This window comes from Ursus arctos, unplaced genomic scaffold (genome assembly GCF_023065955.2).
Source record: "Ursus arctos isolate Adak ecotype North America unplaced genomic scaffold, UrsArc2.0 scaffold_24, whole genome shotgun sequence".
In the NCBI taxonomy this organism is placed as follows: Eukaryota; Metazoa; Chordata; class Mammalia; order Carnivora; family Ursidae; genus Ursus; species Ursus arctos.
Window position 1 is genome coordinate 1,121,797 of NW_026622919.1, and position 128,306 is coordinate 1,250,102.

Sequence of the window (128,306 nt, forward strand, 5' to 3'; positions counted from 1 at the left end):
TGTGCCCTGCCCTGAACTCCGGACCTCTGGACAGTGGCTTTGGTCCTGCGAGACCTGTGACACAGGACCGGACGGCACTCAGGACTTGGACTTATCCCCAGAAGTGGAATCACCATCAGAATCCACAGGGATCAAGGGCACGATACCAGCCTCAAGCCCAGTGTGCCTTTGCTATCATGCCAGGGTCAGCTCCAGGCCATCTGTCCCCAGCAGCCAAAGAGGGGCATGCCCCCAGTCCAGGGTTTACTTCTATTTCCTTTTCCAAACTCAGGGTGGAGCTTTTGGCCAGCACCTTTGGATTGTGGGTGGGGAGAGCGGCAGATCCCTGTGAACAAGGAAACAGAAGCTGTGTGACGCCCCGCCCCTGCCCTGTGCCCCCAGCCTCCCTGCCTCGACACCCCCAGAACGGCCCGCCCCAGGCCTTTAAAACCTCCATGCCCTCCTCTCCCGCTGGACAGAGGCACAGAGTCAGCACCATGCAGCTGAATTTCAGCAGCCTGCAGGCCCTGGTGACAGGGGCAGGGAAAGGTGGGTGTGAGCAGGGCAGGTGAGGGTGCAGGAGGAGCCAGGTAGACAGTAAGGTGGGTCCCGAAGCCTCACAGGCCTGTGTTGGGGTCTGGGTCCCTCCATGCCCGTCACAGACCAGCCCGCCAGCAATTATCCCCTTACCACACCTCCGACAACCCCTGGACCTGAGCGCAGCCTGATGTTACCACCCAGCAGGCTGCCCTGGGACAGGACACTGGCCACTCCCTGGTCAGTGCAAGACCCCTGCCCCTAGATGGTGGCCCTCAGGCTCAGAGATGCAGCTAGGGCCTCTTCCCTGGGCCCAGTGGGAAGGAACTCCTCTCTGGGGCCTCCCTTGGCCAGACCCTGGCTGGCCCAGCCTCTGACTCAGACCACCAGTTACCCCTTGGTGTCCATTCTCTGCCCAGCACCCTCTCACTGCCCTTTCCCAAATGGAGGGGGCTGCAGCCTCAGTCCTCAGCCTTGACCCAGATGTGCTGGGCCATCTGCTCACCTGGTGCACCCCTGCAGGGATCGGGAGGGACACTGTGAAGGCCCTGCATGCTCTGGGAGCCAAAGTGATAGCCGTGAGCCGCACCAACACTGACCTGGTCAGCCTCTCCAAGGAGGTAAGGCATGCAGCCCCGCCGTGGCCCAAGCCTGCCCCCCACACCCTCTGGTGCCTCATGAGCCTGCAGGGACTACCTCCTTGATCACTGACCAATGCCTCTCCACAGTGCCCCGGGATAGAGACCGTGTGTGTGGACCTGGGTGACTGGGAGGCCACGGAGCGGGCCCTGGGCAACGTGGGCCCTGTGGACCTGCTGGTGAACAATGCTGCTGTGGCGATAAAGCAGCCCTTCCTGGAGGTCACCAAAGAGGCCTTGGACAGGTGGGGAGTGGGAGAGCAGGTGGACTGGGGAGGGGTGGCTGAGGACCTGGGGCAGATGTGGCCTTGGACCATCTGACTGTCTACCCTCCCCCAGGACCCTCAGTGTGAACCTGCGCTCCGTGTTCCAAGTATCCCAGGTGAGCCAGTGGGAGGGCAAGGCCCAGGTGGGAGTGCCACGGGGTCACGCTGCCCCTCTCTTGGCTTCTAGATCGTGGCCCGGGGGCTGATCCAGCGAGGAGTGCCTGGCTCCATTGTCAACGTCTCCAGCATGGTGGCCCATGTCTCCTTTCCCAACCTAGCTGTCTACAGTGAGTCCCTCTGCCCAGCCTGTACCCCCCATTCCATGCGGGAGATGCTGGGCTCCTGGGCTTAGCCTCTGTGCAAAGGAGGCTGAATCCCTACGGGATCCTCAGTGCTGTCTGCCCTCCACAGGCTCCACCAAGGGCGCAATGACCACACTCACCAAAGTCATGGCCGCAGAGCTGGGACCATACAAGGTGGGCATGGGAAGGGGCGCCTGGGGAACAGGGGTGGGGGGGTCACAGAAGGGGGATGCAGGCACAAGGTAGGAGCTGTGGAGCAGGGCTTGGGGCTGGCAACGATAACGGGCAGCAGAGGGTATGGGACAGGCCTGAGGACTACCCCAGGCTCTGGGCAGTGGGGTCAGCCACGGACTGAACACGGACAGCAAATTCCGCAGGTGTTGGGGGGAGGTGCTTAGAGGCTGTGGGGGCGGGGCTCATCTACCAGCTGAGGCCAACTTCGGCCCCGCGCCCTAGATCCGCGTAAACTCCGTGAACCCCACGGTGGTGCCGACGGCCATGAGCCAGAGAGTCTTGACGGACCCCGAGTTCACCCGGAAGCTGAAGGAGCGGCACCCGCTGCAGAAGTTTGCAGGTCAGAGGGGCTGCCGGGAGCGGCGGGAGCCACCTGGGCGGCCCGGGTGGCCGGGGCGCGCCGCGCTGACCACGCCTTCCCGCTCGCCTGACCCTCGCCGCTCCCCGCAGAGGTGGAGGACGTGGTCAACAGTATCCTCTTCCTGCTCAGCGACCGCAGCGCCTCCATCAGCGGCTCGGGCATCCTCGTGGACGCCGGGTACCTGGCCTCCTAGAGCGCCCGGCGCGGGGGAGCCGGGGGGGCGGTGCTCGGCCCACCAGGCCCCGCCCCACGCCCGGGCTCCGCCCCACGCCCGACCACGCCTTCACCCTGCCGGCCCCACCAGCCCCTCTCCCCTCCAGACCCGGTATCTGGCCACCCGCCCCTGTCGCCCCCGCCCGGTGTGTCCTCCGCTGTGCTGGTTGAATTTGCCAAAATAAATGGAAGCCATTCTCCTGGATCCAACGCGTGCCAGGATTTTGGAGGAGCAGCCGCGAAGCTGGGGAGGGGAGGACCAGGGGTGGGGGGCGCACATTTCACTTTCCATGAAGTGAGGGGAGGGATCCTAGGGCCAGCCGGATTCCACCGCCGACCCGGGCCTGTGGCTGGAGGGCTGCGACTTGTTTACACAGAAGACAGCCTTGTTGTCCAGCCCCTCCCCTAAACAGCCAGTCAGCCCTGGGCGAGGCCAGAGGCCGGAGGGCGGCCTACAGCCACCTTCCCTCCCCTGGAGGCGCTGGCCCCGCCGCCCAGCCCCATCGCGCAGCTGCGGCCACCCCCGGTCCGAGAGGTTACGGGGTCTGGCATCTGGACTAGACGTCGGCCATCCCTTGGGAAGATGGGAGGGAGCGCTCAGCCCGGCTGTTCGGGAGGGGGTGCTGAACCAGTCGAGTTTATCCAGCCCAAGGGAATCCAGCTCCACCTCCAGGAACACCTCCCTTCGCAAGACCGCTCCCGGGAAGGCGGCCCGAGCTGGGAAGGGGTCCACAGCGGCTGCCCTGCCTTGTGTCCCTGGCCCGAGTCCAGGCACAGGAGCTCTACAGGGCACCGGGGGGTGATGAGGCCGGAGGTGGTCACTCAGCTAGACTGGAAAAGTCTCCAACCCTGAGCAAGGACGCAGGAGATGAGGGGCTGGGGTGGGGTCCTGCAGGCAGTGGTCCCGCTGGGGGGGGGGGGGGGCGGAGAGCACAGGGTGGGGGTGGGGACAGCTTAGAGCATTTCCGGCCGGCCTGCAGGGCCTCCCACAGCAAGGTTTGTGCCAGAGCTGGCCCACTGGGATCCCGGGAGAGGTTAGAGGATTTGGACACAAAGGAAAGCCACAGCAGGGATCTAAGCAGATGTGCTTGAATTCAGGAAGGGCTTTAAGGTGGGGGCTGCTCTTTCCTCGGCTTCCGGCAGGGTTTGCGGGGCTGAGAGGGGATGAGCACGGCGGGGCCAGGCTGGGCGGGAGGACTCAACTTGGCTATTCTCCAGGGGCTTCTCAGATATGGGCCTCATGCTGTCCTGGCTGCCATCTCCTCCAGCCTGTCCATTCCTCGGGGCCCAAAGTCCCAGTGACAGAGGCCCCGCTCTTGGCCGTAGAAGGCCCTCCAGGCAGCTCTAGGCTTTCTCGCCAGCTCTTACGGGGAGGCAGTGCACACATACGTATCTCCCACATATATCTGTAAATGACCCTAAAGCCTCAGGAAGCAATGCTTGCCCTCGCTGGCCCCTGTGCACCTCGGTGACCCCAATCCTACCTGTTCTTATCCTACCCAAGTTTTGTAAAGTGCTGGTGGGCTCGAGTGGGCGGGCCTGGATAACATCGGGGTTCAGCCCCCTCGAGGCTGAAGCGGAACCTCGTTGGCATTGGCTTCTTGGGGCTTATTTAGTTGTCCAAACTCCCCCTCGGGGCACTCCCGGGGAGCCCGCCTGAGCCACTCCCAGGTCGGGGCGGGGGGAGGCATGCGGTCCTCGCACCAAACTTCGCTTCTCAGAAACCAGACACGTAACGTCAGCGCTGCGTTCTCCGTTTCACGGGTCATTCTGGCACTAACCACCGCATCTGTGCTTTGGGGAAAACAGGGAAAAAACGCTCGCGGAGGCTGCTAACCCGATTTCACGCCCCGTTGACCCGCCGCCCCCACCGCCCCCCACCGCCCCCACCGCCCCCACCGCCCCCACCGCCCCCACCGCCCCCACGCCCTTAGGCCAGTCTCCCCACTAAGGGAGGGGCTGTTTTAATGTCCCCGCCCCCAGCCCGGACACCCGCCTGTGATTGGCCGCCGCGCCCCGCCCCGCGCCCTCCCACCCGCAGTGTCGCGGCCGCCGAGCGCAGTCACCGAAAGCTAACCATGGAGCTGGGGCTCGCGGGCCGCCGGGCGCTCGTCACTGGGGCGGGCAAAGGTGGGCCTGCGGGGCGGCCGGGGTGGGGGGTGGCGGGCGCCGGGTCCGGGGGTGGCCGTCGGTCGGGGGGGGGCGGCGAGCGGTCGGGCAGGGGCGACGGGCGCCCGGGGCGGGGGTGAGGTGCTGCACACTGAGCCGCGCTCCCCGCAGGCATCGGGCGCGGTACCGTCCAGGCGCTGCACGCGGCGGGTGTGCAGGTGGTGGCCGTGAGCCGGACCCAGGCCGACCTGGACAGCCTGGTCCGCGAGGTAGGCACCGCCCTGTCCCCGCCCAGCGGGCGGCGGGAGGCGGGCGGGGCGGCGGGGCAGTTGGGCCCGGATGCGCAGGCGCCCGGTGCTGGGGCTGACCGAGGGGCCTCAGCAGCCCCTCCCGGGGCCCTCGGCCTCCCTGAGCGGCGCAGCGTCCGGAGGAACGGCGACGCCCGCTGGGCTTGGAAGGAGGCAGAAATGGCTGCTTTGCAGGCCCATGAGGCGCTAGGGTGCAGGAAGTGGACTAGCCAGAAGCGGGGCCGCCTCCAGGTCCCTAAGCCCTGAAGAGCCCAGGGGCCCAGGGGCCCAGGGGCCGTGTGAGCTCCTCTGTCACCTCCTTCAGCAGCCTCGGATTCTGAACCCCAAGAAGGGATCTGTACCCTCTGGGACTTCTAAGCCCTCCCCATGCAGGTCTGAAAGGCCTCATGTGGCAGAGGCCCAGCTGCGCCCCTCCTTGGGCATGGAGCCTCTGGTAGCTGTGCCCCCCCTACACACAGTGCCCTGGGGTGGAACCCGTGTGTGTGGACCTGGGTGACTGGGAGGCCACGGAGCAGGCCCTGGGCAACGTGGGCCCTGTGGACCTGCTGGTGAACAACGCTGGCGTGGCGCTGCTGCAGCCCTTCCTGGAGGTCACCAAGGAGGCGTACGACACGTGAGCCGGCCAGGGTGGAGGAACCCTAGGACAAGGGCTGCCCCCTGCAGCAGCAGCCGCAGTCCCTGACCAGGGTCTCTCCACCTGCCTCTAGGTCCTTCAACGTGAACCTACGGGCTGTCATCCAAGTGTCCCAGGTGAGCTGCCTTCAGGGCAGGAGTGGGAATGGTGGGTGACCAGTTCTGCCTCACGCTCCCTCTGCAATTCCAGATCGTGGCCAGGGGCTTGATAGCTAGGGGAGCCCCGGGGTCCATCGTGAACATCTCCAGCCAGGCCTCACAGCGTGCACTAACTAACCACAGTGTCTACTGTGAGTAGGTCCCAACTACACCCCAGCCCCCACCCCACTGACCCCCAAGCCTGCAGCCAGCTCAGGCTCCAGGCCTGCCTCTCCTCACAGGCTCCACCAAGGGTGCCATGGACATGTTGACCAAGGCAATGGCTCTGGAGCTTGGGCCACACAAGGTGAGCCCCACTGGGATGTCTCCGGTCACTCAGCCCCCCTGCCCTGCGCACCTAGCTTGCCTTGCTAACCTCCTGCCTGTCCTGGTGTAGATCCGCGTGAACACGGTGAACCCCACGGTGGTGATGACCCCCATGGGCCAGACCAATTGGAGCAACCCCCAGAAGGCCAAGACCATGCTGGATCGAATCCCGCTTGGCAAGTTTGCTGGTGAGTCAGGCGAGAGCCCAGTGGGGAGTCGCTGCGGTAGCCCGTGTGCCTGCCTCCATGAGGAGTGGCAGGGAAGGGTGAAGGGCAGCCCCCTTCACCTGTGCCCTGCCTTCCGCCCTGCCCGCAGAGGTGGAGAACGTGGTGGACATCATCCTTTTCCTGCTGAGTGACCGGAGCAGCATGACCACAGGTTCCACTGTGCCAGTGGATGGGGGCTTCCTGGCTTCCTGAGTCTCTACCTGACATGCCCCTGCTCTGTGCCAAGCCCACCCCTGTCCCCCCATCTCTCCAGTAAACATGATTCTTCTGCCTAGCTGGCACACTGATTTCTAGGCGGCTGGCAAGTGGCCAGAGATGCAGAGCCCAGTGCTGCATGTGGGAAGGAGTCCCAGGTAGGCAGACGCCCTTCGACTTACATCCCAGGCCAGGTGGCAGGCTGGCTCCCATGCCTGAGATTTTCAGACGTGGCCAAGTCCCTAGCAGGGCCTGGGAGGTAGAACCTTCCCGCAGCTCCTAAGCATGGTAGTGCCTTTGACCGAGGGTGGCCTTCGGGCCTGTCCAGAGGCCGTTGGGGTAGAAGAATGGAGTTTTTAACAACCAGCTTGGTGGGTGTGATCCTGACATGAGTGTTGCTTGATTCTCATCAAAGGTAACAGGTCAGACAAAGGGGAAACCAGAAGGATGGAGGCTGGAGGTTGGCTATTTGTCAGTGATCTGAAAGACTTTGCTGAATCAGATGATAGTTTTCGAATACTGGAAGAACATTTTCTCACCTGTTTGAGTTAGTTATTCACAAAGTACTGAGTGCACAAGACTGCCGTGTGTGAGTTTAATCTGCTTTAAGTCTAGACGATGAATAGTAAATCAAGCCCCGTGGTGGCACTTGCTTGTTCCCGCGGTGTAGACTCCCACCCATTTGATATCACTGAGGGCAGAGTTGGGGAGAGATGCGCGGCCTCCCACCTTTTTTTTTTTTTTAAGATTATTTTTAGAGAGACAGTGTGCAAGCGGGAGAGCAGGAGAGGGGGAGGGAGAGAGGGGGAGAGAGAATCTCAAGCAGACTCCCTCCTGAGCGCAGAGCTGATGACACAGGGCTGGACACAGGGCTCGAGACCGTGACCTGAGCCGAAACCAAGAGTCAGAAGATCAACGGACTGAGCCACCCACGCGCCCCGAGGTCTCCCACTTTTATGTGGCATCCTCACCACACACACAGTGCGCATACACCCCAAAAACATCGGTGATAGCACTGTGCACAAAAACACTTAGGGGTGTTTGGAGTATTTGTTGATTTTGTTTTTAATATAGCTAATTGTAAGTTTATATAATAATTAATAAAGGCTATTTAATGGGTGCCTGGGTGGCTCAGTCGGTTAAGCGACTGCCTTTGGCTCAGGTCGTGATCTTGGAGTCCCAGGATCGAGTCCCACATGGGGCCCTCTGCTTCTCCCTCTGACCCTCCCCCCTCTCATGCTCTCTCTTATTCTCTCTCTCTCTAATAAATGAAATATTTAAAAAACAACAACAACAGCAACAAAATGGCTGTTCAGCAACGGCTAGCAAAATTCCCAGATCTCGCAGTCGGCTCTCCCGAGCTAGCTCGGGCCTGCTCTGCACGCCGCAGGGAGGCACCGGCTTCTAAGCACGTGTCTGCCTGGAGCGTGCCCTGTGGCTTCGGAGGTGAAGTCCGAGCTCCTGGACCGTGACTCCCAGGGCCCTCCCAGGCTGACCGCGGCTCACCTCCCGCTATGTGTGACTTCAGCCATGACAGACTGCCCCCTTCCCTGCTCTCTGAACCGTGCTTGACCTCTACACTCTGTCTACACTGGATGCCTTTCCTCCTGACCACTTCTCTTCCTGAATACTCGGCTCAGTGTTACCCTGCCTTAGTGGGTGGTGGGGCGCTAGGGGAGAGGCTGCTGGGACAGTCCTGCCAGGGGCTCTCTAGGGCTTGGTGGGCCCTGACTGCAGGCTGTCCCCTCACCACACCTGGGAGCTGCGGGTCCGAAGCCCACCTCACTCCCTGGGTGTGCCCCTCTCAGAGGCCTGGAGTCAGTAGGACGGGGGCTTTCTTCACCCCAAAGGGGCTGCATGCCCTTACTCCCGCTTTGGTCTGGGTTCCGTCCTTCGGGAACGGACACAGTTGAGCAAGGTCTTTTTCTCCTTTTGCCCAGCGTGTAGGGTCAAGCTCACCCCTCTATTCTCTATGGGGGAGGTTAGGGGCAAAGCACCCCAGGCCAGACAGACAAGTACCCAAATAGGAGATGTTGGTGGAGAATGTTTATTGTATAAAAGAAGTAAGGGCCACCCCATCCTGGGGCGCAAGAACAGGACCCATCCCCCCAACCTCCCCCATCAGGAAGCCCATCCTGGGGCTGCCCTGGACCCGCCCCTACAGCCTGAGGGAGACCCTGCTCCCTTCCAGCCTCCCGTGGGGTCCAGGTCAAGCTGGAGCTGTGCCCCCAGAAAGAGGAGACAGAGCAGACAGGACTCCATTGCCCCAGCCCTGTCCCCAGGAGTGGTGGCCTCGTCCCCATGCTTCTTCCCCCTCCCCACCCACACCACTCCCCCACAGCAGACTCAGGGACACCACATCTCAACACGACAGCAAACACGGGCGGGCGGGGCTGCTTCTCTAGAACCAGGCTCTAGAAGACCGTGCACTTCTTCCCCGGCTTTTTCACCGGGGGTGGGCAGAGCACAGCCCGGATGGCCTCGTCAAACACGGTCTTCAGGCCCCGCTGAGTGAGGGCTGAGCACTCCAGGTACTTGACAGAGCCTGGGAGCAGCGAGGGTAGGGGACGCTGAGAATGGGAGTCAGCGAGGGGGAGGACAGCAAGGGAGGGGGTAGTGCGGGAGGGGGCAGTGACGGTGGTCGGGGGAATGCAAGGAGGGGGTCAGCACGGGTGGGGGCCCTCCAGAGCATGCCTTCCGCCCCTTCTTTCCTGCCCCCACCCGAAGGCCCCACAGTGGCCACTCACCAATCTCACGGGCCATGGCCAGGCCCTGGGGGTAGGTGATAGGTGCCAACTTCTTGTCCCGCAGCCGTTCGATGGTGTCCTTGTCGTCACGGAGGTCCAGCTTGGTGCCCACCAGGAGGATGGGAGTGTGGGGGCAGTGGTGTCGCACCTCTGGGTACCACTGTGGGGACGGAGGCTCTGACCCCTACACCTGGGGGCTTCCCCTGAAGCCATGCCCACAGCAGGCCATGGCTCCTAAGGGTCCCTTCATCTCAGTCCCTGGATCCACACCGAGCCCTTCCTGCTTCAGGAAGCGGCCAGTGGGCTTGGTGGGAAAACGACCGAGGACAGAAATACCTACCAGGAAGTTTCAAGGGCCTATCAGCCCTCCCTGCTCTGAGAGCCTCACTCAGCATCCCTACCCCACCTCTGCTCCTTCATCCCTCCCCTGGGTCACCTTCAGACCCAAGCAACACAGGGACCCTCTCTGCCTCCAAAGGGCAAATGACGTAAGGTCTTCAGGCAAGAGATCCCCCAACCCCAGGGACAGTCCTCTGGACAACCCCCTCTCCTGCAGACAGGCCCTCCCGGCAGCACAGCCTACCTTGGCTCGCACATTCTCAAAGGACGCCGGGCTCACCAGGGAGAAGCAGATCAGAAAGACGTCCTGGGGAGGAAGGGTGAGGGGGCCCAGGTGGGAGTGGTCAGGGACCTCCGAGCGGCCCCTGCTCCCCCACCCCTACAGGAGGACCTCAAGGACCCCGCCCAAGCCCCCCAGCTCCACGGCCGCCGCCGTTGTCACCTACAGTTTGGGGGTAGGAGAGCGGCCTCAGGCGGTCGTAGTCTTCCTGCCCGGCCGTGTCCCACAGCCCCAGGTTGACCGGCTTCCCGTCCACCATCACGTTGGCGGAATAGTTGTCGAAACTGCCCGGCAGAGCAGCACTGTCAGCCAGCTCTGGGGCGGCACCCTGCCCCCCGCCCCAGGGAGGCTGGCCCCGACGCCCAGGGGAGCCCTGAGACGGGCCGGCCCAGACACGCCCGCCCGAGCGCTCACACGGTGGGGATGTACTCTCCCGGGAAGGCGTTGGTCGTGTAGCTGATCAGCAAGCAGGTCTTCCCCACGGCGCTGCGGACACAGGGCGAGCCCACGTTGCTCCCGCGCCAAGGCTCGGCCCTCTGCCCAGCAAGGGCAGCCCCCTCCCGGGGACCCGCAGGCGGGGACGGGGGTCCCGGCCCAGCAGAGCTGCAGGGCGGGGGGCGAGCGGGCTCCCAGATCGCGGCTCCCGGGAGGGTGGGACCGGCGGAGGGCTCGGTCCAGGTGAGAGGCCTGGCCCCACCCACCAGGAGGCCAGGCGGCGGCCCGGGAGCATCAGGTGGGCCTGGGCGGCAGGCCCGCGCCGCGCGGCCCGCGGGGACCCCGCCCCGGCGCGCCCTCCGGCCCCAGGGCGCGCGCGGTAGGGGCGTCGGGGCGACAGGGCCGCCCCACCCGACCCCGCCCCGCCGCCCCGGAGCCGCGCGCTCGGCCGGGGCAGGGTCCCCGCGGCCTCCGCGCCGCGCACTCACCCGTCGCCGACCACCACGCACTTGATGGCCTGCATGGGCGCGGGCCGGGCGGGCGCGGCCGCGAGCCGAGCTGCGGAGAAATGCCCGGCGCCGCAGCGGCCGCGGACCCGAGCCGAGCCGAGCGGCCGGAGACAGCCGAGCGCCGCCGAGCGCCGGGCGCGGAGACAGCCGAGCGCGGCCGGCGGGGGGCGCGGGGGGCGCGGGCCCGCCCCGAACCCGGCCCTCGCGGTTCGCGGAGAACTCCGCGGAGGGGTGGGGACACGGCGACCCCCAGCCAGTCCCCAAGCCCGGGGGGGCTCCCCAGCGCCCCCGGGATCCCAGCCACGGGCCGGGGGGCAGCGCGGGCAGACGACTCCCACCCCCACGAGGCCGTGCGCGGGGGTGGTCTCCGTGCCGTGGCCTCTTCGAGGGAGAGCACGCCCAGGGCCCTCCGGCCAGGAGACAGCTGGCGCTCGCAGCGCCGCGTCCGGCCCCCGCCCCCGCCCCCGAGGTCGCCGGCGGTAGGGAAGGGCCACCCAGCTGCACCGGGGGGTCTTCCTTGCAGGGCTGGGAGCACAGACTGATGCGGGAAGACACCGGCCCGAAATGTATCACAAAGTGTACAAGTTCTGTATTTGCAAAGGTCCGGGAGACAGGGCCCAGCCCCGCGGGGCGCTCTCGTCACACGGCACGAGCTGTTGCGAGAAGGGGCTGGAGCGGGGGGGAGAGGGGGACACGGGTCTTCTGGACTTCCTTCCCACGTGGGGGCTTTTCCTCAGATGCATGTTAGGTACGTGCCCTGGGACTGGGGAGAAGGACTGGGAAGGGCCCGGGGTGCCCACTCCAGACGTGGAGGCCAGCAGCCCTGGGCTCGCCTAGCCGGGTCCCCGGGGGTGTGCGCGGCGATCCCCCTCACTGATCCGGCTGGGCACCGACTGTCCGAGTCCCCAGCTGCAGACCCTGCCCGCTGCGTCCCGAGAGGCAGCGTCCGGCAGGAACGGGGACACGGATATCTGGGAGATGCCGGCCTCCTGCCCCTCCTGCAGACTCCTGCCTCCCTTCACTTCTGGGGGCTCAGAGCCCTCAGAGGAGACCCCTGCACATAAGCAAGGACAGCGTTTTGCAGGAAGCTGGCCCTCTGGGCCTCCTCTTCCCGGATGCGGGCGATCTCGGCCTCCTTGAGCCGGAGCTTCTCCCGGAGAGATGCGTTCTCACTCTCCCTGTCCAGCAGCGCCTCCCGGTGGTCACCTGCCATCACTGCAGGACAAGGAACGGGGTGGAGACGGCGCCAGGCTCAGGGCGCTGCCTGGGCACCAGCCAATCCGGAGGTCCGCAGAGGGGCCTGGTGGGGCTGGTGCGGGGTCCCCTGGGGGTGCAGACACCACCTGGCGCCGCCCGGAGCGCACACCCCGGCCGAGCCCAGCTCTGCAGCCCAGCCGCCCGTCAGATAATCCGGGGAGCAAAGGTCCTGCCGCGACGGCGCGGGGCTGGGGCTCAGCTCACCTTTGAGCTGGCGTTCCAGGGCTGCCACCTTCTCTTTCAGCGCCTCCTGGGCGGTCAGTTCTGCCTGCAGGCGGCCGTTCTGCTCCCGCAGCTCCACCCGCACCCTGGTCACCTCGGCCACCTTTTCTTGGTCCTTGTTGCTCAGTTCCTGCCAGACACGGGGGTGAGAACGTGGCGGGGGGCGGGGGGCGGGGGGGGGTCCCTTCACGTCCAGGTACCTGCTGCAGCTCCTCCAGACGCCGCCTCAGGCCTTCCACCTGCAGGCTCAGCTGGCTGGCGCGGGCCTGGGCATCGGCCACCGTCTGCCTCTGCTGCAGGCAGGCGCTCTGAGCCTCGTCCCGAGCCTGCGCCAGCAGCCGCAGCTTCTCCTCCAGGTGAGCCAGGCGCTGCTGCTGTGGGCATGGGGGAGGGGCTGGTGAGCAAGGGGGAGGGCTGCGGCCTGCCTACTGCTTCCCTGCAGGTGGCCCTGAGCTCCGGGGGTGGCATTGATCGCCCTGCTCAGCCACAGGGGGGCTTTCACTGCAATGTGGAAACGGCCTCATAACTCAGGTTACTGTGTACGTATATTCCAAACAGGCTCAACCTGAACTAGCCTATAGCGAGTACCCGTCTCCCAGGCTGACCATTCTGCCTCTGGTTCCTGGCTTTGGCCATGCAAACCCCTCCCCCATCCCAGGGCTGGACATCAGGGGCTCTTTGTAGGGGGGTCAGATGGGATCCTGGACCTGTCTTGCTCTGACTCCTATCTGCCCCTGTACCCTTGGCGCTCCTGTCCCCCACCTCTCTCTACAGAGCTGAAAGACAGCCTGGGTCTGGCCTGTGCACTTCTGCCTCCCAGGCCTTGCTTCCTGGTGGGCACCGCAAGCAGTGGGCTCCAGCCTTGCCTGGCCATGGGCTCACCTCCTCCAGACGGACTTGGTTCTTGGCCTTAATGAGCTCCTCTTCGGCCTGACCACGCTCACTGAGAGCTGCCGCCTTCACTCGGCTCAGCTCCTGCACCGCGGACAGTGACCCATAGTTCTCCTGGCCCCGGCCAGGGACTCCTCTGGGCCCACCCAGCTGCTGAGCCAGGGGGTACCCCTGCACCAGCCTCCTGAGAGCTTCGCTCACTAGGCAGGGTTGCCACAGCCAAGGGATCCCATGTCCCACCTCATTAAGTCCCTCTGGCCTCACAGGGATATTGGCGGGTGGGTCCTGATGAGGTTCTGAAACCACAGAAGGGATGCCCCAGGGAAGAGCACAGCCTAGCACCCAACCAGCACACGCTCACCTCCTCCAGGGATAGCCGTGAGGCCTCCAGCCTCTGTACCCTCTCCTGCATGGCCCTCTCACTCTCTTCCAGGTGACGAGTCATGTGTTCCACCTGCCCAGGTGAGGGGCAGGAACGGGGCTGGAAGACGGTCTCCCCAGCTTGCATCCCCCCATGGAATCCCCACCCCGTGGCAGGCAAATCTTGGGGACGCTTTCTTCCCAGAAGGGGCTGCCCCTCATGGCTTTGCAGGAAGTGAGGATGGAGGACATATCCCAGTGTCACACCCAGGCAGCAGCTGGTGCTAGGATCCTTTCGAGAGGCTGGTTAGGAGCTTCTGGGTCTGTCATCTGCCGGGGCAGGCAAAGAACTACTGCCCAGCACCCCAAGGCTGTCAAGGAGAGCACAGCCAGGGGTGTGCGCTGGGGACACCATGCCACCCTGGGCGGACAGTAGGGACAGCAGGAGGCCGGACAGTGTAACCAACAACCACCTCCTTGGCTCGCAGCTGCTCCACGTCCTCCAAGCTCTGTCGGGACCGTTTCTTCTCCAGTTCCAGACGCTCTGGAAGCCCGGGGGGGGGGGGGGAGAGCATGGGTGGGATTCCCTGGGGGGCCCTCGCTCCCTGTCCTCCCCTCTCTGGGCCCCTCAGCTGTGGGCCTGCGTGCGCCCACCCTCAGCCTGGACAGCCCGTATCTTCAGCTCAGCCGCCGTGTTGGTCAGCTCCTGCCTGGCCAGGAACAGCTGCTCCTGCTGAGATCTCACCTTCCGCTCCAGCTCGTCCACCTGGGAAGCCAGCACCGTGGACGGGAAGCTTCGGCTTCAGCCCCAGCCCCTGCCCTGGGGCCCTGGCCCCACACCCCCCTACCTGGTTTCGCAGAAGCAGGTGCTTCTCGTTGGCAGCAGATAAGTCTCTGAGGAGCTTAGACTCCCGCTCGGCAGCCTCCTGAGGGTGCGACGGGGCATGGGCACCGCTGGTCACCCCGCCAAGCACCGCCTGCCCGCCTGCCCGCCTGCCCACCTGCTGCTCTAGCCGGCGCTCCTTCGCCTGCCTCTGCGCCAAGCTTCGCTGCTCCTGCTCTGCCGTAGCCAAGAGCTCCCCCAGGCCCTGGGCCTTTTGCTCTGACAGGGCCAGGGCGGCCTCGGCCATCTGCAGCCTGTAAGGAAGGAAAAGCCATCCCAGCTTCCCCCTGAGCCTTGCAAAGGCACTGCTGTTCTCATTCTTGCCAACCACTGGTCACCTCAGCTAGAGCTCACCTCCTCCAAGAAGCCTTCCGGGGTTACCAACCCAGCTGTGTCCCACCTCTACTTTGTACACTGGGGATGAGGGTTCTTGTCTGCATCACTCTTTTCTGCCCATGGGCACATCTCCAAAATGTCCCGAAGCCACCCCTCCACCACTCTCCCGCCCTCTGCCCCACTTACTTGGCCTTAAGGGCATTGATGATGGAGTGTCTCTCATTCAGGGCTTCCTGAAGCTGCCCCACGCATGCTGCCGATGCCCTATAAGCAGAAAGGAAGGTCTGAGAACCCCAAATCTCAGAGCGCCCCCAGGTCCACTTGGCTCTGGTAGCAGCTGCTGCTCCTCTGCTTCTACAACGTTCCAGGTGTGGCCGGGAAGCTCTCGGCGCTGCCCCTAACCAGCCAGTGTCCTCGGCAAGCACATGCCACCACCTCATCGACGGGCAGGTGACAAGGCCCAGGGTCAGTCACCCCACGAGGCCAGAGCCAGGACCCAAACCTCAGGCACCCCAACTGGGCCGGAGCCCCTGGTCCTGCGCTCACCTGCTGCTCCTGGCCATCTCTTTTCGCTGCTTATCAATCGTCTCCATCAAGTCCAGAAACTGGGGACAGAGCCAGCCAGAGCCCTGGTCAGGGCCCGGAGCAGGAAGGAGAGCGGATGCCCGCCGAAGCAGCAGAATAGAGAAACGTTCGCCTCATTCAAGAGGGGGATGGGGCTCCCACACAGGGAGGCCCACCTGCCCACCCATCCAGAAAGAGGAGCTCAGACCAAAAGGCTGCCCCTGGCGCCTGAGTGTTGGCCACCCAGAGAAGCTCTAGGGTCCAGGGGAAGGGAAGATGGCCAGGGCATGGGGACCAAGGCGGGCCCTGTGTCCATGCAGCTGGAGTGAGGCTCAGGGTCAGAGGCAGTGCTGTCCCCACCTGCCTGGATTTCTCTTCCTGGAGGTGCTGTACCTCCTTGCTGAGCACGTGGGTGCGGGCCCGGTTCTCTCGGGAAGTGGTCTGCCGCTCCTGGTTGTGGTCCATGGCTTGCTCTACGGGAAAGAACCCCGTTATCCACCAAGGGGACTGCCCAGCCCCGCGGAGTGGCCAACAGTTAGCCCGGCCCAGAAGCTAGTCATCGGAGAATCCACACCGTGTCGGCAGTCTCACCCTGCAAATCAGAGTGCGCTAGGAGGCGAAGGGCTTTAGTAGGGGTAGGGATGGCGGGAACGGTGGGGCCAGCAGCCCAGAAGGCACCTGTGCAGGGGGCACGCACATGGGGAGGCAGGGGAGACACTCAGCTGCCAGAGACGGATGTTAGCCTCTGGCCCAAAGGTCAGAGTCCACTGTATGACTTTTAAGAAATGAACATCACGCTCAACTCCTGTGTTAGGGAGAGATTCAGACAGCATTGGAGAGGGGCCAGCCAAAAGTTGGGGCAGTAGAAGTCAGGGACGACGACACAGGCGGGGCAGGCCCGGCAAGAGGCGGTGGCCCCTGGGTGGCTGGCGCTACTGGTAAGACAAGTAGTCACGGGGAGTGGCAAAGCGTTCCACTGAGCTTGGCTGGGGCTGAGCTGTCGGCGTCACCAATGGGAGGGGACCATGGACCCGAGGTGCCCCACACCCACAAACTCTGGGGTGCTGGGGCACATGCCAAGAAGCCCCTTTCCAGCTGTGGCTGGGCCACCAAGGCATAAGCATGGCCCTCGGGGCAAAGCCTCAAGCCACAGTGCCTCCGCTTCTTCCTATGTACAAGAGGTGACCCCCCACCTCACGGGCCTGAGAAGTGAGTGTGCACACTGAGGAGGGCTCAGAGCAGGAGAGGGCAGAACTCCGCAAGCTCACCGCCACCATATCCCTCCCTCGACACCTTCTCCGTCTCCTTCCCGTTTCTGATTCAGGCCACCTCACAATGCCTGTGCACAGCCCTGTCTGAGCCCCTCCTGCAGAGGCTGGCCCCATCAGAGGGAATCCACTTTGTGCCCAGCTCCAAACAGCACACGCCGTCAGCGGCCCCGAGTGCCCATACCCACAGCTCTGAGGATGTCGCCTGGGACGTTATTTCCTGCCAGCTCCAGTCTCCACAGGGTTCTGTTGCGGGGGAGACAGTTCACCAGGGCCCGGCCCCCCAGGAGGCCGATGCTGTTCCAGCGCAGGTCTGGAAGGAAACCTGTTGTCACCAGATGGAATGTGCCTGCACAAGGCTGGCCCAGCCCGGGATGGTTTCTTTGGGGAAGGGTACTCCCTGTGATCCCCAACAGAGCAGGAGCCCCGCTCACCGAGCCCTCCCTACAACACCTTCCCGCCCCCTTGCTTCTGGAAGAGGACAACAGTGGCAGGAGGGCAAGCAGCAGCAGGAAGGCTAAGGGAGCAGGGGGTAGAGCCCCAGACTGCAGACCTAGAGGAGAAGGCCAGTGCAGGGAGGCCTCACCCAGCTGCTGGAGGTGGGCGTTGCGTGTCAGGGCCAAGGCCAGCTCCTCTGCGCCCTTGTGGCTGATCTGGTTGTTGCGGAGGTCGAGCTGCCGGAGAGCGCCATTGCCCGCCAGCGCCCCGCAGAAGGCAGCAAACGCATCTTCCCACGGGCCTAGGTTGTTCCACTCCAGGGTGAGACTGCACGGAAGGTGGACGTGAGGTGTGGCCCCAAGGAGCACCCTGTTGTCATAGGGGCCAGAGGAGAGGTGCAGCCTTCGGGGTCTCTGGCAGAAAGGCTGGGGCCACGTGGTAACTTGTACTGGCCAACTCCCTACCAACGGATGGGAGACACCGACAACCGGCCAGGAGACCATGCTCCCAGGCTGCAGAATGTGCCCTCTGAGCCAACCCCGAACCATTCGTGGGGGTGGGAGGGGTGCTGGGGGCTGGCGGAGAGGGCAGGGGCCAGGACGCTTCACCTCTGAATGGACTTGTTCTGTCGGAGCAGTTGTCCCAGAGCCTCAGCGCCGGCAGCCTGAAGGTTGTTGCCCTAGGTCAGGAAGGGGCAGGTTGCTTAATTCCCCATCGATACAGGCTGGGCTCCAAATGCCACGTCCACACCCCGCAGGGCCCTGGTCAGGCAGCGGATGAGGCCAGGTGGCCTGCTCTCGGCAGGCGCGGCTCCTTTCAGATATTGCTTTCCCTGACCGCAGTGGGCCTCCCGGTGCAGGCTCATGTTTGTTCATGGGAACACTCTGGAAATCACATTCCTGACCTCCAATCTCCACCCACCCACCCCCATCAAGACCATCAGAAATCGGTGTGGAGCCCTGTGTGCCGAGAGTACTTACAGACACTGTCTCTGACCACCATCCAGATCTTCACGCTGCCAGGACACTCAAACCGCCCCCCACCCACCCCCCTGTCTCAAGTAGTACGCCCCTGAGTGCAGACCCGCTCACCTTTAGATCCAGAAACCGCACAACGGTGTTGGCACACAGCCCCTGGAGCAGCAGTGTGGCCCCTGTAAGGGGTAGGGCGTCACTCTGGGCCCTTGAGCTCCTCCCTGTGGGCTCCAGTTTGGAGCAGCTCCCCAGACATAGGGGGCAGATGACTGTCCCAGTGGCCCCCAACCATCAGGATTCATGCCAGGAATGAGTTGCCCTGATCACTGCCAGGTTTCAAACATCTGTTAGGCACAGAGCCAAGCTGCTGACCTCATATGCTCACCAGCATACTGGGTCCCTCCTAAGTCAGGGGAAGGGAAGGGTCTCTGTCACAAAGAGCAATTGCCCTCCGCTGCCAGGGACGCTGCTGCTGCTTCCTTGAACTACATGCAGTACAGAACAGTAACCCCACAAAGATGAGGTCCGGTGGGATGGAAGAGCTCTCTGCCAGGGCTGTCAAGGAACGAGGACCACGTGCAGCAAACCAGGGCAAACAGAGCAAGGCCAGGCTGCCCTGAGGCAAAGGACTTGACCCCAACCCCAGCTCTGAAGTTGCAAGGGCTGCCCTTGCCCCTGCCAGCGCTCCAGTGCCCACCTTCCTCGCTCAACATGCAGTCACTCAGGATGAGCTCCGTCAGCAGTGCCTCCTTCTGCAGCAGCTTGCCCAAGGCCCTGCAGGTCTCCACAGTCAGGCTCTGGGTGGCCAGGTCCAGCCGGCCCCGCGGCAGCTCCTGCAGTTGCTGCAGGACAGTTTCCTGGGGCTCAGCCCCACTTTCCTTGCACAGCCGCCTGTAGGAGTGCTGGAACTCCTCCATGGCACGCTCCCAGAGATGGGCCTCACCATGAGCCAGCTCGGGCTGGCAGGCGGAGGGAAGCCGAGTGCTCGCTCAGGCTACCTGGCTCCTCTCCCTAATTGCAATAGGGCAGGGCCTCTCCCGTGGGGGCCTACGGCGCCGGGCAGCTCAGGATGGAGCACAAAGACTCCTAAATCCTCAGCAGCCGAGCAACGAGGGACAAACCGAGTTGGTTCTCCAGGAGGGAGACCCCATGAGGGCGGGGGAGGTGGGCAGGGGACCGCTCCGGCAGGGACCCGGGGAGGGGGGCGTCGACCAGCCGACGGGGATGAGGGCTCCTCGCAGACTGGCCCTCCCGCGGCGGGGCGGGACCCCAGGCCCCCAGCCCGCGCGCTTCGGACCCTCAGTCGCCGGCCGCGGGGCCGCGCGGACTCCGCGAAGCCTCAGTATCCAGGAAGAGCAAGGCGCGCCGGGAAGGGCGGGCGCAAACTGCAACTCCCAGGAGGCTTTGCTCTCCCCGGGCCAATAGGGACGAAGGGGCGGGCACGCACTGCGGGCCCGCGGGGCGAGGTGGGGCGGGCTTCGGAAGGCGCGCTCCGGGCTGATTGGTTGGAGGGGCGGGGGCGGGGCTCCGGAGGGCGCGCTCAGGGCGGACTGGCTGGAGGCTTCCCGGAGCTCTGGAGGGCACGCGCCCGGGCGGCTGTCATGGAAGAAACTGGTGGCGGCTTCCGGAAAGTGAGAGGGCAGGCAGGGCGGGCGGACGGGCCCCACACTTGATTCACGTTCCCAGAACCGCGCCCTCGGCCCTCCGCGGGTGGGGTCCTGCACCCGAGTCGCCGGAGGTCGAGCAGGCAGCCGGGTTTGCCGCAAGAGGGAGGGGTGTGCAGAAACCGGGCGGGGGGGGCGCGCTCCGACAGGAGCCCGGGACCCCCCACCGCCCTAACGGCCCGGTCCCCCGGGCGCCCCGGGACCCCGCAGGACAGGCTCTCAACCAGGTGGCGCGGAGGGGTCCACATGCCTGCAGATTGTCAAGCTTCCCTTTGGCCTGTTGCCTCTCTGGGGGCCCTGTGCTCGCGTCCCACCCGAGCAGGGCTGGAACTGGCCCTGCTAGTCTGGGGGCGGGGGAGGGGCTGCGCACGTGTCCTGCTGGACACCAGGCAGGCACACCTGCATGCCCTCGACATAGATTAACCCTGTTAGAATGTGGGTACTAGTACTATCCTCACTTGCCAGTGGAGAAACCGAGGCAGAGCTAGGGTTAACCTCAGGCGGTTCCCCTCCGGAGCCTCACCGTTTGCTCTGCCCTGGTGCGTGCGGTTCTGGGTGTCTGGGAGGGTATGGAGGCCCTCCGGCTTCCACGCCAGCAGGCTGGGAGTGGCTTCTGAGTCTCACTTTATGGCTGTGTGCGAAGCTTGGGAGGCCCTCAGCCCTCAGTGTCAGGCCGGTGCGCCAGGAAGGCCCACGGGCCTTGCTCCACCGCCCGGTAGGAGTTACTGCCTTACAGAGAGGCAGGGCGGGGGTTCTCTGTGCTCCCCTTCTCCTTCAGCCCCCTCTTCTCCTTTGTCACCCAGCAGGGTGGCTCGGCCCTGGCCCAGAAGTGGTTAATCACAGGCTAGGGTGACTTGGCAGAGTGGTGGTCATGAGAACCCCCCCATATTTGCTGGAGAGAGAAGCACCAACCAGCACACCTGGAGAGCCCCGGAGTCCTCACCCCAAGGGCTCTGGCCAGAGCTGGGGTTATCATTACCCTTAAGCAGGGCTGCCCCAGGTGACTGTGAGAGGGACAGCGGAGCTGTAGGGCCTGCACGCAGTGGAGCAGAGGCTGAATGTGTCCCAGGTCCTGACCTCCTCAAGTTTGAGTCACTTGTCTGTTTAGGGAACCACCACCACACACAGCTGGTGCTGACTCCTTTAGTCTCGCCAGGCCGGGTGCAGCCGCCCTGCTCTTGTCGGGCTCCCCGGGGTCCGGGAGCAGGTGGGGCAGCAGCCTTCCCCGCCTCTCCCAGCAGCTTCTCATAAGCAGCAAGAAGGACCAGCAGGTGGCGCCAAGCTCTCACAGTCAACGCCAGGAGGGCGAGGCTGTGTCTGGAGCCACCGGGGGCAAGTTCTTACCCTCCTGAGCCGTGGCCCCAATGGTGCCCACTCCCTCCCCTGCCCCTCTGCTCTGCTCCTGGGCTTTGCCAAGCTGCACTGGGTGAGGCAGCGAAACCTCCCGTGGCTACAGCTGGAGGCGTGGTCAGTCCCCAGCTCACCTTCCCTGTGTGACACCCCGTTTCTGGGCTCCTGCTGCCCTCCTCCTGCCTCCCTGCTGGCTCCTCGTTCACAGCCTCTTCTGGCTGGACCCTGCTCTCTGTAACCTCCCTTGGTCCACCCCCCAAATCCTCCTCATCCTTCGACCTTCTGGAAGGCTCTTCTCTCAGCTCCAGCCACCTACCCAGCTGCTTGGCTCGAGTGCCTCATGCCTGTCCCTCACTCAGCGTGTTCCAAGCTGAGCTCCTGGCCCCTGGAATCCATCTTTCACCCACAGCCCCCCAGCTCTGCAGAGCGGTGCTGTCCTTTAGGGGCTCAAGCCCCCACCTTGAGGCGTCTCGGCTTGGACCCACCCTTGTCTATCCGGAGGCCCCGTAGACATGCTCAGGCTCTGCCTCCCCTCCTCCCACATTCACCCTGACCGCCCGTCGCCGCAGCAGCCCAGCCTCTGCCCAGCTCTGGGCTTCCCACAGTGGCCATCCCAGGCCCTGCTCGTGGCTGACTCCAGGGAGGGCCCTTAGAGGGAGCTGACCTGGCGCCTTGACCAGGGTCTGGCACAAGCTAGACAGTGTTGGCGGTGTGGACACACCTGCCAAGGGGCCCACTCAAGGAGAGAGCCTCAGCCCCGGGGACGGGAGCGCAAGACCGCCCTGGATCCCGTGAGGACTGGAGCCCAGAGAGCAGCGGGTGGGCACCGGGGCTGCTCCCGCCTGTCCACCGCGTGTCTGACTCGTAATCCTCCTGGAGGCACTGGGGGCTCCTCACTGCCCAGTCCCCCGCCCTGGGAGAGGGGCTCGCCAGCATGTGGAACTCGGCGCCCAGGGGGTCTGTGGCAGGCAGGGTGCAGTGCCGGGCGCCTGACCCGTCCCCCTGCCCCCCAGGACCTGGTGAGCAAGCTGCTGCAGCTGCACTTCACGGACAGCAAGACCAAAGGTTCGCGGGCACCAGCTGGTGGGCAGGGCCAGACTGGGGGGCTGCCAGGCACCGTGACCCAAACTGCTGCTCTGGGGGGGCCGAGGCCTCGGGGAGGGCAGGGGGCCACCTGCATGAGGAGTTGTCAGGTCAGAAGTAGTGAGAGCAGCGGGGTGGCCGGGATGCCAGGGGAGGGCAGAGCGCGCGTTCTGTAACTCGCTCCCCTCCCCCTTGCAGTCAGCGGGGACGCGCTGTGGCTCATGGCGGAGCTGCTGACCATCTTTGTTGTGGGTGAGCCAAAGGGCCCCAGCAGTGTCCTCTGGTGCCCCACCGGGCTGGTCATGACTCTGTCCCCCTTGTGTTTTCCCACCGGGGGGACCCACACACACCTCTTACCCATCTTCCCACCAGCCCTTAAGCTCTGTGTCCACTGGCTCGGTCTTCTGAGCTGCCAGCCAGCACGGGGGTGGGGGAGGCAGCCCAAGCACCCCCACCCGGCCTCTCCAACCTCACTGTCCTCCTACGTGGTGGCAGAAACAGCCGTCCGCAGCATCCGGCAGGCCCAGGCAGAGGACCTGGCTCTCGTGGACGTGGACCAGCTGGAGAAGGTGCTGCCTCAGCTGGTAGGTGGCCTCATCCTGCGTCCTGCCCTCCCCGGAGCAGGGCTGGCACCCACGGGTTCTGAGTGCTGCTCTCCCCCACAGCTCCTGGACTTCTAGGGCCTCTACCCCTACTGCAGCCCCCGTCCAAGCCAAGGCCAGGCCCCGCGCCCGCACTTCTGTGGCCTCTGGCTTCAGACAAGGAAGGAGCCGCTGAGACTCTTCTCCAGCCCCCAAGACCCAGCGAAGTCCTGACAAAGGCCCCACTCCTCCTGGTGTCCCTCTCTGTCCTGCTGCTGACCGCCCGGACACAGCAGGTGGGAGGGTTGCTCGGGGGGGGGGGAGGTGCCTTCCCCTCACACCCACTGGTGTTGAGAGAAGCGCAGGGTCCTGGGGAGGCAGGTGCTGAGAAGCTGAGGGGGCCCACCCGCCCGCCCGAGCAGGTGGCCTATGCCGTCTACAGATAAGCAAAGCTGCACACAGGCCTGACACCCCGACATCAAAGCTCCTTGCAACCTTTTAACCATTTGATACCCCGTCAGAAGATGCTTCCCTGATGCTTTAAATTTGTTCTCACGAGGCAACGTCAATAAATCAAAGCCGCCTCTCAGGCACGCCTCCCTGTTGCCATTAATCACCCAAAGTCAAGTTGCCTCAAAGCCTCCTGGCCTGCCCCCATCCACGCTGCCGAAGGGAAGCGCAGCTCCGAGCAGGGCCAACACCAGACTGCATGTGTGAGCGCCCTGCCAAGGGCCACAGCGAGGGCCAGTGAAACCTGAGCCCTCGCACATGTGGCTGCTCACTGGGAGCACGGACGATGCTCCTGCCACGGGATCCATGGCTGTGCGGCGGCCACTGGCCCGGAAATGTCGCTGTGGGCAGAGCCTGCTGGTGGAGACCGGCTGCCGGGCCCCTAGAGCTGCATGGGACCTGTCAGGAGCTTGGTCGGGTGGTATGGATGCCCTTGGATGGCCTCACCTCCCCCCCAGCCCCACCCTCTCCACCCTGCAGCACCCACCTTGCTTTAGCTCTGACACCTGCCCAGTGACTCTGCAGTCAGGGCACACAGAGCTGCAGAATGTCCCCTGGGGAGGGACAACAGCCGCCCCACCGACCACAGGGATCGGGAGGGACCTTGGAGGACCTCCGGGGGCAGCCTCGCCCACAGCTGAGCAGGGCACGGCTGGGGAGCAAGACTGCCCTCCCAGATTTAGCCCCACTGGCTCCTTCCTGCACCCCTTCCCATGCTGGCCCCCCAACTCTCCTCTCCCACCCCTCTCCTCGGGGAGTCTCGGGGCTTCAAAGCGCTGGGGGCATGTGGAAGTGATTAGACCTGAAGGGAAGGCTGGCAAGAACCTGTGCCCCACAGCCACTGAGAAGTGTGCTCAGATCAGGGGGTGCGGGGGCACCAGCCTGCCCTCCACAGGTGTCCTCCCAGTCCTTCCGGTCCTGATGCCCTGGGCTAGGGCAGCCCTGCCTACACACAGCCAGGCGCTAACGCCTGGGGCCTTTCTCACACTTGGGTCCTCACAGGAGAAATAATTTGTGCTGTTAATTAAGTGTCCTCAGGGAGGACACCTGTGCCTTTATTCATAAGCGCGAGATCCCAGTGAGCGGCACCCCCCCAGGTCCAGACCAGCTGCAGGATCAATGGGCCCAGGGGACAGCGGGACCCCTTTCTGGAGAAAGGACGACAGGAGTATCTCGAGCAGCTCACACCTTTATTCTTGCTCAGGGTGGAGAGGGGTCCTGTGGCCGGCAGAGAGGGCACATCCAGGCTGGTGGCACTCACCTCTTGCTGGCTGCAATGCAAACACCAGGATGACCTCAGGGTCCCTGCGTCGGCAGCCCCTCCCTCTGCTGTGCCCTGCTACGGTACCTGGCAGCTTCAGCCACTTGGGCACCTTGCCCAGATCCCTCCTGACCGGCGGGGCCATCCCGGTGCTGGGTTCAGGGAGCCCCACTGCCTCAGCCTCGGCAGTTGGCTCCAACTCAAGGGGTGCAGGGTCAGGGGCTGGCATCGGGGGTGGGGTTCCAGCAGCCCTGGACATGCACCTGCGGACAGAAGGCCGGGGTCCAGGATGGCTGACGCACTCTGGCAGGGGCTCTCCCTCCCCACTGCCGGCACTCACCTGGCCACCAGCACATCAGCTGCAGATGGGGAGACCGTATGTTCCAGCAGCCGAGGCTCCAGGAAGAGGCCTGTGAGACACCGAGCCCACCCTCAGGCCATGGTGGGGACCCCCCCGCCCACTGTTGCTCTGCTCTGAGAGGGGATGGGGTCCCAGCAGGTGGCTGTCCTGGCACTAGGGTATCGGGCAGAGATCTCCCCCCAGACTGGAAGCAGCTATTCTAGGGTATATGATGAGCCAGGACATGGCCCAGGGCCGGCCAACCATGGGCAAAGAGAAGGGCCCCCACCCACCTGTTGGTTCCTCTGCTCCAAAGTGCACAAGGGCTGCAGGGAAGAGATCTGCCTATAGGGAGAACAGGAGGCAGCTCAGGGCCCCAGGCGGGCACCATGGATGGGCAAAGGACACATGGGATGGATGGGGGCGCTGCACTCCACTTTTGTGGTGGCCTTTGTGGACTGCACGTGAAGCTAGGGGCACTCACGGGGAGCAGGGCTCCACGGACGAGGGTCACAGCCCCAGCCAGGTCCCTTCAGCAAGTGCAGTCTGCTGCGCAGTGCCCCCATGAGCTGCCCCCAGCCCAGCTCTACCAGTCCACCCTCTGGCACCAATCCCAGTGCAAGCCAGGGCGGCTGGGAGACCACAAGGGACCCTCCAGGAGCCAGCCCCAAGCACCAGATAAACAGGAAGCTCCTGTACTGTGTGCACGCTGGCTTCTAATGACCTCTTCTCCTGCCTGCTCGGCTCCTAGGGGAGCCAGGCCTGCAAGCCCCCACCCTCAGCAGAGACTGCGAGAGGCCGACAGGTCAGAGATGAAAGTGGGCACAGAGAACGTGGGGAGGGGGGCCAGGGAGGTACAGAGAGGAAAAACGGGCAGTGCGGATCAAAGAACAGAGAGCGAGGGTCTGCCTGCAGGCTCAGGGCCCCTTGGCTGCCCAGGCCCAGGCGTGGGGAGTGGGGCGGCTCCTGGAGCCACAGGGCTTTGAGAGTCCTGGGCAGGGAGGTGCTACCCAGGTCAGCAACCTTGAGAGCTTGCTACCCAAGACCCCGAGAGCCCACACTGGAGTTCCCTGACTGCACTCCTGGTAGTGACGTGGTAGGGAAGAGCCAGGGCCAGGCGGTATGAAGCTCCGCCCACAGGACGAGGATTAGGGTGGTGGCGGTGTTGCCGCTGCACTGGGGACCACGCTCCCCACCCCACGAGGCCAGGAACTGCCTCTCCTGAGTCTCCTTCCCTGGCGGGAGCGGGGGAAGCAGGATTCCTGCTCAGATGTGGGTCAAGGATGGGTCCTCATGTGCCCTGGAGGCCCACCCAGCAGGGGGCTAAACTGAGCTGCAGAATCAAGGCTGCAGGCAGGGACCCCAGAGTCCACCCCTCTCGCCTCTGCACCTGAGGGGGACCATGGCCGCAAGCCCTAAAGCTGGCCAGAGGGTCCCCGTCCTCTGCCCTCAGTGGAAGGGGCAGCCACCAGGTGAACCCTTCCGCTCCGCTCTCTTGGAGGAAGCTTCAAAGGCCAAGCCCAGGAGCATGGAGACCAAGGCCGGGAACAGGGCAGATCTGAAAACCCCACACCCCATCCTGGGATCAAAGCCTCATTCAGAGGCACTGCCTGCACCAGGGCCCTGAAGGCACCAGATGCCGGGGAGCAGGAAGGGGGCACAGGGACCACAGTGCCCGACTCTCCCCGGGAGCCCCAGGTTGGCTGACCCTCCGGGCACCACAGCCACTCTCAGAGAGTACCAGAATGTTCCGCCTGGCAGGGCAGCCTGGGGGCTGCAGGGCTTCAAGCCTCGAAGGACCCCTCTCACCAGCCAGGAGTCCTCCGGGGCCCTTGGGGCACCTCCTCTGGACCCCAGACTCCCACTAGAACTACCCCACTCGCTTGCTGGCATCTTCGGGATTCCACCCAAACAAGGGGGGAGTGGCAGCACAGCAGGCCGCCGTAACCCCCAGGAAGGAGACTCTACCCCTCTGTTCAGGCAGAGAAGATCTATGCAGATTGTGGCCATCTTTAGGACCTGCTCTGGCTGACCCCTGGACCCTTCATGAGGCCGAGGACAGGGGTGTCCCTGAGGCTCAGGACAGCACCAGCAATGAAGGAAGCAGACCTGACAGGCACCGGGGGTGCCTGTGCCCACCAACTGCACCCCCACCTCCCTCCACACCCTTGTCCGCAGTCCCACCATCCCCAGCACTCCCTTTCCTGGTCCAGTGGCCAAAAGGGGCAGCTGGGCCGCCGTCCCTCACACCTACCCCAAGCTGTCACTCTCTGGGGCTCAGGACTGGCCCCCTGACAGCCTCCCGGGCAGCCAGCAGCCAGAGAACAGCCCTGCCAGGGACATGAAAGCCGGCGGCTTCCGCGCCCACGCCTGCTCACCCACACAGGGAGGAAGGCTTCCTTCCCCGAGCCCTGCCAGCTCTCTGATCGCGGGCGGGCGGGGACGCCACCCCGCGCGGGGGCCCCTGCAGCTCCAGGCGGAGCTGACAGATGAAGGGAGACAGCTGCTGGTAGCAAGGGGCAGAGTGTCCCCAGGAATCAGGCCGGTCGGGCAGGAGGACAGGCGGCACCCCAGGGCTCCTAATGGGGGGGGTGGGGCTGGGCACTGGTCCCCCTCCATCACAAAGCATCTCCTAAATTCAATGTTTATCAAAAGGCTGGCCAGCGAGGAAGGGAGGGAAGGAGGCAGGGCAGGATGGAGGAAGAGGCCCAGTGCCTCTGGGGCTCCCAGGGGCTGAGAAGGGGTAGCTCGTGGCAGGGGGGCGGGGGGGGGCAGCGCCCTGCTCCTGCCCACTCTGACTCCTTTCCTTGGTGAGCTTCCAGCCTCTGCGGGGTCTTGCCCCATGACCCCCACAATGGTGGCAGCCCCAGGCAGGAGGCAGACCCCCTCGCCCCGCTCAGACCTATGCAGGGCCCGCCAGCCAGTTAACAAGGCCCAGCCTCTGGTACTAATTAAAATATCTGAGAAGACTTTGAAGAGGAAACCATTAGGCCAGAGGGCTGGGGAGGCCCCAGGCTACCCTCCCAGGGGCAAAGGGACAGGACATTCCTCCTGGATCTGGAAGGTAGCCCCGGCAGGGCAGGGCGCCTCACCTTCACAAGCTCTGGGGGCCACAGGGAGGGTCGGGCAGAAGCAGACACCAGCTAGTGGGGGGGTGCAGCACGCATTCCCGGCAGAGGCCTCGGGGTCCGGGGAAAAGGCAGAGGGAGGGAAGTAGGCCGAGCAGCAGCCCTTGGAGCCTGGGGCCAAACTAGCCTCCAGCTGCCACCCCAGGGCCCTGCAGGCAGCCAGACACCTGCAGGTGAGGCCTCCGGGGGCCCCTCTCGCCCGGACCCCAGGCAGGGCGCTTTGCGGCCTGCGGGCCGTCTGGCTCAGGAAGGCTGGCAGCCAGCCGGGTAGGCCCCTCCCCGCCGGGGCAGGAAGCGGAGCAGGCTGGAAAGCCCCAGCATCAGCTTCAGAGGTGTTCTGCCCCCCAGCCCCCTGGGGCCACCCGGCTACAAGGCATCATTATCCTTTCGACCGAGGCACACCCTCCAGCACCTGTACCCCCGTCCCCCCGCACCCCACCAGAGTGCCGGTACCTGAAAGAGGGTCAGCGTGGGGTCATCCAGGACGATTTTTGGAGGAGTGATGACTGCAAAGAGATAACTTGTCTGGGCCAGGAAGCACCTTGCCCCCCACCCCTTGCCCACAATCCCCAGGGAAGACAGGCCTGAGGTGGAAGGGGAGGCCCAGGGCCCACAGCCTCAGCTGGGGTGTTTCCAAGGAGCCCCCTCAGCTCACAGCCCTCTGCCCACCTCTCTGCTGCTACAAAAACCCTGGCAGGGGGCTTAGGGCCTGGGACGGACAGACCCACAGGGAGCCCGGGCCCCACCCAGTTCCCTGTGCAGCCCAGGGGCCCGACTCCCTTGGAGGCGGAAGGTCCCAGGAGCCCGGGAGAGAGGAGCCAGGCTGCACACAGAGGGTGCAGGGGTGCTGAGGTGGGGCAAAAGCCAACCTCCCTTCCCAATTCCCACGGTCCGTGGACTTGTCCTCAGACACCAGCAGGACTCACATGGTTGGGACCTGCCCACCACGATGTTTCTAGGGGGAAAGCGGCTTCAAGCCCCAGCTGGGAGGGGTGGGGGTCCCTGACGCCCGGACGCCACCCGGCTGTGTGCAGCAGGCCCAGGAGAACTCACACAGGCAGAAGGGCAGCTCGGGGTTCCCCAGGTGGCTTCTCACGAAGGCGTGCAGATCCCCCACTGCAGGAGCAGGGGCCGGTAAGCAGAGCTCCGCGGACCGGCGCGGCCCCCCAGACCCACTCCAGGGCTGGCCACATTCTGGGATGGGACAAGCTGGGGCCCACCCCTGCACAAACCCCCGCTACCCTACAGGCCCGGGCCGCCCCGGGCAGCTTACCGCCTCTTAGTACAGGACAGCGCACCCACCCTCAGGCCAAATCAAGGCCCCAGGGGCAAAAATCCAAGCTTGTTCCTTCCACAGTCTTCCGAGATGCTCGGCCTGGCTAGGCCCCCACCCTGCTGCAGGAGTGTCCCTCCCTTTGCCTCTTACCCTGCCCACTATCCTATCCTGAGCTCTGCCCTAGGGAGGCCCTCGTAGTCTTGGGCACAGATCACGAAGGACCTCATTCAGGACTGACGGCACTGCCGCGTTCCTTCTGGGCTGCCACCACAAGCCTGAGACCCCTGCTGTTGGGGGGGCGGCCGGGATGGGAGAGTGTTGGGCCTACCCGTCCTCTGGGCATTCCTCTGTCTCACCTGTGCCCTGAACAGGTGGACGCATGGGGGCACCCAGCACCTGGGCTCCCCAGCCCTGTGCCCAACCCCCCGACATGCTCTGCAAGCTCACGGCCTGCCCCACAGAGACGGCAACAACCCAGAACACCCGTGACCCCCAAAGGCCAGGCAGCCGCAGTCCCGTGGTCGGGAAGAAAGAAGCCAGGAGGGGCTCAGAGAGCCCCCCACTCCAGACGCCCACGCGGGGCTGTTTACCTGTCTCGTTAGGGCGGAAGAAACCCTGCAGGATGTAGCGGTCAGGGAACAGGACCCTCAGGACCACCTGGGCCACAAGGAGGCAACGTGTCAGCACGAATGGCCAAAGCCCGGTCCCACCGTACCCCTAGGCCCACGATGGGCAGGCCCCCTGACCCAGGCCAGAAGATGCTGGGGCAGAGGGCCAGACACCACCCGGCCCCGGCCATCCCTGGCCTGCTCCCTGCCCTGCTGGACACGGGGGGCTGGTCAAGTATCGCCGGGCGCGTTTGTGAAAACACATCGTCTGTGTCTGTCATGAGACCAGGCGCACTGGTGATAACCATGGCTGCGCAGGCCTGGCGGGAAGCACAGGTACCCCAGCCAGGGGCGCGGGACGAGGCCTGCGTTCGTTGCAGGAGCCACACTCAGTCTCCCTACCTTAGGGTAGCGCTCCAGCTTCTCCCTCATCTGAGCCTCCCTGAAAGCCTTGGTCACTAAGGGTGCTTCCTCCAGGCGCTTCCTGCAGGGGCAGTGGGTTGGGGCGTGAAGGTCTGCGGTCTCCGTGGCCAACCCAAGTGGGGGCCCCCACACACCCACCCTGGGATCTGTGGGCTGCTCCCCCACACAGGGCCAGATGGGACGGGGGTACCCTGCCTAAACCCCTGTACCCCGAGATGTGCTACTGAAAACGTGGGAGCAGGGAGACGCCGACAGGGACGCTGACGGGCACACCCACCGCTCACTCTTGAGCTGGGCCAAGCGTCTCCTCACATCATCCACGGTCACTTCGAAGAACTCGTCCGGCAGCTCTGCAGGCCAGGCCTGAAGCAGCTCTTCCAGGTCGGGGTGGCACACCACGGGGTCCCGATCCACTGGCTGGGTGGGCAGAGGGCTCGGCTGACACAGGCCCCCCGGAGCCCAGGCTCCTGACTGGGGGCTGGGTCGCCCAGGCCTCACAGCTGGAGAGGCCACACAGACCCCCAAGGCCAAGCCTGTACCCTCACTGGCTGCCCCCGTCAGCCCATGGCCAGGGCCAGGTGGCCAGGACTGGAAACCCTCCTTCCATGCATACTGCTCAGCCACACAGACACAGAGACCCTCACTCCCCAGCAGGACACGGGGCCCAGAGGGCTCAGCGCAGCCAGGCCAGGCCAGCCAGGCACCCTCGCTGTTGGGGGGCTTGGGAGTGGGCTGAGGGACAGCCTGGCAGGGCCAGCCTTCACCAGCAGCTCCTGTGCTCACTTCCTGTCTCCACGGGAGTCTCCCACTAAGAGGCCTAAGGAGCTGCCTATTATCAGGGTCCCCCAAACAGAGAGCAAACTCGGAGAGCAGCACCCTGGTTGAGGCCACGTCAGGGGCTACCCAAGACGGCAGGGGAAGCAACAGCCCCCAAATTAGAGGTTTGGCAGAAACCTGCCAGCCACTAGCCCCACGGCCTGGCTGTCCCCAGTCCACCCTCTGACCATCCCCCAGGGATGCAGAAAGGGACAGCATCACTCCTAATTGGCAGTGATGAGGACGAGGAGGATGAAGGAAATTGAGAGGCAGGGCTTGCTTGGCCCAAGGCGCCTCGGGGGCGGGGGGGGGGGGGCGCGATTGCCAGCGTGAATCGCGCGACCAAGGGGATGGGACACCTCTTGGCACCATGGCTGCCGTGGGGCTGGGCCTGACCGAGATATGCAAGTTCTGGCCCAAGAGGCCCCCCTCTGCCCTCCACTGTCCACCTCCTCCTCTCTGTACCAGGCTGCGGGCCTAGCAGGCTCGGGGAGCGTCCTTCCCCAGTGGACCCTCCTACAGCCGTCCCCACAGCCCGTCCTGCTCTGCAGGCAGACTCACTGCCCTGGGGATGACACACCTGCTGGGGTCTCCAGGGCTAACTCCCCAGCCACACCCGAGGCCTGGACCGCCCACCCTGGCAGGGCTTAGGTCCCTGCGGTCCAGCGAGCGCCCAGCAGCACCAGGCCTCACAATGCAGCTCTCCCCCAGTGAAGGGAGGTGGGCTCTTGTCAGGAAGCCCCTCGGACCTGGAGGCACGGGGGCAGAGCAGCCGCAAGGGGCTGGCTGAAGCTCCAGCAGCAGGGCCTGTAGGTGGCCGGCAGAGGCCCCTGGGGGCTGCCCCTTCGAAGCCACAAGGCTCCTGCACTACTGCGGGCAGTCTACACCAGAGCTTTTTATGACAAGATGCCAGGCGCCAGGCTGCCCCCCACAGCCACGGCGCCTGCATTCCAGAAAGGCCAAGAGCTGGCCTGGGCGCCTGGGGCGGGGTGTTGGGGGAGCGAGGGCAGGACATGGATGTGCCTGACTGGGAACGGCCGTGTTCACGAGTGCCAGGCCCCCGGGCACTCAAGCACGAAGCCCGCAGGCTAACGCGCAGCTGAGGCCACCCCGTCACGGTCTCTACCTTGGAGGACCCGGCCGCGGGCGCACGAGTCGCCCTGAGAACCCAGCCAGCCAGTGGCGTGCAGTCCCTGGCACTGCACGGAGTCTGAGCGCTCAGACCTGGCTGGCGAAGCCAGTCCCAGGGAGTGCTGCCCACTAGGTTTTCGCGGTCCTCTTGGGCACTTCCAGGGCCCGGCCTGGGGTGGCCAGAGGGCTGCAGGCTGCCAGCAGTGCCGATGACCCCAAGGCCCACGGCCTGCTCCCCAGGTCATTTCCACAACAGGGGACACAGGACCCACCGTCTCCACGCTGCTCAGGGGCCATGGACTCTCGGTCAGAAAACAGAACAGACAAAATCCTTCTGGGTTTGGATCTACTTTTGACTCCTTCTCTCCTCCTGTGTCTCACTCTGTTCCAGAAACCTGTCTGTCACACAGAAGCCAAGAGCTGGGCCCCATGCAGGAACCAGAGGGCTGGGAAACAGCCACCAGCAGAGCCCGGGGTCAGACCACCTGATGTCCTGGCCCCAGGCAGGCCCTGTCCCAAAGGAACAGACCAAAGTCCGCGGCTGGGCTGCTAGAAGTACCACCCTACTGCCCAATGATGGAGGAAGAAGGCAGGCAGCTTCAAACACCTCCGCTTGGCCTTCCCCAGGAGAGCATTTCCACAGCAGAGAAGAGGGGCTGGGGTGGGGAGGGAGCTGGGGAGGTTAGAGCCAGGCAGCCGCCAGGCTGAGCCCTGGTCCTGCTCATGCCCACGCTCTGCCAGCAACCCGCCCTCTTCTGCCGTTCCTTCTCCCGCCGTTCCTGGTCCCGGCAGTCCCTACACACAGCTCCCGCCCTAGGCAGGTTTAGGGAGAAGTTTCTGGATGGAGAGCACAGCATCCGCAGAGAAAGAGAGCACATGTGGCGGCAGCCGTGAGGGAGAGCTATGGCGGAACAGAGGACAGGTGGACAGAGAGTGAGCAGGACAGGTCAACGGTCATAACGCTGTCTGCAAAGTGGGCAACACTGACCAGGAGCCCCGGGGGCATATGAGAGGGGCAGGAGCACCCTCTGTGGGTGATGACGGGCCAAGGCTGGACAGATGCTGGAAGACACACAGCCCATTCAGAGATAGGGACACGGACCCCGAGCACCGGCTGTGGCCAGCCGGCGGAAGATGCCCTGTTTCGCCACGATGGGACACGGGAGGGAAACCGCAGAGGAGGCTGTGGGGTCTTGACTGCCCTTGGCCCCACACCAGGCTTGGTGCGGCCGAAGGCAAAGCTTGGCACCGGTGTGGAGGGTCAGGAAGGCCAAGCAGGCCGGGCGCTGGGCCGACACCAGCCTGCAGCAGCCTCGCGAGTGGCCAAGCATCCAGCGGGCACCCGGGTCCCCTCCTGTCGGAAGTGGCCTCACCGCTGCTAAGGGTTCATTTTCTTGACAGTAATTTTCCGGGACGTGATGACACACAGAGAAAAAAATGTAAAAACGATTTGGGGGTGACCTCAACCCCAGATTTTCCAGCTTTCCTGTGAGGGCTCTTGTTTTTCTCCCCCGCTCCCAGCCCAGACTGTCCTCTGACAATGGTCTTTGGTCAGAGGGAATGTGAAGCGTTTCCCCTTGAGGCTTGGAGCTTAAATGAATCAGGACGCGAGGGCCGCAGGCCAAACCCTCCTACTTACTCACAGGGCCGGCGCCCGGCGCCCTCCGCAGGGCTGAGCCAGAGGGCGAGGCCAGGCCGGGTCCCGCGAACTACCGAGAACACCGAGCAGAGGAAACGGGAGAACGGGGGAGCTGAGCACAGCACAGGGCGAAGCTGAGGCCCCCACACGCCCGCGGCGTGGACGAGACACGTGAGCTCCACAAAGTACTGAAATCAGCAAGTGCGAGGTGTGGCACGGGGCCTCCTCACTCACAGGCCTGGCAACTGCCCTGAGGAGCCCAGAGAGACACACAGCATGAGGTCAGCAAGCCACGGAGGGGAGGACACCCACGTGGTGGGAACAGCCCCAGAGAGCCCTTGGGTCCAATCAGGGCGGGGGCCTGAAGACAAAGCCCTCCAGGCCCCACCGACACAAGGCCGCCTGGCCCTGCCTGGCCAGCTCTGGGCATCCAACGCACCCCACGTGCTCATTCTCCACTACGGTGTGCAGGCTGGGCACGTCTCCCCCAAATCCGGCCGGGGCAGAGACAGCTGGAGGGCACCTGCCATGTGACTCAACCAGCACCTTCCGAGCCACGACCTATCTGCCACCCGGCCTTGGTGGCATTCCGATCAAGGCCACGGCTGTGCCTCTTGGGCTGCTGGAGCCTGGGGGCAGCCATAAACACGGACCACATATGACAAGGGCCAGTTTGAAGCGTGCCCTGAGCCCACACATGGGGGACAGCAGGGCATGCTCATGGAAGGATGTTATGAGAGGTGCCCCAGGACGAGAGGAGGAGGGCAGCAAGGGGCACCGCTCACAATCTGCTCTGACCCCCAGGCCCTGGCCCCATGTGCTCTAAACCTGCTCGCAAACCAGGGAGCAGGGATGGCCAGAGGCCAGGCTGACACCTGCCTTGAGATAGAAGCACCAAGGAGGTCCCAGGCCTGTGTCTAAGGCCAAGCCCTGCAGGGTGAGGGGCAGGCAGGGGGCACTGCCGTCAGCCACCTGCCCCACTCCGGGCATCGGGGCCTTTGATCAGAGACCCCCATACCGGCTTGGGGGGGGTGGTGCCTGCTGGGATTGCGGCCCAGCCGCGCACAGAGCGCACAGGGCTGCAGGGTGGCCTCCTGGGCCGACGGAAGGACTTCAAAGGGCAGGCCAGGGGCCGCCGGGCAGCCCCAGCCTCTCCCCGCACCCGGCTCTGATGGCCAGTAAAACTACCTTCTAATAATTAATGTTTTGACATCAAAGGCAAGAGCCGCCTGGGTCTGTAAACCATCCCAGTTCTCAGCCGAGGACCTGCCTGTATTTTATCCTGTCTCTTCTGACTCTTTATTTAAACCCAAAACCACACACAGGCGAAACATTAATGGGAAACTTGGAAACTCCTTTTGATTACCAAAGTGTACCTTTGAAGTTCCCCCAAAAGTTCCGTTTTTGTTCCCTTCTTCCCTCCCCCCCAGGGCTGAAAAGGGACACAAAGCAGACACCATGTGGCCGGCGAGCCCTCCGGGTGTGGGGCTGTTAGTGACAAGAGGCACGAGGCAGGCAGGCAGGCGGGCGGGGGACGCTCCACAATCAACCAGCTGCTGGGGCGCCCAGATCAAAGGCACACGCTGCTGGCGGCCAGGCGGCCCCTCCCTGGGACCCCTCCTGCCCGGGGGCCCAGGTTCAGAGCCCGGGGAGGCACTGGGATCCTATGCCCAGATAGCAACCACCTATGAGACAGCACAAGCCCAGACCCTCCCCAAATGTCCACGGGGCTGTAGGCAGCTTGCCAAGAGATCCAGAGAGCCAGGGCCTGCCCGGGCCAGCAGGAGCCAATGGCCCACAAGCCACATGCCCTGAGTCCTCAGTGCCTTCAGGGTGGGAGAAGGGACAGCCAGCCCTGGCCCTGGGGCCCAGGCCCCAAATACAGGAATTCCCAGGAAGAGCAGGCCCGGATGGAGTCACACCCCCAGGATGGGCTCACCCCAGCACGCAGGCCTGCTTTCGGCCACTGATTCTGGGCCCAGGTCACAGAAGCCAGGACAGTGGGAACTGCGGCTGAGTTTCTGACACGGGCCACACACCAGCATGGGGGCCAGGACACCACCACCACCACCTCCCCAGGACGGACGGTCATGAGGCTCGGGACTGGCTCAGCCCCCCCGCCGCCTTCCCCACCCACCGCCCCGCCCCTCTGACAGCACGCAGGCTGTCCACGGCGGGCCTTCCCCACCCACCGCCCCGCCCCTCTGACAGCACGCAGGCTGTCCACGGCCGGGCCTTCCCCACCCACCGCCCCCGCAGGTGCCCCGACCCTCCACCCTCCCCAGACGTGCAACCTGGAAGCAAGGACCTGAGATAGACGGGATGCAAGTGGGCGTGCCCCCGCACCAAGACAGGCTGCTTTCCTCGTGAACTACAGACGCACAACGCGCAACTGAACCGTTCCCTCCGACTTACAGTGAGGCTGTTAGAGGACGTACGTCACCCAAACCGGATTGCTCCCTGGAATGCAAGGATGGCGCGATGGCGGGGGGGGGGGGGGGTCTACCCAAAACCTCACCAGCTGAATGAACTGAAGGAAAGCGGCCTGACCTGCACACCCACTAGCTAGCCGCAGGAGACCGCCAACCAGATGCAGGGACCTCAGCTCAGGAATACGGACAGCACGGGACAAGCGATGCCAAAGCGACCTTCGAGTCAAAAGCTGGTCAACAGGCTGGCCCAGGCACAAGGGTGGAGGGCGACAGCTCCGAGGCACTGCCTGGGACAGGGGCGCTCAGAGCCCACACAGACACAGGTGGGCCCTCCTGGCTGTGATTGTGCTCACAGGGACACATGAGTTCATCAAAACCCATCACACTACGTCTCAAACGATGCCTCAATGAAATTAAGACAAAACAATCACTTCCCAGAGAAGATGAACACGCACCCACCCACCTGCCACATCCCCAGGCTACCTGCGCTCAGGAGGAAGGACCCCCCCACACCCAGCCCACTCCTTACCGGCTCTGGCTCTGGCCGGGGCTCCTGGCCAGGCTTCGACTTCTTCGGCTTGGAGGGGCCTCCGGGGCTGGAGAAGGACTTGGGCAATTTGACTGAGGGCGACATCAGAGACTTGGCCAACCCGGAGGAGCCCCCCAGGCGCTGCCCCCCACCTGAGAAAGGAACAAAGGGGGCGGGGGCAGGCTCCTTGGAGATCTGCTTGGCTTGAGCGTCCACACGGCTGGCCCCGGAGATGCCGGCTTCATCCTGATGGCTCACGTCCCCCTGGCTGAGCCCTGCGGAGTCCAGTGGAAGCAGAGGGCTGCCGGCTGCCTGGTCGGCCGACAGGGAGGAGGTTGGGCTTCCTGGGGCTTTGCTCCGGGAGACCCCAGCAGAGCTGCATGGCTTCATGGCAAACCTGAGGGTGCGGATGCAGAAGGCGAGTGACCCCAACAGAGTGCCCCCCTGCCTGGGTCTCACGGCCCCTCCTCTGGCAACGACCACACCAACCGCAGCCCCCCAAAGGTGCTGCCAGCCCCTGCCCCACCAGCCAGCCACCGTGGCACAGGCCCCTGGGCAGGCTAGGGCCCCTGATCGAGGGGAGAAGGCCACGGTGGGGCACATTTCCTCTGTCACTCTTCCCTGTTTCCCTTCAGACCCCGTTTCCCCACGCAACATGAGTCCGAGGTTCCCCCACCTGATGATGGCACTGCCCCCCGTGAGGCCTAGGGACTTGAGCGTCGTGGCCTGCAAGGAGGCTCTGCCAGCCACCTGTGAGGAGGGAACAGGACACACGGCTGACCCCTCGTGGACAGCATTCCCCCACCCGGCCGCCCCGGACAAGGGCACCTCACGCTGGCTCCCTCGGCCTGAGCACGGTCACCGCTGGCCCCCGGGGTGGACACCGGCTCCTAACAGGCTCGGGTCCTGCTTCCCGCACCCCAACCTGCACCCGAGCATTTGTTGGCTGGTCTGCAGCCACCTCCCCCACTCCACTCACGGCCTGGGCGGGCACGGCTCAGGACCGAGTTAGTCACATCTGGCCCGCTGACCACCTCTGTGGGCTGACCTGACCACGATGGCCTCGATCCAGGCCCACGTGCCCCAGGCCCAGCGTCTGTCTCCTCTGGGGGAAGAGGTGTCCCGCCAGGTCCCCCCCACCAACAGCCCTGGGACCCCTGCCCCTCACAGCCCTGTGTCGGCGAACCTCGAGCAGGGATAAATAGATGGGCAGGTCCCGTCCACACCAGGGCCCCTTGGGGACAGTGGCCACCCAGGGCCAGGGAAGGGCACTTGGCCAGGGTCAAAACAAAAAGTCCCTGTGAGATAGGGGACCCAGCGCCAGGAGGGTCCCCATCACGGGCGGGCGGGTGGGGACAGGCGACGCCCGCACCGTGCTGCACTCGGTTTTGAAAAAGATCAAAACATGAGCAAAAAGCAAATATTTATTAAAATGAAACCACTTTTGTGCCTCTCAGGCTTTGAGAGACGCTGGGAAAACAAACAGGGCGTCGAGGAGGTTTGGGGAGCAGCCCGGGCAGCCCGTGGTTAGCGCCAACGGAGCCGGCACTCTGCTTTTTTCCATGAAACACATCACGCTTTCAGAGGCGGTCTCCCCGCCGCTGCTTTGAAGGCGGGTCTGAGAGAGTGAATTTTCCAGATTGGAAAGCGGGGCCGGGCCGTGTGGTGACTTGGGGGCGGGCGGTGGGGCGCGGGCCAGGCGGGCGGGGCCGGGCCGCTCACCTACCTCGTCCCTCATGTACACACAGACCGGGCTCGCCTCGCACGGCCGCTCCAGGCACTCCCTGCGGGGGGCAAGGAAACCTCACAGGCCGCTGCGGGTGCCCTCAGAGAGCACCCCCAGGGCGGCCTGGCAGGACAGCGGGGCCAGGCCCACCCTAGCCATCTCAGGGCCACCAGGAGGCAGCGGCCAGCCACTGGCGGGGAGCCACCTGCCCAAAGGGCTTGGTGTTTCCCAGCCTCGCGGCTCAGAGCGGCACCAGCCACCTCCCAGATGTGCCTGGGCTCACGGTCAAGAGCGGGGGTCAACCATGAGAAAGAAGCCCGGAGCCCTGGGATCGAGGCTTCTATCTGAAGCCATCCCCCAAGAGCACTGCTGACCGCTGCAGCGCCAGGAGCAGCTCGGGGCAGGCATCCATTACGCGGACTCCGGGGGGACAGGCTGGGTCCATGAGGCCACAAGCACAGGACACCCCGCACCCCACTGGGGCTGTGCCGGGGGCAGAGAGCACTGGTCTTCCTGAAGACCCGAGCCGCACGGGGGCATGTCGGCCTGCAGCCTGCACCCGGGGCAAGACGGGCCGTGATGCATGAGGACAGCGGTGATGCCCCTCGGGCAGCACGTCCACACGGTCGAGCAGCACAGGGCTCCCAACAGCGGCTGAAATCAGCGTCACCAGGAAGTCAAAGTAAAGGCTGTGGCAGACATGGGCGTTGGCGTGGCAGGCAGTACGCTCACACAGGCCGGGCACCAGGGCAACGCGGGGGCAGACGGACAGGAAACACCACGGATGCTCCACAAAGACGTGTCCCCATCATCCGGAGACACCACACAGACCGGATGTCCCCACGCCTCAACACCGTCATCCAGGTCACCACGGGCCATAGCACCTTCCCTCTTCTCCTGGAGGTCATGCTCGCCTCATAAGCAGGACCCCGAGACGCAAGGGAAGAGCCCCCCGGAAGCGCAGCTGGACAGGGAGGAGACCGGGTACACACACGCTCGCACACACACCTGCTCCCATACACGCCCACACAACCTGACCCCAACCCCTGATCCGTGGCCCTGTGCTGACCGTGGAGGTCACAGGGTGCAGGCCGGCTGACCCTGGCCTTGAAGCCCTTCAACTGCGGGTGCCACAGGGAGGGGACGATCACCCGTGTTTCCTAACACGTCACTGTAACATCAGCCCCCGGAAACGCCCATTCGAGACCACACCTGGAGGGCCGCATCCGGTCCCCCTCCTCCAAGCAGGGCGGACCTGAGGGGCAGGACCCACCTGAGCGGGAGGCCTGGAGTGACGTCAAGCCACGCGGCGCTGCCCCATCAGGACTCGCAGCTTAACACGCAGACGGGGCTGGGACCAGAATGCTCAGAGCTGAGCTGGTGACCAGAAGCAGCAGGGCCTCCAGCCGCACACAGATATCCTGGACAAGCGGCTGCCGGGGCCCCTCCCCCACCCCACCCCCGGGGACCCGGGAACCCAGTCCTCTGGCTCGGTTCGGCATGGTATTCCCCCGCCCCGCCCATTTGCTTGCAGGGCTTGCTTTTGCGTGCTGCCCAGAGTGGAGACCCACAATCCAGAGCTAGCTACCGGGACCCGTGGAGGAGGGGCAGCCCTGTTGCCTCCCAACACCCCCACAGGAAGGTGGGGGGGCCCGTCGGCTAACATCCCCCCGTGGAGCTCACCCCGTGCTCTCCTCACACCCACGCCTACGAAGCAGCTGCCCCCCAGACAAGGCCGCCCGCCGCGACCAGAGCCATGCAGCGGGCTGGCCATGGAAGGCATGACCTTGCGGGCACAGCGGAGCGTGGGAGCGCCCACCAAGACCCCCTGAGCCCAGGCCTCAGGAAAAGAGAGGACCCCAAAAGGGGTCCCCGGCCCTACACTCTTCTACTGAAGACCAGACAGAGGGAAGTGAAGGAACCTCAGTCAAGGGAGATGTGTCCAGCAGACAAGATCCTGGGGCCAGAGAGAAAGAGGGGGGTCCTGGAACCACCTAGACTCAGAGAGCTAGCTGAGCACACGCTGGCTGAGCTGACAGCCACCACGCTCGAGTGGCCCTCTGTGCGCTCTCAGGACCTCTGGCCGGGCGTGCTTTCTCCAAGTCCTTCTCTGGGCACCTGATACCGTGATGGGGACCACAGACCACACACCTACAGACGAGCAGACGAGCAGACGAGCAGAGCAGCGCCCGGGAAGGCCTGCCTGCCTCGGTGCCCTCCAGGCCCCTGGACATCAAACGCCAGCCCGGCTTTGATGTGCGTCTCCTCCAGAGGGATCAGATTCCCTGTGTGGGGATCTGAGGGAAGGCCTGTAAACAAGCCAGGGGAGGGGTGCCCGCAATGGCTTCCAGACCTTCCCAGCCAATGAGCAGAGCTCTCCCTCCAAGAACAGCGGACTGGGGGTGGTCCAGAGCTTCAGCCGGCCAGAGCTCCCTGCAACGGAGACCTCACCAAAGCCCCAAGACTCTTGGAGGAAGCTGGGCCAAGGGCCTCCTGAGGACGACCCCTGTGACCCGACCTGCTCCCATGGCCCAGGCTGAGCCGCAGGCGTCACTCAAGGCCGGGCCTCCTGCGGAGCCTCCGTGGGTGCCCGCCCGCCCCTCGTCAGACGTCGCCCCAAACCGGCAGGATGATGCCAGCAGACCTGCTCCTCTGGTCAGGCCCGAGGCCAGTGGGGACGCCGGGCAGGGCCGAGGTGCTGCTGCTGTCGGCTTTCCGGATGCTCTTCCCTCACCACAAACGTGCCGCCCCCACAGGCGTGAGACGTCCGTCCACCTGGGGCCAGCTCCCGGCAGGGCCGTGTGCCGGGGGGGCAAGCCAGGTATCTGGAGACCGTTCTATTTACCTCACCTATCTGGGCCCGGCCAGGACAGGCCGCTACAAACACAGGTGCTGCCTACACAAGCCTGGTGCCTCTGAGTCCCCACCCCGGAACAGAAACCAACCCAAGCAACAGAGCTGCGGCTTCAGTCTCAGCTGCCACCGGGAGGCCCAGCCCGAGGGGCCAGGCGACACGTACCCCAACACAGAGATGAGGTTACGACTGGAGGGAGCCACAGGGTCCCCTCCTCCAGGGAGGACTGAGCAGGGGCAGTTTCAAGAGGGAAGTTTCCTTTCCTTCCCAAGGAAAGATGGGGCACGGTGGCCAAGAACTCTGAGTGAACACCCTCCTCAGCGTGACCATGGGCTGGTCCCCAAGCTCACAGGCAGCCCGCTCTGCAGCCCACTGTGCCCCAGGGTCACACACCCTGAGGGAAGCACGCGGACAGCCTGCCCTTCCCAGGGACGTCCGAAGCCCTGTTTCGTCCCAGTGAGATGGATGGCGCTGAGACAGCGCGGGCTCGGCCGCGAAGCCGGGACCCCGAGCACCAAGGAAGAGCCTAGCCCGGGAGTCGCAGGCCCAGAGCCCCTCTCCCAGCGGCCCTCCCTGCAGCAGACAGCTGAGAGTCCACGTGGAGGCCAGCACCATCTGCGGCTCCCAGCCCCATGTGGGCGCTAAGCACGTGCACGGCTGCAGCCCACAGGGAGGCCGCTCCAAGGGTGAGACACGCCAGATTTCAAAGCCCTCCATCCAACAAAGAATGTAAAAATATCTCATTTTCCTGTTAATCACATTTTCAAAGCCTAACGTTTTGGACACACTGAGTCAAGTCAATCATAATCCTAAAATTAATTGCACCTGTTCTCACTGTTCTTTTGATGTGGCTACCCAAAGGTCCGAATTACCTCTGTGGCCCACACGTGGGGCACAGGCGGCATGTCCAGTGGCCACTTAGTTGATCCAGATGCTGGTGGTCAGGGCAGGGCCACCGTGCAAAGGAGCCGCCACCTGCCCAACGGTGGGCCCGGGAGGCCGTGCTCCCCTCTGACGGCTCCCTGCCAAGCACAGCACCCCCGCTGCTCTCAGACGCTTCCTGAACGCATCAGAAAAACCAGCTTCCTGCTTATCCCACTCTGCGCGGACTTGGAATTCAGAGCTGCCAGCCCCCCCCCAGCACGGGAGCCGCTGTGGGTCAGGGTGTGTCGTCCCCCCGTGAGGATCCATCTGGCCACGCACGTGTCCACATCTGCAGTGTCCCTACGGTGGCGGGCCGCCCCCGCATGGCCCCAGTGCGCATCACCAGCTCATCAGCCGTGACCCAGGGCCGAAGACGCCACCTGCCCTTCCTCGCAGGAATCCCACTGTGTGGTTGGTGAACACCAGCTCCCACGAAAAGGCGCACAACCTTTGAGATGAAACTCAGCACAGGGCCTATCTGCTGACCTTGCATTCTCCCCCTAGAATGCACCGTCGGCGGGGACTGGGAGCCCAGACAGGCAGCCGGCCAGCCTGCTCCCGCTCTCTACGGGGCAGCCCCCAACTGCCTGGAGCCGGCGGCACGGCTGAGACCGTATCCGCACACCACAGCCGCAAAGCTGCAGACAGGCGCTGGGAGGACGCGTCTAGAGAGAGCCACGCAGAGAGGACGTAAATTCCACGCCGGCACGTTTGTGGACGCCCCGTGGCCAACCACAGCTGCCCAGCCCCTCCTGGTGCAAGCCAGCTTCTCCCAGGGTTTGTCTCCACCCCGTTCGGTTCCCGACACTCCGTCAGCAGTTTCCCCAGCTGGCCGGTCCGGAAAGGCCCCTCCTGAGAGGCTCCTCAACCGTTTCCACATCTAGCTCTGTCCCCCGACTGACCAGGGACCAGGTCCTGCGCGTCGACACAGGGGACACGGATTCCTTTAGGATTTCAGTTTCCAGTGCGGCTCATTTCATTTCTACTTGTACCTACTGGTGCCCCCTCTGGAGGGAGAGGGCGTCCTCACAGCACGGCGGCCAATGCCCTGCCTCCAGGCTCATCTCACCAGCCAGGCCCAGCTTCGAGAGCAGGGGCCTGGTATGTTCCCTCCCCCAGGCAGGACTCCTGGCCTGCATTCCCATCCAGCTCCTCCTGGTGGACCCTGCCTGCCCTTTGGTGGACCCGTCTCTGCAGCTTCCTCAGAGCACAGGCAAGGGGTAAACGTGTGACTTTCCAGGCATAGAATGGCTTTGTTCCATCCTCACCTCTGATACTTTGACAAATAGATAATTCTAGAATAAACACTTCTCCTACAGTTTTTGAAGGCACTGGTCAGCCACCTTCCCGGTGCTGTGGCTGACAGCCCAAGGCCCTTCTGCGGGCCTGCCATGTTTCTGAGCGTCAGGAACAGACCCTTCAACCCCAGCCCCGGCGCTTCACGGTGGGGCAGGGATCAGTCAGCCACAGCTGTGGGTCAAGTGCCACAAGCCCAGTCGTGTGTGCTGAAGTTCACAGGTCTGAGGACCTGCTGTCCTGCTCACTTGCCTGTGGAAGCCCCGGGGGCGGCGGGGGGTTCATGCTCACGTAATCCCCCCCGTTCTTGAAACAGCACCCCCAGTCCAGAGAGCCCTGAGGCTCACCGTCCCCAGAAAACCATCTCCAGGGCCAGCAGCACCAAGCCTGAGGGGAACTAAGGCCTCCTGCCTGCTTACGCCTTATCTATCACCCATCTTCCCCCTCTTGCCTCCTTGCCCAGCCATCGCCCACCCCACCCAGATCCGGTGCGGCCACTGCCTGGGCTCTGAGTTGTATCTTCATGAAATCCTTCAGTGTCGGTCTAGCCACCTTTTCGGAGGAAGACGAATGACACACTGTACTCCGTAAATTCTTCCTGCTTCTCGTTTCCGCTGCAAGGCCTTTGCACTTGCTGTCCCCTTGGCCCAGAAGGCTCCTTCCCAGATCTTGGTACAGCCGAGACCTCCCCCGCCACCCAGAAAATGTTGCCCCATGGCCTCCCAGGGTGCCATCCCTTCTCTGTGACATCGTCTTGTAGCTCTGTACACCTGCCAATCAGCTCCTGTGCCTGGCTCGGGGAGCTCGGGGAGCTCGGGGAGCTCGGGGAGGCCAGGCCCTGGCTGCCTACTGCAGCCCCACCTGGCCTGACAGGCCCAGACGAAAGAAGGACAAACAGACCCAGCCGCTGAGGGCAGGCACTCACAGCCCTGGAGCCTGAGCTTCGAGGAGCACCTCCTCCTCCGGCTGTCCTATCCTTCTTCCGAAAATGAGGGTAACAGAAGCCCGGCCTCACCCAGCTGACGGGAGGGAAGCCCAGGTCAGACGACAGGCACCACCAGCAGCACAGGGAGGCCACCACTGCTGACGACCACCAAAGCGGGGGCTTCCACGTCCTCCCTGGGGGCGCCAGAGGAGGAAGCAGAGGCTGGCTAAAGGAGAGGCAGCCCTGGCTGCCAGGGCCCAGGCACGGGGGAGCAGAAGGGAGCCACCTGGTCTTGGCACAGCAGCCCCAACAGCCACTCATTAAAGGGACCAGCACATCAGAAACGGGAAGAGGAACCCCCAACAGGACAATTCAGGTGGGAGGGCAGGAGTCGGCTGCTGGGGCAGCAGGGGCCGTGGGCACCACGATCAGACCCGGTCAGATGTCCTATGGCGAGGCAGGAGGGCCCTACCCGGAGTCCCCTCTTCCACAAAGACAAACCTCAGGGCAGGGCCTGTTCTCAGGACTGGAGACACAGTCACTCACCCCACTCTCACATCACCCTTGGGAGGCCCACAGACAGCAGACTAGCAGCCCAGAGCCACCCAGTGACCACCACACCCTCCCACGGTCCCTTCCAGTCCGCGGGCCAAGACTTTCACAACTGGATGAAGACTTCCGTGCCAAAATGACAGACCGAAAAGAAAAGCGCTGCCATTCTGACGCCCTCAGGATTAATATTTAAACCATTAACTACCAGACAGAAACTGACACGTTAAACACCATTAAGATTTTCTTTTTAAACGTGACCTGTTTTCACAATAAGGAAGTTTTATACCTAAAGCATTGGTCCACGGAAGGAGCCCAGGGCCCCGTTCCCCCCACTGCTCACCGAGACCCCCATAATGATAGAAACACGGCTCTGCCCTTCCAGGAGACACGGCCCCACTGTCAGGACAGGAAACCCAGTAAAAAAGATGAGCTGTGGGAAGCCAGCACCTGCTGGGGGCAGCTAATGAACAAGCGGCCTCGTCTCAAACCAGTCCTCTCACCAGGATCGCAGAGCCCAAAAGCCATGGCCTCGGGCCACAGCAAACCTCAGGGCTGTGGCTCTGGACCAGCCCCACTGACCCAGCAGCATCCTCTCTACACAGCGGGGCAGGGCCCAGAACCTGCTCGCCAACGCTCACCTGGTCTGTGCAAAATGGCTGAGAAGCTCCCAGAGCGTCTGGCCCGAGCAGAAAGTGTCTTGCAACCTAGAGCCATCATCCAGCTGCAGAGCAATGCGAACCTGGGGGTGCAGGCATAGGAAACCAGGTTAGGGGGGCGCCTGGGTGCTCAGTCGTTAAGCGTCTGCCTTCAGCTCAGGGCGTGATCATAGAGTCCTGGGATCGAGCCCCGCATCGGGGTCCCTGCTCCACTGGGAAGCCTGCTTCTCCCTCTCCCACTCCCCCGCTTGTGTTCCCTCTCTCGCTGGCTGTCTCTCTCTTTGTGTCAAATAAATAAATAAAATCTTAAAAAAAAAAAAAAAAAACAACAAAACCAGGTTAGGAAGAAAAGCAGCTGTCCCACCCTGGACCCACATCCGAGTCTCAGACCACAGGGAAGAGAGCCCTGTCCTTCGGGGCTCCTGGGATCTGTGGGCACGTGGGAAGCTGGCTCCTGGGGGTGAGCACGGCCCCCTGAACACTCTGCAAATGTCTGTTTGCCGCTGTCTTGTAAGTTACCGTCCTGGGGGTTAACCCGTCAGGTAGCAGCAGTTAGCAGTGTGCTATGTCTGCTGAGCTTTCTTCACAAACGACCTGCTCTTGCAGCTTTGTGGCTAACAACTACATCCGGGAGGAGGGACTTGGGTCTATAATCCAAAAGAAAAGAAATTCCTCTCTGGTCCCTCTGCCGAGTGACAGACACACTAGGGCATGCGTGCACAGAGCCCGGAGGCGAGCGTGTGTCTGACACCTGCGAGCACCTCCCTCAGCCCCACCTGTCACAGCCAAGTGCTGGGTCCCCAGTCCCACTACACTGCCGCTCTGGCCAGACACGCGGTCAAGTGCGCATCTGCACTGAATCCCAATCACAAAGGGGGAGTGCTCTGTGTGCAGGGGTAAGAGAATCTCCCTTCGACCCTAGCAACCTCACCAATCCAAGGGAAGTCAGAGTTCCTTCCACTCGAAAGCTGGACAACCACAGGCATAAAGGAAAAGAAGGATGCTGGGGCCGGTCCCCACCGCCCGAGTCCTGGTGGGCTCCAGAGAGCTAACTGACGTCCTCGGGGCCCGAGCTTCCTCACCTCTTGACAGGGACGGAGGCCGCCCTCCCTGCGGTGTCTGCAGGACCCACACAGACACACAGAAGTGGGCTACCGGCACTGTGGTGGTCTCCACCCACGATAACCGTGGGGTCGGCCGCTCAACCTCAGAACCTAAAAGTTACTGATCTGATAGAAAGCTGCAGGCCGTGGTCAGAGACTCGGGCCATGGTCCAGGGGTGAAGCCTGAGGCCCTGGGCCACGGTCCTCCTTCCAAAACTAGGCTGCTCGACATGCCACAGAACGCTCCAGGCTCCAACCGCTTGGCGACTAGAGTCATCAGGCTGGGCAAGTGCTGCTGCCAGACACAGAACAAGTACAAACTCAGAGCAAAGACTGAAAAGGCCCATTTCCAATCCACAGCTGAGCCCCGAACAGCAGCGCGGGTGTGGGGACACGGGCCGTGCCCAGCACACTGCCCTCCATTTACCCTCACGCTCCTCTGACAGCTGCAACAGACCGTCCCCTCTGCTCAGCATGCCGACACATCCTGCAGCCCCAACAGCCTGAAGCCAGAAACTGTACCGCTGGCCACTCCCTGAGAGCCACCTACCGTGTTCTCGGGCCCCTGGCGGATCCGGGAGATGGGCACCATCTCCAGCTTGGCATTGTTGGGCAGATTGGCAAATCTCCACTGGAGAGAGAGGTCAAGCACGTTCCTCTGAAACCTGCAAAACAGGCCACAGCTCATGGGCTGCCTGCAGACCCTAACACAGTCCAGCTTCCATACAGTGCCCGGCACAGCCGTGCTAGGAGCAGGGGACAAGCCAGGTGATGTACATGTCCATGCAGCAACTCCCCAGCCAGTGCCCCCAAGGCTGCAGGAACAGAGGTACAGTCTGCAAGCTTGCAGGGACAGAGCGGGTCCCTGTCTGCAGTGGGTCTTCCAATGGAAAGAGAAATGGGCACTGACTCAGCTTTGTGCATACAAGGACAGAAAGAGAGGGAGAAACCAGAAACGGGTCACCCTCTGAGGCAGACCAAGGGACTGCCCTCCCCCCTCCCCCATGTAAAGCAGCAACAGGCTGAAATACAGGCTCAGAAAATAAACACACACTCAGGGGTGACTGACAGGTATGCACCTAGCTCTGCTCGGAAAGTTCCAAATTGCTTCTGGCAGGTGTGTGTGTTTGGGGGGGGGGGGGACAAAAAAAGCACAGGGCTCTGTAACAGCATGCCAGGGGACAGCCAGCATGGAGCACAGCCCTGGGATTCTCAGCAGCAGGGGCAAGGCCCAAGAAAGCAGTCTCCCGCACCACAGGCTCCTCTCTGTCCCTGATGTGAAGACAGCCGTACCATTAAGACATGCTGCTAAGGTGAAAAACTCCTCAGGTGGGACAGAAAGCCATACCCTACCAAGACGGGGTTCTGACCCTTTTGTTGTTTAAGACCACTTGTGAATACGGTGGAAGCCCTCTCTCTAGAAAAATGCCCACACAAGAGACCCATGCAACTTCCTCTTGCCCTGAGAGCCCCACCAGGAACTTAACACAACCAAATGCACAAAAACCCTCTGCAGAGACCCCTAAAAAGACACAGCCACATCCTAACCCCCAGAGCCCAGGAATGTGACCTTACTTGAAAATAAGGACCTTGCAGATATAACTGAGTTAGGGATCTCGAGATGAGGTCATCCTGGATTGGGGTGGGCCCCTAAATCCAATGACAAGTGTCCTTATAGGAAACAGAAGAGGAAAAGACACACAACACAGAGGAAGAAGGCCACATGAGGAGGAGGCAGAGGCTGAGGGCAGCCACAAGCCAAGGAGCCCGGGAGCCACCAGAAGCTGGGAGAGATAAGGGAGGCTTCTCGCCTACAGTCTCGCAGGGAGTGTGGCCCTGCCCACGCCTTGATTTTGGGTTTCTCTGAGAAAATGAGCGTGTGGGCTCCAGCCCCCAGGCAGGGCACTGGGGAGGCGTGGACGGACTTGGACCCGAGCAAACTCACTTCAGATCGTATTCGCTGGGGTTGAAGTCCTGTCGCCGGCATGTGTCCTCCAGAACCTAGGAGTCAGACGACAGGCCTGTGAGCCACTGGGTCCGGCCTGGTGGCTGGGTTGGCAGGCACACAGTCCATCTCTCGATGAACTAACTGGCTTTGCCAGACAGAGCTTAGTACAGACCCCACGATGGACTGTCCACTCGGCAGATCCACACACCTCGCCTGCACCTCCTCCTCGCCCTGCCTCTCCTCACTGGGCCTGCCTCGTCTGTCGCCGGCCTGCGGGACAGCCCACCACCACAGACCTCTTGCTACACGCTTTGGGAACAGAGTTCAAACTCGGGCCCCACCGCCTGTAGGGCTTCACCGTCCTCTCCACGAGCCGCCGGCACAGACGGCTCCCCGCTTCTGGGCCCGGCGAGCACACTGCTCAGTCCGCCACCGCCCCACCCTGGGGGCGCCTCCCGGCACACCCCGGCGTACCCTCCCGGTACGCGCACCCGCCCCTGGACAGCGGGGCTCGAGAAGCCTTTCTCATGCAACAGCTGTCCCGGAGAAAGTGCAGCGCGTGACTCAGCAAATCAGTTTCCAGGCGCCAAGGCCGCACACCCGGGGGACACCCGGCCGGAGGACGCCCCGGGACGGGAACACGGCTCGGGGCTCTGCCGTGGACTCCGTAAGGAGGAAGGAGGTGCCGCCCCCCGACTCCCGCCAGCCCGACCCCAGCCCCATAGGGACCCACGGAGTCCCTGAGCCAGGAGCCCGGCGCGGGAAGGGGGCGGGCCCGCCGTACCAGGAGACCGCTCATTGGCCGCCGAGGGCCCCACCCCCTCAGGTCCCGCCCCCGTGGCCCTCCGGAGCCAACCGCAGGCGCGGACTCGGCGCCGCGCCCCCACCGCAGCCCGCCCGGCCGCCGCCGCTCGCCCGGCCGCCGCCGTCGCCGCCGCCGCACCTGCAGCAGCACGGTGCTCGGCGTCACCTTCACCGTGTGGCGCCGCCCGTTCGGGGCCAGCACCGACACCGCGGAGCCACCGCCGCCAGCCGGGGCCGCCATCTTCCGCTCACGTGACCCGCCGCCGCCGGCTCGGCGTCAAACCACCTTCTCTCTAACAGCCGGGCCGCACAGCCACGCGGGGGCGGGGCGGGGCCTGGGGGCGGAGCTCGCGCGCGCTTCCGGGCCCGCCCCGGCGTCCGGACCCCGCCCCCGGCCCGGGCCCCGCCCCCACGCGTTTGCGGATCCGCAGAGCGCCAGTGGCTCGCGTGGCCGGGCGCGGACATCCCAACGAGAGCCGCGTGGCTGCGGGCCGCGAGCTCGCGAGGCCTGGGCTCCGGGTCCCCGCCGGGCCACCGCGCCTCGCCGGCCTGGGCCTCGCTTGCCCTTCACCCCCGGCTCCAGCGCCCGCCCAGCTGCCCCCCCTTTCCTGCCTGCTGTCCCTCAGTCCCCAGTGGTCACCTCCGCCTTCGGCCCTGGGGGGTGGTGTGAAGGTCAGGGACCGGCTCAGGGTAAAGGCCGGCCACAGGCTCCAGACCAGAGAGAGTGCATTCGGTGAAAGCCTGGGACCAGCGTCCACACGCTCGGTGCTGGGCTCGCTGTAACCAGCGGCTGTTCCCTGAGCCAGAACTTGTTCGCGATTCCAGCCCGCCGCAGTGGTAGTCTGTGGAAGGTCGGGAGGGAGGGGCGCGTGGGATCCGACTACCCTCCTGCGTGGGTGCTGTCTCACCTCACCTCTCGCATACCCACGTACTGGAAAACACAGACACCTGCATGCATATGGAGGGAAACGGGAAAGGCTCAGGGTAGCTGCAGCTCTAGGGACACCCTCATAGTCCGGCCTCATGGTCCAGGGTCCAGGCACCAGTGCAATGCTCAGTGTGACCTGAGTGTCCCACTGAGCCCTCTCACCATCGGTGAGCCCCTCCCCTGAGGCCACAGAGCATCACAGGACATTGGAGATATCACATGGGAGGCACTTGAGAGGTCATCTGGTCAAGCCCCAATAGCAGCCACTGCCAGGTCTTCACTGGCTCAGAGATAATGCCTGCTGCCCTGTCCCTTCCTTGCTATCACCTTGTCCACTGCTGCCTGCTCACATGGGTCTCACCGTCTGTGTGTAGCTGGGCACACTGGGGCTTGGAGCAGACATTCTTGGGGCATTTGTGGTCTCTGCCAGGTCAAGGTCTCCCACCCCACCCTTCCACCCATCAGGCCCCCACAGGCAGTTCTGTGGCAGACAGGCCCCTGCACCCCAGGTTGTCCCCGGCGCAGCCATTTCGGCAGGTCGGCCTGCGCGAGTTCCCTCAGAGCCTCATCCCCACAAGGACAGGCCTTTAATGCTCGCTCACTTGTTTACTGCTCTTTCCATCCGTGGGGCCCTTTGCTGTGCCGGTACGCAGAGCAGAGTAAGCAGAACATAGCCTGGCATGGGGCAAGTGTTTGCAAACATCTGTTTGACCGTTGCTGGTACGACAAACACAGGGTCCCCCCGACTGGGTCTTCCCCTCCTGCTGCTGATTCGCACCTGGCCGAGGCCGGGTGCCCCAAACTCTGTGGGATCTGCGTTGGGACACTGGCGGTGGGAGGTGGACGAGTCAGGGCAGAAGCACCTCCCCTTCGTGGCCTGTCTGGGCTGGACCAGGACACAGTGGGGCACCTGTGGACACAGCCCAGAGACAACCACCGCATGCTGTCTTGGGGCCCTGGGGTGCTGGACCCACAGCCTGACAAGCCTCCTAAGGCAAGAAACACCCAGAAGTGGCTCCGCCTTGGACAGGGGTTGATTTCAGGCCAGAGCCAAACACGCAGATCCTGGGCGTGCCAGCTCCCCGCCATAGTGGGAAGGCCCCTCACCTGCCTTTGGTGACTGCACACCGGGCGTTGAACACACACAGTGGGACCGTGTGTTTGCTCTCCCAAGAGGCTGCTGCCCGATGCGGGCCTTCCTCGGCTCCTTTCTGCCACTCAGCATTTTCATTTCGGGCTCCATCACGTCCCGCAGGCATTTCAGACACAGCCTCGAGCTACCCAGATTCCAGGAGCATGGCTGCAGAGGCCAGCGGAGACTGGGGGGTCAAAGGTCATCTTTGGGAGGTTTGCAAGGCCAGGAAGGGGAGTCTTTACCTCGGTGCTTTGTTCAGCGTCTTTGTTCAGCGTCTTTGTGCAGCTCGCGGTTTTCTTGCCCAATCTGGTATCTCAGAAAAGGGCGGGTCTGCACATTAATGTTCACAGTGGCCTTATTTGTGTTAGCCCAAATCTGGAATGAGCCCAGATGTCCTTCAACGGTGAGTGCTTGGACACATCGTGGCACAGTCACCCCGTGGAACGCGCTCAGCAAGACAAAAGAACAAGCCACGGGTACAGCCACCTCGGTGGCTCCCCAGGGAAGTGCACCGAGGCAGAAAGAGCCAGTCCCCAGAGGCCACAGGCATGCTGCAGAGCTGCATTTCTACAGCCTACGGGAATGGCAGCATTAGAAAGGGCGCACCAATGAAGGGTTGCCAGATGTTGGCGGCAGTGGTTTGGGGGAGGGAGTGAAGCCGCTGGAGCTACAGGAGGGCAATGCCAGGGACCCTCAGGAAAACATGCAGGCGGGTACACTGTATCCAAATCACTGTCCTGGTTGTGATATTGTCCATAGTTTTGCCAAATATTAGGATTGTGGAAAAGCCGGCTCCCCATCATTTCTTACGATTCCACGTGATCACATGATTCTATAATTATCTCAACAAATTTTTCAATTAAAAAAGGGCATCTACAGGGGCGTCCTGATGGCTTTCAGAGTAGTGTGAGGCCCTGAATCTCAGGATCCTGAGTTTGAACCCCACGTTCAGTGTAGAGATTATTTAAATAAAACCTTTAGGGCACCTGGGGGGCTCAATCATTAAGCGGCTGCCTTCGGCTCAGGTCATGATCCCAGGGTCCTGGGATCGAGCCTGGCATCAGGCTCTCTGCTCAGCAGGGGAGCCTGCTTCTCCCTCTGCCTGCTGCTCCCCCAGCTTGTGTTCTCTTTCTCTCTCTTTCTGACAAATTAAAAAAAAAAAAAAAAAACTTAAAAAAATGCCTTTTAGAGAAAACTAAACTACCACTTTCCAACACTTCTCCATACTTTCTTCTAGATGACCACTGTTAATGTCTTGTCACATTTGCCTTCTCTCTGTACCCTTATATTTGCACGTGTATTTCTATTTGAAAGTCTGTTGACCATATCCTGGCACTTTCCCTCCAAATAACCCAGCCGCACCTCGTAAGAACCAGGACCTTCTCCTACTTCATTGTAACCCACCCCTGCACCCAACAAGCATACAGTCATGGATGCAGGATATTACCGAACACGCCTGACTGCAGAATTGCCCTCGTCCCAAGGGGTCCTTCCCGGCTGGTCGTCACATTGCATTTGGCCGTCACATCTGTTGTGCTCCTTTAATCTGCGACAGACCCTCCATCTTCTGTTTTGCTCGTTTTAATTTTTCATGACACTCGCATTTTCTGACGAACCCAGACCCATTTTCTGTAGACTGTTTCCGTAGCCTGGCTCTGCCTTCTGGGGCTAAGCGTTCGGAGCAGGGAAGCAGTGCTGGGGACAGCCCATCGGGAGATCCAGGGCCTGAGCTTGTCCTGCTAGCAGGGAGGGAACTCGGGACACATGGTCAGGGTGGGGTCTGCCAGATCACTCCTCGGTCCAGGTCCTTCACGGGGTGAGTAAGCCACGTGTGGGACGGTTCTTGCACACTATAAGTACGTTTCTCCAATAGCCGTTTACCCAGGAGCTTTAGCATCCGTTGAGGGTTGTTGACTGAATCCTTCATCACATTCGATTACAGAGTCATGACTTTCTAATTTTATCATTTCCTTTACATGTAACAGGCATCTTTTTGGTTGAGAAATGCTTTCCCTCCTTTTAAAAAAAAAATTCTTAAATGTTCCTAAGAACTCATAGATTCTTTTTCATGCTCAAACTGATCCAAATTTGGCCAATGAGACCCCCTTCAAGCCGGCTCCTACGCTCCCTTCATTTCGGAGAGGAGTGATTTTTATTTTTCTATCATTTCAAACTTAGAAGAAAGTTGCAAGAACAGTACCAGGAGTCCCTGGGTGTCTCTTAGACTCACCAGCTGTAACATGTTGCCCATTTACTTTATCACTTTCTCTCCATATATACACCGAGATTCTCTCTGAGCCATTTAAGAGTCAGCTGGGGACACTGCGCACCTCCACCACTCAGAACTTGTGTGTGTTTCCCAAGAGCAAAGCCATCCTCTTACACACCACTGCACTGCTGTGCGCCGTGGGGAAATCCAGCATCGATACCATCCTCAGCGAGTCTGCAGCGCCTTGCCCAGTGACATCTTTCCTGCATCCTTTCGACGTGTTTCCACTCTTCTCTGAGCACTCCTTCACTTCTGTCACTTACGATGTTTGAAGCTCACCCAGGATGTTCCCTGTCGCAGCCCTGAATCCACCATTTCTCAAGGAAGCCCCAGTCTCCCACGGAGGGGAATGGGATTTAGAAACCAAGGCTGGAGCTGAGTGAGCTCAGGGCTGCGGAGTGCCTCTGTCCTGCAGGGACACAGCCAGCATCCCAAAGGCATCGAATGCCTCAGGCTTCTTCCCCCTCCCTCGTTCCGTATTTATGTGTGGTTGAATCATAAGAAATTGCCAATATTCAACCATTTTTGTTCTAAAAAAAAAAAAAGCAAATCTACATGGTTCAAGCAAATATCCCTTCCTCCACAATGAGAATGCTCATTTTCAGTCACATCAGTATATTTACTAACATTCTCTGTTCCAAAATTCCCTCCCAACAGCGTTGGAATTACTACAGCAATCTATTAATTACAGACCTACTAAAGAAATTTCAAGATCTCTTTGTAGTTGTTTTTGTTCCCAGAATATAAACCACTAAAGAAATACAGATAATTTGGGGGCACCTAGGTGCCTCAGTTGGTTAAGTGTCTGATTCTTGATTTCAGCTCAGGTCATGATCTCACGGGTCGGGTTGTGGGAAGTGGGAAGTCAGGCTCCGCACTCCGTGGGGGGTCGGCTTGGAGATTTTCTCCCTCTGCCCCTCCCCCCACTTGCAAACTCTCTCTTTCAAATAAATCAATAAATCTTTAAAAAAGAAGAAATACAGAGACACCTGGGTGGCTCAATTGATTAAGTCTCTGCCTTCCGCTCAGGTCATGATCCCAGGGTCCTGGAAGCGAGTCTCACATCTGGTTCCCTGCTCAGTGGGGAGTCTGCTTCTCCCTCTCCCTCTGCTACTCCAGCTTTTGCGCTCCCCCCATCTCTGACAAATAAATAAAATCTTTAAATAAATAAATAATACAGGGTACTGTGTTCAAATTTTATTTGAATTAATTCTCTTTCTCTGTGTAGTTACATTCATCCGATACATAGGTTCATTTATTTCTGAATTTGGGGGTCTTTTTTTCATCTTTTTTGATTGAAGATTATACTTGGTTATGCAAAATACTTATGTGATTCAAATGTTACAAGGATAAAACAAGACAGCCAGAAAGGGTCTCTCCCTCTTGGTCCGTTCCTACGCACCCCACAGAAAACCGTCCTCTTTCAGCTCTGGGGCAGCCTTCCCGCGTGTCTTTTTGCAAAGACAAGCAAGTGCATGTATCAGACCGAGGGGACACAGGCATAACTTCTTTCTCTCCTTCCTTCTTGCACGGCGGACCCTCTTCTGTTCTCACCGTGGCCCCCATGACCGTACTCCAGGACCACCTCTACCCCCTTACACTGCACCCAGAGCACCAAGTGTCCCCAGTTGGATGCTATATGGGGTGTCTCAGCATATGGGCAGCCTGGGGCGTGGTCGGGGCATGAAGCCCTGGCTGCCTGGGTCTTGGTTCTCCAGTTATAAAAGGAGCAGCAGCAGCAGGACCCAGGAGACAGAGGCTCGGTGCTGCTGAGCCACAAAGAACATCACAGGCAGTGAGGGCCCCACACTGGGCGCCTGCTGGCCCTGAGCCTGGCCAGAAGACTAGGTTAGGGTCCTTGCCCCGGGCTGCACAGAATCTCCTCAGGCTGCACCGGCCCAACCCGAAAGCAGAGGAAGGAGGAGGTCAATGGGAGTTATCTTCCTGGGCATTGCAGATGGGGCTAAGGCTGTATTTTCCAAAGAAATGATGCCCTGAACTGTGGTTCTATTAGGACCTCAGGTCATACGTTACAGGTAAAAAGCTCCTGGCTGGCCTGGGGAGCGAAGCTCCTACTACCTCAAAGAGCAAGTGGCCAGGGGAGGCACGGCCCTGGCACGGCCCTGAAATGGCCCTGCCCCATACCATACTTACGATTCAGCAAAATGCATTTAAAAGATACATATGTGTATATGTGCGTTTACATACATATATGGATATGATTATAGTAACATTGCACTTTTGACTTACCCAGCCTAATCTACTTTCCAACACAGAACTTTCTGGAAATTACCTGTATTATCATTAAGGCAGTGACTGCCCACTGCCAAAGAGAACCACACCTTGCAGCGCTGGTCCGCTTTCTTGTTTTCTTACCTCTGACATCATGTCCTGCAGGTCCTCCAGCAGCTGGACCCTCCCTGCCCCAGAAGACAGCCTGGGGACAGGGCTCAGGGCAGGGAGCTGGGGCTGGCAGCCCCCAGGCAGGGCAGAGCCTCAGCGCTCACTAGAATGATCATGATATTGATTTCATGAAACAAGTGGAGTCTCTAGGTTCCCATCCTCCTGACCGGCAGAATGACCAGTGAGTGCTTGCTCGGCCCTCAGTGCCCTCCTCTGAGACACGGAGCGGCAGGCTAGGTGGGGGCTGGTGGTGTCTCCCAACACTGCCTCAGCCTAGCCTCTCACCAGCCCTGAGCAGCAAATGTGCACGGTCTGGGGAGGACAGGGACCGCTGCCTTCCCCGCTCCTTCTGGCCCTCGTCCTCCCTCCCAGGCGGTAGCTAGACAGCTGTTCCCAGGATCTGCTTTGAATTAAACAGTGGTGTGGCCCTTTAAGAGAAGCATCTGCCGCCCCCGCGCCCCGCTGCCCCCTTTGATGTCCCTGGCGCTGAGAGGTTCTCAGCGAGGAGATCTGAGGGTTTGTTTCTGCCTCCCCAGGGGCCACGTGCAGATCACAGGGTGGGAGGGAGGACGGGCCGAAGGTCACATGGCCGGCCTCCCGGGCCTGCAGCCACTATTGCAGGCAAGGGGACCCACAGGCCGTGGATGGGGACCAGCTGGCCCAGAGCTCATTAGGGTGCGAAGGAACCAGCAGCTGGGAGAGCTTATGAGGAGCTGTCTCTGACTCTCCCCACAAGGCCTGGGGCAGCCTGACCTCCCCGATGCCCTTCCTCACCTGTCCAGTGAGGAGCACTGGTGGGCACATTGGAGACACTCCTGTGACACCCCAAAGAGCCCCGTCACCACAGATTTTTAGGAAGCACCTCCCATCCCCATACCCTTCCTCCTCCCAGCTTTGGAATGTGGCCATTCCCAGGTGGACCCCCGACACTCCCCGGCCAGCCCAGGTCAGCTGCTGGTCAGCACGCAGGAGGGTCCTTCAGCCAGGGCCATCCACCACCAGCCGAGGCTTTGTGGGGAGAGCAGGATGGGACAGGTGTGCTGAGAGCCAGGCAGGTCCTGCCAAATGACCAGTGGGACCCAAAGGGTTGAGCTTGGGGCCAGAAAACCCTACAGGATTCCCTGTTAACTCGCATGGGGGTGGGGAGGGAAGATCAAAGCAGGATGCCTGAGCACTAGGACCCAGCTTCCTCCTGCAGTCCTGGAGGTTCTCCCCCTAAACTAGGGGGGCTCTAACTCCCGGGTGCTCTCAGTCCTAGGGTATATATGGTCCCTTCTGCCAGGTGATCCCAGCTGCTCAGGCCAGGGCTGCGAATGGCCACCTGATTCCCAGGAGAGGACGTCCCAGCAACAGACCTAGAAGTGTCCATAAGGGGCCTAGACACCGCCCCCCCACCCGCCCGCCCGCACCAAGCAAAGGGTTTTGCTAATCAAGGTCCCAGGATATGAGGCCAAGGGGGATTTCCTGCTAATGGATGGGGGTGGAGGGCTCTGGGGAAACCAAAAGGGGGTTCAAATTCCGTGATTACAGGCTCTAGCCTTGAGGTCCCTTCCCTGCCTCACAGCTGGACATGTGTTTCTGGCTGGCTGGGGAGCAGAGCCTCCTCTCAGAGCAAGCTGCTGGGGGTGGGGGGGGTTGTCTGTCCCGCTTCCCTGCCCTCTTGGGCCTCAGAGGCCAGCAGCTGGGGTGCAGAGTGGCCCAGGTGGCTGTATGAGGCCAGGCGACAGAGGCTGGCAGGCGGCAGCTGGGCCCCAGACGGCAGGCCACAGCTGGAGCTCAGAGCAGCCCTCCTGCAACTGAACCCGTCCCCGGGCCCTCAAGGGGCCCCAGGAGGGAGCCAGCCATGTGGTACAGGGCTTCCCACATCTGGGCAAGGGCACTGGGTCCGTAGCTGCTAGATGGCCTGAGGTCCCACAGGCCCAGCCCTCTGGCCAGATTATTGGTCTGAAAGGGCCTCACGCAGGGTTTCAGGTGGGATCCCCTGCACCGTGGACGGCCCTCCACCATGCCGTCCTCCCTCCCCCAAGTGCCTTCAGCCAGCCTGGGCCCTGAACCTGCCCCAACTTGGGCCCTAGCTCTTTTTTTCCTGAAATGTTCCGTCTCTGATGGCCTTTTCCCAGGAACTGAGCACATGTCCACACATGGATCTCAACCCCCATCAGTTAACTGTGTGCTCATCTGAGGTCGCTGGCTCCCTCCCCCATGTCTTCCTCCCCAGGGGCCAGCCCCCCTGCACTCCCAAACCATATCTGCTGATACCCCTCCTAAGGAAACAGAGCCCTCCTCTGGGTTCTCATTTCCCCAGCTTCCTTGCCGATCCAAGCTTAGCCAGAAGCACCTGCTGCCAACCTGAATGGAGCCAGGAAGCCAAGAGGCAGGAATAATGTGCAGTCTAGCACATGTGTCGGGGGCGGGGGGGGGGGCAGAGAAGTGCGAGCCCCATGCCCAGCATCTGTGGTGTCCCTGGTCTGCGGGCCACTGCAGCGAGGTGAGTTGGATCATTGTTCCTGCTCCTTGTCCCCAAACCTAAGTGTCTGCCCTCCAGACATTTCATGAGCCCTTTGCGCCCAGGACTTCAGTCTACCTTGGTGGCTGAGAGATGGCCATGCCCGAATAGTAACAGTGATACTCCACGTGCTTGCTGGCCTCTGCAGGTCCTGCCTCGCCTCATGCTCCCACGACCCTGGGAGGCAGGTACTGTTCTTGTCTCCGCTTCATAGATAAGAAACCTAAAGATCAGAGACCGGGCCACAGGCTGGGAAATCAGGCACGCAGTCCTGCTGCTGTATTCCCCAACATGCGGGTCCCCTGGACGTCTGTCTAACGAGCAAATGGGGGGTATGCACATCACGTGTGCGAGGAGAATTTCCAGAGCTTGAGCAGCCCGCTCTGTTCCAACTCAGGCACTCAGTTTACCCGGCAACGTCTTCAGCCACCTGGGGTCCAACCCGGTGACTACCGAGGGCCAGACTCCTTGGCGCTCTTGGGGGGGAGTTTTCAGGCAAAATTCACATAACATAAAACTAACCACTTAAAATTGTTTAGTTCATTCGCAATGTTGCACAATTACCGCCACAATCAATTTTAGAACATTTTCATCACCCCCAAAAGAAACCTTGTACCCATTAGCACTCATTTCCCATTCCTCCCTGCCCCCCCGGCAACCAGCAGTCTGCTTCCTATCTGTATGGGTTTACCTATTCCGGACATCACATCCAAGTGGAATCATAAAATATGTGGCCTTCTGTACCCGGCCTCTCCCACTCATGCGATGCTTCTAAGTCCTATCCATTTTGGAGCGAGTCACTGCCTCATTCCTTTCTACGTCTGAAGACTATTCTTTACACGTATAGACCACTTTTGTTTTATCCATTCATTTGGTGACGGATATTTGGGTTTTCCAACTTCTGACGATTGTACACAATGTTGCTGTGAACAGTCATGTACAAGCTTCTGCTGGGACCTGCTCTCAATTCTTTTGAGACTATACCTAGAAGTGGAGTCGCTAGATCGCATGGTAATTCTGTTCAACTGCTGAGAGCCACCGGACCGTCTCCCCCGGCAGCGGCCCCATTCTACGTTCCCACCGGCAGTAAGCAGGCTGCGGGCTCTCCACGCCCTCGCCAACACCTGTTCTTCTCCGTTTCTGGCCACGGCCATCCTACTGGCTGTGAGGTGGTATCCTACCCATCGCTGCTCGGCTGAGGGACTTCCCTCCTCCACCTGCCAGGGCCACAGCCGCTGCTGGACTGGGTGAGGGCAGCCTGGAAGCAGAGGCCCAGTGCCGGGCGGCTCAAAAGCCCGGCTGCCCCTGGAGGCCCCACCAGCTTTCGGGAGCTAAAGAGTCTGAGGTACAAAAGGTCAAGCGGGCCTCTGGTGGGCGGGAACGCAAGGACGGAGCCGTGTCTGAGTCCACGGGAGGACACGGGTGAGCAGCCAATAACCACGACGGAGTCAGGGCTGCGTCTCGGAAGGGGCAGCAAGGGGGAAGCTGGACAGACGGGTGGACGGGGACATTCTGGGGAAAGCTTTTTGCTTTCGCTAATTGTGTCGATCAAAGCAAAACAGGAACTCGTTTCGGTTCAGTGTGCAGGCTACGACGCACTGCGGCCGACCGCAGCAAGTACAAAGCGCGTGCTCTTCCCTCGTCCTGGGACTCCGCTGGCAGTCGTGACGGCCATCCCTGCCCCGCACCACGCTGGGCACTTTCACGTATGGGCTCCATAATCCCACCAAAGAACCTCGGATAGAGGTATGGTCATTACCCCACTTTAAAGAAGAGGAAACGGGGGCACAGAGAGAGGGCACAGGACTTGCCCTGAATCTCCCAGCCAGGAAATGGCTCAGAGCCAGGCCAGTGTGAAGCACGGCCCCACTCGGCCATGCCGTCCAGCTGCAAGTGGAGCTCCCCTGCCTGGGACTGGGAATAACAGGCTGTTAGAGGAAGAGGGCTCCTTGGGCAGGTTCTCCCCAGAGCCGAGGTCAGCCGGGGCCGGGTGGGAAGCTGGAACACCTCTGGCTGGAGCCGAAGTTTGAAGCTACCGCCTCTGGCTGGCCAGTCCCAAGCACGGCCTTTAAAGTGACCCGACAACAGGGGGACGGCCGGTGCGGGTCGCTGAACAAACAGAGCCCGTGCTCCGCTCCCCTCATCCAGAAGGTGGGCACACGGCCGCCCTGAGGGTGCCTGTGGGAGGGACCTGCCCTTGTGACACAGCCTGCCCTCTCCTTGGTTAAGTGACCCCAGCCCAGGCCAAGCTCCGGGGCACCTCAGACTCATCCTAGGGTTCAAGGGCTCTGCCACAGCATCTCACACCCCTCCAGTGCCCAAACCAGCTGTTCAGGGCCCCGCTTGGTCTTCCTGGGAGACCAGCCAGAGTTGTCTGCTGTGCGTGCAACTCAGCCCTCAGCCCCGGGCCTGGTGAGGACAGACAGCACTCAGGGCCAGCGGCAGTGGTGGTGGGGGAACCCCTGCAGCCTCGAATCTGCCCCCACGAGGGGCTTCCCAGAGCACACAGCGTCCCCATTGCCCTGAATTAGGAGAGGGGCTCAGGAAGCCCTGCCCCAGTTCTGGACCCCTGTCCCAAATGGCAAGGCCTGTCTTTAAAATGGGTGTACTGGCATCCGCTGGACTGTAGATGGGAGAGGTTAAGGAGAAAAGGTCTGCTAGAGCCGTCCATGGCACTTCGTGGGAGTGCAGGGTGAATAAATGCCTTTTTTTTCCTCCCCACCCACCCGCTAGAAGCCTCCTAAGCAAACACCTGCCCCCCCCCCACGCCCACCGTTTTGATTTCTGAGAAAGAATCTCGTTCTGTCCTCAGTGAGGTTCACGGGGAAGGTGAGGTGCTGGGGCAGATGAACCAGGTGGGGTGGAGGTCACTGAGGGGAGACCAAGCGGGGGGGTGGGGCGGGCGCTCATCATCCCGGCCCCCAACCTTCCAGGGGCGGCTGGGGCAGGGAGAGATTCTTGGGGATCCTTGGGGTGGAGCGCTCAGCCAGGGCTCACGCAGAGAGGATCCAGGAGTCCACCCGAGGCCCACCGACCTCGGTAGGCTGCAGCGCCCCACTGCTTCCCAGAGCCGCCCAGAATCTGTCCATCCCGGCGGCGGATCGGGCGACTCCCCCGTGGCGCCGTGTCGGGGCGGCCGGTGCCTCCCGCAGGTCACCGAGGGCGCCGGGGGCCCGCGCCACACCTGTCCGCTCCTCCTGGAGGCCCCGGCGCCGCTGCTGCCGGCCCCTCAGCGCGGGGCCCTGTGTCCGCCGTCGCTTTGATCCCGGGGGCCCCGCTGGATAAAAGTCCCGGGCGGCTCCGCGCCAGCGCCAGAGGGGGGAGCGCAGCCGAGCCGGCGTCCCAGCGGGCTGGCGCAGGGCGAGCGACGCCGAGGAGCTGGGGCCGCGCGGCCGGCCGCGGTGAGCGCGGGGCTCGGGCCCGTTCGGGGCGGGAGTGGGGGGTGCGGGCCGGGGTCCGGGTCGCCGGCGGGCTGCTCTGGGCCTGGGCAGCGGCATGAGAGGGGGCCCCCGGCGGCTCAGGTGAGCGCGCCCGCCCTGCGCCCCCAGCCCGTCGGGCCCGGCCGCTGCACGGCAGGCGGAGTCCCGGCGCGGAAAAGCCCGCTCCTGCCCGCGCCAGCCCCCCGCCCGCCGCCCCTTCCAGCCTCCCGGGGGCGGGGGCGGCGGCGCCGGGCCGGCCGCGGGGAATGGAGCTGCCGGGACCGCGGGGCCGCGCTGCCCCCCACGGAGCCGGGCCGGGAGCGCCTCCGGCGGCCGCGGCGGGGTAGGCCAGGCCCCTCCGTCAGGCTTGCGGTTTGGGAAGAAAAGGCGATGCCTCCGCCAAGAAAAGAGCGAGCGCGGCCCCCTCCCCCTCCGCCGAGCCGGGCGGCGGCGGCGGCACATCTAACGCCCGGGCACCCGGGCCGCCGCGGCCCCCGCAAACTACGCCCAGGCTCGGCCCCCGCCGCTTATTGGCGCGGGCCGGAGCCAGCGCACCCAGACCCTGCGCTGCCCTCGCCGGCCGCGCGCGGAGCCCGAGCTGCCCAGGCCGACGGCGCCCGGCCCCCGGAGCCTCGACGCCGAGCCGCCCGCGCTTCCTCTGCCGGGCCCAGCGCGGGGAGCCGGGCGAGCGAGCAGGCGCGGCCGGCGCCCCGCGGCCCGGCGCCCCCGGCCCGGCGCCCCCGCCGCCGCCGCCTCAAGGCCGCCCGCTCTCCGCAGGTGGCCGCGGGCCCGAGCGGCGCGGCCATGGGCCGAGGGGTGCGCGTGCTGCTGCTGCTGGGCCTGTTGCACTGGGCCGGGGGCGGCGAAGGCAGGAAGACCTGGCGGCGCCGCGGCCAGCAGCAGCCCCCGCCGCCGCCCCCGCCTCGTGCCGAGGCCGCACCCGCGGCCGTGCAGCCGGTGGAGAGCTTCCCGCTGGACTTCACCGCCGTGGAGGGCAACATGGACAGCTTCATGGCACAGGTCAAAAGCCTGGCTCAGTCCCTGTACCCCTGCTCGGCTCAGCAGCTCAACGAGGACTTGCGGCTGCACCTCTTGCTCAACACGTCGGTGACCTGCAACGACGGCAGCCCCGCGGGGTAAGGCCTGCACCCGCCCGCCGAGACCGGAGCGCCCCTGCAGGCGGCCCCACCGGGCTCCGGCCCCCCGGTCACCAGCGGCGCTCGCGCCATCCGCCTTCGTGCCCCCTCGGACGCACGGAGTCTCTGCGCTGGTCGCCCCCGGGGGAGAGGAGCCAGCCCTGGGGAGGGCCCGGCTCAGGGACACACAGCGGGGGTGGGGTGGGGTGGGGCAGCGCTCGGAGAGCTGGTGTGCAGACAGGCCGGGCACTGACCCCTCGGTCACTGGTGCCCAGCACCTCTGCTAGCGTCCTTCGGTCTCTGGGCGGGGAGATGGCAGACCTCGAGTGGCCCTGAGTCCAGCAGGAGGAGGCGACGCAGCGGGGCGGGGAGAGTCCTGATGTACCCCCACCCCCACCCCAGCTCCACTCCGACCCTGTCTGCTCCCTGCTGCTGCCTGGACTGCCTGGGATCCCAGCCAGGCAGAGGGACAGGGAAGGGGCGCAGATGGGACAGAAGGAACTGGGGTGCGGCATTCACCCCTCTCTAGCCCCGAAGTATATGAAGGAAAGATGTAAGCCTGAGGGCTGGGGAGGGGTCAGGGGCCCCCACACCCTCAGCTAGTCGACAGCCGGAGGACCAGATGTTAGGTCGGGCCCCGGTGACACCCGTGCCCTTCCACGGCCTCCTGGTGGGTCCAAGGGCCACCGCCCGACGCACACTCCTCTAGAGAGGGCGCTTTTCAGTCTCCAAGCACCACCGCGCGTCCCAGGAGATCCCGAGCCCGGCGAAGACCGCCCCCCCCTCCCGTCCGGCCTCCGGCGCCAAGGTTACAGCGGGTCCCGCGCGGGGCGGGCCGTGGGGATTTTCCACGGACCACACAGTCCCTCGCGGCCCTTCCCGCCCCACGAGCGCCACCTCCCGGGACCGGCCACAGCTGGCGGGTCCGCGCGCGCTCTGCGGGGCCTGGGCGCTGGCGCCCCCGTGCGGCCTGCGCGTGCGCCGGGCGACAGGTGGAATGACCCTTTCCTCCCCAGAGCTGGGTCCTGCAGCCCCAGCTGACCACCCGCTCCGCCCGCCCTTCCCTCCCTCCTTGCAGCTACTACCTGAAGGAATCCAAGGGCAGTCGGCGGTGGCTCCTTTTTCTGGAAGGTGCGTCCCAGGAGCCGAGGCGGCGAGGCGGGCGGAGGCCCCTGGGTGCGCGGGCCCTGACATGGTGGCTGTGCCTGCAGGTGGCTGGTACTGCTTCAACCGGGAGAACTGCGACTCCCGGTATGACACCATGCGGCGCCTCATGAGCTCCAGGGACTGGCCACGCACCCGCACAGGTCAGCAAGTCTCCAGTCTCAGACTGCCCAGGGCTCCTGCCCGGGGTAGGGCAGGCCAGTGTGGGGCTCCCAGTTCCGAGTTCTGGAAGAACTCCTGCCCTCCTCCCTTTCTAGAGCCCTGGGGAGGCCCCCACCCTGCCCACCGCCCAGTTCTCTGGCCCTCCTAAGGTCAGGGGCACCCACCTATCATCCTTCGTTCTTACTCTGCAGGTAACCTCCGGGGGTTAACCATGGCTGCTCCGTCCTCCACTCATCCCTAGGCCAAAGCAGCCAGTGGAGAGTGGGAGAGGTCCAGGGTCATATCCAAGTGACCAGCCTGGCCCACCCGCCTTGTTGTGGCCAAGTAGGATCACCCACATCCCACACCTTCCTGTAGTCCCCATGCTGCACACCCCTTCCCACCAGACAGACCGCTGCCTCTGTCCTCCCCCATGGCAGGCACAGGGATCCTGTCCTCCCAGCCAGAGGAAAACCCCCACTGGTGGAATGCCAACATGGTGTAAGAGGGAGCAGAGGAGTGCTTCCTGGGGGTCTTCTCTGTGAGGGGGTTCTTTTCTGGGGAGTTCCATGGGGGGGTCCTCCTTGGGGAGGGCCCTTATTGGGGGGGCGGAGTCCTTCCTGGGCGGTCCTGTCCTTGGGAGGGTCTTGTCCTCAGAGTGGTCCTTCCTGGGCGGTCCTGTCCTCAGGATCCTTCCTGGGGAGGGGTCCTTCCTGAGGGCCTCAGGCAGCGGAGGCATATGGTGGCCAGCTCACCCTACCTTTGTGTCACAGCTTCATCCCCTACTGCTCCAGCGATGTCTGGAGTGGGGCTTCATCCAAGTCTGAGAAGAGTGAGTCCCTTGCCTTCCTCTCTCGATTCCCTGCCCCCAAAAGTCAAGGCAGGGAGGCCGGTCTTGTAACTCCTTCTAATGCCCTGATAGTGTGTCCCAGGGTGCCTGCCCCAAGCACCCCCTGCCGGTTGTCCACGGCTGGCTTGGTCCCTGCAGGGGTCCTCACTCCTGGATGTTTCCTGGGGAGGGGCCCCTGGTGTAGCCTCGGGCACCTGACCACCTCCCTCCAGTTGACCCCAGCCCCTGCCCCGGTCCCTGGACAAGCCTCCAGACCCCCGGTTGGAACTCCTCCTCCTCCCAGACTGGAGGCAGGAGGCCTTGCTCTCTGTCCAGGCTCCCTCTTGAAGCCACCCTTCCCTCATGCAGACGAGTATGCCTTCATGGGTGCCCTCATCATCCAGGAGGTGGTCCGAGAGCTCCTGGGCAAAGGGCTGAGCGGGGCCAAGGTGCTGCTGCTGGCAGGGAGCAGGTGAGCTGGGCAGGGAGGGCATGAGTGCACAGGGGGTGTGGTGGGCGTGGGGATTGGAGGGCAAGGAGGGGCTGGGCCTGGGACTCTAGAGGGCTCCGGCCTCACCAAGCCTAGGCAGGCAGCGGGAGGTTGCAAAGGGTCAGCTCCAGAGTGCCAGAGGATGCTCGGGGCTTTGCGGCTGCTGGAAGCCAAAGAAGCCTCGGGCTGTCGTGACCCAGGCAGCCGGTGAGGGCTCAGCTGTGGACCAGAGCGCCTTCTCCAAGGGCCGGGGTCCCCGTAAGTGGGCTCACACCCGGTTGCAGCCATGCACGGGGCCCAGAGGACATCTATAGAATAGATGACAGGGCCTGAGGCCACATATAACGCCTTCATTTGGCGATAAGGAAACTGACTCAGGGAGTGAGAGAGAAGGGAAAAAGGAGTGGGAGGAAGTGGGATGGCCTGCCCCTTAGCTCGATGCCTTGGGTCAGTGCCTCTGGGACCCCAAAAGGCCTGTGGGTCTTACCCATGACATGGAGCACGTTGGCAGTTTGGAATGCATCAGGATCCCTGCCCGGCCTCGGGGCTGGGCTTGGGGCGGGGGGGAGGGGGGTGGGGGGTGGGGTCTGGGGCCATGAGTACCCGCCCCAGCCACCTGGCCTCACGTGCTGCCTTCTCTACAGCGCGGGGGGCACAGGGGTGCTGCTGAACGTGGACCGCGTGGCCGAGCAGCTGGAGGAGCTGGGCTACCCAGCCATCCAGGTGCGGGGCCTGGCGGATTCGGGCTGGTTCCTGGACAACAAGCAGTACCGCCGTACGGACTGCATCGACACGGTCACCTGTGCGCCCACGGAGGCCATACGCCGTGGCATCAGGTGCCAAACGCTGGGGTGCGGGCTGGGCTGGCCAGCTCCTGTGCTGAGCGCCTGGGGCGGGCGGGGGGCGGGGGGAGCCGGTGGGGGAGGGGCCGGGGATCGCCTGACCCACAGCATGTACCCAGGTACTGGAACGGGGTGGTTCCGGAGCGCTGTCGGCACCAGTTCAAGGATGGCGAGGAGTGGAACTGCTTCTTCGGCTACAAAGTCTACCCAACACTGCGCTGTGAGGGGCCGGCTGCGGTGGGACACACTGGCAGGCGGGGGGCAGGGAGTGTTGGTCTAGGCTTCCTTCAGCCCGGAGTCTAGAGGTCGGTCCGGAGACCGCGGCCTGCCTACATGGGAGCGGGGTACCTGAGCCATCCAGGTCTGCCTTCCTGGTCTCAGCACCTAAAGTCCACTTGGTCCCAGGCAGACCCAGACAGTTGGTCACCCTGTCCACAGTGACCATTAGGAATGAGTCCCAGTGCTGCCCTTGATGGGACCTTGGCTATCCCTCCTCCGCTCCACCCTCGAAGGGACATCATCACCAAGTTTTGGTCAAAGCGGAGACCCTGGGAGCCAGGCTGGGGGGAGGGTCACAAGGTTCTTCCTCAAACAAGGGTGCTGCGGCGGGCTGGTGGCCAGCACTCTGAGGGGAGAGCCCAGCTGGTCTGTGAGCCTACCGTGGAACTGGCTGGGACCTCAGAGGCCCTTAGCCTGGGGTGGGGGCCGAGTGCTGAGGCAAGGCCCAGCTGAGCTGTGCCCCCCAGGCCCAGTGTTTGTGGTGCAGTGGCTGTTCGATGAGGCCCAGCTGACTGTGGACAACGTGCACCTCACGGGGCAGCCTGTGCAGGAGGGACAGTGGCTGTATATCCAGAACCTGGGCCGCGAGCTCCGGAACACGCTCAAGGATGTGCCGTGAGTGTACTGGGGGCCCCGCACCCGACGCGGCCCTCTAGACGTGCAGTAAGCCATTGGGCTTAAAGGGAGTGGTCTCACAGATGGCAGAACAAGAAGCAGCCATCCAGCCATCCAGACAAGGGGTGTCAGCCAGCGCTAGAAAGAAGGGAGCCAGTCTGGAAAAGGCCACGTGGCGCACGATTCCAGCTCCGTGACGTTCGGGGGCAAAGGCAGAGCTGTGGGGCAGTAAGATCAGCTGGTACCAAGGACAGAGCTGGAAAGGGGAAGGGTGCACAGAGCACAGGGGGACTAGTCTGGGTGAGACCACGGTGGTGGCCACGTGTCACGATACGTTCGTGCAGACCCGCAGAACGCACAGCAGCGGGAGCGGGCCGCGACGCGCTGCACAGGCTCTGGGTGACAGCGGTGTGTCCGTGTGGGCTCATCAGTGGAACACACACACCGTCTGGTGGGATGTTGACGGGGGAGGCAGTGCACGGGCAATCTCCGTACCTCCCACTCAGTTTTGATGTGAACCTAAAACTGCTCTAGGAATAAAGTCTATGAAACAAAAAAAAGCAAAATACTCACATGTCCAGGTCAGTCTCCCACCACTGCCCAGCTGGCCGTGCCTGGAAGGGGTGGACTGGGAGCAGGGTTTGGAGGCAGGAAGAGACAAGGGTTAGTGGGGAGCATGTGGGCTGGCAGGGACAAGGCCCGGTCCAGAGGAGCCGCTGGCCAGGCACAGCTACAGGAGGGAGGTGGGAGCCGGGCAGAGGATAGGTTCCAAGGGGAGGAGGCCCAGGTGGTCGCTGTAAGCCAGCTGTCTCCTCCCCAACAGGGCCAGCTTCGCGCCCGCCTGCCTCTCCCACGAGATCATCATCCGAAGGTCGGTGACCCCAGGTCCTGGATGGATCGCATCCCTGGCTCGCGCTCCAAACACCCACTGCCCCACCCCCACCCCCGCTGGCCCCCTGCCTCCCGTGGCTCTGTGTAAGGGCTGTCAATGCCGCTTACACAACCAGCTCTGTGGCCAGAAAGCAGCCCCAGCCCACCTCCCACGGTAGCAATCATTGCCTGCTTTGGCCACACCGAGTGACCCCCACCTGGATTTCTGTCTGCAGCCACTGGACGGACGTCCAGGTGAAGGGGACCTCGCTGCCCCGGGCACTGCACTGCTGGGACAGAAGCCTGCACGACAGCCACAAGGCCAGCAAAGCCCCCCTGAAGGGCTGCCCTGTCCACCTGGTGGACAGCTGCCCTTGGCCACACTGCAACCCCTCCTGCCCCACCATCCGGGACCAGTTCACCGGGCAGGAGATGAATGTGGCCCAGTTCCTCATGCACATGGGGTTTGACGTGCAGACGGTGGCACAGCAGCAGGGCCTAGAGCCCAGTAAGCTGCTGGGCATGCTGAGCAGTGGGAGCTAGAGCTCCTGCCCCGGGGGCTGGCACTGCGGGCCGGCCACCGCTGTGGGCTCCCTTGCCCCGCCTAAGACACGCAGGGCCCCGGCTGTCCCCACAGCTGTCTTTCCTGCCCCTCTACCACTGCCTTCGGGAGGCCCAGGCAGAGCCCCAGCCCTGGCCTCCTGCCCGCGCCGGGGAGCCCTCAGCGCTGGGTTCCGGCCCACCAGCCCAGCAGGCCCCTGGCCCAGCCCCAGCCTCAGCCTCTCCTGGCCTTTTGTATTATTTTATAAAGTGACTTTTTTATGACTTTAATTTTTTTAAAAAGGAAAATAAGAAATATATGATTAATGATATTGTTTTGTAACATATTTTTTTTAAATAATGAAAAAAAAAAAAGACAACAAAAGAGCCTCACCCTGCAGACGTCTTTATTTGAATGGGTTGTTTGCCCACTTCCCAGCCCCTGACCCCCACCCCAGGGCAGCAGGGATGGGGGGGCAGCCACTGGACGCACAGATCCAGCTCATGGCCCCCAGCCCACCTTGTGTCCCGTTCCAGACCCTTCTTCCATTCATGCACTCGGCAAGCACGGGTCACGGGCATGGCCCAGGCCCCGACACAGTGGTCACAGCTGACTCTTCTCCATCTGGGGACACTCACGCAGCGCACGCTGAGCCACTAAGAGCGCCACGCCCTGCGCTGTGGGTCCTGCACCACCATCGGAAACCTCAGCCCAGAGAAAGGCTCCCAAGCCGGCCAACATTTTCTTAGAAGTTTGCATTGTATCTGTTCTCAGGAGGCCCCCCAGGCACATGTGAGGATGCAGATTAGGGCGAAAATCCCCTCTGGCCCAGCCCCCACTCTGCTTCCCAGACACAGGCATCCGTCTTGCTGCGGGTGGCCCTGGGGAAGGGGGCGGCGTCCAAGCACACACGTGCGCCCACACTCCGCGGGTGCACCTCTGAGTCTGCGGCCCACAGTGAGCCGCGTGTCGGCGCGATGCTCCCCGCCAGCCAGCACGGGGCTGCCCCGCCAGCAGGAGCAGGGCTTCCTGAGGGCTCCCTGCTTCGGGCACCCCCCGCGTGGCCCCTAGCGGCCCTCAGGCAGGTTTCATTAAAGCCCCAACGGACAGGTGCAGGAGCTGAGGCCTGGAGAGGCCGTGCGACAGAGGGAGGATCCTTGCCAGGTCGGCCTGGGCTCCGCACCCAGTCTCCCAGCACAGATGTCAGGAGCGGGCAGACCTGTCCACAGAACGGGGAGAATCTCAGAGACCCCACACCCTCACTCCCAGAAAGGTCAGGGACATGCCCTGGGGTCTGACCAGCTCTGCCCACACATCAGGGCCACCGTGGGCCGGAGAGGAACCTGAGCAGAACCTGAGGGTGCTGGGGCCTCCTCCCGCCCCACCTTCGGCCCCCTCGTCACCAGTGTTAGCTTCCCCAGGTGGCCCTGAGTGGCGAGTGGCCCACCTGTGGTCTCCTCCACGGGCCACTGCTCCATGGGTCCCTGTGGGAACCCATGCAGTCCCAACGGCCAAGGGCGACAGTGAGGTCAGGGATGGGGTGGCCAAAGGCTGGAGATGAAACGATGTGTAGCCAGGGGTGACTGACTGCTGGCTTGGTGGGGGGCAGCCCCTTCCTCGGCCCCCTGGAGACCCCGGGGTGGTGCACTCCCCCTGGGAAAGGGGGTGGGGAGGGCCCCAAAGGGGAGACTTCACGGGAAGGGCCCACCGCCGTCGAGCTGGGCCGGGGACTCGGGTGCTGCTCTGTGCAGAGAAGGGCGGTGCGACAGGCCAACGTCTCGCACCATCTGCGGCCGGCCCAAGGGGGCAGCGGGCAGCTCTGTGTGCCTCAGGGGCGCCAGGTCCCCTGGGCATTACACCTGTGGCTTAGCCCTGATGGGGCTTCTTCCACCAAAGGAATAAACCCTCTCTCCACGTGTCCCCAGTGCCAGACCAGTGACAAAGCGAGCCCAGGGCACGCCAGGACAGCGGCGGCCACCTAACCTGTGGGACTCGGCAAGGCCGCCCACGTGACGTGCGCGCTCTCCGCACTGAGTCCACAGCTTCTCCAGAAATGTTGCTACTTTATACTCCCCCTATCATGTGATTCCTGCAGGAGCAAAAATGCTCAGGACAGAGTTTAAAAGGAGGGGGACACCTGGGAGGGCGCAGTCTGCAAAGCATCCGACTCTTGGTTTTGGCTCAGATCATGATCCCAGGGTCCTGAGTTCGAGCCCCATCGGGCTCCACGCTGGGCATGGAGCCTGCTTAGGATTCTCTCTCTCTGTCTGCCCCTGCCCCTCCCACACCCACCCCACCCCTGCTTGCAAGCATGAGTGCACTCCCCCCCCCCTGAAAAAATGCTGTTAAAAACAAAAGATCCCACTGCCTGGGCAGGACGAACGCAGGGCTGCTGTCCCTCCCCTCCCTCTGCCATCAGAGTGGCCATGACCTCCAGGCCCCGCCCGCTGTCCTGCCTGCGCCATCGGCCCTCACACCCCAAATTCTGGCTACCTGGCCTGTGCGTCCCCTGAGCACCCAGAGCAGCCGCGGACACCTGTGCCCACACTGCCCTCCAGCTGCCTCAGTTGTCCCTGAGCTCACAGCCCCGCTGTTCCATCTTCATGGCTGCTTTCACCGACTGCCCCGAAAAGCCAAAATTCTTTCAAAATTTGTTGCTGTTTCCACACTGTGAGCAGCTAGAATCTGGGTGTTTTTCTATGGTGACCGGCTAGTGAGGGCTCGAGGACAAGCAGCCTTGCACCAAGCACTGGGGAGTCGGGGTCGGGAATCTGGAGCATGTCCCGTGTCAGGCCCCCAGGGGTCAGGCCCCCAGGGGTCCACACCACTGTCCCAGCCACGAAGCACTGGCCCAGCCTGGCCTCCATTCCCAGGGTAGGGCGGGCAAGCAGACCGTGGTGAGGACCCCGAGGCTCCCCATGGGTGCTGTGGGCAGGCAGAGCTAGAGTGGCGAAGCCCGTGCCGACACGCCATGTCCCCCCCCGCCAGCCTTCCCGCTCCATGTTTACCTGATTTCCAGGCATCTCCGTGCCGACAGCTGGAGGCCCCGGGTCTGTGCGGTGTCTGCTCTTCGGGAAGGGAGGCCCCCTCCCTCCCCACACCTGCTGCAGGGCGCCTGGGGGGCTGCCTTCTCCCTGCACGTTTGTGCGGGCCATCCCCGGGCGCCCACGGACACCCCCCAGCGCTGGCAACACTGAGCCCTGTCTTCCCGAGATGCCCAAGGTTTCAGGAGCTGCAAGCTGGACCCTTTGATGAGGGCGTGGAGGATGGTGCCCCAGCAAGCGCGTGTGTAGTTGAGAAACACGGCTCTGTTCACTGCTAGGACTTGTTGAGCGACGCACTTTGGCTGAAGCATGGCTCATGTCCGCCTGAGATAAATGAAAATTCTCCGATCGAGAGGATTTCCTTCCAGCTTGCTGTGGTGGCAAGGCAGCGGGAGCTGAAACCATCTTCCCTGCACCCCAAGCCGGAGGCCCGTGTCCCCCTCGCTCCCTTGCCCAGGGTCAGGAGCACATGCTGTGGATGCCTGGAGGCAAGAAGCAGAGAAGGTGCTGCCCAGGGACAGAGGCCCCTCCGAGTGCAGTGAGCGTCCAGGCTCCCCAGCGAGCGGGAAGAGGGCTCTCCGTGAACGGGTTGCCTTTCAAGGCCTTCCTACCCCCCTGCAGCGGCCAGACGCTATCTCAGAGGATTGAAGACTGAGAACCAACAAGAATCCCTTATTTTACAGTTATATTAACTGTTCCGGAGAAGCCGTAAACAGGCACGTCAGGTCAGATGACCGCTGCTTTTCCACTGTTAGAGGGGGTTGTGTGTGTGTGCCGAGAACACTGTCCCCAAGAGGCCCCCTCGGCTGCTGAGACCCTGGGAGGACAGCAGGAAATGGAGCCGTGGAGACGTGACCCGGGGACGTCACTCCAAGCAGACGGCCCACCTCCCACACTCTGGACTCTCCCTGTCACGATTCTCCGGACAGACCCGCCGGTTTTCCCGCCAAAAGCGTTGAGCAGAATCTAACCAGCAGGAAACAGTTGGACAGAAAAACACATTGAAAGTCGGTCTATAAAGCCACTGGCCTGGACTCTTCAAAAAGACAGTGTTGCGGGGAGGGAGAGTAGAGACTATTCCAGAATAAAGGAAACTGAAAGACATGACAGACCAATGCAACACATAATCCCAATCGGAGGCAGATACAAAGTGCGGGGCGCCTGGGTGGCTCAGCTGGTTGAGCGTCTGACACTTGATCTCAACTCAGGTCTTGATCTCTGGGTCCTGAGTTCAGGCCCCTCATTGGGCTCCATGCTAGGCTTGGAGCCTACTTAAAAAAATAATAACAAAATTAATTAATTAATTAATTAATTAAAAGGTATAAAATGTATTTTGGGGTAGATGGACAAAATTGAGTAACGACCATGTATCAGGTGATCATTCTTTTTTTTTTTTTTAAGACTTTATGTATTTATTATTTGAGAGAGCAAGAGAGAGAGAGCACAGGCCAGGGGAGCAGGAGAGGGAGAAGCAGGCTCCCCCCCGCAGCAGGGAGCCCGACACGGGACTCGATCCCAGGACCTTGGAGATCATGACTCAAGCTGAAGGCAGACCCTTAACCGACCCAGCCACCCAGACGTCCCCAGAATTAATTATTATTATTAATTATTAATAGTGTGGGGGAGAGAGAACACGAATAGGGCAAAACATTAATAATTCTTGAATCTAGGGACACCTGGGTGGCTCAGCGGGTGAAGCGTCTGCCTTCGGCTCAGGTCACGATCCGGGGCCCCAGGATCGAGCCCCGCGTCAGGCTCCTTGCAAGGGCCTGCTTGTGTGCACTCTCACTCTCTGATAAATAAATAAAATCTTTAAAAATAATAATTATTGGGGCGCCTGGGTGGCACAGTCGTTAAGCGTCTGCCTTCAGCTCAGGGCGTGATCCCGGCGTTCCGGGATCGAGTCCCACATCGGACTCCTCCGCTGGGAGCCTGCTTCTTCCTCTCTCACTCCCCTGCTGTATTACCTCCCTTGGTGGCTGTCTCTCTGCCACATAAATAAATATAATCTTTTAAAAAAATAAAATAAAATAAAAATAATAATTATTATTATTACTGAATCTAGGTAAAGGATATCTGAGTGTTCATTGTGTTATCTTGCAACTGTTCTGTAAATTTGAAATTCTCTAAATGAAAAGTCAAGAGAAATATGCAGAAGGATATATATCGTACGCACAGCATTCCCAGCAGCCCAGCTGGGCAGCAGGATTACAGGCAGTTTTCTTTGTCTTTTCCCGTGTTGACTGGGCCTTCACATGGACAACCTTTACAGTCAGAGAATTGTTTTTCATTTTCAAAATCATTTCCTATACTGTTAATATTTCAGCCTAAAGAGGGGAGAACGGAGTTTTTTCTAGGCGTTATTATAAGTTGAGGAAAGACAAGTGAAGAGTTCCTTAAGGAACCCCCAGACGATAACTACAACTCATGCCCTGGGGTCAGTCCCAGCACCTCCAGGACATGAGGCTGAGGGAGAGCCCCAGGGACTGGATGGTAGGGTCCGGAAACCATCCCAGCCCCCACTGCTCCCCTAGCCTCCCTGAGATCCTCCTCCCTCCTCAGCAGGGGTGGTCCTGGAGGCTTCTGAGCCCCCCTTCCCTCTGTGCTCCTCTCCCTCCCCCTCCCCTGCAGGCGGTGGAGCCAACTGACCGACAGAGGCAGGTGCTTCGGAGGTGGGCCGGTGCCAGCAGCCAAGGGGTTAACGGTCCTGGCAGGGGCTTGGCGGCAGGACGCAGGGGTCAGATGACCCTCAGGGATAGGGACAGACACACCCCGCTGCTATTCTGGGGCTCAAATCGTGACCACCTATTTATAGTGCTGGGGGGTGCTGGGCCTGCCGCACACGGCAGAGGCTGCCCTGCTGCAAAGTCAGGCGGCGTCACCGTCACCACCACCGTACTGCAGGCTGCCGGCACCTGTCACAGCCACCACCGCAGAGGGGCCGCGGCCGGGCAGGGCCGCCAGGGCCGCCAGGGCCGCCAGGCACCGCGTGAGGCAAGGACCAGGCCGGCCAGATGGGCAGCACCATGGAGCCCCCCGGGGGTGGGTACCTGCACCTGGGCGCTGTGACGTCCCCCGTGGGCACGGCCCGAGTACTGCAGCTGGCCTTCGGCTGCACCACCTTCAGCCTGGTGGCCCACCGGGGCGGCTTCGCGGGCGTCCAAGGAACCTTCTGCATGGCTGCGTGGGGCTTCTGCTTCGCCGTCTCTGGCCTCGTGGTGGCCTGTGAGTTCACCCGGCTGCACAGCTGCCTGCACCTGTCCTGGGGCAACTTCACGGCGGCCTTCGCCATGCTGGCCACGCTGCTGTCCGCCACGGCCGCTGTCATCTACCCCCTATACTTCACCCGGCTGGAGTGCCCCCCCGAGCCCGCGGGCTGTGCAGCCAGGGACTTCCGCCTGGCAGCCAGCGTCTTTGCCGGTCTCCTCTTCCTGGCCTACGCCGCGGAGGTGGCCCTGACCCGGGCCCGGCCAGGCCAGGTGGCCAGCTACATGGCCACGGTCTCAGGGCTCCTCAAGATCGTCCAGGCCTTCGTGGCCTGCATCATCTTTGGGGCACTCGTCTACGACAGCCGCTACGGGCGCTACGTGGCCACCCAGTGGTGTGTGGCCGTCTACAGCCTGTGCTTCCTGGCCACCGTGGCCGTGGTGGCCCTGAGTGTGACGGGCCACACGGGGGGCCTGGGCTGCCCGTTCGACCGTCTGGTTGTGGTGTACACCTTCCTGGCTGTGCTCCTCTACCTCAGTGCGGCTGTGATCTGGCCCGTCTTCTGCTTCGACCCCAAGTACGGTGAGCCCGGGCGGCCCCCCGACTGCCCTCGAGGCAGCTGCTCCTGGGACAGCCAGCTGGTGGTGGCCACCTTCACCTACGTCAACTTGCTCCTGTATGTCGCTGACCTCGCCTACTCCCAGAGGATCCGCTTCGTGCCCAGCCTGTAGCTGCCTGCTCACCAGGGCTCTCCGGGGGCTCCAGGCACCGTGAGGGTGACCCAGGTGAACCCAGACCCCCAGGGAGCAAGCTGGAGGGAGACAGCCAACAGAGCACTCCTGGATTTCTGGCCGGGCTTGGTGGGGGCAGGTGGACAGAGGGGCCGAAGTCCCTGAGCAGGACACAGGCAAGGATCCTCCTCCAGGCAGCTCCCAGCCCCCCTCTCTGTCTCTTTGTCTCTCTATCTCTCTGTGTATATCTCTTATCTCCGTCTGTATCTCTCTTTCTGTCTCTCTCCATTTCCTGGCCCTCCCTGGCTCAGTGCTACCCACTGTAACATGAGAAGCCTTTGAAACAGATGCTGTTGTGACCCACTTTATAGATGGGCACACCGAGGCTAGGGCTTGGAGGCAGCCCCATGTGCCCGTCAGTGCCTGGAGACCACATTCAGGCTGTGACCTAAGTAGAGTTGAAAAGGGGACGTTTCCCAGAGGTGTGGGAAGGTCAGCTGTCTCAGCAGGGCTCTGCTGGGGGGCTCTGTACCAGCTCAAAGAGAAGGAGCCAGGCCTGGGGACCCCACCCTGCCCACCTCCGAGTGGCTGTAAGAAGAACAGGAATCCTGGTGTGATCACACAGGACAGCTTCAGCAGGCTGGAGACAGTGCGGGGGGGGGGGGGGTCCGCAGGGGGGCCGGCAGCACCACAGTGAGTGCAGAATGCAGGGGGAAGCTGAGGGAGTGCCCACCAGGCCCCCACCATCAGCCCCAACGCAGCAGCTTCTGCAGTGCCCGCCATGGGCCCCAGGGAGGCTAGTCTGGGGCAGCCCTGACCCAGGGAGAGGGCCCAGCCTGGGGCAGCCACTGGGTGACCTCCCCAATACTTCACAGGCCCATGACCTCTACTCAAGTATCTGTTCACCTGGCCGCTGACCACCAGAGCCCACTGGGGCTGTCACCCTCCACGCCGCAGCCAGCTTCTCCTGCTCAAGAGCCCAGACTGGGGCACCCTGGATCGACCCGCTGGCCGCCCCCGAGTACATCAGCCCTGTGACCCATCCCTGGGCCTTGAGCAGGAAATAAACGCCAATGTTGTTTTGCCTCCTGGCTCTGGTGAGCAGTCTCGCCCAGGGGGCAGTGGCAACGGCACCTCCTGGGCCATCCTCCCAGGGTGAGTCAGGAGAAGGGCCGAGACTGGGCCAGACAGGGAGGAGGTACCCCTGGGGCTGAGAGGCAGCCCCCCGAGGAAGAAACAGGCATCGTCCTCTCGCTCTGTGGGCAGTGGGGGTGGGGAGATGAGGCGATCCTGAGCTTGTCTCCCCCCTTCCAGAGGTGCTCAGCATCGCCAGCACCCCACACTCCTGCGGGGGATTGCCAGGGGAGGGGCCCTGGGCATAGCTATGGGGAGAGGGGCTGCGGCACCCATGGCAGCTGAGCCTAAGCAGCTTTTAGGCGTGGGTTCCGAGGGCTCCCTTGCGCTGACGCCACGCAGAGCATGACGCGATAGGGAGGGCGCACTAACAGGGGTCCTTTATCTGCAGGGGCAGGTGTTATTGGCTCAACAGCAGATCCCCAAAGGGACGAGCAGCCAGTTTGTCCTGAGGTGTCCTGACAGCCCTCACTGGCTGGGGGAGAGCGGGGGACGGAGGTGCATGTCCAGGTGACAAGGAGCATGTGGGCCACGTCCTTCCCAGCTCACAGCGAGACCTAGATGCCCACCAGTCTTCCTCCTTTTCTAGCCAAACTTCTGAAACGGTTCTCTGTCACCCGCTGCCCAGTCTCCTCATTGTCCGGTGGCCTTGCGCCCCCAGTGGTCCACCTACCCTAAATTTCAAAGGTCCCGTGGGGGAGACAAAGGAGGGGGGATCCAGGGCTCAAGATAAACAGGGCAGAAGTCCTCCAGGAGGCTTGCATTGGGGTATTCCTGCCGACAGTCACTCCCTGGGTCAGAGGACTCTTCCTTTTTGGAGAAGAGTTATTTGTTCTTATCACTGGAAAACAGTATTTTTTAAAGGAAGGGGTTCTGTCCTTTGATTACGTCCAGTCAATCTTCAGCGCGATTGCTGGGCCTTATGCCTGTGGGCTCGCTGGCCACTTCCCAGACAGTCCGCTTTGGACAAATGGGGGGGGGGTCAGGGGCAGACGCTGGTGGGCAGGGGTCTCCCAGGGCACTCGGGTCGGGAGGTTTGAGGTTCTCCAGTTGGCACCCGGAGAAGGGCCTCTTGCCACGGCCCCTCCCTCAGAGGGTAAGGACTAAACGCTCGGATGCGCCCACGTGGCAGGCACCAGGAAATCCACCTTGCACGCACCCTCACTACACAGCGGTCCCATGGTGTTGGTGGCCACCACCGTGCCCACAAGAGCTCACAGCCCTGCTTCTGGGGCACAAACATCAGGGTAATGCTGGATCATGTTTGAGAACAGCTTGTTACCATTTAAGATGCAGAACTGAAAAAATAAAGCAGGTCACCCCTTCCCCTGGGGCAGGGCGAGGTGGGGGTGGATGGGTTGCCAATGACTATTACTTCTCACTTTGCCCTTAATCCTGTTGCTGACAGGGACCCTGGACTACCCTAAAGCCCAAATGCAGAGTCAACTCACAGGAGCCCTGAGCATGTCCTCAGGCGAAAAATGACTTTTCTCCAAATGCAGGGCCAAAAATTTCCATGGACACTGCAAACAAGATGTCAGGAGACATGGGGGTGCTCCACCGGAGCTGGGGGCACTATGGGATCTCGCCTTCCATTTACTGGTTGATCACTACCCACCCCAAACCCGTCTGGGAAGGTTTACATGGTACAGGCTTACGGCCTCCGTCACGCTTGAGCCCTGAAAAGACTTGCAGAGAGGACCCCAGTTGGGAAAAAGGGGGTCTGGATCTCAGAGGGGATTGACTTAGACCTCCCAGGTGCCCCCCGATTTTGAGATTCTGAAAAGGCTTAGGCTATCCTCTCCAGTTTTCAAGCTTCTTGATACAATAAACAAATTTTAAAGCGACAAAACACAGTATCAAAATAGTGTAATATTTCAAATGTTTCCATTTTGCAAATTGTTCTCAATTCTCCCACAAAGAAAAAGAAGAAAAGAAAAGCAAGCAAGCAAAAATATTATACTGCTTGGGCTTCTCCCAACAGTTGGATCAAGTACCAGCAGGCATCGGCCACGCGAGCGAGGACACCAGCCCTGCGTGCCCGTGTCCGCGGGGCCCACTAGCAGGCCCCGCGCGGGGAGCCTCCGCCCCGGCCGCTCCTCGGAGGCCCGCGCCAGCCGCAGCACCGGACAGCTCTGTCCCCACGCGCGGTCGCGGAGGCGCGGACCCGGGGGCGCGGGAGGCCGGGCGGAGGCGGCGGGGGGCGTGGGCGCGGGGCGAGCGGATGATGCAACCGCCCCTCGGCACCTCCCGCGCCCCTCGATTGGCCGGCGCCTGGCGGCCGCGCCGCCCATTGGCTGGAACGGCGCGGGCGGAGCCGACGAGGCTCGGGTGCCGCGTGGCGGGCGCGGCTCCGCGGATCCCGGGCGACCTGCGCGCGGTAAGTGGGTGAGTGGGAGCGGAGCTGGGGTCCAGTGTGGATGGGGGCGGTGCAGGGGGAGATGCGCATCCGCACACCGGCTCGGGCCTGGGGGTGGGGTGGAGGGCTTGGACGTGGGGGGCCTCCGGGCTCCGAGCCGTCGCCCCCCGCGGCTCTCCGAGCCCTTCCGGAGGCCGGCACGCCGCTCCCTGTGTCCTCTGTCCCGGACCGTCGGGAGCAGTCAAACTGGACAGGGAGCCTGGAGCAATCCCACGTCGGAGCTGGCGGGCGGCACTGGGGAAAGTTGGACCGGCTGGGATGGCGGTGGGAGCGAGGAGGTGGGCGCCGGGCCGGCGGCCGAGTGGCCGGGCCTGGCACTGCCCGCCCAACTTCTTGCTCTGGATCCTGCCCCATCTCGTCCCGCAGTTGCCCCTGCAGCGCCGGCGCCAGCTGTGAGGGCTGTGGGCGGGTCCTCAGACAACATGAGCGTGGGCTTTATCGGAGCTGGCCAGCTGGCCTTGGCCTTGGCCAAGGGCTTCACAGCAGCAGGTAGGCCCTGCAGCCTGGAGGGCGTGGAGTGGGCAGAGGGGTGGGCCGTTACCCTTCTGCCGGCGGGGGGGGGGGGGCGGGCGGCGGTGAAGGTTAGGGTCTGGAAAACTTACCCTGTTTGAGTCCTGTGGGAAAGGGCGGCCTTGGGACGTAAGGGGTGGGACAGGAGTTGCTGTCCTTCTCTGGGTGGTGGGATTTCCACTTACCTTCCTGGGAATGTGGGAGGGGGGAGGCCAGGACAGGCCTTGAGGAAGGATCTCTGTTACCCTCAGGCATCCTGGCTGCCCACAGGATCATGGCCAGCTCCCCAGACATGGACCTGGCCACGGTTTCTGCCCTCAGGGTAGGTGCAGGGTGGAGGGGGACAGGGAGGCAGTCCCTGAAGGGGCTAGTCAGTGTGTCTGGGGAGAGCGTGTGATAGCCTTGACCCTGAGGGCCCCAGGTGTAAAGGCCCCAGTGGGAGACACCATGTGACCAACCCCCCTCATGAGAGGAGGGACCTGGGCTGTAGCATCCCACAGACCCTGCCTCCTGGCCCGCTGGTAGCTCCCCTTGCTCGGCTCTTGGGACCTGGGTGACAGACACATGTGCAGCTGGTGGGGAGGGTGTGCTGGGACTGGAATGGGGTTCCCCAAATGGAGCCTCCACAGGGGCTGTGGGAGCCAGGCAGATGGGACCCCAGTGTGGGGGCCAGGTCAGACGCATCTGGGGACTGCACGTAGCTGTAGTTTGCCACAGCTGAATTGGGGCTCCAGGTGCAAGGATGGGTCAGGCTCCACCCACAGTACCACTCACCCCCAGAGGACTGCCGCCCACGGTGGGGTGGATCAGGGCCGTGGCACGGATACATGTCCCTTTTCTGTTTGCAAAAGGGACGTATTCCAGAGCAGAGTGCTTCTTCGACTCCGGGGTGGGAAGGGGGGCTGGGTGCTATCAGAGCTCCATGCCCCGAGCCCCCCACCCTGACTGTCCACATTCTTAGCAATCTTTGTCTTCTACACGTGGGGCTCTTAGCTTGGGGAGGATACTCGGGGGGGCAGCCAGAGACATCGGCAGGCTGAGCCCACGTTGGTGCTCCCTGCAGAAGATGGGAGTGAACCTGACACCCCACAACAAGGAAACCGTGCGGCATAGTGATGTGCTCTTCCTGGCGGTGAAACCACACATCATCCCCTTTATCCTGGACGAGATTGGTGCCGACATTGAGGGCCGGCACATCGTGGTGTCCTGCGCGGCGGGGGTCACCATCAGCTCCATCGAGAAAGTGAGCACTGGGGGTCCAAGCCAGTGGGATCTGAAGAGGGGGTGGAAGTGTGTGCTGCACACTGGTCAGGAGCTCTGACTGTGAAATGGGCACGTGGGCCCAGCCCACAGCGAGAAGCCACGAAATGCTTAGTTGGGCCAATGCATTCACACTTGTGCCCAGCACACTCTGCTGGGCAAGGGGCAGGACAGACACGCAGCTGGTTTCTCCTCCAGAAGCTGACGGCGTTCCAGCCAGCCCCCAAAGTCATCCGCTGCATGACCAATACGCCAGTCGTGGTGCGGGAGGGGGCCACCGTGTATGCCACGGGCACCCACGCCCAGGTGGAGGACGGCAGGCTCCTGGAGCAGCTCATGGGCAGCGTGGGCTTCTGCACAGAGGTGGAGGAGGACCTGATTGATGCTGTCACGGGGCTCAGTGGCAGCGGCCCAGCCTATGTGAGGACTGGGGTTGGGTGGCCGCTGGTGGAGGTGGACACTTCCCAGGACCTTGGGGTGTATCCCCCACCCTCCTCCCTGCTCTGGCTGCTGTGGGCAGAGCTGCTGGACCCACTGTTGCCTGGAGGATAAGGAGGAAGGGCCTAGGAGTGTGGCTTAGGTGCCTTCTCCCTGCAGGCATTCACAGCCCTGGAGGCCCTGGCTGACGGAGGTGTGAAGATGGGGCTTCCCAGGCGCCTGGCAGTCCGCCTCGGGGCCCAGGCTCTGCTGGTCAGTGCTTTTCCTGATCCTTTGGTGGGGGCCACTCCTTGCCGGGCCTGATGCTGTTATAGTGGGGGGTGGATGGATGGAGAACCGGGGTGGGCGGTAGCTGGGTCTGGGGGCAGTAGCCTGCAGGGAGGAGAGGGGCCCCACAGAAGTCAGCTGCTGTCTCTGGCTATAGGGGGCCTCCAAGATGCTACTGGACTCGGAAAAGCACCCAGGCCAGCTCAAGGACAATGTCTGCTCTCCTGGTGGGGCCACCATCCACGCCTTGCATGTCCTGGAGAGCGGGGGATTCCGCTCCCTTCTCATCAACGCTGTGGAGGCCTCCTGCACCCGCACACGGTGGGCCCCCAATGCTGCGTGCTCCTGGCTGTGCGCCCCAGCTCGCCAGAGCCCTCACGCATTCTGCTCTGCCGTCCCCAGAGTAGATGTTTCCTGAGGCCTGGCAGTGGTGCCCTAGGGTCGTGGCTTGTAGCACCTCTCACCAGCTGTTGTCCTGTGAGGACGGGCTGCCCTTTGGGCCCACGCTGTGCTCCCCAGTGTCACCACCTGCAGCCCACAGACCAGGGTGATCATCCAAGCTGGGGAGGCAGGCCAATGGGGGCCAGAGGCAGCCCCTGTGGGCCGGGTCACACCTTCCTCCCCGCCCTCCTCCTCCTGGGGAGATCCGGCGCATCAGCCAGCAGTGCTCCACTGTGCCCAGTGCACTCACGCCAGCTCCGTGACAGCAGAGAGGAAATCAGAGGAGGGACGGCAGGATTTGGTGGCTTGGCTTGGAGCCGTCATCCCTGCAGCTCAGGTCTGCAGGACGGACAGGCATCTCTCTCACCTCCCTGCCTGCCCCCAGTTGAAACCCAGAACGTCTCTGAGTGCCACGACAGGAGAGCAAGGCTGGGAGGCAGAGCCACCCTCCTGGCCCCACCCTGCAGGGGATACAGATGAGGCACATGGCCCCCACTTGGGGCGATGATGGGTTCAGGGGCTGGGGACTGCTAGTACATTTGGTGACCCTGAGCTGGTCTGAATGAGGTGAGAGGCAGGCAGATGGGCGTCTGGGGGAGGGGTGGCCGGCAGAAGGAGCTGAGATGGGAGTCCCAGCGCAGCAGCACCCAGGCTGGCAGGTGCTTCCTCTTCCCTGGTGGGCAGCTAGTCTCGAGGGAGGCAGAGCCTCGGAGCCAACCCTCCTCACTGACTCCCCAGGGAGCTGCAGTCCATGGCTGACCAGGAGAAGGTCTCCCCAGCCTCCATCAAGAAGACCGTCCTGGACAAGGTGAAGCTGGAGTCCTCTGCAGGGCCCTCACAGACCCCTTCTGGCCACTCCAAGCCATTCCCCCAAAGCCTGGTCCCAGCAGGCAAGGAAAACTGAGCTGTCCAACGTGCTCACCAGGCTGCTGTCCGCCACCTCCCTGCTGGCCTTGGAACGCCTGTGTTGGCTGTCCTCAGCCCCAGGCTCCACAGCAGCCCACTGCCCGTGACTCTGGTCAACTCCGGGGTCAGTGAGGGTTGTAACCAGGGAGGTGCCACGTCCCTTCTGAGTGGGAATCTGCAGTCACTGAGTGCTTCCTGGCCCAGAACAGAGATGGACTCTCCGACCTCCACGTCCCCCTTCCTCTGCCCCCAGACCAGGTCAGGACCTCTTCTTCTGGAGTTCAGGAGGTCCGGGGGTCTTAACTCCCCATGGTCAGCTGGCTTGGGGCTTGGCCTTTTCCTGAGTACAAAGGTCAAGGTTCCCCCCCTGCAACCCCACTCCCATGAAGGCCCAGCCAAGGAGGAAACCGCATCCCACCCCTGCCCCTTCTCCAATCTCTACTTGGGGGGGGGGTGCCTCTTCAGCGTGAGAAGGACCAGAGGGTCCCAAGCATCCTGAGTCCAGCAGGCAGGACCATGGCTGCCAACTCCCCCTTGTCTCCATTTGGCATCTGAGAAAAGGGCTTCTTGGAAAGTCCCAACTTTTGAGGTCGTTATCTCCCATTCCCCACCCAGCTTACAGAGCCTGTCACTTCTCTCCCCAACCCTTTAGCTGAAATACATTGGTTTGCAACCTGGTGCCTTGTTTCTAACTTCATCAGCATGTGTGGAGGGAGGGCCCCAGCGGCCCTAGAGGGTCCTTGTTGAGTGTCATCTTAGACGCTACCCCCAGCCCCACAGGTCCTGGAGCCGTTTTCCACAAGGCATTCTGGCTGCAGGGGGCTGAGTCTCAGTGAGCAAAGGCAGAAGGAGCTTCTGGGGAAGAGAGTGGTGCTTTGGGCCTCAGTCACTAGAGGCGTGACCAGAAGCTGGCACCCTAGGCTGGGCTTGGCGTGCCCTGCTGGGGGAGGGACACCGGCCTCCGTACCCTCCACACCTCCAAGCTTAGCGGGGGCAGATGTCTCCTCCAGTCGCACAGGCAGGGGCCGGTGAGGCGTCTGGGGAGGGATCTAGGGAGGTGTATTAGGGCTCTCCAGAGACACACAACCAGGAGATGTGTATGTATCTGGGCCTGGAGTGCCTGTGTCCCCCTCTTCTGTGTGGGCAGAGGTGGGCATGAGGGTGGGCAGTGAGCAGCCAGAACCACGCCCTCTCTGACTGCGGCACTGTAAGCATGAGCACAGCGTGTGGGGGAGCGGGGACCTGTTTTACGCGGGTCCAGGACAGGCCGAGCACAGAGATGGGCCTCGAGGACCGGGGCCCACAGATGCCGGCTGGGTGGCATTGCACTGCTACCATTAGGGAAGCCGTCACAGGGATCCCACTGGGGAGAGTCAGTTTGGCATGCCTTCCTGCGCTTGTCACTGTGAACTCCGACACCCACCATGCCCTGGATGTCCCCAAATGGGGCAGTGGCTGGAATGAACTTAGTGCCCTTTGCCCAGGGGGCCAGGTGAGCCTGGTGGAAGAACCAGCTACCTCTGCTTGATCCAGCTTCTGCCTCAGTTTCCTAATTGGAACTTTGCCCTAGGCTCCTGCCTGCCTAGATAGGGCCCTTGCCCTGCTTCTCTCTGCCAGTCCTTTCCTGTACCAGTGTGGAGCCTGGGCCCAGCTCGCATGGGGACTCCAGAACGAACAGGTCAGCAGCCCTTGGCCAGGCAGAGAAGGGAGAAGTCCATCCCAGGAAGGCCCTGGCATGGGCCCATCTTCCTGCCTGGACCCCCGTGGCAGCAGGGCTGGTCAGTCTCTTTGGACACCAACCACATCCTGTGTGCCCTGAACCTCCTTGCAATGTCAGGTTGGGGCCTGCTGACCTCCAGGAGAAGCCAGCGGGGTCCCCAGATCTGCCCATGACAGGTACAAGCTGAAGGGGGACATGTAGGAGGTGCCAGCAGGAGAGCAGCAGACAGCTGCAGCGGGAAGCAGTGTGCTGGAGGCCCAGAGAAGACCAGGCTGGACCAGAGAGCTGGGTCTCAGCGTCTGCCCCCAAGAGGCAGCGCTGGAAGCTGGTCATGGTGATGCTGCGTGGACCAGCGGGGATGCTGAGACCTGCGGGCCTCTTCCCTTGCAGTATCACTCCCAAGCAAGGCGGCAGTGCTGTTCGCAGGGACACATGTCCTGGACCCTGGGTGGGGGCCAGCCAGACTTAGGGCAGGCGAGACCAACCATAGACTCTCTTGGGCTCTCTAGCTGGACCCAGAGACAGATCCTGGAGGCTTGGCTGTCTTGGGTGCTTCAACATGGCGCATCCTTTCCCTGATGGCCTCCCCCAGACTTGCAAACAAACCCATACCTGTTACTCTGCAGGTGATCAGGGCAAGTTCGTGTACTCTCCCCATACCTCTGAAGAAGAGTCTGGAGTGAGGGGGCAACAAAGGAGCCTGGGTTATGTCCTGGAACATTCCCCTCCCCACAGGTCCCGGAGATTAGAAGGTGGGCAACCCTGCACCCCCATCACGTATCCAGAGGGCTGACCTTAGGGCCTGAGACTATCGCTTTGTAGGAAGCAGTCCTCCCATCCACACTCTCACCGGCCTCCAGGTGAATTGGGCTCCATTTCACTTCCCATAGATCTCTCTGGTGGCCCTGGGTGATCTCCCCTTTCTGCCTGTCCCCTCTTCCAAGATGGAAGAAGTGGCCAGGTGTGTTCCCAGTGGGGAGGAGGAGGAGGAGAACGCTTCCTGAGAGTAGGAGCCTCCTTGGGGAGAAGGAGCAGAGCAGACCCACCACTGATCCATCAGCCACTCAGTCACCTCCCGTGTATAAGTGGCAGCCACACTCCATCCTGTGAGGATTGAGGAGTCAGGGGTGTGGGGGCGTGAGGGGACTAGTCAGTGACCTTCCACCCATGGTGGCCCCCAACCCCGGGGCCGATCACCTGTGTTTCCTGATGGCGTCGTGGTTCTGGCCTGAGCTGCATGGCACCAAGTCAACCCCATGTGGCTGCCAGGGTCCTGCTGCGTGGAGTGGCTCTTGAGGCCCGGCAGTAACTCAGGCCCCACAGCCCTACCAAGTGTGACCAGGAGAACGAAGTGTGGTGATGGCCGAGGAGGCTGGAGGAGCTGAAGCCCACAGGACTGCATTTTTGCCCTCAGGAGCAAGCCTTTGTCATTCTGTATATCTAGTTGACTTTAAAAGTCATGCCCCCAGGGCACCTGGCTGGCTCAGTGGGTAGAGCATGGGATCTTGGGGTTGTGAGTTCAAGCCCCACCTTAGGTGTAAAGATGACTTACAAATCAAATCTTTATTTTTTAAAAGATTTTATTTATTTATTTGAGAGAGTGAGCAGGTGAGAGAGAGAGAGAGCACAAGCTGGGGGAGAGAGAGAGGGAGAAGCAGACTCCCTGCTGAGCAGGGAGCCGGATGCAGGGCTCAGAGCCCAGGACCCTGGGATCACGATGCGAGCCGAAGGCAGATGCTTCACAGACTGAACCGCCCAGGCGCCCCTACAAATCTTAAAAAAAAAAAAAATTGAGTCCTGCCCTAGATATATGAAGGCCCTGGAGTACAACGTCACGCCCTGCCGGTAAAGAGCACCTTGGGATAGACAACCACACACAACCCTACAAAGCAGGGTACAGTGGGATTCAGAGAGAAGTTTCTGGAGGCAGGCAGGGGGTCCTGCGGGGGCCCTTATGCCCCTGGCTTTGGGGGCCTCCGCGGACGGCCTTCATGTCAGTGGCACTGAATTCCCACAGACTCGGCTGCAGCCTGTCCCTCACGGCTCTCTCTGCGGGCCCACCTGAGTCCCACTGACCTGCCTCGCGGGGTGACGCACCCTTCTTGGCTCTACACCTGAGAAGGCAAGTCCAGGACTTGGGAGGACGAATGGGAACCCTCCAGTGCCCCTTCTTCCCCTTGGTTGCCTCTTTCCCCGGGAATTTTGAGCAGCAGCGAGAAGTCCCGACAGAAGAGGCAGGCGCAGACCAGGGCTCGTGGGAGCCGAGTCCCAGACAGATGTGGATGAAACAGGAAAGGTGCCGCGGATACATCAGCTATTCAACAGATGTTCACGGCGTGGGCACTAGAGCTGCGCCAGTGCTCGTCACTAACGTGCGGTCTGGGGCGGTGGTGAGGACACACCCCAGTCCTCGCAGGACCTTGGCGGTGGCCTTGGCCAGTCCTCACTTTGAATCCTGGACAAAGCGTCGGGCCGTCGGTGAACCAGGCCACGGCTGCCGGGCAGGGCCGAGCTTGGCTCCGCGATTACCACGAGGTAACCAACGCGCGCAGTACCCGCCATGCAGCATCGGAAGCACCTCGAGGACCCTCTCCGCGACGCACGGGGACCTTAGGGCCGCGCCGGTCCTGTGGGTCAGGAAAGCGGGAGACGGGACCCCCGGACCTCCCGGGACCCCCGGAGCACCCCCCTCGCGGCCCGGAGCTTGGCCCGTCGAGGAGCGCGCGCCCGGTCAGTCCCGCGAGACCCCGCTAGGGCAGGGCGCGGCGCGCATTGCCCGGGCGACGGCTCCGGGCGCGCAGGCGCAGTGCGGGCGCGCCCCGCCGCCGCCGCCGCGGCCGCCGCAGCCGCCGCCGCCGCCGCTCCTTCCCCTTTAAGCCCCGGCCGGCCGCGTCGCCGCTTCATGAATGGAGCCCACGTGACCAAACATCATGTGACGTCTGTGGAAGAGCGGCGGCGGCGGCGGCGGCGGCGGCGGCGGCGGCGGATCCCGAGCCTGGTCCGGCCCGGCCTTCCCAGTGTGCTCGGCCCGGCCCGCGCAGGCGGCGAGCCCCCACCCCGGGCCCGGAGCCCCCGCGCGGCCTCGGAGCGCCCGCCCGCCCGCCCCGGCCTCGGCCCGCCCGGGCCCGCAGTGTGGTGGGTGAGTGCGGCGGCGGGCCGGGCGGGCGGAGGGCAGGCTGGGGGCTCTGGGCCCAGGGTGGGGGCGGGTGGGGGCGGGCGGGGCCGCGGCTCCTCCTGGCGGGCCGGGGGCGGGGCGGGCCGCGCGCTCCTGGCTTCGGGTTTGCCCCGGCTCCTCCTGGCGGCCCGTGCCTCGGTTTCCCCGCGGGTCAGGAGCAGCTCCTGGCCCTTGCGCCGGGGGTGCTGGGGTTGGGTCGCGGGGGATGGAGGAGGGCGGGGCGGGGCGTACGCGGGGCTCGCTCGGTGGAGCCCCGGGCATCCTGGTGGGAGGGGCGGCCGTGGTGGCGGGAGGAAAGGGTGGGGTCGAGCGGGGCGTCTAGGGCTCCGCGGAAGAGCCTCGGGGCCCCGGCTTTAGCTGCTGATTCATCAGGTGTCTGTGTCCGCCTTCCCGGGCGCGGGGGTCCTCGGAGGGCTGGGGGGAGGGGGCGGCACGTGGCGGGGCCGGGAAGACCCTGCTCGCGCCGGCTTCGCTCCGTCACACGCGTGCCAGAGCCCAGAGGGAGACTTGCTGAGTCATCAGCATGAGGTCACTCGATGCTCATTCTAATGTCTGGTAGAGGGGGGATTTGAGCTGGGGGCCTGGGGTCTGAAAGGCCAGAGATAGGAGGAGGAAAACTGGGGAAGGGGCCAGGCCCCACGGCCTGGGGCACCGGTTTCAAGTTTGGACTGGTGTGTAAGTTGAAGGCAGGGTGGGCGAGAAGGTGGAGGGGCCTTGGTGCAGGTTTTCTTTTCGGGCACAATGTGAAGCCCCTGGCCTGCCCATCCCCTCCCAGGCATGATCTTCTCAGGCAGCCGGTCCCTGACCAGCGTCTGGGACAGTTCCCCAAACTGGGAAATAGTTCTCTGAGTGAGAGGAGGGGAGGAGCTTAGGGGGGCCGTGCTTGCCAGGCTGGGAAGCAGGCTTTCCCTGTGACTGGTCTGGTTGGCTAGGCTGGGCAGCCCCTGGGCGGGCAAGAGAGGGAGTCAGTGGGAGAAAGAGGGGTGCCTGTACTCAAGCCCTGGAGGACAGTGGACAGGGCAGGGGACGCAGGTGCAGCTCTACCAGGAAACGGCCCATGAGACGAAGCAGCAGGACTTTGACATCTGGGGAGTGAGGTGTCTGGTGAGCAGACCCTGCCCCTTTTGCCACCTGGCCTTGGGGTTTGGGGCGAAGCTGCAGGTGGTGGTGGCTTTGAGGGTGCTTGGCCTTTGGGGCGCAGCCAGTGGGCTGGCTTGGAAGGCATGAAGAGGAGAAATGCAGTTCCTGACCCACTTGAGGTTGGGGCTCCGTTCTGTGTGGGTGTTAACACACACTGTGGCCCTGGTGGGTGTCAGGCCTCTTGAGGGGGACAGCCTGAGAGTGGTGTGGCCTGAGCTACCTTTCCTGAACGTGTGGGTGGTTCTGGCCTCCATGGGTGGGGGTATTTTGTCTCAACCAGAGCTGACCATTCTTGCCTAGGGGCTCGTGGCTAGGTCAGGCTGGCCTTGTGGTTTGTCTTCAGGGATACCCCTTCCCCCCAGCCCACACACGCTCTTGTATGTATGCACACAGACTTAGCCTTGGGCTTATAGATGCCAGACGTTTAACACTTAAGCTGATCTTTTGCCTGGAATTTTATGCCTTAGGAAAGTGCAGATTCCTAAAGGGGGTACTTCTTTCAGTCTTCTCATTTATTCTTAGGTGGAAATTAAGTTTTCAACTTTTTTCAGAATGGCTTTCACTGGTGAGGGATTTTGGAGGCGGTGGTTCTGATGGGCAGGGTGGGAGGAAGACCAGGCTAGGCTGGGGCCGTGCTGTTGGGGAGGTTTGGCCACTGGAGTTTGCAGGCCAGGAAAAGGAGTAGGGGTTCACTGTCTTGCCTCTTGCCAAGTGTCCACATCCCAGAGTTTGGGCCCAGGTAGAGGGGATGGAGCTGTCTGAACCTGTTTTCCCTTCCCAGCTGGCTGTCAGCCTGAGTGGGGGGCCCAGGGTACCTTGGTGACTTGAGGCCCACGGAACTGTCCATGCCTTCTCTGCAAGTGGGGCTCAGCCTCTTGAGAAGGATGACCGGGCCCCAGCTCTGGCCCCGTCTTTGGGACACAGAGAAGAGGAAGCTTTTCCTTAATCCAGCCTCCTGGATACCCTCCTTCTGGCTTCTAGAGGTGCCCTGGGCGATCTCTTAACAGTCCATCCCCAAAGGCTATCACTGTCACATCTGTGTGTGTTCCCAGGTGGGCGGGCGCCAGGTCAGGAGGCGGAAGCGCTGGCTTTGCTGAGCCCTGCCCCTCCCCCACTGCATGCACATGTACACTACACCTTTGATTAGGAGGCGAGTGGCTGCACTTGTGCTGAGTTCAGGCCTTCTGCAGAGGGTGAAATCTGTCGAGGAGGCACTTTTCAGCTCCCAGCCTCCACGCTCGGCACTTTTCTGTGTGATCTCTTCAGGAAGTCACCGTTGTGCTCAGCATTTGGGGGTGGTGGGAGGATGGCTGGTGAGAAGAGCTGGTGCCAGGGCTTTTCCCTTGAGCTGACAATGGAAGGACCCAGGGGATCATCCCTGCACCCAACTCAGATGCGAGGCTGGGGGAGCCCCTGTAGCTCGGCTGTGAGATCCTGGCCCCCAGGGTGGGTTTGGGACCCTGAGGATCCTCTAACCTCTAGCTACTGTCTTCTCCATCCTCTGCTCTGGAACAATCCTGGGACTCCTGCCTCAGGGCCTGCCTGAGAGCCCTGGGTGACCTAGCTGGCTGTGGTCCGGCATGTCCCGGGGCAAGGCTGGGTGGAGTGGCAGCTTTACCCTGGAGCCACCTTGCACGGCCACCTCCCTAACCGGTGCTTTATCTTCCCGGTGAGCGTCAGAAGGCCCCCCCCCCCCCAGCCCAGAAAGCCTGCAGGGCTATGACCTCCTGCAACAGGGAGGCCGTGGTCCAACTTTCCCTCCAGCCATTAACCTTTCTGCACCGAACCTGGAAAGTAGGGGACAGAGGAGTGTCCTTGCCTGAGGGTGTGGTAGGGGCTGGATTAGGTGCACAGAAATGTCCTTGGCAGGGCTTGAGGAAGCAGACGGGCCGGTGTGGGAAGGGCAACTGAATGGGTGCGAGGGGGCCCTTTGGTCCACTCTTCCCCCAAGCCCTTTTGTTGTTGTTCCCTGCGCTATGGTCAGTGGCCCCTGGTGGGGGGCCGGAGCGGCCTGAGCAGGCCCCCCGGGTGACCAACCGGGTACTCTTAGGAAATAGCATGGATGGGGTGGGGCAGGGGCATGGGATGCCGCAATCCAAAACCACAGGAAGGTTGCTCCATCAGCGGTGGAGGTGGGCTGAGCCCAGCCTCTGCTGGAGTGCCTACCACCTGGGGGGGGGGGCTCCACCAATGCTGAAAACAGTCCAGCTCTTCAAAGTGGAAAGTCTGCTGGAGAATCAGGACTCTCCTGCATCCTCCTCTTGGCCTGAGTCCCCACTGGCCCCTAAGCCTTCGTGGGGACAAGGCCCACTAAGGGGAGGAGGCTGTAGGAGGTAGGGCCCTGGAGTACACAGGTACAGGGTCACTGGCCCCAGCCCTCACCTCCTCTTGGCCAGGCTGGCCTTTCTGGCCCCAGCAGTGCTCTGCTTAGGCTGCGGGTCCCCTGGGGCTGTGTTGGCTGGCAGCCCTGGGGAGTGCCAGGCCAGGCTGGTGAGGGAGCGGGAGCGGGAGCGATGTGCTGAGTCAGCGTGACTCGCCAGGAACAGCCACAGTCTGGGGCGCACACTGGGGTTATTTTTAAAGCTCCCGGCTTCCTTCTATGCTGGCCCTTCCTGCATCCCTCTCATCTCTTCCCAAGGCCCTTTTCTGGTCTCTGCCTTTCTAACAGCCCTTCCGTTCCCCTTCCCCGATCAGATCCACTGGGTTCCCTAGGGACCAGGTGGACAGGGAGCAGCCTAGCCGGAGGGTGGCAGGTGGTCCTCAGGGCCAGGTATTGGGAATGGTGAGGTGAGAGGCAAGGCTGGGCGCTGGGCCCCTTCGCCAGGCTCTCTGTGGCCTGGAGAGGGAGAGGGGAGTGGTCTCCGGGGTCCTGACCTCTGCTCCCTTCTCACAGAGTGCCTGCTTGCTGTGCCCCCGGGTTATGACGACCCCCAATAAAGGAAACAAGGCCTTGAAGGTGAGCGGACAGAGTGGGCCGCGTTTCGAGCTGGGGGTGGCACGGGCGGGCGGGCCCCCGCTAAGCCGTGACCTCATGCACCGTGCTGCCCCCAGGTGAAGCGGGAGCCGGGGGAGAATGGCACCAGCCTGACTGACGAGGAGCTGGTGACCATGTCGGTGCGGGAGCTGAACCAGCACCTGCGGGGCCTGTCCAAGGAGGAGATCGTCCAGCTGAAGCAGCGGCGGCGCACGCTCAAGAACCGGGGCTACGCCGCCAGCTGCCGCGTCAAGCGCGTGACGCAGAAGGAGGAGCTGGAGAAGCAGAAGGCGGAGCTGCAGCAGGAGGTGGAGAAGCTGGCCTCAGAGAACGCCAGCATGAAGCTGGAGCTCGACGCCCTGCGCTCCAAGTACGAGGCCCTGCAGAACTTCGCCAGGACCGTGGCCCGCAGCCCCGTGGCGCCGGCCCGGGGCCCCCTCGCTGCTGGCTTGGGGCCCCTTGTCCCTGGCAAGGTGGCTGCCACCAGCGTCATCACGATAGTAAAGTCCAAGACGGACGCCCGGTCGTAGGGACGCGCGCTTGCCCGGGCGGGTCTGCAAGGGGCCATTAGGCGCATGGCGAGTTTGGCAGCCCTATCCCCTTCTTTCTCCTCTCCTCTTCTTCCTCTCCTGCCTCCTCCCTTCCCTGCAAAGCACAACCTGCACCCCAGGGGCGCCGGGCTGAGCCCCTTTGATCTCGTCGTTGTCATCGTGTGTTTTGTACGTTGGGATTGGTCAGTTCGGCGGTGACGTGGGGTTGCCCCAGTCCCCTTTGTACCAAGGCCATGCAGGCTTGGAGTCCAGAGTTGGCCCTGTGGGAACAGAGAAAGATCGAATGAGCACTCTGGGGCTCGTGTGTTTGAGCAGGGAGGGCTCCAGGGCAGGAGGGGCCGCTGTGCACTCCTGGGTGGCCCACAGGCCTTGACAGCTGCTAGCTGGCAGGGGTTTGTGATTCACTCTCAGTGCGGCCAGCAGGCATCGATGGGCTCTGCTGCTATGCGTAGGGTGTCCTTGAGGGCCCTGGGTGGGCGGGCCACCAGCCTGGGCGCTACAGGCGCTGGGAGGGATGGGGCATTCCGTGGCTTTGGGGCAGGGGCCATGGAGCTCGGGCCTGACGCATTGCACTGAACAAGACCAAATCACTGGTTGTGAGCATACGTGAAGGGTGTGTCCAGTGTCCTGCGATGGTCCCGTGTCACTGTTTACATGACCTATTTGTGTGGTTACATAGCCCTTTATTTAAAAGAGAGGAGTTCCTTTTACGAAGTTATTAAATTATATGTTTAAAAGCTAAAGAAAAAAGAGCTGCAGAGTATTTATAAAACTGTCTTTTTAAAAAAAAAAAAAAAAGCAAGAACATTTGACCGTATATATGGACAAGGAAGGAAAGTATAATAGAAACTTTGCTAGTTTAACAAAAGAAAAAAAGCAAACAAAAAAAATCCCTTTCTTGTAAACTTATGGACAAGTCTTTGTGGCTGTTGGAGTTTAGTTTTTATATACACAGAGTTATCAGACGTTATTTATAAAACTTAGTTTTAAAAAAGACAAAAAAAAAAAAAAAAAAGCCAAGCCGCGAGCGACCACAGGCGCATCCTGGCGTCCTCTTTGCTATCTCTCTTGCAATTGTACCGAAAGTGACTTACTCCTTTGCCCTTCCTGCTTCCGTCTCTTGCCGGTGCCGTGGTGTCGTCTGTGCCTGGTGAGGTCTTGTGCGCGTCACGTGCTGGTGCTTCTGGTGACCTTTGACCTGTGGGTGTCACTTCTTGTGTCTGTTAATCCCGTGTTTGTTTTTTGGATTTGGTTGTGTTTTTGCTTCTGCCGGCTTGCTGGGCCTGGACTGGGGCGCGGGGCAGCCCCTGCTTGGGGATCTGCCCACCAGCCCAGCTCCTTCTGCCCCGGTGCCTGACCCAGGACCCCAGAGGATCAGATACGGGGCTCTGCCGCTCTCACCTCCGCACAGCCTTGGTTTCGCATGTCTGTGTAAGGCTTGGGCTGATCCGGTGGCAGGGTAGGTGAAATGAGGAGCCATCCCAGAGCACCCCCTCTGCTTCTACGCCCACTGCCTCTGGCCATGGCCGGCGGATTTGCAGGGACCACGGAGTCACTAGGTGCCCCCAGGTGTCTTCCTTTTGGCCTCTAGTCAACACGTGTGGGCCGTGGCCTCCGACCCCAGCTTTGTTCCTGTAGGCTTCACGTGGGCCTCATCAGGGGAACCCCAGGGCCCACGTGGGAGTTTCCAGGCCTGCTGCCTCCTTATCCCAGCAGTGCTTCCATGCCGTGAAGGAATGCTTCCCAGGCAAAGCCAGGTGGTCTTGGGGCTCATCTGGGGTGTCCCCTTCTAACTCTGCCTGAGGGCCGGGGTGGGGGGTCTTCCCCCAGTGCCAGACAAGGGCTAGAGTCTGCAGGGCCAGGTCCTGTCCCTCACCTTGCCCCGAACATGCTCCAGCACTTGGCTTCGGGCCTTCCTTTGCCTCCCTTTGGGATCTGTGTCTTCCAGGGATGCACTGCTCAGCTTATGGAGGTGCTTCTCTCTGGGGCTGAGCCCGCCTCCCCATGGCCCCTCAGCAGAGGCAGCTAGTCTTCCAGACTTGGCTCCGGAAGCTCCTCCTATGCATGGGACAGGAGCTGCCTGCGGTGCCGGCCCTCAAGAGGCCACTGCCCTGTGTCTGGCCACATGGGCCTCGGCTTCTCCTGGAGGTCGCTGGTTGGCTTCTCTGGAGGCCCCGAACCCCTGTAAAGCACAGATGTGTGGGCTGGGGAAGAGAAACTCAGTGTGGCCTGACAGGGTATAACTTCGTGGGCAGCGGGGTTTTCATCCCCGAGTCTGACCCAGGGTGCCCGTGGGATAGGAGCAGGGACGTGCTGTCAATTTCTGTCGTGTTGATGGTCTTCTCTTGGCTCTAGATGCCCCACCATTCCTGGTTGTACCGGGTCGGCCTGCAGTGGAGGTTTTGACCGTTGATACTCAATACTTAGTGGCTTCCTGCCCCTCCCTGCCGTGTGGCTTTGTCTACCTAGGGTCTAGACGAAAGTTGGTGATGCTAGTTGTAGCAGCAGTGAGCTGGAATCGCATCGTAAGAACCCCTCCCTGAAGAGGGGAGAAGCCCGTGACATCCATATCCATTTACGGTCCCCACTTTGGTGCTGGCTGGGAGGTAGTCGGCCATCTGCCAGGCTGGAGACCCGGAGAGCAGAGGAAGGAGGCAGGTTTGGAAAGTGAGAGGCAAGTTGGAGGGTGGGCACAGGTAGAAGAGAAATTGCAGGTCTGGTTTAGGTAATAGGAAAAGCTTCGGAGTTAGTGAGGCCATGCTTCCTTCCATGGTTTTTGGATTTGGAGCAACTGTCCCTCGGGTCTGGGGGAACATCCCGTTCCCATCAAGCCGGCCCCTGGGGCCACTCTGCACTCTGCCCCTTTCCCCCTTCACCTTGGTTTCTTGACAGTAGAGCCTGTGTCCACACGTGACTGGTTTGGTGTCTTTCTGATTCTTGTTAATTCAGTTTTCCTACTGTGAGGGTGTGGTGTTCTTTTTTTCCTCGACTTTTCTGACACAGCGAATCGAAGGCTTTGGCGGAAGCCAAGTCTCCCAAACTTGTCCGCTAAGTAAACCATGATGTGCACCTTCCTTCCCATCTTGCCCTTGCTCACACTCCTCCCTTATCCCAACACGGACACTCAGATTTCAGAGGAGAACCCTGTGGGAACAGGTCAGCTCCTGCCCTGAGTGTGACCCCAGAGGGACCTCCCCATGGCCCTGGCTGCTGCTCTGGGTGGCACTGCTGTTTGTACAGGTGAGAAGACACGGCTGCTTAGCCGTGTGATGTGCTGGTTTCTGCTGGATGCCAGGTCTCCCCTGGAGGCTCTTCTGCTCTTGGTCCACGCTTCAGGTCTGTGTGTGCAACTCTGACCGTCAGTAGCAGGCTTTGTGGTCGGTGCCTGAGCCCATGGCTCTGACCGGCTGCAGCCTGCTTTGGGAAGGTGGTCAAGCCCCCTCCTGTGCCTGTTGCCTCCCTCTGAGGTGGCCAGTTGGCTAAAGCTCCCGTCCACAGCTGGGAAGCCCAAGCCACAGCCTGCAGCACCATTTCCGCTCTGGGATCTTGTAAGTTACTTTTTTAGGCTGTGGTTTGGTGAAAGGAACCAACACAGTAACGATTTTTTCCCCCCAGAAGCCACTGAATAATTCTTTTTGGCACGTTACTGCCTTCCTGTTGGCTGTCTAGTTTTGGAGCAGGTGGGGAGAAGTGGAGGACACACAGAGGCAGGGGTATGGCCTGTCGTGCTTCAGGCCTATGTGTTTTGAGCGTGTGCTGTTCCTTTGGGCCAGTCACGCACATTTCCGCCCCACGCTGGAGCAGCAGCCCTGGTGCGTGGGTGTCTGGCGAGCCTGAGCTGGAGTGTAGGAGAGTGTGCCCCCGATGAACTGCGAGGGGACAGCCCCTCCAGCAACCTTGTGTCCCAGCCCCTCCCTTCTCCCCATCCCCTCACTTTGCTACTCCCTGAAGCCTTTAACCAAACGGGAGTGGGTACAGAAAGCCTTCTCCTGGCATCTTAGGGCAACAGGACAAGGGCTGCCCAGTGTGTCCAGCTCTGGTGCTTTCCTGGCGCTGAGAGGCTGGGTCCAAGCAGAGTTGATCAGACCCTGCCTGTCCTGCCTAGGGCTGAAACCAGGGGGGCCGGGGAGGTTCCCTGGGACCTGCCAGGGCTGGCAGGGGTGGTTGAAGATCCAGGTGAGGACGGGCCTCCCTGGGGCGGGCCTCGGCCTCAGTGCCCACCCTGCCCTGTGCAGTATTTATTGCTAAATTATTGTCCAGGGGGGGCGGCACTGGGCCGTACCCCGGGTATTTATTGCTGTACATAGTGTATGTTTGTGATATATAAGGTTTTCTTTATTTTGTATATGATCAATAAACACCTTTTAAAGAGACTGTCAGGTGCTTCCTTTGCGCGCTGCGCAGGCGGGGCCGGAAGGGCGGGGCGGGCTCCACGCGCATGCGCTGGTACGCGGCCTGCCGGGAGGCGGAAGCGGAAGCGTGGGTCTCCCGGGAGCGATGGCAGCCGGGGGTCCCAGCCGCTCGGAGCGCAAGGCGGCGGAGCGGGTCCGGAGGCTGCGGGAGGAGCAGCAACGGGAGCGCCTCCGCCAGGTACGCCGCCGTCCGCCCCGCGCCGCGCCCTCGGCCCGCGCCGCCCTCACCGCCCGCCCCGCGCCCGCAGGTGTCGCGCATCCTGAGGAAGGCGGCGGCCGAGCGCAGCGCCGAGGAGGGCCGGCTCCTGGCCGAGAGCGAGGACCTGGTGACCGAGTTGCAGGGCCGGAGCAGGCGGCGCGAAGGCCTGAAGCGGCGGCAGGAGGAGGCGAGTCCCGCGGCGCGCCCGGGGCTTGGTCGGTGCGGGGTTCGGTCCGCGCACAGCCCGGGCCGGGCCTCTCGCCGCGCGGGGGCGGGGCTTACGACCGGCCTCGGCGTCTCGGCAGGTGTGCGACGACCCGGAGGAGCTGCGGAGGAAAGTCCGGGAGCTGGCCGGCGCCGTCCGGAACGCCAAGTACCTGGTGGTCTACACCGGCGCTGGGATCAGCACGGTAAGGCCGCCGGGCGTGGGCGGCCGCGCCCCCGCCTGGGCTCCCTGGCTGACCGCAGGCGCAGGGGGCGGACGTGGGGCGCCCCCTTCTGGGTGACTCACCCCAGGACCGAGCGGGTTCCTTTGAGTGTAGGTACTGATTCGCTAAAAACCCACCTTACGAACAGCCCTGCTGTTCGTTCTTCAAGTTACTTGTTTATTTTTTAAAGTAATTTCTACAGCCAGTATGGGGCTGGAACTCACGACCCTGAGATTAGGGTCTCACGTTCTTCCGATTGACGTGGCCAGGCGCCCCCTTAATGTTTTGGGGTTTTCTTTTCTTTTCTATTCTATTCTTCTCTTTTCTTTCTTTTTTGACTTATTTGAAAGAGAGAGAGCGTGCGGAGCCCAGGGGAGAGGGGGAGAGAATCTCAAGCGGACTGCCGGCTGAGTGCGGAGCCCGACGCCAGGCGGGGCTCGATCCCAGCACGCTGAGATCAGGACCTCAGCTGAAACCGAGAGTCTGAGGCTTAACTGTCCGTGCCACCCAGGCGTCCCTCTCCCCCAGTGTTCTCTCTTAGAGAAACTCGAAATGACTCCACTTGAAACTTCAGTGGGGAGATAAACCTTTTTAAATATTTGCAGTTTTTGTGATACCTATTTAGATACAAGAAAGGAAGAGGGATAAAACAGGACATAATACCTCAGTATTTGCGGGCACCTCCTCATTTAAAGTCAAGACAGTTCATCACTATCCCAAGGTTATGTGGGCAGAGCTGAGCCCAGAACTATCTCCTGAGTCTCCATTTATTGTGTTTTCTAAACGTTGAAAGAAAAGTAGAAAGCAAGGCAGTAAGAATTAGAGTGCAGCAGGTGAAGGAGATAAATGCGTTGGGTTTGGGCGCGTTTTATTGAGAGGCTGTCTTGGGCCGTGGAATATGGTTAGCTTTGAGAGTGTCGTTCGTCTAAGTAATGGGTGCGTATCGAGTGCGACCCATGTGTAGGCCCCGCAGAGGTGAACACTGAGGACCTCTGTCCTCAAGAAGCCCATGGGCAATGAGAATATGGCACGGAAGCAGATAGCTAAGGTAAAGCTGGCTGTGCTATGTTGCTAGACTGGAAATGCAGACACACACACCCTGGCCTCAGAGCTGGAAATCCGTCCAGTTGCCTTTGTGTGTGAGGCAGCATTGAGGCCAGGCCTTAAAAACTGAGTAAGGTTTTACAGGCAAGGGTGAGACTACGACCCTCGAAACAGGGATGAGCTCAGAGGCCCAGCAGTGACATCGTGTAAGGGGCACTGACTGCCCTGACTTGCAGACCCTGGAACCTTGGTAGTGGGGTCTCCTTCCTGCAGTCACATGTGTGTTCCTGTCGTCTGTGGGAGTGCTGTTCTGTAGTTTGCTCTGAGCATTACTGTTCGACATTTCTCTTCAATGTGATTCAGAACCACGCTGTTCAGGGTGGGCATTTTTCCGGGCTTAAGCTGCAGGGAGGAGACAGGGCTCCTCGGAAGGCAGGTCACTCACAGCCTGGGGCACGCAAGATTCCTTGATCCTGGCACACCTGTGTTCTCTCTTGGTGACTTTGTTTCACTGGGTTGAGAGCTAGAGAGATTCAGTGACGTTTATCTCATGTGGAGATATGGGCTATCTTTGTGAAGGTAGGGCAGGAAACACTATCAAGATGTAAGAATCGGTAGGGATGCTTGCTCCTACCTAGGGTTTCATCATTTGCTCACCCTTCCCTGAACACTGGCTAGGCCCTGGGGCCCACAGATGAGCCTGACCAGTCCTCTCCGTCAGTTTAGAGGACAGGTGTCGCTGCAGAGGTTCCCAGAGGCGGCAGGACTCCTTGGAACCTAGAGGGATGAGCTAGACCGGGTGGGAGCAGTTGTCCGGGCAGAGGGAAGGAGCCACTCCATCTGGGTTCAGGCAGGTTACACAAGAAGTGCTGAGCCTCTGGAACGAATAGAGGCTAGTGTACGGACAAGCCTGGAAAACATCAAGAGAAACACTTGCTTTTCACTTTTGCAAATTTTGCCAGTTCCTACGGTGATGCATTGTCACTGGGTTTATTTTCTTTCTGAACGTGCAGGCAGCCTCTATCCCAGATTACCGGGGCCCTAATGGAGTATGGACACTGCTTCAGAAAGGGAGAAGCGTTAGGTAAGCAGCCCAGGGCAGCCTTCCCACTCAGTCGAGCAGAGGCAGCATGGGCCTGACCTCACAGCTCCCCACACCTGTGCTTCCCTTCCACCTGGCAGTGCTGCTGACCTGAGTGAGGCAGAGCCAACCCTCACCCACATGAGCATCGCCCGCTTACACGAGCAAAAGCTGGTAAGAACCTGGTGTGGATAGCTAGTGTCCTTGCTGGGTCCCTGGTGCAGAACCTGGAGGGCCACCTTCTGCATCGTGCCTCTGTCAGCTACTGGACCTGTGGGATGAGCGCCCGCCGAGTGTTTTAGACTCCTGGCTTGAGTCTCTCTCGGTAATCATGTATAAGGCCTGCCTCAGACCCAGAGCTGCTGGTGGCTCTTTCCCCTCTGTGTTTCTATCACATTGTCCCCACAGATCTCAGAAGCCACCTAAGTAAAGGATAAGCTCGTGGGAAACCTCTGGAGACCCTCTGCTGAGCATTTCAGCCAAGTGGGGAAGGGTCCATCCTCCTAGTCCTTCAGTGACTTGAAACATAAAGAGCCAAGGGAGCGTCCGTCTGGGCCCCTCCCAGCTGAGAGCAAACACCTGCCCTCCTTGCTCGCCAAGTGCTTCAGAGCTGTTGTGGGCGGCCTGGGGCCCTTCCCACCCAGGGCCCTCCTGAGTCCTGCTGGGAGCGGCCTGCCCCTCTGGTTTTGCCTTTGAGGCTTCATGCAGGGTTGGAGTCGCCCCCGGTTTGGGGGCCCTGGGAAGGGTTAAGGATGGTGTCACTGCTGAACACAGTCCCCCAGAGCCTGCCCCCCTGCTGACTCGCCTTTGCCTCCCCTCCAGGTGCAGCATGTGGTGTCTCAGAACTGTGACGGGCTCCACCTGCGGAGTGGGCTGCCTCGCACGGCCATCTCGGAGCTGCATGGGAACATGTACATTGAGGTGAGCGGTCCCGCTGGGATTCGGGGGCCTGTGCGGGCCAGCGGCTCCTGCTCACAGTGCCCTCTCCTCCGCAGGTCTGTACAGCCTGCACTCCCAATAGGGAGTACGTGAGAGTGTTTGACGTGACCGAGCGCACTGCCCTGCACCGGCACCAGACAGGCCGGGCCTGCCACAAGTGTGGCGCCCAGCTCCGGGACACCATTGTGCACTTTGGCGAGAGGGGGACACTGGGGCAGCCTCTGAACTGGGAGGCAGCCACTGAGGCTGCCAGCAAAGCAGACACAATCCTGTGTTTAGGTTCCAGCTTAAAGGTACGTGAACAGCACGGCGGATGGGATGGGAGGAGAGCGAGCCTGCTAGCATCTTGCCAGTTCAGTGTTAGACCCTAGCTTCCTATTGTGCGTTTGGTCTTTCTGTCTGTCCATTCCTACAGGTTCTAAAGAAGTATCCTCGCCTGTGGTGCATGACCAAGCCCCCCAGCCGGCGGCCCAAGCTCTACATTGTGAACTTGCAGGTACGTTGTGCACTGAGAGAGACCTCCTCAGATCTGGACCTTAGAACAGGAGAACCAGAGAGTCCCTGGGACGTTTGTATCCTGAACTCATGGGCCACAGAGGTCCGGCTGAGAAAGGACCATTGGGAGGAGGTGAAGTGTCCTCACTCACCTTCCCCTGTCCCCAGTGGACCCCGAAGGATGACTGGGCTGCCCTGAAGCTTCACGGGAAGTGTGACGACGTCATGCGGCTCCTCATGGATGAGTTGGGCCTGGAGATCCCCCTCTATAGCAGGTGAGGGGGGCATGGGTGCATTCCCCCCTTTTTGCCCCTGTGTGGATGGGCCGTGTCTGTCTTTTCTCGTGAACTGAGCATAGAGAATGCTCTGAGTTGTTGCAAATGGTGTCTGAGGTGTGACTGCAGGCTGGTGGCCTCTGCAGGGAGTGGCTGAGGCATCAGCTAAGGCGCCCTGGCTGGTGTGACTCCCTGCGGGGAGAGGGAATGTGCCAGTGTGCGCCTGGAGAGCCCCCCTTCTACCTCAGACAGCCTGGACGGGAAGGTGCCTTGAAGGGACATGGTCTCGGCAATTCCAGTGAAACAGAATCTTGGCGCACTTGGTTTGGGGAGCTGGCATACTTTGGGGAAGCTTAAACTGTACCTTAATACAGAATTTGTGATAATTTAGACATGGTGTATGTATTGAGTAAAAAGTTTACACTTTCTTTCTCTGTGAATTTTCAGGGTCTTATAGGGGAAATCAATAACTTCTTTTAATCAAAGGGTTCAAGAATTAAGGATCCCTTCACCTTCTGGGCCTGGCAATTCTTGTATGTTATGTTTGTGGTGTTTTGTAATGTGGGCCTATTGTGTACTGTATTTTTTTTTTTTTACATTAACTTAGCTCATTTTATCAGTGCTTATCTGTATCTTAAGTTTATAATATGTGGTTCTACATCTCAGTCAGACACATGATCTCTTCATGGTGTAGTCTATAGGCCACACCTCCCTAGTCGGCTGGCCTCCCCCCGCCCCCCCCATCAAGTCTTGCAGTCTGGGAAGAGGGAGAGGGTCTGGTCCACCTGCCCCTGGCCATACAAGCGAAAGGTGGGACCCAGAGTTGCTAGTGATTCATCCCTCTTGGGGCTACTGCCGCCCCACCCTGGGCATACACGGCCTGCTCGATCGCCAGCAAGGACACTGAGTTCTGCGGAGGCCGAGCTAGTGTGAGTGCTGACCTTTGAGTTACTTGGGGAACTTACCCCTCTCTTGTTGTTCTGTAGCTCAGAAACAGTGGAGCTGCCACTCAGCAAAGCCTGGCCAGTTAGGCCAAGGGGGAGGGAAGCAGGGTGACCTCCTCAGTCAGCTTTCCCGCCCTGGGGCAGGTTGTGACTGAGGCTCCCAGGCATGTCTGACCTAGCTTTCCCTTTTCGGTAGGTGGCAGGACCCCATCTTCTCCCTGGCGACTCCCCTGCGTGCAGGTGAAGAAGGTAGCCACACTCGGAAGTCACTGTGCAGAAGCCAAGAGGAGCCTCCGCCTGGAGACCGGGGTGCACCACTTAGCTCAGCCCCCATCCTAGGTGGTTGGTTTGGCAGGGGCTGCACTAAACGCACAAAAAGGAGGAAAATAACGTAACCTGGTGCTGGACTAGAACGCTTGGCACTTTGCAGATGACGGAACTCTGATTCGGGGGCAAGGCCAGGACTGCCCCAGGGTCCCGTGAGCATCCTCCTGGGATGACTGCTTAGCCTTTCATCCTAGCGGAGCCCCCTTGCACTGCTGTGGCTGCCTCGGGTGTGGGCCTTTGGAGGACACCTCGCCTGTCCTCTCAGAGAGGTGGCAGCCATGCCTTTCTGCGAGAACAGAACTCGGGTTATTTCACAACTGGCCCGCCAGGAGGAAGCACACGGCTGCCTTACCTCGTTCACCGGGCTAGTCTCAGGGGCCTCAACCCTATTTCTACTGCTTCTTACTAAAACATAGTAACTTTATAGCATCCTTTTTCTGAATTGGGTTTGCGGCAGAGGGGTGGTTTTGAGCCTGGGCTCTCAGCAAGCCTTTTTATTGTTATTAAACATCTCTGCACTGTCTCGCTCGTGTCCTCGAATGACTGCCCTGCTGGCGCGGGGGCGGGAGCGAGCGCCCAGCTTAGGCTCCTCGCGGGAAGCGGGCGGAGCCCCATGTGGTCCTGCCGCGCTCCCTCGGCCAGGTGCGCGCGCGCTACTGGCCCCGCGCGCCGGGGGGCGGGGTCCCTGGGGCACGCGGTAGGCCGCCAGACGGGGAGGGGGTGGGGCTCGGCTCTGGCGGCTCACGCCATTGGCGGCGGGTGGAGGGCGGGGCTCCAGGGGCTCGCCATTGGCCGCGCGCGGCGGGTGAGGCCCGCGTGACGGCGCGTGCGCCGGGCGGGGCGGGGCGTGTTTGGGGCCGGGCGGGCGGCGGCCGCTGGGAGTCGGGGAGCCGGCCGGGCCGCGCCGCCGCTGCGGGGCCATGATCCGGAACGGGCACGGGGCGGCAGGCGGCGCAGAGCCGCCGGCTCCGGAGGGCAGGCGCGCCGTGCGAGTGTGGTGCGACGGCTGGTGAGCGCGGCGGCGGTGGGCGGCGGGCGGGGACGACCGGGCCGGGAGCCGCGAGGCCCGCTGCGCCGCCGCCCAGAGAAGCGTCGTGGACCGGCCTGCGCCCGGGGCCCCAGGGCGGCCGTGTGTCGGGAGCGGCGGCCGGCTTCCGGACGCGGGCCGGGCCTGCGGCTCCGGACCCCGGCGAGCTCCTGGGGACGCGGGCGCTCCTGCTCCGGGGTCAGCCACTGGGCCGCCCGCCTGGCCGGACCGCAGGAGTCTAGCCGGTGGTGGCGCGAGTCCCGACGAGCGGTATCACTCGTACCGGGGAAGCCGTGCGACCGGCCCGCGTCCTCCCGGCGGTCTCCGTGTCTGGCTCCCCAGCCTGCCTATCGCAAGGTCGGAGGGATTCTCCTGGGTGTCGGGGCAAGCGTTGGAGCAGGAATTGCCTCTGTCCACGACCCCCAGTGAAGCCCCCGGGCTCCTGTGTCCCTCCCAGGAGGGCCACAGTGCCCATCTGTTCTCTCCTCTGGCCAGCCAAGACCTGGAGTTGTTTCCAGATAAGTTTGGGGTTGTCAGCAGATAAGAGGAAAACTGACCTCCCACTGATAGCTTGCCACCTGTGATGCTTTCTCATACCTTCGCTCGTTGGAATCAGAGAAAGAACAGTCCTTATCTAGCTAGCTACGGCTTCAGAAGAGAGCAAGGGTGTAGAGAAGGGGGCTGCCATACCTTTGCAAGTGTGCTTGAGTCACCTTGGAGAGAGGGAGCATGGCTTCGTGTTGGTGGACTCTGACCTTGGCCCTGGTCTGGCCAGGCCCCTACCCCAGCAGGCCACCCATGGCCACAAAACCACAGTGGCTAGCATACACCCCAGACAGAGCACCACCCTGCAGTCCGAACTGTGCACCCCCAGCCCCGCCCATCCAGTGAGCTCAAGGGCCAGCCAGGCTGCTGGATTTGGACTTTCCTCTTCTCTCACCCCAGGGCCTGAACCATGTGACCACACAGGCTTGTGTGCTGGGTGTGCTGTGGTGGGAGTAACAGGTGTCAGGGAGTGGAACAGGGCCTGGGTCACCTGGAGAAGCAGGGGTACTGTCACCTCAGGAGAAAACGTTAGGCTTTGGAAGGAAACAGAGCGGGTATGGGGCTACCTTGGGGCCCTGTACGGCACACACGGGGAGCAAGTGGGTCTCTAGCTGAGAAGTTACTCCTTAATCAGGCCCAGATTTGAGAAGAAGAGCTGTAGAAGCAGCCGGCACGGTTGTTGGCCCCAGAGCGCAAAGCCTTGCTGAGTTTCTGGAGGCCATGGGGGAATGAGCAGGGTTTCCAAAGCTCATTGTCGGACTTTGTTTCTTGTTGGTCCCAAAGACTGTCCACCTGCCTCAGGGTAGCACAGAGTCCAGCCCACCCTTAAATTAATGTCAGTTTACAGATTAAAGGGCCTGTCCCCCACTGTTTGCATTTGGTGAGAGGAGGGGCTGAGGGCAGAGGGCAGAGCTCCATGGCACATGCGGGGAGCTGAGGCTGTTCTGTGTGCTCACCGGCCCTTGGGACCAGCAGGCCTTGTTCCTGGGCACAGCCCAGCCCCTGTCGTGCTTGTTAAGTGTGGCCCAGGGACCAGTGGTGTGGGGAGCGGAGTGCCCACTTCCCCTCTGAAAGCCCAGGTTCAGCCAGACCCTGAGGAGCAATTTCCGGTGGCAGCATCTCCAAAGGCTTCCTAAGGAAGCCCCAGAGGAGCAAGGCTCCACCGCCGCACACACCAGCTCCCAGCTGCTCAGTCCCACCCTCTGCACAGGGACTCACCATCCTGTCTTTTCCACAGCTATGACATGGTGCACTACGGCCACTCTAACCAGCTGCGCCAGGCACGGGCCATGGGCGACTACCTCATCGTAGGAGTGCACACCGACGGTAAGCTGGGCTGCTGCCTTGGACTGACCTTCCAGGGCCCTGCAAGGGGTTAGGCCAGGCCCAAGACCGTCCTTCCAAAGAGCACAGCTGAGCGGGTTCGCCTGCAGACCCGGCCGAGCCCACCCGGTGGGCAGCTCAGGTTGAGCAGTGCTGCCCACTTCCCCTCCCCCCACAACCTGGTTCCCGGGACCTTCGAGAATGGAGCTCCTGGTTGTCAAGGGACTTTACCTGGAATGCTGGTTGGGTGAGGGGACCATGCAGTTATCCAGCAAACACATCCCGAGCACCTGTACTGGCCCATAGAGACAGGGCGGTGTCCACGCGGGTGTGTTTCTGCCCTTGTGACAGGCCGAGGGCCCAGGGAGAGAGACAGCTGCCCGCCACGGGCTCACGTGTGGTTACAGACCCTGCCTGGTGCTGGGAGGGAACTCCTGAGGTCCTCGAGGCTGTGGTCCAGCCCTACAGAGGTCACCTGTCTTGTCCTTGCTCTCTCCTCTGGCTCTAGAGGAGATCTCCAAGCACAAGGGGCCCCCGGTGTTCACTCAGGAGGAGAGGTACAAGATGGTGCAGGCCATCAAGTGGGTGGACGAGGTGGTGCCGGCAGCCCCCTACGTTACCACGCTGGAGACGCTGGACAAGTACAGCTGCGACTTCTGTGTCCATGGCAGTGAGTGGGTGGGGCTGGGGCCCGGAGTGCCGGGGCCTCTGGGCGGGCCAGAGGGCAGTGGGGTGCCGGGGCCTCCTCACACTCTGAGGAGCGGCACCGAGCCTTTCGGGGATCTGAGAAGGCCTTGGATCCTTTTCCAGAAAGAGTCCGTGTGCACCGGGACCAGCCTGGGGTGAGGGTTGAGGGCCCCGTAGGCCTATGTGGTCTGGTGAATCCTCATTGTCACACGTGTGTCGCTCCTTAGATGACATCACGCTGACCGTAGACGGCCGCGACACCTACGAGGAAGTGAAGCAGGCCGGGAGGTACAGGTGAGCCCCATGAGGGTCCCACCTTGTCAAGGAACGGGGCTCAGAGCTCCCCCCAGGCTCTTACTGCCTGCGAGGAAAATGGGCTGAGGCCGGCTTCTAGGCCGGGACCAGAGCGGGGCGGGCGTGCCGCGGGGTGGGGCTTGGTGTGACCTAGACCCGCGCCGTCCTGTGTGGTAGTGACAGGCCACGGGTGGCTGGTGAGCGGGGTGGCTGGTGAGCGGTAAGAACGGGGGCGGGGGGGTGGTGGCCGGGGAGCAGGTCTGTGTAACTCAGAAAGCCATGGTGGCTGGCCGCTCCTGCCTGGGCCAGCGCAGCCTGGCGTTCCCCTGGCAGTGGGGGCAGCGGGGGCAGTGGGGACCAGAGCTGCTGCCGCCCTGGGTCTGGCCCGCCCACCCAGCACTGCACACCTGGGGCTTCGCAACGCTTCTCCTCTATTCTGTCATTTCCTTCAGTGGATAAAGGCTCAGCGGCCTTCCCCACGCTCCTGGTCCTGGTTTTCGGTCACGGCCGAGCGCAGCGCGGAGCCGCCTGGTGTGCACACAGCGCGGCGGGGGGCCGGCCCGCAGCAGGGCTGCCCCCAGGTGGGGTGAGCCGGAGGTGGGGACTTTGGAGTGTATCCAGGACGTGAGCCCTGACCCCACCTCTGTCCCCAGAGAGTGCAGGCGCACGCAGGGCGTGTCCACCACGGACCTCGTCGGGCGGATGTTGCTGGTGACCAAGGCCCATCACAGTGGGCACGTGAGTCTGTGGGGGACGGGGGCGGGATCCCCGAGGTCCCGGACTAAGGACACTGCGGGGAGGGAGGGAGCACCCGATCCGCCCTGTCCTTGCCTCTCTGTGGGCTCCAGGACAGCGAGTTTGGAGGCCCTGGGGTTGACCATGCCTGGGGGCGAGGCTTCTCAACGTCCTCCGCCCTTCCGTTCAGGAGATATCCTCCGAGTACCGGGAATACGCAGACAGCTTCGGCAAGGTGAGTGTTGCCCTTACTGGCCGGGCCAATACCTGATGCCCCCCACGCTGCCCCTGGGGGAAGGCTGGCGGGGACCCTCGGCCAGCTCCCTGCCTTCTGAGCACTGCTGGGGCACTGCCCACCAGGCTCGGCAAGCCGGCCAGTCACCATGGCCACTGGAGGAGGACCGAGGACGGCCTTTGAGCAGGTGGCCTCTAACCAGGTGGCCTGGTCCTCTCTCCCTTTGTAGCCCCCTCACCTGACACCCGCCAGGGAGACACTTTGCTCAGAAGGCTCCTCCCAGGTGACCAGAAGGTGGCTCACGGTGCTGGGTCCCCACAAGGGCAGTGTCCGCCTCTGGGCCCGTTGTCAGGCTTCAGTGCCCACTGTGGCCACAGGGTGGAGCCACACAACCCGCTGGTCACCGGGGCGCTCCCCAGCCTGGCCCTAATGTGGACCAGCCCCTGCTGGCTAGCCCACAGTGTCCCTGCCAGAGGGGTGTGCCTGGTAAGAGCACACAAGGGACCAAGCGAGCTGGCAGGCTGCAGCTGGGGGTTTGGAGTTCTGGTCCATCACCCCCATACCTGCTCCCAGACAAGCAGGCAGGCCTGGGCCCAGAAGAGGGGCTGTGGGGTGGGAGCAGGTCAAGGTCGTGCCTGTGAGGCATCGGTCGCTGACCAAAGCGCTCTCGGCTTCCAGTGTCCTGGGGGGCGGAACCCTTGGACGGGGGTGTCGCAGTTTCTGCAGACATCTCAGAAGATCATCCAGTTTGCTTCTGGGAAGGAACCCCAGCCAGGAGAGACAGTCATCTACGTGGCCGGCGCCTTCGACCTGTTCCGTATCCTCTGGGACCGAGTGGGAGGGTGGCCCCTGCCCTGGCCCTGTGTGCACCTCCGTCGTGGGGCCTGGAGGGGCTTCACTGACTCCTCGTGGCCCCCGGACTGGGGCAGAGCTCCAGGGAATCTGCCGGAGCCCCTGGTTCTGCGGGCCGCTCCTCCTCCTGTTACTTGCTTCTTAATGTGGGCGCAGACATTGGCCACGTGGACTTCCTGGAGAAGGTGCACGGCCTGGCAGAGAAGCCGTACGTCATCGCCGGCTTGCACTTTGACCAGGTCTCGCTCCCAGGCCTGCTGAAAGGGTGTGGGGGCCCTTGAGGGGCTCCTGGGGTTGAGGTTGGGCACCAGTGGCCCACAGGGGCAAGGCCTGGGGTGCTGATGGAGGCAGAGGAGACACACCAGGGCCTCTTCCTGGGGACCGGGGCTTCCCCACACTGCGGGGCACCCGTGAGGGGCTGTGGGGGAGATTACAGCCCCGCCTGCCTGAGGCTGCCTGCCCACGTGAGCTCACTCTGGCCCTAGGAGGTCAACCACTACAAGGGGAAGAACTACCCCATCATGAACCTGCACGAGCGGACCCTGAGCGTGCTGGCCTGCCGGGTACGTGCCGAGGCGGGTGCACTGGCTGGGGTCTCCCGCCCAGGCTGGGGGGGTTGGAGGGGGCAGGGAGGGTTAGGGTCTTCCCCCACCATCTTCTGGCCTAACAGGGTCCTGGCTAACCACCTGTGCTCCCTCTCCCCATAGTATGTGTCAGAAGTGGTGATCGGGGCCCCGTATGCAGTCACAGCAGAGCTCCTGGACCACTTTAAGGTGAGGCTCCTGGTGGGCCAGGTCGTAGGGAGGGCCCTCTGAGTGCAGGCCGCCAGGCTCCCTGACCCCTGCTCCCTCCCCAGGTGGACCTGGTATGTCACGGGAAGACGGAAATCGTGCCTGACAAGGACGGCTCAGATCCTTACCAGGTGGGTCGTGCTGGGCCTTTGCTGAGCACGACATGGTTGTGTGTGATGTTCCCCAGCCAGGTGCCCCCCCCCCCGCCCCGGGCTCACCGTGCCTGTCTGGGAGCTAGGCCGGGGTGAGGGGGTAACGGCCAGTCCAGTGGTCTCCCAGGAGGAGGAGGCGGGTTGCTAAGCAGCAGGAGTGACTGTACCGGTGTCCTGGTCCTCCTGGGGTGAGGACTCTCCAGGTCCGGGCAGCTCAGGGTCCTGAGGAGGGCCCCCACCTCCCCTACCCTCTGGCCTCCAGGAGCCCAAGAGAAGGGGCATCTTCTGCCAGATCGACAGCGGGAGTGACCTTACCACGGACCTCATCGTCCAGCGGATCATCAAGAACAGGTGGGAGGTCCTGGCTGGGCCTGGCGGGGGCACAGACGGCCACTGAGGCCCCAGGCCTGGGCACACAGCTCATCACAGCCTGGCCCCCAGGCTAGAGTATGAGGCCCGGAACCAGAAGAAAGAGGCCAAGGAGCTGGCTTTCCTGGAGGCCCGGAGGCGGCAGGAGGTACCCCGCGAGAGGGAGAGCGACTGGGACTTCTGAGCAGAGGAAGGTCACCCAGCGTGCCCACGGGCCAGCCCCCTCCCTGCTCTGCTTCCCACGCCTTGAGGGTTTGGTTTCCCTGGTTTTTAACAAAGCTGCAGTGCTCCCTCTCTACCTGGCCTGGTCTCAGAAGGGTTAGTGGAGGGTGCTGCCCCCCACCCTACCCACCAGGTGGCCTTCCCACTAAGCCACACAGAGAGGGCAGAGAAGGCGTCCGGCACAGCGGAGCGGAGCGGCCCAGGGGGTGAGAGGAGAAGTGGGCGCCTTCAGCCAGAGGGGGCGTCACCCTGCGTGCCAGCGAAGGCCCGGCTTCTGCTCCCCTCCCCCCCTGCAGACCCAGGACGCCCCCTACCGCCTGGCACTTTCTGCCTTCCCAGCCTCATTGGAAGCCAGCTTCAGGGGAGCAGTGACCTGAAGGGGCACCCCCTTTCCTCCTCAGGGCACAGACCATGCCACCTCCTTTGTGGGCTCCCTGGTGCCCTGGGCCTGGCTCTTGGGCACTGTGCCCCCCACTTCCCGAGCCAGCCTTGCTGCTCTCCCCACAGACTGTTTTCGATTTTCTATCTGACTGGCTGGTATGCAACCAAATAAACCTGGTGGGAGGTGGTCCGTGTCCGGCTCTTGGCCCTGCTCCCCGCGGTCCACACAGTGGGGAGGCCAGGGGGAAGCAGGCAGCCTGGCAGCGAGGACCTCCAGACGCTTCAAGCTGCCTCTCCTAGAGCCTCTGACGAGGGAGGGAGGGAGGGCGGCAAGAGCCCAGTGAGCTCTTGGCCCCAGAGTCTGTCACGAGGCCCGTGGGAGGCCGGTTCCCCCGGCCCTGCACAGCCTCTGCCCGGCCTCTGGGAAGGAATTGGCTCAGGCTCCCCGACTGGGTCCAGAGAATCTCAGGGTCTGCTGCACCCGAAGCAGGGCCCCCTGAGAGCAGCCCAGCAGCTGCAGGCTGCTGACCCTGGTGACCTCTTCGTTTTGGACGGGGTGGGGGCAATAGTTTGGTTGGTTTTGTCCAAAGGTGAGGACTGCGATGGGGTGTTTTCAGCCCCTGCCGTCCTTCAGCTGCTGACCCAGGTGAGGCCCTGCACCTGTAGCCGGGCCCCGCGGAAGCGGAGGGCTGGCACCCTTTTCCTCTAGTGGGTGGGCCTGTCCTTTCCTTCCTTCCGATGGAACTCCTCATGAGGCCTAACTTAAGAGCCCGTGCAGGAAACGGAAGGGAAACGACCGTGGAAGCTCAACGCGCCCCCTCCCACCCTGGGCTGGCCACCAGCTTTCCTTCCGTCCCTCCCCAAGTTGGGGTAGTAAGTTGAGAGTCACAGGGCCCTCCCTGGACCCCCACCCCACCCGGGTCCCCAGCTTCAGGGGCGCGGTGTTGTCGGGCTTTGCCACACTTCAGACTCCTGGACCCCTGGGCTGCAGGGCCCCCTGAGCAGGGGGACAAAGAGGGACCAGCCAGCCTCTGCATTGACTCAGCAGGAGGAGGACACCGGGGCAGCCAGGGGTTCCTGCTGACTCTGGAGTCAGCCCTACCCCTGCCCAGGGTCCCCTGCTGGGCGTCCTTCTAAGTGGGGACTGCAGCAGCCAGGGAGCCCGCTGGGACACGGCTGGAGGAGGCCCAGAGCCTGGGGGTCTGGGAAGTCAGTGCCCCTGGAGACAGGTCCACTCAGGTGCAATGGGATTGTGCATCCCCCTGATGGCCTCTGAGTAGAGGGCCAGTGGGTCTAACTCCCCTGGCCTCCCTGAGGCCCAGCTGGCCAGCCATTCCCCATGGGGTGGGGGACACCCCCAAGACAGGCTCCAGACCTCATTTTGCCTTCCTGCCCTCTGGAACCTAGCCCTGCCAGAGGCCCCAGTTCATGCTCTGAAGGGAACTCAAGGTCAGCCTCAGCGGGGCGGGGGGGCAGGAATGAACCCAGACTCGGACAAAGTAGGTAATTAAGCCTGAGTGTGGGGCAGGGGAGGCCACTGCGGGCGAGCCATGGTCCCTCACGGCCGCGCCTCAGCACTCATGGCTGTGGGCAGCTCCTGCTTCTTCACTGCGGTCAGAGGAGAGGTGAGTGCAGAGCTCTGGCCTCAGGAGAGGCTGTGCCCAGCCGGGGAGCAGCCCCCTGTCACCCCGGAGCCGGAGCCGGAGCCGTGTGTCTGGCTGCCTCCCGCGCCCCCATCCCTGCCTGGCCTACTCACTCCCTCCTTCACAGATGGATTCACTGCCCTGTGCCTGGGACTTTGAGGTGTTTGGGGGGACACCCAAGAGGGAGTGACCCCAGGAGCGGCCCCCCCAGTAAGGAAGAGCTTTGTCCTCAGGAAACCCCGTGAGCAAGGCAGGGCCAGAGTGGGACTCTCCCAGCCGGAGGGCCTCCTGGGGTGGGGCGGTCAGGGGCCCCTCCAAGGGCAAACATGGAACTGGCCTGGATGACCCTGGGGACCCCCGGAGCGGTGTGGACAGGCGCGGAAGCCAGACAGGAGACCACCTCTGCCCGCCCCGGGGGGCTGGGGGGCCCCAGGAGGGCAGACGGCGTGGGTGGGTTGGGGTGACCCTGTGCCGGCTGTTTCGGGAGTGTCCGGGGGCACAGGGGCTCCGGGGACTGGCGGTCCCTGCCCGCCCCGCAGCCTCTACGCGCCCCGCCCACCCCCACTCGGAGTCCAGCTGCGCTTCTCGTTTATTCAGGGAGCCGATCGGCGCGGGGGTGGGGGAGGCGCTGGGCGTGGGCGGCGGGGGCCAGGCGAGGTCGGGTCCCGGGGTCGGGGCTCAGGCGCCGCGACAGTCGGCCGCGCGGAGCGACAGGAACACGTCCGCCTGGCACGGGAAGGTGGCGCGGCCGTCGGGGAGTCGCTCGCAGCTCCGCAGCTTCGGGGACACGTCCTTGACACACGCGGCCTGGGGGCGGGAGGAGGCTGAGGGGTCGCCCCGCGCCCCGACCCCGCGCCCCGCCACCCTCCCCCCGGCCCCGCCCGCCGCACTCACGAGGCTCCGCAGGCGGGGACGCGGCTCGACGACGGCGCCCGCCCGGCCCGGGGGTCCCGCGCTCCCGGGGGGCTCGGAGCGGCGCGCGTGCGGGGACCTGCGGAAGCCGGACAGCAGCCCCGCCGCGCGGCCCACGGAGTAGGAGCTGGGCCCCGCCGCCGGCTTGTACCACGCGAGGCCGGGCGGCGCCAGCAGCAGGCACAGCGCCAGGGCGGCGGCCACCAGCGTCGCGGACCGGGCCATGGGGACGCGGGCGGCGGGCGGGCGGCGGGGCTCAGAGCCTCGGCGGCGGCCGCCTTATATCTGCGGCGCGGGGCGCGGGGGCGGGAGCAGAGCAGCCATCGGGGCCCCCCCGCCCGCAGCAAGAAGCCGTGCCTCCCGCGCGGGGGCCAGCGCCCCCACCCTCCCCGCCCCTGCCTGCTCCTTCGGGGAGGGGAGCCCGGGCCGCGCCCCCTGCCCGTCGTCCTGCCTGGAGAGGGCCTCAGTGGGAGCAGCGGGCCAGCGCGGCAGCACCGAGCCCCCAACTAGCCCAGGGCGTCCCAGCCCTAACAGTTACCCCCCAGAGGTCCTCGGTGCTCAGTGCTCAGGAGACTGGGGAGAGACGACTGTGCCCAGGGGACGCTTTCTCCTGCCCTAAAGGGAAACTGACCCCAGGGCCAGGGCTTCTTGAGGGGACATCAAAGTCTGGGCGGGCCTGGGGCCACGTTGTTTCACACCCATGGGGGAAGCTTCTACTCACAGGGCTACTACTGGTGGGGTCCTTTAGGAAGAGGAGGGCAGCAAGGCCAGGCCTGACCTCTAGAAATGGCACCAAGGGACAGCTGACAGGAACCCAGAGGCCTCTCCCACCCAGCTCGGCCCTTGGGGTGGGTGCCCTCGGGAGCCTCAGGCCTTCTCTCGGGAGCACCTGTGTTCAACAGATGAATCAGACCCAGTCCCTGACTCAAGCCACAGCCAAATGGGAAAACAGAGCTGGCCGGAGGGCAAGCAGCGCAGCCCACTGCAGGAAGATCGGGGAGCTCTGCGGGGGGGGGGGGGGGGGGGGGGGGAGCAGGGGAGTGTTTGCCAAGGCAGGTGGTGTGAGCCTGTGGGGGGGGGGGAGGAGAGCAGGCTGAGGTTCCGCAGGCCTGAGAGGACCTCGCAGGGGCCCCGAGCTTCCTGGAGGGGACAGAGGGCTGGATGCGGACAGGACCTGGTAGTCAAGTGCGTGGCCAGCTTGAGGCCAAGCAGGCCCAGGAATCAGCAGGCTGGAGCCCAGGAAACACAGTGCAAAGAGTCCAAGTGGCAGGGAAGTGTGCTCCCTAAACACCCTGGTCACAACGTGTCTTCCTTTAGGCGTGTCCTCCCCCGGACAGACACCGGCACGGGCGCCCTGGCAGCTGGGTTTCTGGACACGGGACATAGGCCCTCCAGCTTGGGGAAGGGTGGTGGTCCTCAAAGCTTCCTTCCCTCTGGGGACAACATCCAGACAGGAAGTAGAGTGCCACGGCAGTGACGGACCAGGAGGCCAGCCTGAGTGAACTCCCTGGTCTGCCCCCCCTCCGCCATGCGCTGAGGACAAGCAGTGTCAGAGTGCTCGACAGCTAGCCACCCGCGAGGCACAGGGCAGTGACCCCCAAGGGGTGTCCCTTGGGAACAGAGAGGAAAGCGCTAGTGCCAAGTGACTCCTTGCAGCTCCCAGGGACATGCCGCCTGCAGCGGTCTGTCCAGAAGTAGCCCAGACTCCCAGGGCTGGGACCATGGCCCCCAGGGCCACCCCCAACCTGGAGCTGTGGACTAACAGAGGTGTCCGAAGGAGCCTCCCACGGGCTGTTCTTCTCTAAGCAGAGGACCTCAGATACCTGGGGACACTGATGTCCCTGACGTGGCCCACACTGGGTACGTCACAGCCCAGATGCTCAAGCTGGCCTCTAGCTGGAACAAGGGAGAAGGGACTGAGACCACCGGCAGCAGGAGCGCCGAATCAGAGTCCCACGGCCTCGTCTGCGAGGCGGCCCCCAGCTTCGAGCAGGTGAGAGGCGAGATGACGGGCCCCAGGCCTTTGTGCCACTGTCGCTTCGCTTCTCCTGCTGGCAAACATGCACCTCCCAGGGTATGTGCCCCACCAGGCCTTCCAGCCCCCAAAGCCAGTCACTCTTGCCCCGGGCTCTTCTGGCTGATCCTGCGCTCCTTCTCCTCCCAGGGCTGTGACTCAGAGCCTTGGCGGCATCGCACCGAGATGTTTACTCGCGAGTTTTCCTAGCAACGCACTGCCAGGCCGCACCGGGCCCAAGAAAACAGGCAACCAGAGGCCTCCAGCAAGGTTCAGGTAATTTAATGAGTTCTACTTATTGGATAAAAGCGTCACCATTTGAAGGAAAACAAATGCAGCTCCAGTCCTCGTGTCAACCCTGTCGCGGCCCAGAGGGGGCTGTCGCCAGGGGAGAGTGCGGCCGGCCAGTCCGCGGCCGGGGCTTGGGCGCCTCACTCCTTGAACTTCCACTCCTGGCGGCACATGGGACAGTGCTGCTGCACCTGCTGCGCGTTCAGCCACTTCAGGATGCAGTGCATGTGGAAGCAGTGGGAGCACTGGCCCCACACCAGGGGGCAGTCGTCGCCCGGCACCTTGCCTGCGGGAGGGGCGAGAGCACCAGGCCGGTCACACAGAGCAAGGGACCTGCGGATGTCCGGATGTCCGGCACCTGCCCCAGCCCCCCGCGGCCCGGGGGCGGGGGGTTCCTGTCCAGAGCCTCTCACACCTTGTGCTTCAGAAAAGACAGAACTCAGGAGCACGAGCACACTGTGCAGCGTGCACGCACACACATGCACACTCACACCCACGCACGCACACGGATGCACGCACGCACACTCACACGCACACACACGGATGCATGCACGCACGTGCACACCCACCCACACACGCACACACACGTGGATGCACGCATGCACACTCACACGCACGCATGCACACGGATGCACGCACGCACTCACACGCACGCACACGGATGCATGCACACACGTGCACACCTGCATGCACACACGTGCACACCCACACGCACACACACGGATGCATGCACACACGTGCACACCCACACGCACGCACGCACACGGATGCATGCACGCACGCGCACACACACACACACATGCACGCACACCCACACGGATGCATGCGCGCACGTGCACACCCACACGCACACACACGGATGCATGCACGCACGCGCGCACACACACACACATGCACGCACACCCACACGGATGCATGCGCGCACGTGCACACCCACACGCACCCACACGGATGCATGCACACGCGTGCACACCCACACGGATGCATGCGCGCACGTGCACACCCACACGCACACACACGGATGCATGCACGCACGCGCACACACACACACATGCACGCACACCCACACGGATGCATGCGCGCACGTGCACACCCACACGCACACACACGGATGCATGCACGCACGCGCACACACACACACACATGCACGCACACCCACACGGATGCATGCGCGCACGTGCACACCCACACGCACACCCACACGGATGCATGCGCGCACGTGCACACCCACACGCACACACGCGGATGCATGCAAGCGCACGCACACTCACACACATGCCCGCGCATGCACACACACACACGCCCAGGCACACACATACACGTGCGTGCACGCAAGCGCATATGCATAGGCCTGCAATGGTGGCCCTCGCTCTGCCCTCCCCTGCGAGGGGGTGCTCGGTTGCTGGGAGGGCTCTGGCCTAGCCCACAGGCCCTGCCTCCCAGGGTCTGGGCCCGTCTACAGACACACCACAGCTCTGCCACTTCACCTGGGATACCACCGTTACAGCACGAATCTACCTAGGGACACCCCCCTGCCCCCGCCACCAAAGAGCCATCCATCTGAACAGGGAAGTATTTCTTCTGATCAAGCATAGGAGAGCCGGGGCCTTGGGACTGAGGTTTCTCTCCTAGGCGGCAGGTACGGGGAGTGGTGGTTATGACCCCACCTGTCAGCAGCCGGGAGTAAGCATGCTGCTACCTCCCACCTCTTTTTCATCTCTGGCCTGAAAGGGCCCCACGTCCAGGTCCCAGGGCACATGCTGCTAGCACTCCACTCCACATGCATGGAAATGCTACTTCTATGGATGGGTACGGGGAGACCGCCACACTGCCTGTCATCAGAAGAAAAAGGGGTCTCTGATTTCCTCTGATTCCCGAGAAGTAAGAAAATCCCACCAAACAGCTAATGCCAACAGAGCACAATGACCTCCCTCAGGCCAAGTGTCAGGGTCCCCGTGGGCACTGAGGTGCCGTGGCTTGCTGCCTCCACCCCTCCTCAGGGTGCCATCCCCCCATCGCTGACCCGGGGGTCCTCTACACGAACAGCTGTACCCAGATGTCTCTGATGCACAAACACAAGGACCAGATAGACAAGCCAGGGCCGGGACAGACAGGACACCTCGTCCTGGCAGCAGCTCTATGTCAACACACGTCCAGTTGCAAGTTGGGAGCTCATCCCAGGACAGAGACTGCCTTTAGACCCCCGTGCCCACCACCGTTCCTCGACACCAAACACAGGCTGCACGATCCTGCTAAGTAACACCACAGACAACGCCGTGCTCCCACTCGGCACCTGCTCCTCGCTGACGGAGGGGCCGGGAACCTTGCGGGGCTCTCGGCCAACCTCACCGCGCTCGGCAACCTCCACGTCACTGCTCTGCCGGACAGGAGGCCCGGGCACCTGGTGCACCAAGGCACCTGCCACTTCTGCGTGGCTTGTGTGGGCGCCAGGTCAGGAACACGCGTGGGCTCTTCAGTGTCCTTCCACGTCTACTGAAAGCGTGCAGCTCCCCAGTCCCTGAGCAGCCCCCGCCCCGCGGGGGTGCCTGAATCCCACCAGGTCACAACAGCCACCACTACGTCTTTTTATTCACTTGTTCGGGTGGTGTTTTTTGAACTTTTAAAAAATCCTTTTTGTAATAAAACATCACTGCTTTTCTGAAACTTTGATGACAAAACAACCAGAAAATTATGTACTTGGCAAATACAGAATTATTGTACTCACTTTTCTTCCCCAGCCACTGGGGGAGGGGGGAAGTGGGGGACCCTATGTCAGGAGAGCCCACTCGGTGCGGACACCTGAGATTACATCCCCCCAAGCCCCCAGGGCCTTCCTGAGCCCAGCAGAACTCAGCTTGGAATGAGTCCCCTGCAAAGAGAGGATACCCTGGTGGCCCACTGACGGTGGAGTACCCAGGCCACATGGCCTCAGAGGGGCCAGGCTTATTAGGACAAAGGAGCACATCTAGTAACATCACCTGCAGGGAGCCGCCCCCCCCCCCCCCCCAGGCTGTGATGAGCACAGAAGCAGGGACAGTGACTCAGCCAAGCGCTTGTTGTGTCTGGATGGAAACCCTTTGTAATGAAAACACCTCTCAGGAAGACACTGACTCCCAAAGCCCTCTGGGGCTGGGCTGATTACAGCCTCACTCTGGGTTGGTCCCAAGAGTCAGCTTTAGCAAGAGAAACCCGGTGTCACTTCATCCGTGTGAAGAGCACCTAGGCTTGTCACACACTTTGCACATTACGACTGGCTCTCAAACGTGACCTCGGGTCTGAACACCAGGCTCGCATCTCCTACCCTGTAGCCGGCAGGTCCCCTTCCACAGAACCGAGCACACCGGCAAACGCGGGTGCCAGCCACAGGCCCAGCCGCAGCGCCAGCAGCCGGGCGCCCGGCCCTCTCCACCACACTGCTCCCTTCCCACGGCCAGGGCAGGGCTCTCCAGCACTTCTCCTTACAGAAGGTAACAATCTGTTGCTCAAGCTGCAAGTATGTGCCCCTCCAGGCGCCCACAGCCGTGGCTGTGTCCCTAAGGATGCATTTAAGTGTGACTTAAAGCAGATTCAATAAACCCAGATCTTGAGCACTACTACTAAGTAAAACGTAACCAACTAGAACCAGTCAGTGATCTTCTAAGATTACATCCGATCTGAGTAAATCAGGATGGATGAAGTCCTGAGAGAGGAGATCTCCTTTCAGCCAAAGCAAATGTAAAGATTAAGCCTAGAATATTGGGCGCCTGGGTGGCTCAATCGGTGAAGCGTCTGCCTTCGGCTCAGGTCATGATGCCAGGGTCCTGGGATGGAGCCCCACGTCGGGCTCCCGGCTCGGCAGGGAGTCTGCTTCTCCCTCTGCCCCCACCCCGTTTGTGCGCTCCATCAAACAAATAAATAAATATAAATCTTAAAAGCTTAAACTTAGAATAAAATAGTATTTGCACTAAAATTCAATAATTTCAATTTCACTGTAAGAAGTAAAAACCCAATTATTATTCTGGGCACTCACCTGACCCCACAAAAAAGTCCTGGTCACTCACGGGACAGAGGGTCCCCTCAGCACTCCCTACGTCCCATGTTCCTCTTGGGATTGCCCCTGTTCCTTCAAGGGTCAATTTGCTTCTGTTTAAGTTCACTCGGGTTTGGCTAAAAACAAAATTCACTGGTGCAAAGACCTGTTTTTGACTTAAAAATATACTCAAAGCGTTTCTACTTCACAGAGCATACTGGGAACAAAGATGAATCAAAAACCACCACAAAGAAGAAATCTGATCAAACCTGGGGGGATCTCTGTGAGACAACCCACCAACCTTGCTAAAAGGTCAGATGCCTTGAGAAAGTTGAGAGAGAGGCGGAAGGGCTTGTTCTGTATTAATACCGAACTGCCAGGGCAGAGCAAAGCAAGCAGTCGTGGGTCCTGCTCACATCACACAGCAAAGAGACACCTACGGACACCCGGAAAAATCTGAGCAAGGACTAGGAATGGGGGTGACCCAAAGGACTCATCATCGCGTCATGTATGAGGTGACAGCCCTGCCCGTGAAAGGTCGGAGTTACGTTCAGAGACTCGACTGAGGTGGAACCAGGCGTCCTAGTTCGAGGTTACTGGAAGACACTTGAAAACCATGAAGCAAAGATGGAAAGGTCCCTTATCTGTGTGCTGGGTGAAGGGAGGGGTACCCCTACAATATTCTGGATGTTGTTCTCTCGAGAATCTCCAAACACAGAGTTCTAAATATCTCTCCGCCCCACGGACTTCACAGCGAAGTCTGACCACAATAAGAGACAACACCACTTTTTCTTATAAAACTTTTGATGAGCTCTTTATACAAACGTGGGCCCAAACACCTGGCTTTTTTCTGTCAACTTTTCTTGAGGAAAGGGACACCAAAACCCAATGACTTTGTGCAGTATTTCTGGGGAGATGCCATGGCCAGGCCAGCAGGCAAAGCTCAAGAGGGAGGGAATACAGGGGACACTCACAGTCCGGGCAGCAGCCATTAAAGGCCATCCGGCAGATGCCACAGTTCTCGTCGTTGGCCACCCAGAGCCAAGTGGCCACACCATTCCAGCACTTAATCTTCACCTTCATGGCCGCAGAGCCTACAGGTGGAGGGGAAGAGATCACCTGGCTATACTTAGTCTGCACAGCCACAGCATCTAGGCACCCAAGGGGAGCCGCTCCGAGCCCGAGGGTCAGCTCGGGGCTGGAGCTGCTGCCAGAGCTCTGAGAAATCCGGACGGACGCACACATTTGTCAGCAAGGCCGGCAGGGGCAGGGCCCCGGTGCCCTGGGAGGACAGAGCGCCCCAAGAGCTAGGCTCCTTACACATTCAGGGTATCTACAAAAGTTGCACGGTCGCCCGGCGTCCACAAAAGGGGGCACGGGCTTCCACCAATTGCAAAAACGAACCAAACGGTGCTTTTCAAAGGAATATACTAACCTAGAGTTGACAAGAGCCCCCAACCCAGCTGACTACGAGTTCACACCAGGGAACAACCACCCAGACCGCTCGGCCTGCGGCCCTTGTCAGCGAGAGCTTTGGTCGGTGCCGCCACCACCGGTCAAGAGTGCGGAGGAGGGGGGTGCGGGGCGGGACCAGGGCGCGGGGAGAGGGTGAAATGCGGGATAGGGGTGCGGTGCGGGGAAAGCGAGGAGCGCGGGGAGAGGGTGGAGTGCGCGGAAGGGATGGGGTGCGGACGCGGGGGAGGGAGGATGGGAAGAAGGCGCGGGAGAGCGGGGAGAGGGTGGGGGCGGGGCGCGGGTTCGGAGAGAGGGTGCGGGAGGGGGCGTGGCTCCGGCTTGGGGAGAAAGTGGGGCGCGGGGTGGGTGCGCGGGGGAGAAGTGCGGGTTGAAGGCAGGCGGGAAAGGGCGGGGGAGGGGCGGCGCGCCCGTCCCGCCCTAACGGCTGCGCTCCGCCCCGCGCTCTCGCACCTCCGTCGGCCTAACCGCGCGCTGCCCCGCCCGCCTTCCGTTGGCAGCGCCCGCGCGGGAAGGTATAAAAACGACCGCGGCCACTGCCCGGCACCTTACAGCAGCGCCCGCCGAACTCGCTACCTAGCGCGCACGCGTCGCCCCGCCCCCACCACCCACTCGCAGCCAATCCTCGGCCTCCCCAAGGACTCGGCACCGGAAGACACTGCGCGGCCCCGGAAGTGACGCGCCGGCGTGCTGACGCGCGGGCTCGAGCCAAGGCCGATTCGGCGCCCGCCATGGCCGACAAAATGGACATGTCTCTGGACGACATCATTAAGCTGAACCGGAGCCAGCGAGGCGGCCGCGGCGGAGGCCGGGGCCGCGGCAGGGCCGGCTCCCAGGGCGGCCGTGGCAGCGGAGCGCAGGCCGCCGCGCGAGTGAACCGAGGCGGCGGGCCCATCCGGAACCGGCCGGCCATCGCCCGCGGCGCGGCGGGCGGCGGCGGCAGGAACCGGCCGGCGCCCTACAGCCGGGTGAGTGTGGAGGCAGCGGGCCGCGGCTGGGAGGCGGGCCGGCGGGACGGAGCGCGGCAGGGAGGACGGCGGGCCGCCCTGGGCCGGTGGGCGCGGGCGCCTGCCGGGCGGGGAGGTTGCGCGCGGGCCGGGCCCGGGAGGCGGAGATCCTCCCGGCCTTTGTCTCGGCTGGTCGCCGGGCCTCGTGGCGGCGGCGGCCGAGGGGACGTTGGGCGCGGCTGCCCGGGCAGCGGGAAGTTGGTTGGAGGGAACGGAGGAGCTGCGGGACCCTGGGGTCCCGCTGGGTCGGCTGCGGCCTGACGCGGCGTGGGCGGGAAGGGGAGAGCTACCGGTCTCTGTGCGTCTCCCTCCCGGCCCGGCGGGGAGAGTGTGTTGTCCTGTCTGTGAGGGCGAGGGAGAGTCCTGAAGAGACACTCATGGGTCTGCGTCTGTTCTTGTGTTTTCTTTCTCCTCCAGCCGAAACAACTTCCTGACAAGTGGCAACATGACCTTTTCGACAGTGGATTTGGGGGTGGCGCAGGCGTCGAGACTGGTGGGAAACTGCTGGTGTCAAATCTGGATTTTGGAGTGTCCGACGCTGATATTCAGGTAAGGGCCGGGAGTTTCTTGGTGAGCAGTTTACCCTCACCAGTTGGTCCTGTTTGGGATGCGGACTTGAATCCCCTCCCACCTTAGGACAGTGAGCCCTCCCCGGCACCCAAGGGCTAGCCACTGTCCCCTCTAAGGGGTGCAGGAATGCTAAGCAGAGGTCATACTACAGTTGAAAGTCCGACAAGTAGGTCAGTGTGCTGGAAGACAGGCCCCCAGCATAGCGTGAGGAGCTGCTGCTCTCCCTAAGATGTGTTCTGTAAATGAAAACCCTCTGCCGGAGCTTTCAGTTCTTGGTGGGAAAGACGGGCCTAATGTGAGTGTTCCCTGTGTTATTGACTCCCCTGGCATGTTCGTTTTGTTTATTTTGTATTTGTTTTAATAATTTGTTGGGAGGAGAAAGATCTTTTTCTGTAGAAACCTAAAGGCAAAGCACAGAAGCAGGATGGTGCTGGGCATCTTCCGTGCTCCACTTGCCTTGAGCACCAAGATCCGTGTCTTAACGGAACTCGTGCCTTGTTTTTCCCCTGGTATTTTTAGTGGCATGATTCCCAAACTCAACTTTGGTTGAAGCTTCTTTTCTTCCTTGTTTTCTTTTTTTGTTGTTGTTTTGTTTTGGTTTTTTGTTTTGTTTTCTGTTTTTTGGGGGGGTTGTTTTTGTTTTTGTTCTTTTGGTTTTTTGTTTGAATTCCAAAGGCATATACTTGTTTTCTGATTAAGTAAAGACATCTTGGGGATCGGTCCCAGAGATGGCTGGGTCAGGGTGCTGGGCCTTCCTGGGTTCAATTTCCCGGAGCCCAGCTGTTTGTTTGACTACCGTGGGAGGACAGAGCAAGGCTGGTGAGCACTCACGGTGTCTCAACACTTTTTTTAAGGTGGTTTCTGGCATCCACTGGAAACCGCTTTTGGTGAACTCCACTTCCCGCTGTGTGCCTGCGGCCGGAGTAGCCCCACACTCTGGGTTCCCTCTCCAACTCCCAGCCTGCCTGAGGTCAGGGCAGTTTCCATGGCAGCGCTTGACTTCAGCCTTTGCGGCAGGCTTGAGTAGGAGGAGAGGGAAAGGTGAGCCAGAATCTGCCCTGGGGGAGGGGCTGGGTCAGGGCTCCCGAATCAACGGGCCCTGTGAGCTGGTCCATATGTCGGATAGCATCCCTTGCTCTGTGATCTTGGCCTTTGCTGTTTCTTGGTACAGTCCTTGGGTGTGTTGTCAGTTTTCCTCTGTTGAAGAAGATAGCGACTTAATCTTGTTCCCTTCACTGGTGGGTTCTGTGGTCCTTTACCTGCATACTGGTACAGATGTAAGGTCCCCGCACTGGCAGGAGCCCTCAGGCCCAGCTGCTCCGGGAAGTTGCTGTCCCATCTGCCCCTCCCTTCCCCCGGTTTCCACTACCACTGCCCTGTCCCCATACATGTCTGCCTCCCAGGGAAGTGACCCCAAAGCAGCTCACACTCCCAGGGACTGCCCTGGGCCACCAGAAGGGAAGCCACTTGGCTAACAGCTGCTCTTTCCGGCCTCCAGGAGCTCTTTGCTGAATTCGGAACTCTGAAGAAGGCGGCTGTGCACTACGACCGCTCCGGGCGCAGTTTAGGGACAGCTGACGTGCACTTTGAACGGAAGGCAGACGCCCTGAAAGCTATGAAACAGTACAACGGGGTCCCTCTGGATGGTGCGTCTGAGGTTGGAGCCAGGATGATAGAGGGGCTGCGTCTCGTTTGTGGAGTCTGGGGCTGGCCGCTGTCCGTGCAGGAGTATGGCTTACCCCTGTGGCTGAGGACTCTTTGCATTCGCCCCTTTGTCTCTCTCTTCCATTCTGCCACTTCTCACGCTGCCCCACACATCCGGACCAACCTCTTGTGAACCCCCATCCAGCAAGCTACATCCCTCCCCTCCTTCAGCTCCTTCCGGAAGACTCACTTCTGTGAAGCCTTCTCAGAACCGCCATAGCACACCTCTGAGTGCGGGGCTGTAGTCGTAAAGACAAAGGTACCGGTTCTTCTTCCGTCAGGCCACCCACACCTTTCCACCCATGAGCACCCCGGACACCTGGCCAGACACCCACCTAACCTGGACTGAGAAGGAGCGAGGAGGTTTTCGGTGGGGTTGTCACTGGCAGCATCTCGTTCTCCCACCAGGATCGCTCGGCCGCTCCCCTTCTTGGGAGCGTCGGAGACACGGAGCCCCTTTCCGGTGTTTGCATGGAGACCGGGCTGCGGTGCCCCCGCGGCGCGTCTCTGAGCCCTCTAACGGGGGCGCCTCTTGTATTCTCTGCCGCAGGCCGTCCCATGAACATCCAGCTCGTCACGTCACAGATTGACACGCAGCGGAGACCTGCGCAGAGGTGAGCTCGGGGCCGCGGGCGCGTGGGGGCCTGCGGCCTGGGGGCGCTCAGCCTGCAGGCCTTTCCGCGGTCCGGGAGTGAGTCCCCTCTTCCTTGCCAGTGTAAACAGAGGCGGGATGGCTAGAAGCCGTGGCTCCGGAGGTTTTGGCGGCGGTGGCACTCGGAGAGGCGCTCGCGGAGGAAGCCGGGGCCGAGGCAGAGGCACTGGCAGGAGTTCAAAGCAGCAGCTTTCTGCAGAGGAGCTGGATGCCCAGCTGGACGCTTATAACGCGAGAGTAAGTCCCAGGCGAGGGGCGGCGGCGGCTGGGGGGCGGACTGGACGCGTGGGGCCCCCTGTTGAGGGTGAATTGCTTGTGTTTCAGATGGACACCAGTTAAAGAGCACGGCAGATCCTCGAGCGGAGCAGGACCCAGATGTCTCCTCCGTGCTCCCTGCTGGGAGGGGGCGGTGGACTGGGGCTGTGCAGCCAATGATGGATTTGTTTGTTTTATGTTTTAAAATAGGATTTAAAAACTCATGTAAAGGTTTTTTTTTCTTTTCCTTTTTTTTTTTTTTTTTTTTTTAAATTCTGAAGCAGCCCTGTTTTGTACTGAGTTATTTTTGGGATAAATGTTACCGGTTGCCGTTGTGGGGAAGGTGGTGTTTTCACCTTTGCCATAATAAAACAGAGACGTGTGTGGAACTGGAGCCATGTGACTCGTCCCCTGTCGCAGTCCTTGCTTCGGCCTGACGGAGAGCATGGGGAGCAGTCCCGTCGGGCAGCTGGGGTCGGTGTTCCCGGAGGGTGATGGCTTCTGTTCCGCCAGTCCTCACATGGGGTTGGGGCACCCTATGTTGTTGCCAGATTTCAGATGATCAGGTCGGGCTCCCCCTTTCCTTCTGGTGCTCTGCTTCCCAGAAACACGGACCAGTAGTCCCGACTTCGCAACATAATCCTTTCCTGTTTTTCTCTTTCACGTCGAAGCAGGAGCAGGCCAGAAAGTGTGCCCTTAATTGTGTCCCAGGGGAAGTGCTAGGGGGAACTGTGGCAGAGTCGAGTTTGACGAGCATGGACCTGGAGGGCCTGGTAGGCAGCTGTCCCATCTGGACCCAGTCTGGGACAGAAGAGAACAGGCGAGTGGTGTCACTTGGTCACTTGCCTCTCTGCTCCGGTGCCTTGCCGTGGCTGCTCAGAAGAGGCTGAGGTGCCCGTGGGAGGCCGGGCAGGGAGACCCCACTGAAGTCCTCAGGGTTTCTCTCCCCTTCCGGAGATGGTGCCCGTGGGCTACCCAGTTGTGCGTCAAAGCCGGTGAGACCTAAGGGCCCTGGTTCTGCAGCCCACAGACACGGTCTAGGCTGCAGCAGGCGGCTGGAAGGAGCTAGCAGCTGCGGAGCAGAGACCCGGGAAGGCTGGTGGGCCGTGGAGCACAGAGGCTCGCGGCAGGGGCAGCGGGGAGGGGACGCCGTGGCAGCAGAAGGCCTCGCTAGAGCGCACCCTGTAGCTCAGGCAGCTCCCAGGTCGACCTCACGGTGGCCGTGGTGCCTCTAACGGCCGTACCAGCGCTGCTGTTACGGAGTCCACGGCCCCCACTTGAACAGCGTGCTTCACACCAGGCACTACACGGAAAGGTGACTGGCATGACCCGGCCCAGCCCTGGAGGAGCCCAGTGTCACGGGAAGGGATCGGCACATGCCCGGCCTTGGCTGCTATGGCCGCGAGAGCAGGATGGGGTTGAGGTCAGATCCAGGTGCAGTAGAGCCGTGTCCCTGGGAGGTGGTATCTGGGTAAGAGTCACGCATGGGGTGGGGGGAGGGGGGAGACTGCCGTTGGAGAGATGGTAGGCTACCCGCAGAGGACGCCTGCTGGAGGGGAAGGTGGGCCTAGGCCAGAGGCCACAGGTGCTGGGACCGACAGCTACCAGGATGGGGGGTGTGGGGGTGGCGGCTCAGAGGCGTCGGAGCCATGGCTAAGGGTGCCGTGCATGGAGAGAAAGGCCCGAGAGGAAAGCAGGGGAAGGGGCCGCGCTCAGTGTGGAATCTAGGAGGCCGGCAGAGACACCCGACGTGGACAGGCTTCTGGAGTCGGGCTCCCACGAGTGCTCGGAGCTGGACCTCGCCAGTGCAGCAACTGTCCACACGTGGATACTAGTAAAGCGGCAGGTGGTGTGGCCCAGGGAGGGTGGGAGGTGACAGGAGAAACTGGAGGGGGTGATACCGCAGGAGCTGGGGAGACCATGGGGTGGCGGTGGGGGTGACTCAGTAAGAAGACCCAGAGATCTCCAGAGTCCGGCGGGCCACGTGGAGCCACAGACCATGCAGACTCCTCATGAGCCGGGAGTGGCCTCGATAGCTTTGAACCAGAACTCCTTATTTGTGAAACAGGAAGCCTCCTCCTACTTCCAGAGCTGGAGGACCCTGTCACTCTGTCTGTGCTGGGGTGCGCCTGAGGGGGAAAAGGGCTGTCGTGTAGGCAGAGCATCCAGGATCCAAGCAAACCAGGCATCTGGCCACTGAAAGGACAGTGCCAGGTGTCCCTGCAATGGCCAGCACTCTTCGTCGCCCAAAATGCCAGTTAAATGAGTGAAAGATGAAATAATACTTGGCGGTTTTACATTCTTTGCTCAGAAGAACTGCAATTGGCCAGCACCCCTCACATCCACCCAGATGGACGGGGCTGCCTCCTTAGCCTCGACCTGGACACTGTCCAGCCCTCTTCCTGGCCGGCGGGCCGCATGGAAGCTCAATGGTGGGTCCAGAAGTGGGTACGTGATCCTCTTGACCCGTCTGAGTTACTCTGCACGTGTTGAACAGGAAGCCAGCACCGGGGAGGGGCAGCAGAAGGCCTGCAGGGAGCAGAGCCCCTGGGCCTGACTTGTCATGAGGTGGCTCCTGTGGGGAGGAGCCAGTCAGCTGCCGATCGTGTTCTCAACTGTTGGTTAGTTGAGCAAAGATGCGTGTGGTTACGGAGCAACTAAGAAGCAGCAGGCTTCTCTGCTTGCGGACTGTAGGAAACAGAGGGGCCGAGGGGCCGGATTCGATGAGTGATGGTTGCCCTTCTCCGACATCCTTTGGGGCCTCTAATCTGCCGTGTGTCTGCGCAAACCCCCGGAGTGAGGATGGTTTGTTCTTGCCTTCAGGGAGCTGACAGTCTAACACGGGAAACAAAAGGGACAATTGTGATGCAGCCTAATATATACAATAGAAGCAAGCATGGGAATGTGGTCTCAGAGCCCCTCTCGTCCCTGGTACAGAAATCCTTGACAAGTAGCCATCAAGAGCCTGTGCCTGCCTGCAGATCTCATTTATTCTCCCAGGAACC

The 128,306-nt window shown here is 62.2% G+C and overlaps 16 protein-coding genes across 49 annotated transcripts; 10 read left to right on the forward strand and 6 right to left on the reverse strand.

Annotated features, from left to right (window-relative positions):
* The first annotated feature begins 419 nt into the window (after nt 1-419).
* Nucleotides 420-2,733, forward strand: LOC113244485 (carbonyl reductase [NADPH] 2-like). The gene is made up of 8 exons (XM_026483857.4): nt 420-528; nt 1,039-1,136; nt 1,245-1,399; nt 1,494-1,536; nt 1,608-1,707; nt 1,832-1,896; nt 2,179-2,296; nt 2,407-2,733. The coding sequence occupies exons 1-8, from the start codon at nt 435-437 to the stop codon at nt 2,508-2,510; spliced, it is 777 nt and encodes a 258-aa protein (XP_026339642.2). The 5' UTR covers nt 420-434; the 3' UTR covers nt 2,511-2,733.
* Nucleotides 2,734-4,552: 1,819 nt separating this feature from the next.
* DCXR (dicarbonyl and L-xylulose reductase) lies at nt 4,553-7,586 on the forward strand. Its single transcript, XM_026483858.4, has 8 exons — nt 4,553-4,660; nt 4,811-4,908; nt 5,406-5,560; nt 5,655-5,697; nt 5,771-5,870; nt 5,961-6,025; nt 6,116-6,233; nt 6,361-7,586. Exons 1-8 carry the CDS (start codon nt 4,609-4,611, stop codon nt 6,462-6,464), a joined length of 735 nt encoding a protein of 244 aa, XP_026339643.2. The 5' UTR covers nt 4,553-4,608; the 3' UTR covers nt 6,465-7,586.
* Nucleotides 7,587-8,500: 914 nt separating this feature from the next.
* Nucleotides 8,501-10,879, reverse strand: RAC3 (Rac family small GTPase 3). Of its 2 annotated transcripts, none has more exons than XM_048211653.2 (6): nt 10,757-10,879; nt 10,248-10,319; nt 10,000-10,117; nt 9,798-9,860; nt 9,211-9,374; nt 8,501-9,012 (listed from the first exon to the last, which is right to left on the reverse strand). In XM_048211653.2, the coding sequence occupies exons 1-6, from the start codon at nt 10,789-10,791 to the stop codon at nt 8,952-8,954; spliced, it is 513 nt and encodes a 170-aa protein (XP_048067610.1). In that variant the 5' UTR covers nt 10,792-10,879; the 3' UTR covers nt 8,501-8,951. The 2 variants fall into 2 exon arrangements, with proteins under 2 accessions (XP_048067610.1, XP_048067608.1); XM_048211651.2 differs by having other exon boundaries at nt 9,215-9,374; nt 10,757-10,875.
* Nucleotides 10,880-11,342: 463 nt separating this feature from the next.
* LRRC45 (leucine rich repeat containing 45) lies at nt 11,343-19,333 on the reverse strand. Of its 12 annotated transcripts, none has more exons than XM_048227248.2 (17): nt 18,668-19,333; nt 18,088-18,149; nt 17,605-17,675; nt 17,145-17,323; nt 16,743-16,871; nt 15,684-15,763; nt 15,273-15,331; nt 14,913-14,990; nt 14,509-14,644; nt 14,356-14,433; nt 14,162-14,273; nt 13,981-14,051; nt 13,509-13,601; nt 13,139-13,231; nt 12,457-12,630; nt 12,239-12,386; nt 11,343-11,992 (listed from the first exon to the last, which is right to left on the reverse strand). In XM_048227248.2, the coding sequence occupies exons 1-17, from the start codon at nt 18,885-18,887 to the stop codon at nt 11,796-11,798; spliced, it is 1,980 nt and encodes a 659-aa protein (XP_048083205.1). In that variant the 5' UTR covers nt 18,888-19,333; the 3' UTR covers nt 11,343-11,795. The 12 variants fall into 12 exon arrangements, with proteins under 12 accessions (XP_048083205.1, XP_048083203.1, XP_026339644.1 ...); XM_048227246.2 differs by having other exon boundaries at nt 12,457-12,627; nt 15,651-15,763; XM_026483859.4 differs by having other exon boundaries at nt 15,651-15,763.
* Nucleotides 19,334-19,506: 173 nt separating this feature from the next.
* Nucleotides 19,507-23,258, forward strand: CENPX (centromere protein X). The gene is made up of 5 exons (XM_026483865.4): nt 19,507-19,601; nt 21,998-22,049; nt 22,266-22,319; nt 22,563-22,651; nt 22,733-23,258. The coding sequence occupies exons 1-5, from the start codon at nt 19,572-19,574 to the stop codon at nt 22,745-22,747; spliced, it is 240 nt and encodes a 79-aa protein (XP_026339650.1). The 5' UTR covers nt 19,507-19,571; the 3' UTR covers nt 22,748-23,258.
* A 1,073-nt stretch (nt 23,259-24,331) lies between these two features.
* On the reverse strand, nt 24,332-49,866 carry ASPSCR1 (ASPSCR1 tether for SLC2A4, UBX domain containing). 11 transcript variants are annotated; one of them, XM_057317979.1, is made up of 17 exons: nt 49,459-49,476; nt 48,723-48,778; nt 48,353-48,448; nt 47,328-47,442; nt 45,657-45,757; nt 38,468-38,525; nt 37,418-37,491; nt 36,742-37,138; nt 30,472-30,611; nt 30,174-30,255; nt 29,754-29,820; nt 28,941-29,003; nt 28,341-28,393; nt 25,053-25,104; nt 24,760-24,829; nt 24,507-24,682; nt 24,332-24,429 (listed from the first exon to the last, which is right to left on the reverse strand). In XM_057317979.1, the coding sequence occupies exons 4-17, from the start codon at nt 47,367-47,369 to the stop codon at nt 24,416-24,418; spliced, it is 1,389 nt and encodes a 462-aa protein (XP_057173962.1). In that variant the 5' UTR covers nt 47,370-47,442; nt 48,353-48,448; nt 48,723-48,778; nt 49,459-49,476; the 3' UTR covers nt 24,332-24,415. The 11 variants fall into 11 exon arrangements, with proteins under 11 accessions (XP_057173962.1, XP_057173958.1, XP_057173961.1 ...); XM_057317975.1 differs by lacking the exon at nt 49,459-49,476 and adding an exon at nt 49,200-49,452; XM_057317978.1 differs by lacking the exon at nt 49,459-49,476 and adding an exon at nt 48,934-49,193.
* A 13,079-nt stretch (nt 49,867-62,945) lies between these two features.
* NOTUM (notum, palmitoleoyl-protein carboxylesterase) lies at nt 62,946-69,480 on the forward strand. The gene is made up of 11 exons (XM_026483866.4): nt 62,946-63,325; nt 64,404-64,456; nt 64,537-64,632; nt 65,071-65,131; nt 65,404-65,462; nt 65,829-65,931; nt 66,594-66,785; nt 66,911-67,011; nt 67,538-67,685; nt 68,509-68,556; nt 68,792-69,480. The coding sequence occupies exons 1-11, from the start codon at nt 62,994-62,996 to the stop codon at nt 69,096-69,098; spliced, it is 1,500 nt and encodes a 499-aa protein (XP_026339651.1). The 5' UTR covers nt 62,946-62,993; the 3' UTR covers nt 69,099-69,480.
* Nucleotides 69,481-69,487: 7 nt separating this feature from the next.
* Nucleotides 69,488-73,411, reverse strand: LOC123000292 (uncharacterized). Its single transcript, XM_044378782.3, has 2 exons — nt 72,105-73,411; nt 69,488-70,315 (listed from the first exon to the last, which is right to left on the reverse strand). The coding sequence occupies exons 1-2, from the start codon at nt 72,543-72,545 to the stop codon at nt 69,902-69,904; spliced, it is 855 nt and encodes a 284-aa protein (XP_044234717.1). The 5' UTR covers nt 72,546-73,411; the 3' UTR covers nt 69,488-69,901.
* Nucleotides 73,412-74,967: 1,556 nt separating this feature from the next.
* Nucleotides 74,968-77,163, forward strand: MYADML2 (myeloid associated differentiation marker like 2). Its single transcript, XM_026484232.4, has 2 exons — nt 74,968-76,132; nt 76,954-77,163. Exon 1 carries the CDS (start codon nt 75,155-75,157, stop codon nt 76,076-76,078), a length of 924 nt encoding a protein of 307 aa, XP_026340017.1. The 5' UTR covers nt 74,968-75,154; the 3' UTR covers nt 76,079-76,132; nt 76,954-77,163.
* A 2,356-nt stretch (nt 77,164-79,519) lies between these two features.
* PYCR1 (pyrroline-5-carboxylate reductase 1) lies at nt 79,520-84,131 on the forward strand. Of its 4 annotated transcripts, none has more exons than XM_026483867.4 (8): nt 79,520-79,592; nt 79,998-80,120; nt 80,393-80,463; nt 81,205-81,384; nt 81,600-81,821; nt 81,999-82,091; nt 82,264-82,427; nt 83,286-84,131. In XM_026483867.4, exons 2-8 carry the CDS (start codon nt 80,054-80,056, stop codon nt 83,449-83,451), a joined length of 963 nt encoding a protein of 320 aa, XP_026339652.2. In that variant the 5' UTR covers nt 79,520-79,592; nt 79,998-80,053; the 3' UTR covers nt 83,452-84,131. The 4 variants fall into 4 exon arrangements, with proteins under 4 accessions (XP_026339652.2, XP_057174140.1, XP_057174139.1 ...); XM_057318156.1 differs by having other exon boundaries at nt 79,584-79,600; XM_057318157.1 differs by lacking the exon at nt 81,205-81,384.
* A 4,034-nt stretch (nt 84,132-88,165) lies between these two features.
* MAFG (MAF bZIP transcription factor G) lies at nt 88,166-97,386 on the forward strand. Of its 6 annotated transcripts, none has more exons than XM_048227192.2 (3): nt 88,166-88,312; nt 92,382-92,444; nt 92,540-97,386. In XM_048227192.2, the coding sequence occupies exons 2-3, from the start codon at nt 92,409-92,411 to the stop codon at nt 92,990-92,992; spliced, it is 489 nt and encodes a 162-aa protein (XP_048083149.1). In that variant the 5' UTR covers nt 88,166-88,312; nt 92,382-92,408; the 3' UTR covers nt 92,993-97,386. The 6 variants fall into 6 exon arrangements, with proteins under 6 accessions (XP_048083149.1, XP_048083152.1, XP_057173954.1 ...); XM_048227195.2 differs by having other exon boundaries at nt 88,287-88,308; XM_057317971.1 differs by lacking the exon at nt 88,166-88,312 and adding an exon at nt 88,811-89,452.
* Nucleotides 97,387-97,450: 64 nt separating this feature from the next.
* SIRT7 (sirtuin 7) lies at nt 97,451-103,680 on the forward strand. 2 transcript variants are annotated; one of them, XM_026483869.4, is made up of 11 exons: nt 97,457-97,603; nt 97,674-97,811; nt 97,930-98,034; nt 100,110-100,180; nt 100,279-100,351; nt 101,000-101,098; nt 101,173-101,409; nt 101,532-101,612; nt 101,780-101,886; nt 102,334-102,419; nt 103,027-103,116. In XM_026483869.4, the coding sequence occupies exons 1-10, from the start codon at nt 97,511-97,513 to the stop codon at nt 102,341-102,343; spliced, it is 1,014 nt and encodes a 337-aa protein (XP_026339654.1). In that variant the 5' UTR covers nt 97,457-97,510; the 3' UTR covers nt 102,344-102,419; nt 103,027-103,116. The 2 variants fall into 2 exon arrangements, with proteins under 2 accessions (XP_026339653.1, XP_026339654.1); XM_026483868.4 differs by lacking the exon at nt 102,334-102,419 and having other exon boundaries at nt 97,451-97,603; nt 103,027-103,680.
* A 334-nt stretch (nt 103,681-104,014) lies between these two features.
* On the forward strand, nt 104,015-110,958 carry PCYT2 (phosphate cytidylyltransferase 2, ethanolamine). Of its 2 annotated transcripts, XM_026483872.4 has the most exons (14): nt 104,015-104,166; nt 105,968-106,056; nt 106,562-106,723; nt 106,968-107,034; nt 107,688-107,772; nt 107,960-108,004; nt 108,234-108,287; nt 108,683-108,821; nt 109,013-109,095; nt 109,342-109,419; nt 109,564-109,629; nt 109,713-109,778; nt 110,062-110,150; nt 110,241-110,958. In XM_026483872.4, exons 1-14 carry the CDS (start codon nt 104,078-104,080, stop codon nt 110,350-110,352), a joined length of 1,224 nt encoding a protein of 407 aa, XP_026339657.2. In that variant the 5' UTR covers nt 104,015-104,077; the 3' UTR covers nt 110,353-110,958. The 2 variants fall into 2 exon arrangements, with proteins under 2 accessions (XP_026339657.2, XP_026339658.2); XM_026483873.4 differs by lacking the exon at nt 108,234-108,287 and having other exon boundaries at nt 104,016-104,166.
* Nucleotides 110,959-112,905: 1,947 nt separating this feature from the next.
* NPB (neuropeptide B) lies at nt 112,906-113,567 on the reverse strand. Its single transcript, XM_026483874.4, has 2 exons — nt 113,309-113,567; nt 112,906-113,221 (listed from the first exon to the last, which is right to left on the reverse strand). Exons 1-2 carry the CDS (start codon nt 113,549-113,551, stop codon nt 113,093-113,095), a joined length of 372 nt encoding a protein of 123 aa, XP_026339659.1. The 5' UTR covers nt 113,552-113,567; the 3' UTR covers nt 112,906-113,092.
* Nucleotides 113,568-115,606: 2,039 nt separating this feature from the next.
* ANAPC11 (anaphase promoting complex subunit 11) lies at nt 115,607-121,713 on the reverse strand. 2 transcript variants are annotated; one of them, XM_026483877.4, is made up of 3 exons: nt 121,567-121,713; nt 120,615-120,734; nt 115,607-115,917 (listed from the first exon to the last, which is right to left on the reverse strand). In XM_026483877.4, the coding sequence occupies exons 2-3, from the start codon at nt 120,721-120,723 to the stop codon at nt 115,772-115,774; spliced, it is 255 nt and encodes an 84-aa protein (XP_026339662.1). In that variant the 5' UTR covers nt 120,724-120,734; nt 121,567-121,713; the 3' UTR covers nt 115,607-115,771. The 2 variants fall into 2 exon arrangements, with proteins under 2 accessions (XP_026339662.1, XP_044234695.1); XM_044378760.2 differs by having other exon boundaries at nt 121,666-121,701.
* A 91-nt stretch (nt 121,714-121,804) lies between these two features.
* ALYREF (Aly/REF export factor) lies at nt 121,805-125,695 on the forward strand. Its single transcript, XM_026483875.4, has 6 exons — nt 121,805-122,081; nt 122,538-122,669; nt 124,189-124,336; nt 124,945-125,008; nt 125,109-125,283; nt 125,371-125,695. The coding sequence occupies exons 1-6, from the start codon at nt 121,845-121,847 to the stop codon at nt 125,383-125,385; spliced, it is 771 nt and encodes a 256-aa protein (XP_026339660.1). The 5' UTR covers nt 121,805-121,844; the 3' UTR covers nt 125,386-125,695.
* The last annotated feature ends 2,611 nt before the right edge of the window (nt 125,696-128,306 follow it).

What these genes read in the sequence shown, in the direction of transcription:
- LRRC45 (XM_057318010.1), bottom strand. Translation starts at nt 18,887, where the DNA reads ATGGAGGAGTTCCAGCACTCCTACAGGCGGCTGTGCAAGGAAAGTGGG. An exon ending in CTGCATGTTGAGCGAGGAAG is followed by an intron (nt 18,150 to 18,667) that starts GTGGGCACTGGA and finishes TACCCCTTACAG; the next exon opens with GGGCCACACTGCTGCTCCAG. An exon ending in ACGGGCTGTCCAGGCTGAGG is followed by an intron (nt 14,052 to 14,161) that starts GTGGGCGCACGC and finishes CCGGGCTTCCAG; the next exon opens with AGCGTCTGGAACTGGAGAAG.
- PYCR1 (XM_026483867.4), top strand. Translation starts at nt 80,054, where the DNA reads ATGAGCGTGGGCTTTATCGGAGCTGGCCAGCTGGCCTTGGCCTTGGCC. An exon ending in GTGGCAGCGGCCCAGCCTAT is followed by an intron (nt 81,822 to 81,998) that starts GTGAGGACTGGG and finishes TTCTCCCTGCAG; the next exon opens with GCATTCACAGCCCTGGAGGC. An exon ending in GCCTCCTGCACCCGCACACG is followed by an intron (nt 82,428 to 83,285) that starts GTGGGCCCCCAA and finishes CTGACTCCCCAG; the next exon opens with GGAGCTGCAGTCCATGGCTG.
- SIRT7 (XM_026483868.4), top strand. Translation starts at nt 97,511, where the DNA reads ATGGCAGCCGGGGGTCCCAGCCGCTCGGAGCGCAAGGCGGCGGAGCGG. An exon ending in CAGAAAGGGAGAAGCGTTAG is followed by an intron (nt 100,181 to 100,278) that starts GTAAGCAGCCCA and finishes TCCACCTGGCAG; the next exon opens with TGCTGCTGACCTGAGTGAGG. An exon ending in GCTTACACGAGCAAAAGCTG is followed by an intron (nt 100,352 to 100,999) that starts GTAAGAACCTGG and finishes CCTCCCCTCCAG; the next exon opens with GTGCAGCATGTGGTGTCTCA.
- MYADML2 (XM_026484232.4), top strand. Translation starts at nt 75,155, where the DNA reads ATGGGCAGCACCATGGAGCCCCCCGGGGGTGGGTACCTGCACCTGGGC.
- CENPX (XM_026483865.4), top strand. Translation starts at nt 19,572, where the DNA reads ATGGAAGAAACTGGTGGCGGCTTCCGGAAA. An exon ending in CTGGTGGCGGCTTCCGGAAA is followed by an intron (nt 19,602 to 21,997) that starts GTGAGAGGGCAG and finishes CCTGCCCCCCAG; the next exon opens with GACCTGGTGAGCAAGCTGCT. An exon ending in GCTGACCATCTTTGTTGTGG is followed by an intron (nt 22,320 to 22,562) that starts GTGAGCCAAAGG and finishes ACGTGGTGGCAG; the next exon opens with AAACAGCCGTCCGCAGCATC.
- LOC113244485 (XM_026483857.4), top strand. Translation starts at nt 435, where the DNA reads ATGCCCTCCTCTCCCGCTGGACAGAGGCACAGAGTCAGCACCATGCAG. An exon ending in TGGTCAGCCTCTCCAAGGAG is followed by an intron (nt 1,137 to 1,244) that starts GTAAGGCATGCA and finishes GCCTCTCCACAG; the next exon opens with TGCCCCGGGATAGAGACCGT. An exon ending in TCCCAACCTAGCTGTCTACA is followed by an intron (nt 1,708 to 1,831) that starts GTGAGTCCCTCT and finishes TGCCCTCCACAG; the next exon opens with GCTCCACCAAGGGCGCAATG.
- NPB (XM_026483874.4), bottom strand. Translation starts at nt 113,551, where the DNA reads ATGGCCCGGTCCGCGACGCTGGTGGCCGCCGCCCTGGCGCTGTGCCTG. An exon ending in GTCCCCGCCTGCGGAGCCTC is followed by an intron (nt 113,222 to 113,308) that starts GTGAGTGCGGCG and finishes TCCCGCCCCCAG; the next exon opens with GCCGCGTGTGTCAAGGACGT.
- DCXR (XM_026483858.4), top strand. Translation starts at nt 4,609, where the DNA reads ATGGAGCTGGGGCTCGCGGGCCGCCGGGCGCTCGTCACTGGGGCGGGC. An exon ending in CGTCACTGGGGCGGGCAAAG is followed by an intron (nt 4,661 to 4,810) that starts GTGGGCCTGCGG and finishes CGCTCCCCGCAG; the next exon opens with GCATCGGGCGCGGTACCGTC. An exon ending in ACCAAGGAGGCGTACGACAC is followed by an intron (nt 5,561 to 5,654) that starts GTGAGCCGGCCA and finishes ACCTGCCTCTAG; the next exon opens with GTCCTTCAACGTGAACCTAC.
- ANAPC11 (XM_026483877.4), bottom strand. Translation starts at nt 120,723, where the DNA reads ATGAAGGTGAAGATTAAGTGCTGGAATGGTGTGGCCACTTGGCTCTGG. An exon ending in TAATGGCTGCTGCCCGGACT is followed by an intron (nt 115,918 to 120,614) that starts GTGAGTGTCCCC and finishes CCCCTCCCGCAG; the next exon opens with GCAAGGTGCCGGGCGACGAC.
- ASPSCR1 (XM_026483860.4), bottom strand. Translation starts at nt 49,770, where the DNA reads ATGGCGGCCCCGGCTGGCGGCGGTGGCTCCGCGGTGTCGGTGCTGGCC. An exon ending in CCCAGCGAATACGATCTGAA is followed by an intron (nt 47,443 to 48,722) that starts GTGAGTTTGCTC and finishes CCTGTTTTGCAG; the next exon opens with GTTTCAGAGGAACGTGCTTG. An exon ending in GGGGGCAGTGCCATCATCAG is followed by an intron (nt 37,139 to 37,417) that starts GTGGGGGAACCT and finishes CCGCACCCTCAG; the next exon opens with GTTTGCCATGAAGCCATGCA.
- MAFG (XM_048227192.2), top strand. Translation starts at nt 92,409, where the DNA reads ATGACGACCCCCAATAAAGGAAACAAGGCCTTGAAG. An exon ending in AAGGAAACAAGGCCTTGAAG is followed by an intron (nt 92,445 to 92,539) that starts GTGAGCGGACAG and finishes TGCTGCCCCCAG; the next exon opens with GTGAAGCGGGAGCCGGGGGA.
- NOTUM (XM_026483866.4), top strand. Translation starts at nt 62,994, where the DNA reads ATGGGCCGAGGGGTGCGCGTGCTGCTGCTGCTGGGCCTGTTGCACTGG. An exon ending in GCCATACGCCGTGGCATCAG is followed by an intron (nt 66,786 to 66,910) that starts GTGCCAAACGCT and finishes GCATGTACCCAG; the next exon opens with GTACTGGAACGGGGTGGTTC. An exon ending in AACACGCTCAAGGATGTGCC is followed by an intron (nt 67,686 to 68,508) that starts GTGAGTGTACTG and finishes CCTCCCCAACAG; the next exon opens with GGCCAGCTTCGCGCCCGCCT.
- PCYT2 (XM_026483872.4), top strand. Translation starts at nt 104,078, where the DNA reads ATGATCCGGAACGGGCACGGGGCGGCAGGCGGCGCAGAGCCGCCGGCT. An exon ending in CGAGTGTGGTGCGACGGCTG is followed by an intron (nt 104,167 to 105,967) that starts GTGAGCGCGGCG and finishes TCTTTTCCACAG; the next exon opens with CTATGACATGGTGCACTACG. An exon ending in GCTCAGAAGGCTCCTCCCAG is followed by an intron (nt 108,288 to 108,682) that starts GTGACCAGAAGG and finishes CTCGGCTTCCAG; the next exon opens with TGTCCTGGGGGGCGGAACCC.
- RAC3 (XM_048211651.2), bottom strand. Translation starts at nt 10,791, where the DNA reads ATGCAGGCCATCAAGTGCGTGGTGGTCGGCGACGG. An exon ending in TGCGTGGTGGTCGGCGACGG is followed by an intron (nt 10,320 to 10,756) that starts GTGAGTGCGCGG and finishes CTGTGTCCGCAG; the next exon opens with CGCCGTGGGGAAGACCTGCT. An exon ending in TTGAGAATGTGCGAGCCAAG is followed by an intron (nt 9,375 to 9,797) that starts GTAGGCTGTGCT and finishes CCGTCCCCACAG; the next exon opens with TGGTACCCAGAGGTGCGACA.
- LOC123000292 (XM_044378782.3), bottom strand. Translation starts at nt 72,545, where the DNA reads ATGGTTTCAGCTCCCGCTGCCTTGCCACCACAGCAAGCTGGAAGGAAA. An exon ending in CGGAGATGCCTGGAAATCAG is followed by an intron (nt 70,316 to 72,104) that starts GTAAACATGGAG and finishes TTCTGTGGACAG; the next exon opens with GTCTGCCCGCTCCTGACATC.
- ALYREF (XM_026483875.4), top strand. Translation starts at nt 121,845, where the DNA reads ATGGCCGACAAAATGGACATGTCTCTGGACGACATCATTAAGCTGAAC. An exon ending in CAACGGGGTCCCTCTGGATG is followed by an intron (nt 124,337 to 124,944) that starts GTGCGTCTGAGG and finishes TCTCTGCCGCAG; the next exon opens with GCCGTCCCATGAACATCCAG. An exon ending in CAGCGGAGACCTGCGCAGAG is followed by an intron (nt 125,009 to 125,108) that starts GTGAGCTCGGGG and finishes CTTCCTTGCCAG; the next exon opens with TGTAAACAGAGGCGGGATGG.